Here is a 138,230-nt window from a genome sequence, read left to right as displayed (position 1 = left end):
CAACAAATGAAAACGGCCCTGACAATACATATAAAAACAAATCAAATGTACCAAATTTAATAATCACCACAAATGAAGAAGTCTTAACGGCTAATATGGATATAGACCCGACCTCTGGCGAAAAAAGATCTCTTCCTGACTCTTTCAATTTCCCCTCCCCCTCATTACCAAAATCACCTACAGTTATCGACAACCCCTCACAAAGCAACATATTAGAAAACAAAACCATGAAAGTACAGGAAACAAAAAAACCCAAAATAACTTCTAATTCTCTCAAACAATTCCTAAAAAACATTGATACTAATTTAAGCCCTGCAGAAGAAATCTTCAATGACAATGAAGACTTCAAAATCGACTTCACTACATTCAAACATATTTTTGAAAACAACCAAGGTGATTTTAACCCATAAGACATATATACAGAATACAAGATTACTAAAGACGAACTACTTGATATTTTAATAAAAATAAAACCTACTTTAAAAAACAAAAGCATACAAAATAGACTTACTCGTTTTACTAAAAAGTTAGTAGATGATAATTATGACTCAGCTAGTTCAGAAGCATAAACAAATCAACAAAAAAAAAAAAAAACAAAACAAAAAAAAAACACACCACAAAAAAAAAAAAACAAACAATGAATTCACAAAAAAATGATAATATAAAAATCCTACAATGGAATATGAATGGGTTCAATAAAAAGTACGAAGAAATCACCATTTTATTACAAGAACATAATCCAGATATCATATGCATTCAAGAAACTAACTTCAAAAACGACAACATAACAAACCTAGCTAATTATGATGGTTATAATAAAAACAGATTAGATAGTGCAAGGGCAAGTGGTGGAGTGGCCATATACATTAATACTAATTACCCGAGCAGTCAATTAAACATATCTACAGACATAGAAGCCATAGCGGTCACAGTCAAATTATCGAATAATGATATTAACATATGCAATATATATCTACCTAACCACAAATCATTCACTGACGCGGACATTAACAATATTATAAAACAATTACCACAACCATTTATAATTGTAGGAGATTTTAATAGTCACAACGTAATATGGGGTTCCAAAAACACTGATCAGAGAGGTAAAGTCATAGAAAAAATCCTGGAAAATAACAACATAATATTATTAAATAACACCGAACCCACAAGATTAAATCCAATAAATGGCAACTTATCAAACATTGATTTATCTTTCGCTAGCACATCATTAGCACAACGGATCGAATGGAACGTAACGCCAAACCTAACTAGCAGTGACCATTTTCCCATAATACTTCAAATTTTATCTAGGACATACAACGCAAAAAACAATGAAGCAATAGAGAGGTGGAACTTAAAAGACCCAAATTGGGCCAGATACACAGAGACACTAGAACTGGAAGTGGACAACATACAATATATGGACTCATTAAACATAGACAGTCTAACAAAATTATTCACGGACGCAATAATAAAATCAGCTGAACTTACGATAGGAAAAAATAAGAAATGGGGGAAAAAACCAAAGGTACCCTGGTGGAATGAGACCATCAAAAACGCAATAAAAACTAAAAATAAAGCCCTTAATAAATTCAAAAAAACAAAAAACCAAAGTGATTATATTAATTTAAAAAAACATAGGGCAGCAACTAAATATATAATTAAATCAAGTAAAAAAAAGTCATGGGAATTCTTCATCAATAATATAAACGAAAAGGCAGATACCAAACTCATATGGAATAAAATACACTCTCTTAAAGGAATTAAACGTAACTATAAAATAAACCTAATCGATGAAATCAACAATAAACTAATAACAAATCCAAATGAAATTTCTAACAAATTAGGACAGTACTTCCATTTAAACAGTAATAACACATCATACAGTCCAAACTTTATCAATCTCAAACACATAAAAGAAAATACACCCATCATTAATATAGTTGACCACAACAATGAAAATCAACTTCAAATTAATTCAAAGATAACAAGGGAAGAAATAGCATACACACTAAAAAAATGTAAAAGTCTAAGCCCAGGACCTGATGGGATTCCATTTATTTTTATACAATATTTTGGTCCAAAAAGTCAACTCTTACTCGAAAAAATATACAACACCATTTGGTGTAACGGTATCTTCCCCTCAACATGGAAAAAGGGCATAGTCATCCCTATTAACAAACCAGGAAAATGTAGATTCAACACAGAAAGTTATCGGCCAATCACATTATTAAACACCATGTGTAAGGTCATAGAAAAAATTGTAAATTTTAGACTTATTTGGTATCTAGAAAAAATTAATTACCTAACGCCGTTCCAAAGTGGCTTTAGAAAAAATCGCTCCACATACGACAACCTCATCGCAATAAAGGAAGAAGCTCAGCAAGCTCTTCAAAATAAACAAATCTTAGGCTTACTTAGTATAGACATTTCAAAAGCATATGACGTCACCTGGAGACACTACATTCTTTCTAAGCTAAATAAAGTCATATGCCAAGGTAATATGCTAAATTTTATAACGAACTTCCTAAAAAATAGAACATTCCAAGTCAAAACATCAAACCATATCTCTGATACCTTTACACAGGAAAATGGAGTACCACAAGGATCCGCACTTTCAGTTACACTATTTTTAGTGGCAATTAACAAAATTGATAAACATTGTAAATTTCCGATAAAAGCCAACATATTTGCAGATGATGCTAATTTCTCATGTAGAAGTAAAAATATCAAAACAGTTAAATACCACCTGCAAGCAACAGCAAATCAACTAGAAAAATGGTCAGCAAAAACGGGATTCGGTTTTTCAATAGAAAAATCAAAGAGCATAACCTTTACCAGGAAATCAAATGTAGGAGAACTAAATATCAAAATGAATAATAAAAATATACCCAACAAAACATGTATAAAAATATTGGGTATAACATTCGATTCTAGGCTCACGTGGTCGCAGCACATAAAATCATTGAAAGTATCTACAAATAAAGCGCTTAATTTAATAAAACTATTATCGCACACAAATTGGGGATGTGAAACAGAAACATTGATCAAAATATTTAAATCAACAATTCAAGCAAAATTATATTACGGTTCATTTCTTTATAACACGGCCAAAAACACATTAATAAAATATATAGACTCAAACCACAACACGGGGATGCGAATGGCTATAGGGGCCTTTAAAAGCAGCCCAATTAAAAGTATTTATAATATAGCGGGTGAACCAACACCAGACCTAAAAAGAACAGAGTTGACACTCCTATACGCTGCGAGACTAACCAGATTAACAAATAACCCAGCTTCAACTAGCAACATAACCCTTGATCTACAAAATAATAAAAACTACACCAAGATTCCACAAATAATAAAAAAAGAAAAAATAATTTGTCCTCCATGGACAAGCATATATAAAATAAACACAGAATTGAATACTCTACGTAAAGAAAACACGCCTCCACTTATATACAAAAACCTTCTGAAAAATACTCTAGAGAACCAAAATGAATTTCAAGAACTATATACAGATGCCTCCAAAAATGACGAAGGGGTAGGAATAGCCATAATAAAAAACAATTCACAGACATCATTCAAACTACCATCGACATGTTCCATATATACAGCCGAAGCACTTGCTATATTGCTAGCCATAAAATATATAAACAAAAAGGAAAACCAAAAACATATCATTCTAAGCGACTCGTTAAGTACACTAATTAGTGTAAAAAATAAATTCAATCCGAGCGACATAGCAATTCAAATTCAGAATAGACTAGAGGAAGCAAACCAAAAGAACAACAATATAAAATTAATCTGGATACCTGGACACATTGGAATAATCGGCAACCAAAGGGCAGATAAACAAGCTAAATTAGCAATCAATTCACCGAATTCACAATATATTAACATTTCATCATACTCTGACATAAGAAAACAAATTCAAAGAGACACCACTATAATATGGCAAAATATATGGAACATCCAAAACACCAAATTAAACCAAGTTAAACAAACGGTCCAAAGATGGAGAAGAAATCCCAATATTAGTACCACAAATGAAAAAAAACTAAATAGGGCCAGAATTGGCCACACAAGACTAACTCATGAGTACATAATGAGCAAAGGAGATCCACCAATATGCCAATCATGTGGCACAACAATTACAATAAAACACATATTCGAAGAATGTAGAATTTACATACAACAAAGAGAGGAGCTCAATATAAGCCACCAAATTGGAGCAAGTCTAGGCCCAAATCCTGAAAATGAGATCAACACCATCGAATTCTTTAAGACAACCAAATTACTCAAGCTACTCTAGTCAACCCCTTTTCAATGTACAAATTACTAAACGAACTAATCTAAAACTGTTTCTATTGTATCTTTTTGTATTTAATTCTTAGATCTGTTACCCACTATAAATATTATGTATCTATTATTTATAGTAACATGCTAATGACCAAGTTGTCGAAGCAGAAATTTTATAGATTTCAAGACCAATAAAAAAAAAAAAAAAAAAAAAAAGGCATATTATATATATTTTTATTTCAAATTGTAATACACCTAGCTGATATTATAGCTAATTATTGTTTTAATGTATCCAAACTAAGAGGTATAAGAACAATCAAACTGAAAATATGATTTCACGGAAAAACTAAAAAAATTGTTGACGTGAAAATAAGCTAAACGCGTAGTTAGTATGTATAATAAACTAATTAATTGGTGACTTAATAGTGTAGAATGCATAATGTATTATAAAACTACGTAATATAATATATAGACATATAGTCACAAAAAACATCAAACTATGACACAGAATTAAAAAAATAAAAATAAGTAAAGAAATATATTTTATGGTTTAACCATCTACGTAAATATTAACGAAACTGTATGGACTATAATATTCTAATTATTGCTTTTATAAAACTTTTTTCCAAGCTACGGAAACATAGGTAATTCGATGTATTATTAGAGATGACACGTAACTGAAAAACTGAGTGGTCTCCCATCTAAGAACTATAAGCAAATCATATTTGCAAAAGCATTTTTCTCGTTATGTGTCACCCGCCAATAAATAATAATAAAAAGATCATTGACCCTTCATTGTATATTATATTGATTGTAGTTTGATTTTGTTAGATAAGATAAAATTAAAAATAGCACTCCGTAATGACACAGTACGCGCCACGCGGCTTGACATATATATATAGATTATAGATATATAGGAGAACTGATACGGGTCGCGGGCGCGATAAAATATAACACACACACACTAATGTAATTTTACTTTTCACACACTAACAAGTCCTATCGCAAAGGTCTAATGTATTGCCTATACAACATTCCTTAGAATATGACTGACTAGAACCACCTTAAGCTAATTAAATAAAATACACATTTTGAATATCGAAAAATTTTTTTTAAAAAATCATAATTTTTCCTCGGTGAGTACGCTTATAATATTTATATACAATATACTAATGAGTAATGACCTCATTAATTTTAGAAACACTGATACGATGTTCCGATATCATTAAAAAAAAAAAACACATAAAAATACGTTTTATAATATTTAACAACTTACTGTAATATTATTGCTACTGTGAGCATATAAATATTAAAATATATAATTTTGTTTAAACATATTTTGTAATTTGTATTTATTTATTCAGAATAAATATATCTTGTGTATCTTTTATTTTTTTCATTTGAAATTTTTGTATTTTGTATTTAAATACAATTTTATAAGTATTTTATCCATCCCTAAGTACTGCATTTATAAGATAAATATTTTGAAAACTGTTGCAAGTTAGGATTCATCGTATTTTCTTCTTTAGATCATACGAACGAATTTTAACAAATTTGGACTTAAACTTACCAAAATGGCATAATGTAAACAATTAGTAATTACAAGTATTGAACAGTGAATTACGTTACATCGAGCAATAATTTAATTTTCATATTGCCCATTATAATAGAGCTCCTTACCTTAAATTCAACAATATACTTATATTAAAATCATATAAAATTGTTTTCGGGGAGGTGTACAAAATTGTACAGAATAAAGTAGGTAGGTACCTACATAGTACTGAATCATTGAAAATTGTATTTGTTCAACATTCGGCACAGCCTTGTGCCGGAGTAACGTTACCATAGTCCGGACATGGGGAAATCGTGTTTTTCGTGTTTGGCGAGGTTTGCAAAATTGTGTTTTGGTTGTACAAAATAAAGTACCTACATTAAGGCCATACTGAATACATATTAAATTAATTTTTAAACATGGCGTGCTGGGGCAATGGACCTTATACGGGTACCTAATTAGTGGTAGGCACCTATACCACACCTATACACGCTTAAATAATAAATTTATTAGTTCCGACCTTACTTCATGATGTCGAGTTCCATGAAGCCTAAATATACAATTTACGGGTATCCAGGTAATTACTAATAATTATAGCAAATTAACTTTATAGTCTTTTATATAATATATATAGAGTATAGACCTAAGTCTAGATGTCTAAGTTATTATTTAAAAACAATAGAGATATTTTCGTCAAAATGTGGTCTTGTCATTCTCAACAAATTATATCCTGCTAATCGTTATTGGCTTTTGAAACTTCCTCGTTTCAATATAGCACCTACAATTTTTCGATCATCAACGTTGTTAATATTTTATTGTACTATGGTTACTTTGGATATTTTCTATATAAATCTGACTTGTGTTTTAATTCATTAAAATAAAAAATGTATTTCCAAGGATATAAGCGTCAAGAACGGAATCACGTAAGTAATCTGTTATTTAATTTAATATTATTAATAAATACCTAATTATATAGGTACTTGTGCCGGAATTAACAACTTAATATGCTGCTGTAAACACTAAAAAAATATCCTTTTTTTACACAAGTTATTTTAGATTCTGAGCGGAGCGATGAATATATTGATTTTACACATCAGTGTATTTAGTTTATTTTGTGTCAGTCATCAACTTTCAGGACAGTAAAAATTTTTATATTTTCTTCAAAAGGATCCTTTCTGATAAGTGAATCTAGTTGGTACTTTAAGGGGTCAAAAGTAAACATTTAACAGTAGTTTTCAATAGCGCCGGGAAAAACAAATAAGAAATAATAAAGGAAATACGGGAATTTCTTCGCAAAATCGGTCTTGGTTTTTGGTGTAACTCAATTATTTAATTTTTTTTAGATTTCCTATTTTATCTAAGAATTAGGTAACGGTTTAGTATTTCACTATAACAAGAAAGTGTTACTGTTTCATTAAAAACCACTTTATTTTATTTCTAAACATTTTTTAAAATTTATTTCACATGTTTTTTCCCAGCTTCAATTATATAAAATATATTTGTACAGTCAATAGTCATATGTACGCTTTACTTGTAGAATAGTTTCACACCGGATAGAACGGTCATGGTTCATCGTGACCTCTGTAGGCCAGTCCTTGAAATGCTAAGTGAATAACTATGTCTATTATTGTTTTAACATATTTCCTATTAGATTCAACCAACTTTTCATGATTCGACAACAATTGAGTATGAACATTACTGTGTAATTTTCCAGATTTATATCCATTCCATCGAGCCATAGACGTTAAATGAACTTAAGTTCCACTATGTGCTTCTAGTTTTGATAACTTGTACTTTGTGCCTCTAGGTCCACTTAACTATGCAATTACATTTATTTAAATGGTTACAATAATATTATGACTAAATAATAACATTTTATAAAATACTTGCTTTTTTTCAATTTTTGAAACCCATTAATGTCAATATTGTCAATGAAAGTTCTACTGAATCTGTTCCAAAAATGCGGCAAGCAAAACAGTATATTGCATCTCTAGATATAGAGTACTCTATCCCAGCGTTTCCCAAAGTGTGTTCCGCGGAACCCTAGGGTTCCGCCGGACTATCTCAAGGGTTCCGTCAGATGTATATGTGATGTTGAGAAAATTATTTCATATTATATTTGGATTATTTATATAAAAAATATTATTTTATATTATTTAAAAAAAGTTCACCTAAAGTCTAAATAATAGTTATTATAGTATAATATCGTTCTTTAATATTTGTTGTATGTACTTGAAATTGAACAGAATAAAATTATAACACTTATATACCTATAAACGTTGACATTACGTTAACGATGTAGATTTGTAGAATTAGATAAGCGTGTCAACGCGATTGCCAGTAAATTGTGCGATAACTTATAAAAATAACTTATGTGCACGCGTTCGCGTTCGATACGATTGATACATTATATCCGTAATCGTAATGAGTTAAAATTAAGAGATTATGATTCAGTTGGCATATAGTTGTCATACGACATACTTAGTGTACGTTGTTACTCCGTTATTAATTATTATTTATTATAAATACAACATAAGTACAAATAAAAAGTTTGCCATGCATAATTGGCTTAGAACAGGACGGTTGTTGGCCAAAACAACAAGTAATAATATTGATGAGACTGTGTCGTCTTCATCAACAATAGAATCTCAACAAGTTATATTGAAAGATGCTATTCCTAGTTGTTCGGTAAGAAATTATTATAATTATATAATATAATATTATATTATCATTATTATTATTTAATTTATTTTAGATTACTAATGTCATGGAAAATAATTCTCATAGTAATATTTCGGAAAAAAGTATAGTTGTACCTGAAATTATTGAGTTAAAACCTTCAAAAAAGAGAAAATACGATGAATCCTACCTTCAATTTGGATTTATTCCTGTTGGTACTGCAGAAAGACCTGATGGACAATGTGTTATTTGTAATGTAATTCTTCAGAACAGTTCTTTGGCACCTGCAAAACTTAAACGACACCTCGAAACCAACCATCCAAATTTGATGAACAAGGAAATGGGCTATTTTAAAAAACGTAAAGAAGAACATAATAGCAGCTTGTCTGCCTTACATAAATACGCGAAAAACGACAGTGAAAATGCAACAGAAGCATCATTTATTTTGAGTTACAGCATTGCTCGTGCTGGTAAACCACATACAATTGCTGAGTCTCTAATTAAACCATGTATGACTGAAATAGTTCGCTGCATGATTGGAGAAGAGGCTGCTAAGAAAATTGCAACTGTTCAATGCTCCAACAACACTATATCTGATCGGATACATAAAATATCGGACCATATTGAAGATCAACTAATAAACAGGTTGAAAAGTTGTAACATGTTTGCTATTCAACTTGACGAAAGTACTGACGTTGCTGGACTTTCAATACTGCTTGTTTTCGTGAGGTATATTTTTGAAACATCTATCGAAGAAGATTTATTGCTCTGTACTCCTTTGGACACAAATACCACAGGTGAAGAAATTTTTAAAGTCATCGATAGTTATATGAATAAACATCAGGTTGATTGGGTTAAATGTATCGATGTATGTAGTGATGGAGCTGCAGCTATGGTTGGAAAAATTAAAGGAACCGTGACAAGAATAAAAAATGTCGCACCAAAATGTCACAGTAGTCATTGCGTTTTACATCGCCACGCTCTTGTTAGTAAGAAAATGCCATTGGAGTTAAAACAAGTTCTTAACGAGGCTGTATGTATTGTAAACTATATTAAGAGTCGTCCACTCCAGTCTAGACTTTTTAAAAAAGTATGTGAAGAAATGGGTAGTCAGCATTATTCACTTCTTCTTCACACTGAAGTCAGATGGCTTTCAAGAGGAAAGGTTCTAAGTAGGTTGTTTGAACTGCGCGATGATTTAAAGATTTTTTTTTCGGGACAAAATCTGTCTATATCTATGAGTTATGTCGAGTTATTACATGATGACCAATGGCTTATAAAATTAGCTTATCTCGCAGACATATTCAGTAAACTGAATGAAGTTAACAAGTCTTTGCAAGGAAAAACAATAACAACATTCGTGGTCAGAGACAAAAATATAGCATTTAGAAACAAACTTAACTTTTGGATTGCATGTGTAAATGAGAATAATTTTGAATGTTTTCCTCTCTTGATGGATTTTTTAAAGGAAAACGAATCGCAGCTAACAACTAATATTAAAAAAATTGTTATCGAACATTTGGAAAACCTCGAAAAATCATTGTCTCAGTATTTTCCTGCTACTAATAATGACGTTGATTGGATACAAAATCCTTTTGTGAACAAAAAAAAACCTGCAATGTTATCCATGCTCGAATATGAGCAGTTAATTGAAATTAAAAGCATGTCACATTTAAAACAGAAATTTGAATCTGGATCTTTAAACGAATTTTGGATTGAACTTAAGGACGAGTACCCATCTCTAGTTGAAAAAGCTATTTTTACTCTATTACCTTTCGTAACAACCTACCGTTGTGAGGCTGGTTTTTCCTCTTATGCGTATACAAAAAATAAATACAGAAATAGATTGAATGCCGCTCCAGACCTACGAATTCAAGTTTCAGATATAAAACATAATTTTAAAAATATTATAAATCAAACAATGAAACAGTTCCATTCTTCTCACTAAAAATAATAAAATGTATATTTTAAAATCTAATTAATTATAATTTTTTAAAAATAAATATTTGTGATAATTAAAAAATAAATGTTTGTTATTTAAATAAATAAAATTTTCATTGAAAAAATGGGGTTGATTTGGAAGTAAAGACACTAGGGTTCCGCAAAACACAAACTATTTCCTAAGGGTTCCGTGATCCTAAAAGTTTGGGAACCGCTGCTCTATCCATTCATGTTTTTTATAGTATGATTCATTAAAACTACGCTTCTGCTCTCCAAACTTGGTCAAAGGAAACTAAATTATTATTAAAAATAAAAGGTAGTTGTATAATTTATTAATATATTCTTTAAATAAATAAAATATTATGATAAAATCATGTTTTCATTAGTTTTAGGTTGAGCCGGACTTAAATTAGCAAGAATTACTTTTAATAAAAATTTAGGTATTTTATTTGATCACAATATGTCTTTTTTTTACACATTAATTAAATTGTAAATAAATACTTCAAAACTATAGGATTTATTAACAGAAATACAATAATTTTAATAATATTAAACCAAATAATTTAAATATTTTTAAAAAAATTAAAAAAACACAATTTTCTTTCCGATAAAAATTAAAAACCAAAAAGTATATGGCATACATGTAATCTCGATAAATTTGTATGGAAAAAAGCTTTTTACTAAAATTCGATCTATTTCCGATCAAAATGTGGGCTGAAAGGGTTAAATATATTAAATTTTTTTCTTGGTTAAATCTTGATTTTGGGTCAGTGGTCTGGTCACTAAGTTATACCACTCAAATCACTAATGTAGAAAACGTTCAATATAAATTTCTTAAAATGATATGCTTTAAATTAAATTTGCCAATCTGTAGACCTCTAGGGTTTAATAAATAACATTAATGACGTACCTATAAACGCTACACACGTACTATTTTCTAAGAAATATTTAAACCATCAAATACTAAAATCGACGAAACTGCGAAATAAATCATAAAATATCTTATAATACGACAAGGAACGACAAGGATAGGTTTATAAACTCTATAAGGTGTGTTTAAAATATAAAAGTATAGGTAAAAATTATAAAATAACTGTTAAAAACTCGCAAAATATTGGAAATGTTTGAAATAGGTAATAAGGAAACTTATAAATCCCGCTTATTTACTAGGTATGACATACTTTATTATGATCTAACATCTAAATAGCGAAATTCCGATACCTATATCGAGGTATTTAGTCAATGTAGCAAATCCGTAATATTATTTTCTATTTGAGTATGCAACAATTGTTTTACAGTTGACATTTTATGCAAACGTTTTTAAATTCTAAGCAAAGCATATTTTTGACCAAAAGGATCACTTGAGATTATGATTATACTGAATATTGGAAAAAAATTGAAGAGAGTCATGTAATAACTTAAAATTAGATAGAATAAAAATAAGAAATATAAATACGACTCCTGTCGATAGTTATATTAAAATCGATGTTAAAATATTAAAATTAAGCTATTACCTTCCTCCAGGTGTTCGGAGGGCTCTCGAGATCGTGTATTCGAGAATTAGATCAAATACACCGTACAATGTAATTTTATGTAAAAAGCACATATGGTGTATTAACGCAATAAATATAAAATATTATATTAAATGCCTTACCTGATTCGCAGTTGTTCGTAGACAATATTGTAGGAATTTTAGGTTTTAGATAAGATAAAGTACTACTTCAAATACACAAATTGAATTAACGAACGCACTGATTATTGCTTACATAAGAAGTCCAGTTGTCGCTCGTTGAAATCGGTTTTCTTTGGTACTTGAGAGGTTGTTACTTTGGTGGTTGGTGCTCATGCACTGGTTTAAGGGACGATACGGATATGCCGACCAGAGAGATGTAGGCGGTTTTTATCAAACGTTTTTGTATTTCCCCGAACTAGATTTCTCTTCGGCGGCAAAGACCTTTTAGTCGGTGACAATAGTTTTATTGGGGATGACCGATTTCTACGAACGACAGTCTGGCCGTTATTTATTATTCTGTAAGATTTTAGTTTATTTAATATAATGATGTGTGAGCATATCATTACATCCACCCTGCACTTTTTTGTGTTGTGCCCTCAACACCGCTCGTAGGCGAGAGTGAGAGCAATACAAACAATTAAATAGATTAGTGAGAAAGTGAGAAAGAAAAAAAAAATTAAAGTTCGAAAGTTGAAAGTTGAAAAGTTTGAATATAATTTAACCTGGACATTTATATATATATATATTTATTATACAATCTAAAAGGGTCAATGGAAGTAAATTTAAAGTTTACATATTCTATGGGAACAACTATTAGTGAGGTAGAACTGAAACTAAGAATTCGTTCTACCCGCATCCATTGTTGCGTTTCTATTATTGTTAATGATTTTATATATTTTATATTTTAAGTTCCCTATCTGGTGCTGTAATGATAGCTGTACAATTTCTTTTTTTTTTACATTTAATTTTTTTGTGTACAATATATTGTCATGTTGACATATCATGAATTTTTTTACATATTTTGTTCTTATTCTATATTTTTTTTTAGTTCTAATTTTCTTTTACATAGTTTTAAGTTTTAATCAATGACATTTTTGGTATCCTTATCTAATTATACACATTTTATATTTAATTTGCTTACAATGTACTTAGTTCTTAGAATATATTTTTGATAACTTAAAAGTTAAATGTGGTTTTTTTTTTTTTACATTTTTTTTTTTGTTTCCTAGCCTTAAAATTTATTTTCTTACTTATATTAGCTTAAATATTTTACATTATTTTCTTTTTAATTGTACTAATATATAATTGATATATATTTCGTATCCTAAAATCTGTAATTTACATGTTCTGTGTGTATTACTGAGCTAGGTATTTAAAAAATAAAAACAATGTTATTTAAGTTTGAGCGTGTTATGCGGCGTCTTGATTTCCCCCCCCCCTTTTTTTTTATTGTAGATATAATTATGTGTTTATAATATTACGTAATTAAATATATTTTTATACTGAGAGTCTTCTATTATTTGATTTTAGTAACTGTTCGGATTCTTTGTTATGCATTTCAGTTTCTATTGTTTCAAGCTGGTAGTTGTTGGAACTATATTGTTTTTTATGCGTGTTATGCATTAAATGGTGTGTTACGTTGGAGAATAAACCCGCAATAAGTTTGATGCTCCACCCGAATGTTTTGAATAATAAAGTGACATTTAGCCCAGTGTTTATGAATGTAATGATTATTTTACAAATTATGACTAATCCTAGCACACCGGACATTATGTTGCCAAAACTCGTGAACCAGCCCCACATGTTGTGTAATTCCTGATGTACTAATTTACTTATAGTCTGTTCATCTATTAGGTTTTTTATATTAATGCCCTGATTTACAATGTCATGACCTAGTGTCTGTCGTATTAAATTTCTTTGGACCGTTTCAGAATCTTGGGGGAACATTAAGTGATTTTGGAGTGCTTTCATGATATCGGGTGTGTATATACCCGCTGTCATAAAATTATCTGAACTTTCATATGACCAACTTAGTGTGGTATCTGGTTTTAGTGTTTGTGGATTATTAACTTTATGGGGCTTTGGTGTCAGTGAAAACCATTTGCCATTTTTTTGAAATGCGGGTGGCAAATATTCATTGCAATCTATCTGCGTTCCGTAAGTTTGAAGTACGTGTGATTTTGGGGTCATGAATAGCGTTTTATTGTTATATAATACCGGTAATTCATTGAAGCATGAGGTTTGTACAGATATCTCCACATTAACAGGTTTACATTTTTGGAGGTATATGATTTCCCCGTTTTTTATAGCTATATACCCGGGTCCTTCTCCTATGGTGTATGCGAATTCGGGAAGGCTATATGAAGCTAAGGTGAGTTTCTGTAAGAGAAGTTGTCTTTCAGAGTTGCATTGTTTTTTTATGAGATCCTCGTAAAGCTTGGTTACTGTTCTCTTTACTGTGTATTCTAGATATACAAATTTCGTGTTGATATAAGATAATAGGTCAGTATTAAAGGGTTGAATTTGTTTGGGAGTGAAACTATTTGCGTATATTGGGTGGGATATGATTAGTAATTGATTGTTTTCAGTTTGAATGACCGGGATATTGCACGCGAATGTCATAGATACTTTTTTTAACGCAAACGCTATGTAGGTTGTCTCTACAACGTATGTTTCAATTTTATGATTGTTGTGGGTTTCGGCTGTGACAATGGATGCTGGTCCGTCATATAATACGTCGTATTCTGATATACTACAGTCTTGTCTTTCGTTTTTCCATATTATTTCCCCCTTGTATTGGTCAAGTCCATAAGAATCTGATAATTTTAATCTAGACCCTGTCGGTAAAATTAGAATATTTTCTTTGGTGTTTGCCATGGCTGTGCCCTCAGATAAATGAATATTATATTTAGCCTGTACTATTACATTGTTCCATGTGCCCCTGGCATTTGTGAATGTTGTTCCTATACAATTGCCATTTTTGTCTAAAGATCCACCACTTGTATGTGACGTAATGAAAGTTTCATTTATATGTATGCCCGATATTATGCCTCCTAACGGGGTTTGATAAATTAATTTGTGGTGTAATTCTTCACATCGAGCGTGTCCTAGTTCAATTATTTCGGAATAAAATCCCCCTTCTACCATTTGTGCATCTTCAAATGTGGAGCATCTAGTTATTAGGTAATCTATGGAAATGAGGCATGCTTTGTATTGTTGTGAATGTATTTCAATTTTCTGTAATAATTTTATTTTAGGTATTGATTGTATTTCTGTGGGTTTCGGATTTTCACAAAGGTCTACGTCTATGCTGTTAAATGCACTTATGTTGACTTGTGGGCCTCCGCAGTCGTAAGCTATGAACGTTTGTGTGGGATTACATTTTAAAATAAGAATTAATGTGAATATTAATTTTGTATTGAAAGACTGCATTTTGTAAAATTGTAATGTGCGTTTATTAGCCTTTTTTATGGGTAATATTTTATTATATATTTGTTTATTAATTATTTATGTATATTTTTAATTATGGGTGATTTGGTGTTTTGGTTTGGTCTCTGAAACAATATACTGATAATGTGTGTTTGTAAAATTTACCTGTATAATAAAACATAACATAAAACAATATATGACAAACAAATGATATTAAATTATATAGTGTATTACATATAGAAGAAAAAAAAAATTGAATAATAATGGTTTACCTATTATGGTTGTAATATTGTTTAGATTAAAGTAATGCAATACCTAATAAAAATGAATAATGTGCTGCCTCTAAATATAGGTATAATAATGCACTAGTCTTAAATTTAAATTATTAATGTATTTTTCATCATTTTTGTATAAATATTAATATTCAGTTTATATTATTAAGAATTTTTGTGGCGTGTGTTATATAAACTATTTGATCAGGTTGATATTGTTTTTTTTTTTTTACGTTATATTGCATGTCTTGCATTTTTATGTATTTTATGCCATTTTATAAGTTGTTTATATTTATTTGATTGTTGTAGTGATAATTAAAAGAAAAAAAAAAAGAAAGGAACGGAGAGAGAAAAAAAAAAAAGTATATTTTATATATATTTATATTTTGGCGGGCTGAGCCTATAATGTCTTAAATTAATTATGTAGGTATTTAGAAAGTTAAAATCGAAAATGCCCTAACTTAATCTCTTTTGTAATATGGTTTTAATCTCCGTATATGTATAGTGTCGACGGTTTCTTTATTGTTTAATGTTAATTGTATTTTATAATTTAAATCGTTGATCTTGTCTATTATTTTAAACGGTCCTCTGTATATTGGTCCTAGTTTGGGAGATTTTCCCACTTCGAGGAATGGAAATCTAATCATAACTAAATCATTAATGTTATAGTTTATTGCTGTATGTGTTTTATCATGGTATTTTTTTTGAATTATTTGAGCTTCATAAATTTGCTGTGGCAATTTATTTCTTATTTTATTTAGTTCTATGAGTGATTGTTTTAAATAATATGGTACGTTTTCGGGAATGATTTTGTTATCTATAGGAAATGTTGGTTCAAATCCGTGCATTAGGTAAAATGGGCTATACTTGGTGGTAGTTTGGGGTGTGGCATTATATGCTAATGTTATGTAAGGCAAGAAATATGACCATTTTGTTTGATCACCATCTGTTAAATAGTTTTTTAATGAGCCTGTTAATACACCATTAATTTTTTCAACTAGCCCCTGTGTCTGCGGCGAATAACTCGTTGACAAAGTTTGTTTTATTCCCAAATTTGAACATATATCATTGATTAATTTATTTCTGAAATGAGTACCTCGATCGGACGAAAAGTTTTTAAAACAGCCCCACTGTGATACTATTTCTATTAAAAATTTGGCAGTTGCTTCGGCCGTAGCCGATTCAATTGCCTTAGTAAATATGTATTTTGTGGTGTTACATGCGGCCACTAGAACATATCGTTTTTTGTTGCTTGATGCTAGGGGTCCTAAGTAGTCAAATGTTATCCTATCTAATGGTCTTCCCGTTGTTATTGGTATGGGGTGTAATAAACCTATTGGTTTGCCGCTCATTTTTTTATTAATTTGACACTCATCACAAGACTTAATAAAATTGGTAGTGTCTTTATGTAACGAAGGCCAATAATATTTATTTTGAATTTTATGAATAGTGCGTGATATGCCTGTATGTCCACCTGTGGGTGAGTTGTGATATGATTTTAATATCTCATTAATCAATGTTTTTGGTATTACAAGAATTGGGTTATAACTTTTCGGTGGTGTGTATTTTTTTATAGTATAATATTTCATTTTGTAATGTAAATTGTCTAGATTTTCTTCTTATGTTAGTGGGTACCTCTATATTTGATAGTGCTTTTTATTATGTTATCGCAAAATTGGTCATTTTTTTGTTGTGTTTTTATATCGTGTAAATTAGTCAATGCGTCGTTATCGTCATTAATGATATTCATAATTTTAATATTGCCAATTGCATTTCTTGATAGTGAGTCAGCGACTTTGTTTTCTTTGCCTTTTATGTATTTAATATCGAAGTCAAAGTCCAATAATTTTAATGTTAGTCTGGCAATTCTAGCGGAGGGTATTTTTAGGTTGTTGTAATATTGTAAGCTTATGTTGTCACAAAATACTGTAAATTTGCGTCCCCATAAGTATTCTCGAAAATATTGGACACCAAAACATAAACCAAGTAACTCAAGGGTAGTAGAGGAATAAGTCTTTTCTGAATCTAATAATTTGCTAGATGCATAACCTACAGGACGTAATGTGTTTGTGTCATCGGATTGTTCAATACATGCTCCTAATCCCAATATAGACGCGTCTATTGTCAAATATACGTGTTTATCATCGTCAAAATGTAATAAGAGGGGCTTTGAAGTTAAACAATTTTTTAATTTATTAAATGTTTCTTCATGTTGGTCAAGCCAAATTATTTTATTTTTACCTATTTTTATTAATTCGGTAAGTGGGTGTGCGACTTTAGCAAATTCTTTAATATGTTTCCTATAGTATGAACACATGCCGACGAATGATCTAACGTCTTTTATTGTCTTTGGTCTATTAAATTCAGTGATTGCTTTTGTATTTCTGTTTAACGGTCGTATACCAATTGTTGATATCTCATGTCCTAATAAGTCGATTTTATCGTAAAAAAAATTACATTTTTTTGTTTTCAATGAAAAATTTGTTTTATCAATAATTTCAAATGCTATGCGTAAGTTGATTATCGCCTGATTAAAGTCATGGCCATAGGATACTAAATCATCAATGTAAATTATAATAGATTTGTATAAAATATGTGAAAATGTTTTGTTTAATTCTCTTTGGAATATAGCGCTACTGTTTTTGAAGCCTTGCGGTAGTCTTGTAAAAGTTAATAAGCCTAATACCGAAGTGAATGCAAGTTTGAATTGGTCTTTCTCTTCAACAGATATTTGAAAATAACCACTATTTAAATCTAAAGAACTAAAATATTTTGATCCTTCTAATGCTCTGAATAGATCGGCAGTACGAGGTAGTGGATATTGATCGCATTCTACTCTATCATTAAGTTCTTTGTACGATACTACTAAACGATATGGCCCTATCTCTTTTTTCTTTACAAGGAAAGCTGGGGCGGCAAATTTTGCAATAACTGGTTTTACTATGTTTGCTTTTAAGAGTTTGTCAATTTGACTTTCTAATTCTTGCCGCTGTTGTGGTGATACTCTATGGGGTGCATTAAATTTTGGTTCTTTATAATTCGGCTTCATTTTGATCTCGCAAGGTTTAATATTAGCGGCTTTTTTATTGGAAGTATCTGTAGTAAAAATGTGATTGAATTCGGTTAGTAGTTGAATAACTTGGTTGTGTTGTGCTATATTTAATTTTGGGGAGATAGAAAAAGGTGTGCCTTCAGAATCTGTTAATGATTGTTTTGTATTTGATTTCATGCTTTCGATTTCTCTAGGGATATTGGTTTCTCCGGCCTTTCTATTGTTGGCCTTCTCGATGGACTCGCAGACCTGTGATCTTTGTGTGTGTGTGTTTGAGGGTTCTGTTAATTCTTTATTTATTTTTATATAATTTTGAGTCGGGACTATTTGTATTTTATTTATATTATTCATTGTGTTTTTATTATCGTTTCTCGTTTTTTTAAATTTTACTTTGCTATTTAGTGAGGTGAGTGTCGGTATTTCTTGTATGTGAATTATATTCTTAGGAATTTTGTTGGATTTTGTTGATGTATATGTACCTGGTATCCAATGAGTATTTTTATTAACGTTATATAGCACTATGGGTGACCTATTGCCGTAACCATATATTATGCCCGTATTATTGTTGTCATTATATATGTAAGTGTCATGGTCGTAATAATGTGCGATCGCGGCTAAATCCTCGTCTGACCACCAGTAATCTGGTAATTCGTTTAGACCTAATAATTGTAATATCTCTAATATTGAAGTTATTTTATTAATTTTGTGGTCATTTAAAGCATTGCATATGGCATATATCCCACAATTCCCATCACTGAGTACGTTTTCCCCGGGTTTGAAAGTAGAGAATATATTATAGGCTTGATCGTTGTCTTCAGGTTTTGTGAAGTTTATTTTTGTTTCGTCTCTATTGTTATTATTCTCGAGAAAATTATGAATATTATTTATTATATCGGAATGTTCTTTTGTCTCCCGATTTTGTGTTATGCCTACGTCATTTTTATGATAGATATGTATTTCGATGTTAGTGTTTTGAAATTCTGAATATAATAATTGTTTTACCACGGACCAATTTAGTTTGTCTAGCCCCGATGCTAAAGTGGGCATTGCAATTTTTGAAATATTTATTTTCATGGCTTTAAGTTTTAGATCGTGAATTGAAGATTTTAGGTCTTCATATTTGGGCTTATGATAGTGTAACATTTTTGTTATTAAATGAAATATAGTTTTATGATTGCTGTCTATAGGTATGGTGTTTCTTGTGATGCAAGTTGTGGTCTGGTATCGCCGTATATTTTGCATCTTAAATTTGCTATACCCTTATTCATTTTTAGGTCTGCAGATATACAGTGAGCTATAGCGAAGTTATCTGGGCAGTTAAATATGCTACCTTTTAATTCTATAATGTTATTGGTGTTATTTATACAGTTTATTGCGTTTATATAATTAATTTTTAGCTGAATGTTTAAATTATTATTTAAAATAATATTATTGTCTTTAAAATCGATTAAGGCATTGTTTTTTATCAAAAAATTATTTCCGAGTATTATTGCGCTAGAAAGATTTTTGATGACGTAGGTGTCTACATCGAAATTGTAGTTATTAATTTTAATTTTGATTTTTGTTACCCCTGTCACGCATAGTGGTTTATTATCTGGTCCTGATAGCTGTATAGTGCTTGGCATTATTGTATATTCTAAAGGTAATAATTCTTGTCTAATACAACATATGTTTGCCCCCGTGTCAACTGTTATTGGTAAAGAGATATTATTAAATTCAGCTTCGATATAAAGGGCATCGGGTGTACAATTAATTTTATTTATGTGTTGATATGAGGAGGCTGTAATTAAAGGTGAACAACTATCAGCCGTGTTTAACCTTACATTTAGTTTTTTGACTTGTTGATGTATAGATCGCAATTGTTGGCGATATGCCCGAATTTATTACAAATTTGACACACCGGTGGGCGTGGTTTATTTCTAAAAAAGCATTTATCTTCTGAGTGATTAGTTTTTGAGCAAATCGAGCATTGTTTTTTTTGAATATTTAAACCCCTATAATTATATGGTGAATAATTTAGTTGTGACATATTGTTCATCGAATTTAATGGGGAATATGATTGGTTGTACTGTGTTGGATTTGTGTTCCAATTATATGGTGTATTATTATATGATGCATTATAAGTTTGAGGTTCTTGTGTACGCCATTATTGATTGTTAAATTTGTTTTGGTTTTGTTTATTGTTAACGTTAAGTGTGTGTGGATTATTTTGTTCTATGTTATTTTGGTGTTGTTTATTTTGTTCGTTGTTTATAAGTTGGCTACACGTAATTTTTAAATTATTTAATTCTTCGCGTAATTTATCTATTTCATTTTCTTTTGTAGTTTTATTTGTGTTAATTTGTTGGAGTTTAGACTTTACTATTTCTGTTTCGAAATCAAGTGAAGTTTTAGGAGTGTCACCTGTTATCATAAATTCAACCATTTCATATTTCCGCACATAATTTTTTAATTCTGTTAAATTTTCATTTCCCATTATTCCTATGTATCGAGCTATGGAGGGTTTTAAGCCTTTCATTATATTGCGGACCATTTCCTCTTGTGACATTTTACTATCAATGCGCCTACATAATGATTCAGCATCGTTAATGTAAGATACCGTGTGTTCGTCTGGGAGCTGTTTACGTTTTTCTAACATTAATCGGAGCATATCGGTCTGTGCTATTGGTTCGAATTCCAGCCTAAATTTTTTTTCTAGATCAGCCCATTTTAGGTCTTCACCACTATCTATTATGTTATCATAAAAAGTAAGGGCAGAACCTTCCAAAAATACAGGGATATATTGAGTTTTTTCGGCTTTAGTCCAACCATTTATGATGGCAGCTCTTTCATATTTTTTTAGAAAAGTGTCAATATTTTCAGAAATTGAACCTGTGAAATTGCTTGGTTTGAAATATGGTTTTTTATTGTCAGGCATGTTGTGTTTTATTATATTGTCGTTAGATTTGTCAATTGGTTCCGAGATAAATGTTATATTAGTTGTTTGTGTATCGAAGTCGTCTGAAATAGCTTCCCCCTTTAAGTATTTTTGTAGTCTAGCTTTTAGTTCTGGAACCAAACCAGTTGTTATTAGGTGTCTTCTAGATAATTCAATAATTAATTTTTCTTTATTGCATTTATTTATCCAACTTGTTGAGATAGCGGTAAAATCGATATTTGGGAATTTAAAACTATCCTGGTGGGTTTGGTCGGATTTTTGCATATGTGAGATTTATTATTAAATATATTAGAAGAATAATATAAAAATACAAAAATTTTATTTATGGAGAATTTTGTCTAGATTTTTTTGTTAATTGAAAGGTTGATGAAAAATCAATTGGATTTTATTTAATATACTGATATAAAAATGTGATCAATAGTTATTTGTATTAGTTTTGATTGATTATGATTTGTTTTCTTATGATGAATTATATCTGTATATATATATACTAAATAGTTATGTTATTTTTGTTAATTTCTTTTAAGGTTAAGTTAATAAAATCTCGTAATAAGTGTTTGTATGATAATGCATGTATAATATATAATTATAATGTTTTTGATTTGATAAAATAATTATGAATTGTTATAAAACTATATATTCGAACTAGGTATACATTTTTACTTGGTGATTAAATTAGTTAATTAGAATAAATATAAATAAATAAAAATTTATTATTTTTTTTTTTTTAGTTGATTTTAAGGAGTGAATAATATATCAGTTTATTAAATAATTTTAAAAAAAAATTATTTTTTTTTATATTTTTTAACTTATTTTAACATATATTTACTTTTTTTAAATATATATTTTTTATTGAATTTTAGTTTTAAGTTATTAAATAATTGAATTTTGTTTTATCTAAAATAATTGAGTCTTACTTTTCATAAATAAATTAAAATAGGTATTTACTCTAAAAATTGAATAAGATAAATTATTATTATTATACTATATTATAATATAAATAAAATATTACTTTAAATATAACATAATAATCTTATGAATATATTTATTTTTTTTTTTTGGTAGATTATATTATTATGTTTTATTATTAAATAAATAAATTTTGTAAGCTTAAAACGCTTTATCTTAATTTTAATTATTATTGTTTTACTAAATTTTATTTATTTATTATTTTTATTTTTAGTTTTTTTTTTTTTTGGTAATTTATTTTTTTTATTAATTCTTAAAATGAATAGTAAAATATTGTAATCTTATGTAGCTGATATAATGTTGTAAAATGTATTTGATCAATTCTCAGTTTATTTATCTGAATAAACTGAACTTGTGTTGGGCGCCACTTTGTAATAACGTAAAATTAGATAAATATGAAAATACAAATATAAATACGACTCCTGTCGATAGTTATATTAAAATAAATGTTAAAATATTAAAATTAAGCTATTACCTTCCTCCAGGTGTTCGGAGGGCTCTCGAGATCGTGTATTCGAGAATTAGATCAAATACACCGTACAATGTAATTTTATGTAAAAAGCACATATGGTGTATTAACGCAATAAATATAAAATATTATATTAAATGCCTTACCTGATTCGCAGTTGTTCGTAGACAATATTGTAGGAATTTTAGGTTTTAGATAAGATAAAGTACTACTTCAAATACACAAATTGAATTAACGAACGCACTGATTATTGCTTACATAAGAAGTCCAGTTGTCGCTCGTTGAAATCGGTTTTCTTTGGTACTTGAGAGGTTGTTACTTTGGTGGTTGGTGCTCATGCACTGGTTTAAGGGACGATACGGATATGCCGACCAGAGAGATGTAGGCGGTTTTTATCAAACGTTTTTGTATTTCCCCGAACTAGATTTCTCTTCGGCGGCAAAGACCTTTTAGTCGGTGACAATAGTTTTATTGGGGATGACCGATTTCTACGAACGACAGTCTGGCCGTTATTTATTATTCTGTAAGATTTTAGTTTATTTAATATAATGATGTGTGAGCATATCATTACAGTCATTTTTTGTCACCTAACTTTCATAATATAAAAGAGCAACGACACACCAGATTTCTTCAAAATGCTGATCAAAGATTTTTTTTTAATACAAGGTTCAAGGAAGTTGTTCTTATAGCGATATAAAAATATCATAAATACAAAAATAGGCACTTTTTTTATTTGAAAATAAAGTTAAAAATGTATAAACAATGTTTATTAAATATTCAATGATTTAACTTTGAATTTTAATTTTACATATGCATATCCATTATCCTTAATACAATAAAGTATAATATATTATGAACAACACTCGTTACTTATTGGCTATTAACAATATATTTTCAGCAGAGCTACTTCCCTGGTTCTATTTTAATGACGTATTTAACCTATTGTCAGTACCTAGTTAACTTTTATAATTTTTTTTACTTTTTAATATTTAGAGTAATATATTCAAAATTATTGTACTGTTAAGTATTGTAAATATTAATCCATAGTATACTACTTACTGCAGGTATTTCAAAACAATACATTGGTTATATCTAAAGTGGAAAAGAACGGTGGCTGGCAGTTGTCCGAATAATGATAAAGACCGATAAGAGTGGTTGTACGGTGGTTAACCTGTGGTTACCCTGTGACCAACTTGAGGTGGTGTTGCACAGCAAGTCGGGGGATATTTTCGATTTGCGGAGCGGAGCGACGGCGCCGAGGAGCGTAGCGACGAGTGCCGCTAGCATGGCATCACTGTACGATGTTTTTTAAAATTGGTGTCACTGTAAAATGCTGGTATATGCTGGTATGGTATTGTGGTATAAGCTGCCTTATCATTTTTCGGACAACTGCCCCCTACCCGGAAAAGAACGGACGGCGGTCAATATGACGGCGGTCCAATTCTCTTGGACGAAAATCTTTCGAGGCGACGGTTAACGTAAACGGTAATATCATGTATATCACTATACTGTCATTTATCATTATTATATTATCATAAAAGTTCTGAATCTCGTGTGACTTAAAAATTCCAAAAAATCAGAATTTGCATCATGCATCCTTCGTCAATCACTCTTTATATGATACACAAATAAAATAAACCTGTATCAATGTTTTTCGTAAAAGTGATATCAAAAAAATAAAAACAATATTTCGCAGCTAATGTTTTGAACTATATTGCATATCTATATCAATTTAGAATCTTAACTATCACTACAATTTTAATTTTATACGTAATACAACACAATAACGTCTGACACACATTATGCCGGGTTCACACTGTTGCAATTTCTTGCATTGTAGACTTGCTTGCAATATATATCATGCAAGAATACGCATAGTAATACGCAAGTGCATGTTCACATATATGCTTGTATATGTGTAGTCTTGTATGTATTTAAATATTGTTTAGTTTCAAAAGTGATCTGATCGCGAGTAGAAGTGCTGTTTTTTTTTTCAATTTTGAAATATTTTTAATTTTTACGAGACTGTTAAATGGATTCAACAAAAAAAGGAGTACTTATTGTTTGCGATATGCTTCGTAAAGAAATCTTAAAAAAGAAGCAAGAAGCTTTAAAAAAAAAAAGATTATGGGTTCGACAATGGATTAGTAGAAGAAATAGTGTTGGCGCATCAAATAGTTTATGTTTTGAATTAAGAAATGAAGATCCATCATCATACAAAAACTTTTTGAGAATGGATTATTACCTTTTTCAATATTTACTGGAGAAAGTTAAACCATTAATTCAAAAAGAAGACACTTTTTTTAGAAAAGCATTACCTGCACGTACAAAATTGGAAATAGTACTTCGTTTTTTGGCCACAGGCAATTCTTTTACCAGTCTTCAATATTTATTCAGAGTACCTAAGAACACAATAAGTACGTTTCTACCAGATGTATGCAATGCTATTTATACTGCATTGAAAGAATTCATTGAAGTAAGTACTATATATTTTTAACTTTATTATCACCAAAAAGTAAATTAGGTAAACAATATAGGTACAGAAAATTAATGTAAGTAAAATAAAAAAAATCTTAACGAGATTTAAAATTGTAACTAACCAAAATAAAATTTATCAATATAATATTCTTTTTAAATAAAACTTAACCTTTTCTTAGTTTTTTTTATCAAAATTCAAAAACTTAAAAAATATATATAAAATAAAAAACTTGTTAGGTACCTACCTACAAAAAATATAAAATATTTACAAAGAAAAAATATCATCATTTGAAGAATAGGCTGATGAACCATTACTTTCATTTGACATTTGATTACTGGTTGATGGAACTGCTAATGTTGTGTTGTGCCCTGATGAATAATCCACATGTATATCATTAGTAGCTTGTTGATTATAAATAACTGGTGTTTGTGAAAAGTTAAATACTCCACTTGGTTGTACAGCTTGCAATTTATACTTAATAAGTAAGCTATGTATATCACTTTGTGCCTGAAATGCTAAATTTATGGGTAATTTTTTTAACATTGTTGATACTAAATTACCAAATGCATCAAATTCGTTCATTTCCAACGGTTGTGTTGTTTTATCAGATATTTCGTCTAATTTTTTTAGAGCATTATCAAGATATGTTGTATCCGACACTTCATTTTTCCTTTTTTTTGAAATTGATCGTTTTAAAGCCCGTGGAGGTGGTAGCGGAGGTGATAAAACTTTTTCTGATAAGTCCGATAATAGTTGGGATGTATTGTTAACTGTAGAGATTAATGTAGCATTATTTTCAACTGATGAAAAAGAACTATTCAGCTTAATGGACTCGGCTGATGTTAAATTTTCACAAACAGAATTTGACTGAGATTCGTAATCTTTTTCAATGAGCATTTCCTATAATAAATAATAAGTTGAAAATTAGGTGGGTACTTCGAAAACGTGATAAATAAAATAATCAACTGTTCAAATGGTTTTATGGTTTTATGTTATATTTAATATTTATATTATTTTTAAATCTGAAATATTTTTATACATTTCCAGGTCCCTAGAAAAGAAGAAGAATGGAAAAAAATCCAAAATGGTTTCAATTTGCGTTGGAATTTTCCTAACTGCGTTGGTGCCCTTGACGGGAAACATGTAGTTGTAAAAAAACCACCGGGGACAGGGACTGAGTACTTCAACTACAAAAATTCTTGTAGTATAGTCTTAATGGCAAGTGTAGATCATGATTATTGCTTTCGTTATGTAGATATTGGAGCAAAAGGAAGACAGTCGGATGGTGGTATATTTGCAGATTGTTCCTTAAAATATGCAATTGAAAATAATAAACTAAACCTCCCAAAAGACGCAGTTTTTGTTGCCGATGAAGCGTTTCCTATGAAACCATATTTAATGAAACCATATGCCCGAAGAAATTTAACAAAAGAACAAAAAATTTTTAACTATAGATTGTCAAGAGCTAGGCGTATAGTAGAAAATGCTTTTGGAATTTTAACAAGTCGATTTAGAGTTTATGAAAAACCAATATCACTTATTCCAGAAAAGGTAGACAGTATCGTAAATGCTACTTGTGCTTTACATAATTGGCTAAGAATAAAATCGCCTAATACCTACACACCATCGGGTACATTTGATTATGAAGATTTAGATAATTGTAATTGGTCTCCCGGATCATGGCGTAATGAAATACAACCAACAGGAATTATAAATATGACTTCTCATCCACCGAGATATCCGTCGACATCAGCCACAACATTGCGAGAAAAATACACACAATATTTTAATAACGAAGGTGCTGTTCCATGGCAGGATAATATGATTTTTTAAGTACATTTATCTATATATTAATTATTATTATTATTATGTTTGTATTAGTTACATATTACATTTATTAAAATTTTGACATTGTGCGGCCAACTTCACGGACTTATATACTAAATTTTAATATTATATTATCCATAAATTTAGTATTTACTATTGGTATTTATGTAATTTAATTTATTTAAATTTTGGTAGTGAAATATATTAAAAAATTACCAAATTAGAGTGAGTTTTCCTTGATTCGACAACCGGATGCAAAAATATATCAAGTGCTTCAAACCAAAATACTTTTGGTTTATATACATCGTTGGCACCTGATCCAGACTTTTTTGAATCCTCTACTTTTCTTTTTTCTTGGTGGTAGGCCGTACGTAAATTTTTTATTTTGGTTGGAACATCAGATGGTCCAAAATTAGTTTCATTCATTTCTTCAGATATTAATTTATATGCCTGGTTCCGTGCATCTTTGTTCTTATATTGGTCCAGTTTTACGTTCCATAGTACTTCGTGATGACGATACAAAGTAATTAGTTTTAGTACATTTTCTTCGTTCAAACTATATTTTGATTTGGAGGCCATTTCAGTGTTTACAAATTAAATTATTTAAAAAATGTACTTAACTAAATACTCTATTAATTAAACAAAATTCATAAAACACAATCCACGTGGTTCACTAGAACGTGTTCGAGAATAAACTGGCATACAATTACCTAATTGCATTCAATTACTGTCCGACATGCCGGACTGCGTGCAAGTTTGAGCATGCAAGAACTTGCATGCGTATTATTAACGTTCACATTTGTTCAATTTTGTTCTTGCACGAGTAAAAATAAGCATGCGGGAAAAAGCATACAAGAAATTGCAACAGTGTGAACCCGGCATTAGACACACGTGAACGTTTAATGAATAAAATAATACAAATATAACTTTTACCCACTTAATATATATTATTTTTTTAAATAACTATAACATGTATAATTTAATTTAGGTTTGGCGGAAAATTGTTGTAATACCATGTTGTAATACCATGTTTGGAGTAATACCGCGTTTTTCTTTTATTATTATTATATTAGCGAATTGCCTATTGTATAAAACATATTGTAAAAAAATTATTATTATTATGACTTGTGTATTGAATCTTTTATTATTATATTGGTGACTAGCGTATTGTGTATATGCCGTATTGTAAAATATAAAATAAAGTAACCCCTGCAGAACTACAATATAGTTTATAATTTATTATTTTACTGTACAATGGACTGTTTTTATTTTACACGATCATTTTATAGACACTGTACAATCATCACTCTTTCCAAAGACAAAATACACTGCGAATATCGCTTCATTAAATTACCTACCTTAAATTTATTATTGGTACTTTATTAAATGTAATTTGTTAAATTGTAATTATTACTAGTTTTAGTTTATTAGTGTGTTATTACTGTTGTTAGTAATTACTGTGTTCACACCTCGTCTACGATAATATATTGCTATTATTTAATTTGGACTTGGAGTGTTTCATGAAGAACAATTTTAAATATACAACTTAAACTTTTCAACAAAGTCCAACTATTTATCAACCTACCTAAGAAATCCTCTACCAACGGTCCTACTACTTGCAACTTATAAGCTAAACAATTGACCCAATTGCTAGTTTATAACAATATCTTTTTTGCCGAATAGGCTTTTTTTTAGGAATTGTCTTCGGGAAAGTCACGGTGTCCGGGGAGAAGTGGGTTCTGGAAAATGGTTTTGTTAGGCAGAAATCTTGATGTACATATATCTACAGTAAAACGCACAGCACTTGATGAATTACTTGAAGAAGAACCAAATAATTACACTGACGAGTTTTCAAGGTAGGTATATGGCTGAAATTCAAAATACTCATAATAATTTTCTGCTTCATCAGAAAAAGTTTTTTCAACGGCCGGTAATATATTATCTTCAAACAGAGCCGCATTTAACGGGGGAGGGGGGGGGGGTGGGTAAGGGGAGCAATTGCCCCGGGGTGGCAGATTTTTAGAAAATATATCATATTATAATATAATACATTCTCCGTTACGAATTTCATTAAAAATATTAATACCAATGAATCTACCAACGATTCAATAATAACTAAATGCATCACAGTTGTGTGCCTGTGTTATTTATAGCTTTTAATTTTCAGTGCGTGGCTCAATCATAACGAAGAGCTGTCGCCTGTTGGCTGTTGCGGGCAATGCGGGCGTATGATCTAATGATAATCGTAAAATACGTATTTGACTAATTATAATTTTAGTAATTTTATCATCGGCAGTCGACGACCACAGTCTCGAAGAAAGTTCGATAGACAACAATGTTGTGTTTGTGAAATTTATGTTTACCATTCAATAATTATTAAATACTATGTCAGGTAAGCGAATTAAATTAAGTGATGCAGCTTACCAAAAAGTAGCAATAGAAAAATAACGAAGAACTACTTCAGAAAATTCGAAAACTTCATTCTTTTTTCCCTAATGGAATTGTAAGAAGTGTAAGTATTTATTTTTATATAAAATAAATTTTTTAAATCAGATATAAACTAATCTAAATATTTACATTGGTTATAGCCTGAATTGATCCCCACAAAAGAATATATTCTCAATCTCATACGTGTTTTCCAACTGATATTTCTAAAATTGAAATACTGAAATTATTACTAGTCTACAGGTATAAATATAAAATAATATACTTAATAAAATATATTTCTAAATACGGACAGTCAGATGTATTTAAATAGTCATATTATATTATTTTATTTACAATATTTTTTCATTCATAGAAGAATTGGTACAATTTAAAAATATTCTCAATTTGTTTTCAAAAGAAGATAAATCATCTTTTATAAGTCTTTTATATTTAATATTTTGTTTTATTGTTAATATTGTTATGGGCATCAGACATTTTTTTTAAAAACCCAAGCTTTGTGATTCTCTTAATGAAGGTTCTACTGGCACTACTTCAATTGAAATAAATAATAGTACAGTCAATATGGAGTCGTCGGAATTGTGTGTAGTTGAAAGTGCTTCGGTTACCATGAATACAAAAAAAAACTGTGGTCATATAATCATAACCTATGAAAAATATATTGGAAATTATTTGTACGTCGAAAATATTGACGATTGTTTAAAACATGAACTTTTACGTAACCTTTGTGTACCGAATTACTGAATCACTTATGACTTTAAAAGTGATTTAAAATCAGGAAGAACTCGAGCATTTAGACATCAATGGTTGCATGAAAACGGTTCGTGGTTGACATGTTCAGCTCTTGAGGGTGTGAAAGGAGCTTTTTGTAGAATATGTGTGTTGTTCAAGCCATCAATTTATAGAGGCGTACAAGGTGGATTTATAATAAAACCGTTTACGAAGTATAAGGATTATTTTCATGCATCTTCTAAAATACATTTGTCTTCAAATTGGCACACTGAATCAATGTTAAGAGCAAAAGATTTTATGGATATTATGAATGGTAAAACAATTAGTGTTATTGAACAAGTAAATTCTGGATTGCATAAAGAAATAGAAACTAATAGGCTAAAATTAAAACCTATTATATCAACTATTTTGTTTTGTTGAACTCACGACCTTCCCTTACGAGGGAAAAAATCATATTCTGGTGTTTTTCACGATATTTTAAATTTTCGTATTGAATCTGGCGATGAGATATTGAAAGATCATTTTTTAACTTATGTGGGAAATGCTAAATTTTCGTCCCATAGAACTCAAAATGAATTAATTACATTGTGTGGAAAAATATTAAAAGAAGAAATAGTATGTGAAGCTAATGCCGCGAATGCGTTTTCCATTATTGCTGACGAATCAGCAGATATTTCTGGTGTTGAGCAGCTAACAATTGTAATTAGATTTTTAGACAAACAGTCAAAGATTCGAAAAGAATTCCTTGGCTTTTTACCCTTAGATAAATTAGACGCAGAATCAGTTGCTACTAAAATTTTATCATTTATGGAAGATAGTGGCCTTAATTTAGGTAAATTTTGTGGACAAGGTTATGACGGCTGTGCTACAATGGCTGGCAAAGTAGGCGGCGTTGCTAAATTAATTCGTGACCGATATAATAAAGCTTTATATTTCCATTGTGCTAGTCACCGATTAAATTTAGTAATTAACGATCTAAACAAAATTATGGTTATTCGTAATACTATTGGCACAATAAAAGAAATTATAAAATTTTATCGTGAAAGTACCCTTCGAAGAAATCTTATACCTAACATACCACTTTTTTTGCAAAACACGCTGGTCTTCAAAGTATAAGAGTATTAGGCGATTTTCTGAAAATTGTATTGTTATAATTCAAAACCTTCAATCTTTGTCTATTAATGGTCTTATAAATTCGAATACAAGACAACGTGCACTATATCTATACTCTTCAACCTCAAATTTTTCATTTATAATTAGTATGAAAATAATCGAAAAATACAGCGCTATCTTAAGGCGGGTACACACTGGAGCATTTAGGTGTAATGTAACGCCGTAATGGAACGGTAATGCTCAAGTGTGTAGGGTGTTACTGTATCATTCGTGCTTGCTCGGCTCGCGACGCCGTTGATCCACCCGAGTGTCGGTATTTTGACGAATATCAAAGGAATGTTACATTACAATTCACTGCTAGTGTGTACGGTAAAAATTGTAATCGACCAGTGCCGTGTAACAGTGGTTGCGCCAAGACTTTGGGCCAAACCGGGGCCATTGATTTATATTTTATAGGGAGGGCCAGTAGCGTACAGCCAATATGGTAATTATTAAGCGTGATGCGAATTGCCAGGACAATTTTAAACCCCCAATAACCCCTCCCCTGAACGACCATTACATAGCATCAGTAAAATAAAATTGAGATATTTGCTTCACACTTCCTGCCAAAATCGTACCCAGGGAAGTACTCCCTGCTCACTACAATATAATAATATAAATTATTAATTATTATGAAAATTATCACCGTCACTGGTGTACCAAATAGTCTGAATGCTTAGGCAACTAGACTGAAAATTATTTTGAAATAAATAATTAAAATATTAATACATAATACAGGGGCGGATCCAGAGTTTGGAGACTGTAGGTCAGGACATTTCAAGGGGCCACTTATTAAAACTAGATTAAAAATCTATACTTGTGTACTGGGTAATAAAACAAAAATTCATTTATCGGTACTGTATGTGTGTTTATTTCATTATTAAAATTATAATAGTTTCCTTCTTTTTTCCATCTCTGCAAAAGTTTCAATGACTCTATTGAAATTAATTTTTTCAGCTGTACATTTTTCGATACTAAGTATTGCAAGATTTTTCTTCAGCAATAGTAGAGCGAAGAAAAGTCTTAATTAATTTGAGACAACTGAAACTTCTTTCAGCACTACTCACAGGCAGTGTATAAAACATTTTATATAAAGTAGATAAATTTGGGTACGATGATATCATATCGTTAGTTATCATAAATTTCAAAACATCATTTGTAGAAATATCTTCACAGTCTTTATTTAAATGATAGTAAAAGTAAACAGAGGTAAATGATTCATATTCTAAGATGAGATCATCTTGATCAATATCAATTTTGTAAGTTTCAGAGAGTTTTTTAAGTTGAATAATTGATTTCTCATTAGTTTTTTTTTCAAAAAAATACTTCCTTAGATCAAGACATTCAAATTGCTGAACAATATTTGAAAAATCTTCAAACCTGTGATTTAAAACATTTATAAATGAATCTAAAATTACAAAGTAAGTATTAATTTTAAAACTTTGATCAGCTGATTTATTTAAATCATCCTCTATACCAATTTCATCGAAAATTTTTTTCGTTTTTTTGTTTCGTTGTTCATCAAACTTTGTGGCACCATCAAATTTTTCACACAACGCAATTGAATTTTTTTGAGTTTCTAAAAAATGTTCAGTTGTTCTCATCGATTTAATATTTTCAGAACAAGATGTGATCATATTAAAGGCAGTTGTTAAATCAATTGATGTATTTTGTAAATAATTAGATAATATATAAGCTTTTCCTAATATATTTTTCCACATAAGTAACATAAAACTAAATTTAAGTTTCATAATATGAAAAAGCAAACCTTGTGCCTCTGAAACTGTTTTTGATTTTGTGTTGGATATTTTGCCTTTGCTTGTTTGTTTTAGTGTTTTGACAATAGCAGGTAAACTATTAGGTATACACTGAATCTACTGCTCGCTTATGACTAGCCCATCTTGTATCAGATAATTTTTTTAATGATAAAATTACACCTTCTACTTGCTTTGCTTGTTCCTCTTTTAAAATATGAAGTCTAGGTAAACTGCTGGTAAGAAATGTATATAAAGTTTCTAATGTGCCAAAAAATGAAACTGCAACAACGAAAGATCTAATGGAATCAATTAAAACCAAATTTAAATTATGAGCGCAGCAATGGATATACAATGCAAGAGGATTTAACTCTTTTACTCTTGATTGTAAGCCACTAAATCGACCAGACATTGTACTTGCTCCATCATAAGCCTGGCCACGGCACTTGGAAAAATCCAAATCATACATTTCAATACATTTATTTAGAATATTAAAATAATTATTAGCAGAGGCACCTGCTAACTAGGTAGGTAGTAATTCTTCAAAACAAATAAAATGATCTCTTATCTTTCCTTCTTGGTCAACAAACCTTAAGCTCAGAGAAAATTGATCATTCTTATTTATATCTATAGTTGAATCAATGATTATAGTAAAATATTTCGCCAATTTTATTTCATATAGTATTAACTGAACAGTTTCATATGCCATAGATTTAATTATGTCATTTTGAATCATATGACTTAAATAAGTTTCATTTTTATTTGATACTGCAAGATGTTTTGCTAATACAGCATCATATTTTGAAACTAACTTAACAAGTTTAATAAAAAGACCTTGGTTTGGTGTTTCATAATCAAACTTTTCTCGGTGACCTTTAAATGGAAGACCATTTTTGGCTGTCTAAATCTGGTCTAAATCTGTTATAACTGGGACTTCATATTTTGTTATTGTAATTTTTTCAGTAGTTGAGCTGGCAGATTGAGCTACTAAATAGGCAAATCAGTTTATTATAATATAAAAAAATGTTTTATATACAGGGAATGAAAATACAAAAGAAATAATAATGTTCATGTTCATCAGTTAATTTATAAAATATAAAATTATTATTAAAAAAAGGTTTATTATGTAGGAATTATTATTATAATTTAAAATTATATTAAATTATACTAAATTTGTAATAAATTAATAATATGCTTTATTTTATTTACCTTCAATTTCACTAACAACATCACCAACATCTTGGTCTAAATTTGTTATGGCTGGGACTTGATATTTTGATATTATATTTTTTTCAATAGGTGGGTTGACAGATTGACCTAAAAAATGGGCAAATTCATTTATTTTAATAATATATACCTATGCATAAATAGGTAGGTACTGATAAAGAAAACATACCTAAATATTAGTTATGCTATTTAATTGTTTAAATTATTAATTTATAGTCAAATAATAAATAAAACATTTCAAAGTAATCGGTGGTTAACTGAAATTACTGAATTAATTTTAGTTCCTAAAACTTACCTTGTTCCTTGGGTTGTTTAAAAAAAAATAACCTGATGGGTGATGAAACGTTATAGTTAAAATATATTAACTACTAAACTACAACTACTTAATATTTAATATAATATAGTAGGAACTTAAAATACTACCTTGTTTTTTAGAAGATTGAACAAAAGATAAAATACTTTTATTTCCTTTTACACTTTTTTCTTTTTCTTTTATTAGTCTTCTCGCCCCACCTGAGAGACGAGCTTTTTTTTTAGGTGGCTGACACAGTTCTGATGGTTCCATTTCCATACTTTGGAGTTTAGATTTAAACTTAGTAAAATCTTACAATTTTAAAACTAATTATTTATTAAAACTACCAAAGTACCAAACATATAAAAAGTCCATATAAATAAATGATAATGGATATTACAATCATAACACTTTTCCGTCAATCGTGATGAACGTTCGTGATGGCAGTAGTATATTCTGCCCTCCTAAGCCAAAAGGCAGTAAGTGACAAGATTTGAAAAATGAGTTTATTATATCAAATTAATCGTTTTTTTAAGGAGCATTTTTTGATTCCTTAGCAAAAATACCGTAAATGCAATAGTTTTTGTAATAAACGTGGTTAACCAAATAAGTTTTTACAAATGTATGAATGTTACTAAGCAAAAAAGCAGTATCAAACACATGCTGAGCAAAAAGGCAGTAACTGACCACAGTATACGGTAATTTTGCTTAGTATTGCTCAAATACGTTATTTTTGTTTAGTATTGACATAGTATTGATGATAATTTTCTAGCCGTATCACACAATATCATATTATCAAACATTATAATAATTTATTAACATACAACTGTTAACCGCGATTAAAGATATCTTTAACCGTGCTGTTAACATTCTGGTTGTTATTAATTCTGTGATTGTGGTTTGGTACGGTAAACGTTTCCATGTTTTTCGGAGATTCAGACTTCAGATCATAGGTAAACAAGACCCCAATCAGCTGTCGAGTGTCGCTTCTATGGTTTTTCCCATCGACTATTATATATTATTATCATGGTTGTGACGCGGTACGCAGCGGCCACCAGTACAAAGTACAGGTACCGCAGCGACCAGTCTACACTTTTCGTCAACCGCCACTACGGGCTACAGCGCGACAACGCCAACTCCCCCACCGCGCCACAAAGGCACAAGGTGGGACGGGAAGGCGAGTCGCGTAGAACGAGTACCGGCCGTCGTAAACTCGTCAGTTAGAGAAAAACCGTTCGTCTCTGAAAACCACACACACCCGTCGTGAGCACAGCCACACGACCACAACCAGAGATATATATATTTTCATATAGCCCGCCGTCATTTGTTCTCTTTTTTTTTGATATATTTCTTTATTACCTATATTTATATATCTACGTATACCCGGTACGGGGTAAAATAAACCCAATCATCGACACCCGAAATTGTGTTTGTTTTTTTTTCTTACGCTCGAGTGTGCCACCCAATATACCACACCAACGACCGGCTCTCCGCGGACCACCTACCACCACCGTCGTAGCCGCGTCAAATTGGCTCCCCGCAGAGGAATCATCGCCTCAAGACAGCGTAAAGGTAAGAGTTTTTTCACGCTGACACATACCTCGGTAGATTGCTTATATTAAGTTAATATTAAGACTTTTAGCCAGGAGTGTGTTTGCCGGTTAGCTAGGATTCCCAGTGAACATTACGTAAGAATTATTTCTAGCACGTAACAGGGAATCCCGCGCAGCCGTGCATAACCATGATACGGATTGGGAAGTAGTTATATAACAACCGCCACCCCTCCGCAACGCCAACCTTTCGTCCCGCGACATTACCGTCGATAACAGCACAGCGCGCAGGCCAAAACCGGTTTCAGCCGTTGCAGCCGTCAACTGCCGCCGCCGAGTACGTCGACCCAGTTCTGCTATTCTGGGAACGCAATGGCGGCACCGTCAACAGCTGACCTACTAACGTAATCGCTGATAAACTTCCGTAAACAGCGCACAAAATTTACGTCAAAAAAAAAAAAAAGTCTCTAAACCACGTACACACACCAAAAACAAGCTACCTCACCGACCAACTGCTTAACGACAGCATTTGTAATTAAATCATACATAATGACTGGTAAAACGTTACAACAGTTATCGTCGGCGGAGCTGCGTAGCGAGTGCTCGGCCCGCGGACTCAGTGTGTCCGGGTCGAAGTCGGATGTGTATGTCAGGCTAGAGGAGCACCTTAGGGAAAGCGGACTAGTTCCCGAGAACGTGAGGTTCGAACCAGTGCAGCCCCCAATCACAGGATTAGGGGACGGTACTGGACAACAACCACACGTTCGATCAACGCTGTTAAGCACGGACGTCAGTCAGATTTTCGGACCATCGGCAAGAGGTATCTCGACAAGCCATACGGCAAGTCAAGGACCAACGGACGATCGGCCAGAGGACTGCGACAACCAGCTGACCATGCAACAGGGCCAGTTCGCACACCCATTCAATACCGACACTTTCAAAACCGCAGCGGAACAACTGCAAAAGTTAAAACTGGCGTTGCCACAAACGAACGACAAAACGTCGTTCGAGGCACGCCTAATGGCGCTCGAGGCAAGCATGACGCGGTTCTTTACGGAATCGCGCACGACCGCCACGCAGCAGCCACACGACTTTGCAGTCCCGCGGTACACCAACCACCCGTCACCCGTACACATAACAACTCGTACACACGATAGTTACCAGTCGGGTAGGTCGTATGAGCGCAACGACGGCGGCGCTCAGCCGAGCGCCAGCCACACTGCCGCCACGAACAACCGACCGTTCTTCACGCGCGACGGTCAACACGAGTATACGGGTCACACCACACACGCGTCATATGAAGCACGCGTACAGGAACGTTCGGTACTAATACCGTACGAGGACTTGCGTACAGCAAGAGCCTCGTTACCCGAGTTCACAGGAACTAGGGCCGAGGACCCCGTACGGTTTATAGACAATACCGAGTCGATTTTGACGCAAGCTCGTATACACCCATCGGGTTGGTGCAGGGCGGTCGAGCCGCAATTAAAAGGAACGGCGAGTACATGGTACAATTCTATCAGGGCACTCGACCTATCCTGGACAGAATTTAGGGAGGAATTTTATGAAAATTTCAATAACGCCGAAATTCAGTCTCGATTGCGCGCCGACATCGTGTCAACACGTCAAACGCCCAGACAGTCGTTAACGGAATTTGTGCTGATTAAAAACCAGCTGGCGCGCCGCGTAAATACCGGCCTATCCGAATCGGAGTTGGTAGGTATTATCGCCGGACTAACGCGTGACACTTTCCGTACACACATACGTCTACACCGGCCATTGACGTTCAGCGAGCTGCGACGCATCGCAGGCGTTTTGGACCCGGTAACGGACAACACCAACCCGCCCACACAACAATGGGCCCCTAAAACTAAGAAAGGGGTGGAAACCCCACAAACAGCCCCCCCGGTCAAAAAAAAATTTGTTACGAAAGCAACTGTTAATACACCACCGGGGCCGTGCAGATATTGTGGGGAACTCCATTGGAACAGTAAATGTCCAAACAGACCGACCACGTCGGGAAACGGCGGGGGAGTCGACGAGGACTAGTCCCCCTCATCGACTCATCACCACCCCCCCCACTCATCACCACCCACTCTCGGTAGTACACACGGAAAAAATAAGCGTAATCGAAAAGCGCGTAGTTCGGTAATTCAACACACAGAACAACCAACTACGAACATTTTTTCCGTCCAATCACCACTCGGCACCCGTTCACAGACCCCCAACCTACACCACCCCACCATTGAACACACTCACCTCACCGGTGACACGTGTGTTCAACAACAACCGGCTTATGGGGCAGCCACAGGTGTAGGGACAAAGGCAACAGAGACACGGGTGTTCACCCGCACAGGTGACGGGGACACAAGCACACACACCGCGCTTATCCCCGCATTAGGTCAGTCTGCGCACGTAAGGCAACAGGCGAGCAACGAGGCAACCGATGTTGACAGTATGGTCAAGGCGGTTAACACCACCGACCAGACAGTCTCCATCGCGGTTCAGAACCAGTTGTCCCGCTCGACCAATTGCAATACGACTAATAACGGTACGCGAACATGCCAAGACAAAATTCCGACCCCCGCGGTCGAACTCGAATTTCCGTCAGGCTTCGTAACAGCCCTATTAGATTCGCAAGCACAAAAATCATACGTAAACCCGACAGTAGCCCGTAAATACGGCAAAACACCCACCCACGGACCAACAAACACAGTCCGGATGGCGGACGGTCGCACTGCAACAACCAGTGGCACCTCCACATTCGAAGCTAGGATAGGTACACTCGATATAAAATTCGAAGCGACCATCCTAGACAATTTGTATTGCGACGCGTCACTAGGACACGACTTTCTTGTTAACAACGAAGTCTCTTGGGATTACGCCGCGTGCACAATTCACATGGGTAAGCAAATTCGTACGTCGACATGTTGGAAAGGGAAATCTCAACCACCCGCCACTCGTCCCGACCTGTCACAATTAGAATTTGGAAACGACCCCGAAACACGCGCGAAACTAACCAAGATTTTAAATAAATACGCGGTAGTATTCAGCGAAAAAGTAGGACGTACCAAATTAATTGAACACGAAATTCTGCTAAAAGACCCGTCCCCAATCGCGCTCAAACCATATCCATATCCGCAGCAGAAACAAACTGCTATCGACGATATGGTACGCGATATGGAACTCCAGGGGCTCGTAGAACCAAGCACCTCACCATGGGCCGCACCAGTAGTAATGGCAAAGAAAAAAGACGGAACTTTTCGTCTCTGTGTCGACTACAGGAGGCTTAACGACGTTACGGAATCCGACGCGTACCCTATGCCAGATCTCAACAAAATGATTAGGCAAATGCGGGGCGCGAAAATATTCAGCATTTTTGACCTTAAGTCGGGGTACTGGCAAGTGCCGCTACACGAAAATGCACGAAAATATACGGCATTCCGAACACGTAGAGGTCTATATCAGTTCAGAGTCCTCCCCTTCGGTCTAAAGAATAGTCCAATGACTTTCGTGAGACTCATGAACGAGGTCATGAGGGGGTACCAGGATGATTTCGTACAAGTTTACCTGGATGATATTGTAGTATTTTCAAGGGACGAGTACGAACACCAGGCCCACTTAGACAAGGTTCTCGAGCGGCTCAAGAGATTTGGACTAACGTGCAACACAAAAAAATGTAAAATCGGTCTACGCGAAATTTCATTTTTAGGGCACATCGTAGACTCGGAGGGCATACAAAAACAACCGGAAAAATTGGTATGCATTGACAATTTTCCGGTTCCCAAAAAGGTTAGGGACGTACGTAAATTTTTGGGCGTGTGCAACTGGTACAACCAGTTCGTAGATAATTACGCGGATACCATAGCACCACTCACTAATTTATTAAAACAGGGAGTACGGTGGAAATGGACAGAGGTAGAACAACGCGCGTTCGAAACAATAAAAAACGCGCTAGTCACATCACCAAAATTGTCGCCACCCGATTATAGCAAACCGTTTTGTCTGCAAACAGATGCAAGCGAAATAGGAGCCGGTGCGGTACTTTTCCAACGGGGTGACAGACCGGAGGAAAGACGCATAGTGTCCTACGCAAGCAAAAAGTTTAGCGAAACGCAAACAAGGTACGCCGCGGTCGAACGCGAGTGCCTAGCGATAATCTGGGCGACAGACAAATTCCGTCCATACCTAGAAACCCGACGGTTCGAACTCCTAACCGACAACTCGGCACTAACATGGTTACACAGGGCTAAAGACAAAAATTCAAAATTAACACGTTGGTCACTACAACTAGCTAATTTAGATTTTAGTACGGTACACGTCCCGGGAATACAAAACGAAGCACCAGATTTGTTATCTCGTGACCCGGCACCGGGCACACCTGTAGACGAAGATCGACTTGAGGAAAAATTGGTAGGGGCGCCCACAGCGCCGACAACCAGTGTTGACCTCGAATCTGATCGAATATTTTCCATGTTCGATAACCACGTTAGTGACGACACACCACTCACCGCAACGACTCTCGAAAAGTGGCAGTCCGAAGACGCCACAATCCGCGAAGTAGTCGCCGGTCACAGGTGGGACGGACCAGCGCGGAACACTAGGAGCACAAAATCGGGAACAAACGCATACGTTTTTTCCGAAGGTCTCTTACGAGTAAACGTAGGCACCCACACACCCGTCGTGATACCAAAAACCAAAGCACAACATGCAATTTGGAGGTGTCACGATCACGTCTTATCCAACCACCCGGGTTGGAAAGAGACGTACCGGGCGGTTCGACAACGGTACTATTGGAAAGGTCAAAAAAACGACGTCAGGTTATATGTCGGTGCGTGCCACGTATGTGTGTGCACGAAACCACTAAACTCACGTCCAAACGACCCAATGCAACCAAGAACCCCCCGTGAACCATGGGAAGTTATCAGTGTCGATCTCATGGGCCCATACCCACGTTCTGGTAAGGGAAAATCGTACATACTGGTAGCAACCGACTGTTTTAGTAGGTGGACCGAGGCTTACCCCTTAGGAACAGCAACCTCTAAAACAATAATCGAAACGTTAGAACGCGAGTTCTTTTCGCGTTTCGGTTACCCCCGCGTGTGTCTCAGTGATAACGGCCCACAGTTTGTGTCAAACGAAATGATGAACGCGCTAGAACGCTGGGGGGCACAGGGTTGGACGACCCCAATCTACCACCCGAGGGCCAACCCAGTCGAACGCCGTAATCAAGATTTAAAAAAAGGGTTACGCGCACAACTAGTAACGGGCAAACATAAATCTTGGGACACGAAACTACCCTCAATCCTATTTTCGATACGGAACAGGTGCAACGAACAGACATGCTACTCACCCGCGGTCCTGGTCCTCGGCAGAGAGTGCAAGAGACCCGGAGATTGGGCGCTGTCTAAAGCGGCGCCGGTACACATCGAAAAAACACAGGAAAAGAGGGTAGAGCGGGAGAAACGTATTTTAGGCAAAAAGGTAGTGGTAAAACCAAGCACGAACACCGGCACACCGGTGAAGTTCGGCAAGGGCGACGTAGTCTACTACAAAGCACACCACTTATCTAAGGCACACAAAGATTTTCACGCCGGTTTCGCACCAAAGTGGTGGGGACCGGTAAGACTGGCGAAACAGGTCGGGAAAGGAGTCTTCCAAACCGACCAACAACCACCGCGGAAAATACATGTGTCATGCTTAAAACGGGCACCGATAGGCCAACATTAAATAAACAATTGTCTGTAATAATAATCATTTACAGACAACATGACCGGCCAACAGCAGGAGAAGTGGCAGCAGGTTGCCGAGCTCATCCAACGGCTGGGGCTGGTATCCGGTGGCCAGGAGGAGCCACGAACAGCCGCCCAGGTCGCGAGGATGACAACCCGCCAACTCCTGCAGGACCCAGTGCGGGCGGCCATCTACAACCGGGGCTGGGCGGACCGTACGACGGACATTCAGCGGAGGTTGCGACCACACCGACCACCATCAACATCAACGCCCGGCAGCCGCACACCGTCCCTGACAAGGCCACCACCCCCAGCAACGACACCTGCCCCCGTAACACCTGCGGAGCCGGCACCGGTACCCAGGCCAACGGGGGTACTCCCCGGCCCAACGGGAAGGGTGAGGACGGAGGCGCAGCAGGCAAGGAACCGCCGGAAATTCCAACAGCTGAAGGAGAAGAGGAAGGCCAGGGAAAGCGAGGCAAGCCGGCTTGCCAAGCAACCCGCGCCAACCTCAGAACCGGAAGCAGCCGGCACGCCTCCGACCAACCCTACACCGATGGAGGTTGACAAACCGGCATCCAAGGACGGCAAGTCCGAGGAGCCGGGACAACCAACCAGCCACGAGTCGCCAGACCAATCGGAGGACACGGTAGAAATTACCGAGTCAGATTGGCTGGTGGCGTTCGAGGGAATGCCGGAGTTGGACGAGCACCACTCGTACTACACTCCGGTAGGGTCCCCAAAACACCCCCAATAACACTCACGGGCGCGGGCAAGTCTACCTCAAGCGAAAGCCAGAGATAGTACAAGCCACCCCGTCCTGAAATGACACACGGACACCGGTACAAGTGTACCCCGTGTGACGGTTTGGCGGGGGAGTATGACGCGGTACGCAGCGGCCACCAGTACAAAGTACAGGTACCGCAGCGACCAGTCTACACTTTTCGTCAACCGCCACTACGGGCTACAGCGCGACAACGCTAACTCCCCCACCGCGCCACAAAGGCACAAGGTGGGACGGGAAGGCGAGTCGCGTAGAACGAGTACCGGCCGTCGTAAACTCGTCAGTTAGAGAAAAACCGTTCGTCTCTGAAAACCACACACACCCGTCGTGAGCACAGCCACACGACCACAACCAGAGATATATATATTTTCATATAGCCCGCCGTCATTTGTTCTCTTTTTTTTTGATATATTTCTTTATTACCTATATTTATATATCTACGTATACCCGGTACGGGGTAAAATAAACCCAATCATCGACACCCGAAATTGTGTTTGTTTTTTTTTCTTACGCTCGAGTGTGCCACCCAATATACCACACCAACGACCGGCTCTCCGCGGACCACCTACCACCACCGTCGTAGCCGCGTCAGTTGTGCTATTAATAAATGTTGTTTATTTTAATGTTATATTATTTTCATGTTGTAATATTTGCAGTAGGTACGTTATAACTTATTACTTATTAGTTATCAATGTTATTATCATTATCTCCAATCGTTCAATGTTGTACAACACGTAATACGTTTTAATATGTTATTATTGTAACACAAGTCAGGATTAATATTATATTTAATTAATTTAGTTACCTATCATGAGAGTATTCTTATACTTAACATAATAAACGTGAATATTATAGTCTGATACTCTATTACAATATGGTGTTGCGTAGAAAAAAGATATTCAAATTGGCAGAATTGGAAAACAATAAAAATGCATTGGTGAAAAAAACAAATATAAAAGGTTAGTTAAAATTGTATTTAAAATAGTTTTTAATTTATTCTCTGAAGTCTGAATGTTAACTTATTATTTAAATTTATTTACAGACAACTTGGATGTTATCAGAAGCGATGTTTTTTCTAGTTATGATTTACCTCTATGATCACATCATTATCAACATGAAGATTTGAATAATGTCATTAAAACTGATATTGTTGAATCATCTAATAATCCCAAGCATACAGGTTAAATTTTAACTTGATAACTTGTGTTAATATATTCATTAAACATTATAATTTACATTTTAAAGTTAAAATAGGTATTAAATAATCTTTTATCTTGGTTATCTATAATATATTACCTATTTAGTAATCATTTAATTAAAAACATAGTTGTCCAGTCAATAGTAATTAAATTGCTTATTGTATTAAAGTTAACTCAAATCAAATATAAAAAATATAGACACTTCCTTGAACTCTATATTGGATGACTCGGATAAAGATAAAGACTACATACCACCTGGTGAAAATAAGAGACGGTTGGGAGAATTTGATGATGACTTAGAAGTTAGAGTAATCAATAATGATTCAACTGTAGATATGCATTATTCAGATAATGAACAAAATATTGTATCTTTGATGTATCATTGAGAAAACTATATTTAATTATTAATTGTTTTTCCTTATTATTATTTAGTTTGTCAAGCACCATTACCATCAATCATAGTCAGTAGTGAGACAGAGTATTCAGTTGAACTTTATACAAAGTCTGAGAAGCAAACAAGAAAATGTAAAAAGTTCAAAACTAGTGTTTAAAAAAGAAAAGATATTAAAAAAAAAAACTGCATTAAAACATAAGGACCTTGTGATGTAAATAATTGTAAAAAAAAAATGTATTACTAATATATCTGAAGAGCAACGCTATGTAATTAATGATCAATATTGGAAGATGGATGCTAATCAAAGAAAACAATTTATTTTGAACGTATGTATACCAACAAAAGTCAAACGGAGATCAGTTAATGCAAACATTAACCGAAAAAATAAAACATACATTTATCTCTTAACTGACAACCATTATAAATGTTTTGATGTGTGTAAATGGTTTTTCTTAACGTTAGAATTTAAAAAAAATATTGATAAGGTGTTATACAATGTACTCATAAAACTCCTCTAGGAAATATTATACCTGAACTTGTTAAAAGAAGTCATGAGACTTACAATAAATATCAATTTAATGATCTAATTAATGAACATATAGTCATTTCACCCAACAATTTCTCACTATAGGCGCGAACATGCTCCTAATGTTTGTTATTTGCCCAGTGATGTCAACGTTTTAATGGTACATCAAGACTTTTTAATCAAACATCCAAATCAGAATATATCATATAAATTATACAGATGCAAATTGAAAGAAAAATAAATATTCTTTTACTAATTTAGGACATGAAGAGTGTGAACAATGTGAACAATTCAAGTTACATGAACACAGTAAAAATTCAATTCAAGAAGACTGTGAAACATGTATTACATGGAAAAAAACATAAGACTAAGTATACAGATGCTAGAAATCTGTATAAAATACATTTGAGTCAGAAAGATAATATTAATGATTGTGTTACAGTTTCTGCAGATTTACAAAAAGTAATTATGCTTCTAAAAGCTGAAATGTTTAAAAAAAGTAATTTTCATAAGGCGTATAATAATTGCATACCACGAAAGTTTTGTTCCTGTTGGTTGTAATTCCAATATTAAACCACTAGCTTGTATTTGGCATGAAGGAACTACTGGGTGAAACAAAGAAGATATCATAAGTATGTTATGCGTTTAGAAAAAAACATAGAGATATTTCAACTCATCAAATTTGGCTGGATAATTGCGCCAGTCAGAATAAAAATTGGTGCCTCCTAACATTTCTTGTTTATATTGTAAACTCGTGTGAAGTATCGACTAATACAATTAAAATATACTACTTTGAACCAGGACATACATATTTGAGTGATGATAGTTTTCATCATCAGGTAGAATTGGCAAAAAAAAAATTAAAAAAGGCATACGACTTTAATGATTTTGAACATGCTGTTAAAAGTTCAAACAGTGGAAAAGTTAATGTGAACGTAATGGATCATACATCATTTTATAGTTGGAAAGATTTTAAGTCAGTTCAAAAGTTACAAAAAAAAAAATCGTATTTTATTGAAGGATATCGTATGCATTAAAGCTGAAAGAGGAAAATTTATTTTGAATTTTAAAACTAAATTAACTGATACAGAATATCAGGAATTGGATTTTCTGTGCAAGAAAAATATGAAAAAAGATGGAATTCCTATTGTTTTACCAAAAATAAAACCATGCGGTGTTGCCAGAGAAAAGGTTGAGAGTATACTTCAAAATTTAAATCAGATTCTTCCAGAAAACCGTAAACTGTTTTGGTAAAATCTTGAATATTTGTAAAATTGTAAATACAATTATACCAAACAAGTTTGTTTGATTATTTTTAAAATGTTCATTAATTTTTATATAAATGTTAACATGTTTTTAAATGTTAATTGTTAATTTTAAATGTTACATTATTATATTATTTTCCTAAAAGTTCATATTTTTATTTCTTTATTATTATTTTTTTTAAACATGAGTATTTCTTTTATTTTATGTTAAATAAAGGCTTGTTATTTACATAAATTTGGTCTAATAAAGAAACAAAAATAAATATGTATTCCTAAGCAAAAAGTATGTATGCGCTCATACTGCATTTTCCCTCTGTAAACAATAATATTAATGTCTGACAACACAAAGCAAAAAGTATGTATATGCGTTTTAAGGTGTTATGAGGTATCTTAGAGTTTATCCATGTGTATTATTGGATTCTACAGGATTAGTTATTTAAAAATCATTAATTTATTATTTAATTTTTATAATATGATAAAAATAACAAGATGATTCAGAAAAAGTTATTTTTCTCAAAACTACTTCATTGTTAATTACTGCCTTTTGGCTTAGCAGGGCAGTATTGTTGACAACTGACTGTTGACTTAAATAGTTTAGTTCGATTGTATGGCAATAAGGAATATTATATCACTGTGGTGTGGGCACAGAATAAAGTGGTGTGGGGGAGAGCCAGGAAGAGATAATATAGACATATCTAGCCATAGACTTATTAGTTATTAGTCATACGGGCTACAGATTTACGTTGGATTATATATAAATAGTTTCAATAGTTCTGCGAACGCACGTCGCAACCGGCACACATTATTATGTATTTTTGTATACTATATTACTATTACTATATACAATAGACCCATTATTATTTAGCGTTACAACTTATTTTTGTTTTGTAAATAAAATCTGATTTTATCAACGCAGCGTTGGTGTACGGGTACCGGGTATCGGGGTACGTCGCGTTAATATGATTTACTTAACTTTCTACTAAAACGATATAATATAATTTATAAATTATAAATTGATAAAATGTCAATTTTTATTCATTTTTCAAGTAAATTCGAGGGGCCAAGTGTCCAACTACCCAAGATCTGAAAAGAGGCCAATTTGATCGGCAAATATTAACTGTGGGTCAGCTGACCTCCTGAACCCCCCCCCCCCGCTAGATCTGCCCCTGACATAATATACTATAGAAATAATAATAATAATAATAAAATATATAATATGCATAATATGAATTCAAACATTTTCGATTTGTTTTCCGCCTCACGCCTGACCACAGTAGTTGCAAGTTGCAACATGTTATGGCAGGGTATAGGAAGGATCCAACCGGTACTATTTTGAGGTTTTATGTGCTAAAACACAAAACATACCGTGTGGAAAGGCTTTAAACACATTAGTTGCTCTAAGCAAAGCTGCTTGGTTAGTCACCTTAATTAATTTAATTAAATTTTTGTATTTTTCTTGTTGATTTTAAAACTTTTTATTAATGGAGTGGAACAACGAAAAAGTGTTAGACCTCATAGAGGCTTATAAAAACAAACCAGTATTGTGGTACCCAAAGGACCCAAAATATTATAACAAATTCGTAAAAGCCGATGCTTGGGAAGAGTTGGCCGCACAAATGAATTCAACGTCTGATGAATGTAAAAAAAAATGACCAGCTTGAACGCCTCATTTCGACGCGAAAAAATGAAAATAAAAAGTAGTCAAGAAACTGGCACAGGTAATTATAAAATATTATTAACCATTAAAAATGCTTTAAGTGTTATTGTTGATTATAATTGATAACAATCAAAAAATAGTATTAAAATTATGTATAGAAAATAATAAGTCAAGTATAATACCTACTTATTATTTTTTTTAATAATAAAATAATAAAAAAGGTTATATATTTAAATCGGATGTCGTCTAAATTTGAATAATAAACTTTCGTAAACTATACAAAAAATATGTAATGTAATAAATAATAATCTCATTTTACGTTAAACTTTTTTTTTAAATTCCAATAAGAACAAAATAGTACCTACATAAAGTTATATGGTATTATGGTTGTATCAATTGGTTAAGCACAGGTAAATTGCATGTTAAGTATTAAAATTATTCTTACCTACATTTTCCAAAAATGATTTAGGTATAATATTATTGTTATTTATCTAAACTATGTTTTTGATTATTTTATTTAAGGAAGAGATGAAGTTTACGAAAGTTCATGGTTTGCTTTCAAAAGTTTAGCTTTTATTATGGATAAAGATAATCCTCGACCTACACTTAACACTGTAAGTAAAAACTAAAAAATTATATTAGTTTTATTTCTAACTTGTAAACATAATTTTCAAACTTATTTAGTACATGATCATTATTCATTAGTTGTATAATCTGTTTTATAATAATAACTTTTAAAAATAATAATCAATAATAACAAAAAATATTTATGCATAATCGCTTTGCAATGGAATTGTTCCTTCATTTATAAAATAATCTGCAATTTCATCTCGAAGTTCTTTCACATCCAACGCCGATCAACGAGGCAAGTTCCGGATTGCTAACAAAGATGTCAAACTATTATTTTCTGATCTCCAATTTCCTTCAATTACCTGTCCGTCAACCTCTCTGTCAAACGAGCCATTCGGTGTATAAATGTTAACCGAGTTTGTACTTTTTCGTAAAAAATTATGAAGATGTGCTACAGCCATTACAACGACTTCTGCTTTTTCGGGTTCCAATAGCATAGGTTTCCGTAAAACGCGAAATACTGATGATGAAATCCCGAAAACATTTTCTACGACTCTCCGAGCCCTGCATAGACGGTAGTTAAAATGTCGTTTAACTGAACCTTTGGGATGTAAACCAGAATAAACTTTCATTATATTTTCAATGAGTGGAAACGCTTCATTACCAATCATAAAATAGGGGACTAATTTTTCTCTTCCTGGTAATGGTATTGGGGCTGGTAGATTCAACGACTGATTTTCAATTTTTTTATATAATTCGCAATCTTTTAATACTCCACCATCTGAAATTCTGCCTTGACATCCAGCATTAACATACATAAAATTGGAATTGGAATCAACTAATGCAAATAAAACAATACTAAAAGCACCCTTGTAGTTGTAAAATTCACTCCCACTATTAAACGGAGCTTGTAGGACTACATGTTTACCGTCCATTGCGCCTAAACAGTGAGGGAAGTTCCAACGACTTTCGAATCCTTCTGAAATGGCTAACCAGTCTTCAGATGTGGTAGGAATATAAAATTGTAAATAATAATCTACAATTAAACATTACTAATTTTCATAGAAAATATACATAATAAAATTTAAAATAATATTTTATAAGTATAGTTATACTTATACTGTTAACATTTTCACTATTTAATACTATTTTGATATCATATAAAATTATAATATTAAGCGTGAACTTTTTAAAATTTAATTTAATTATTTTTTTTTCAATATATTGAATTAATATTTTTATGGTACCTATTATTTATTCATATTTTATAAATCAATAGTATAATATCATCGTGTACGAAAAACGATTCTGAGCTAAGACGGTCTGTCAGTCTATATTTATAAAGTATATTTTATGATATTATTTCTTAGTAATATTTTGCTATTAATAATACAGTACCTATATACAGGGTGATTCTTTTATCAAACAACACTCATTATTTGAAAAAGTATTGACTTTTTTCAAAATTTTTTTTTTTCAAAATTGTAGATTTACGCTGTTCTAGAATTGAATATTTTTTTTATATTTTTCACCCTTATATTTATTAGGTAAACCACTATCAACTTTTGATTTTCAAATGGTAACCTATACTTAAAATTTCATAATTGAATAAAACTATTTTTTTCATTAATTATTACGTTCAAATTTTCATTTTTCGTTAATCCGTTGATGAGATATTGCTCCTCAAAGTTGGGTGGTTTTGGGAGGTAGTTGGGTGTGTGTACAGTAAATGTGTTATACCTCGTCAGCAGGGCCGGCGTGAATGAATAACAAGTGGGGGGGTGTGCTATGGTAAATTTGCCGGCTTAAAAAAAAAATAATAATTAAAATTTGTTAAAATGTTGTCATGTACTCATGTATTTATCAAATTACTTGCATTCAAAATATAAAATATGGTAGGTTATACAATACACATAGATTATAATATTTCTATAAGATATTTAATTTTTACATAATTATTCTTCTTTCTTTTAAAAGTGACAATTTATCAACAAGCATTGTTATATTAACATTATCCAAAATATCTTTGTTTGAGTTCAGCAGCATTAAATTTTGTAAGCGATCATTAGACGTAGTAGATCTTAAATAGTTCTTCACCATTTTTAATTTACTAAATGCCCGTTCATTAGATGCAGTACTAATGGGAGCTGTAAACACCAACCGTAGCATTATGTTCACATTTGGTAAAAGGTGTTTAAAAGAGGTTTTTAATATTTCTAATAAATTTGACATACCCTTACAATGATGAACTAGTATTAAAAACTCGGAAAAAATTCCACCATAGTCTGTTAATTTGGATGCAGAACTTCCTGGAGGAAATAGTTCAATTATTTTTTTGAAATTGTCTGCAATATAATTGGGTTGTAAAGGTGTCGAAAATACTTTGAAAAGAGGTTCGATAGTAGTCATACATTTCTTTAAATGCTCTGAAGATAATGTTATTAATGTGTCTAGAACTCTTTTGAATTCTGATCTATAAAATGTTTTCATATCAAAGTTTGTTTGTGTAATTGGATTTGAATCTAATCTATTGGGTTTCAATCGTCTTCTATGAACTCGATTAAAATCGTAATTAGGATGCAAATTGTATTGAACTTTCTACAAGGTTATTCATACCTATGTCGTCGTTATTAATGTCTTTTAAAATTTCAATAGTATTATTTAATAACATTAATGCATCAATTACATTTAGTTCTATCGCTTCAAGTTTTTCTGTTAAAATTTACATTTTATACATAATGTTCTTAATAAAATAAATAGCAACAATAAAATCAAATGATAACATTTTTTTTGAAAGTCCAAAAGCTTGTGTTCTTGTTTTTTTATCCATTTTCTGAGCAGAAGACATTACTTGAAGTGCTTCTAAAATTATCTCATAAGATATCCATACAGCTTTTATTGACTCCGCTCGGGCAGTCCACCTGGTTTTTGAAAGGTTCCGTAAATGTAAAGAATTTTCTATCTCGGTTAACTTGGAGTGTAAATGGGCGTATCTTTTAGTACTCGATGAAAAAAAAACATACAATTCCTCAAGATTAGAAAATAAGTCCCCAATCATTGAACTTGCATCACAACTATGTTCCAAGAAAGTATTTATTCGATGGGCCTGACAAGGAATAAAATAAATTATATGACCAACAAGATCAGATAGTTTCTGCTGGGTTCCGTTTATCTTACCAGACATGCTACTTGCAAAGTCATAAGACTGAAAAGCAATATTTTCACATGGTAGACCATTTTTTTGTATTATTTCTTTAATGTTCTCAGCGATTCCCAGACCAGTTTTATCAAAAGCTTCACACACTGCTACTAATCTTTCAGAAACTTCTCCACAAGGATCTACGTACCGTAAACAAATTGATAATTGATCTTGATGTGAAACATCTGGTGTTATATCAGCCATCACGGAAAAAAAATCAGATTTTTTAACTTCTTCAATAATTGTGTTCTTTGTTTCATCTGCTAGTAAGTCAATAAATTCATTTTGGGAATCATGGCTAAGATAAGTCACATTGTGTTTTCTAAATTTTTTATCATCAAGCCATCTTTTCATAGCTGGATTATGCCTCGATATTAACAGAACCAATTGATTAAAATTTCCGTTCTCCTCATTCATATCACCGCGGAACGCAAGTCCTTGGCGTGCAAGGGTACGGGCAATATTTAACAATATAGTAATCACTTCTTTATGAAAATGTATTTTATGTTCTACTTCAATTGCTTGTTGTCTATTTACCTTGTTAAGAATGCAGTCAATATGGTTTGAGGAAGTTAAAAAATTTCTAAAATCAATCAATGCTGAGTTGTGTGATTTTGAAGAAAAATGTAGCCAGTTTTCCTTGTTTATTTTTTCCCCTCCCCTTCATTTGATGCCAATTTCGAACACCACTTACAACCCATGCTGGATCGGCAAAACTTCTATTAGGGCCATTAGGAAATAGAGAACAAATAAAACAAAATGCTGCATCTTTTTGTATACTATATTCCAAGTGAGGAAATTCATTGAACCATAATGAGGCTTTGTTTTTCTGTAGGAATATTTAAGTTTTTTAGATATTTGGCTAATTTAGGTTGATATGGCCCAAGACTCAAAAGATACTTTCTCTGAGATGATGATTTTACTATTTCTCTCTTTCCAGGATCATGTTCTGGAAAACTATCCAAAATATTTCCAGATTCAACAGTTTCATTAGGTATTAAAGAGCTTAAAACTTGTTCAGTTGTTATTAAATATTGTTTAGATTCAATTTCAATAGAAGTTATGATATGTGAAGTCTCAATTAAAAATGATATTGGGTTTGGTGAAGATTCACTTTTAATTGTGGTTAAAAGTCTACTACATTGTTGAAAACGGTTAACTAATGATTCAAGCATACCAGCGCACATACAACCCAATCATTATGACTAGTTGTACTAATACATTCAATACCTGTTGAAATATAATACATAAATATAAATATAACATACTTAATCAAAAACTAATCCACGAGCACAAATATTTTGTACTGATTTAGAGATAGATTTTAGTTTAATATAATAGTACATTTTGCAAAATGTAGGTATCTAAAAATTAATTAATTATAAATAATACTTATAATAAATATTATCAATAATAAAAATAAAAATTATACAACTCAGTATTCACCTTGTTGGCAGACATCAGATTCAATTATTTTACCATTTTCTTCATATTTTAGTTCATCTATAATATTATCTGGTATAAAATACATAAGTATTATATTTACAGAGATTTACAGTTATATCATGATAAATAATTAATAAGATATGTTTTAACATACCTTTTTCTGGTTCTTCAGTTCTAGATTCCATGCATTTTCCTAGTTCAACTAGTTCAATGTCTTGTTTATCTATTAACAATTAGTATATTTTGAAATAATATAATTAATAAGATATGTTTTAACATACCTTTTTCTGGTTCTTCAGTTCTAGATTCCATGCATTTTCCTAGTTCAACTAGTTCAATGTCTTGTTTATCTATTAACAATTAGTATATTTTGAAATAATATAATTTGATTTTTGTAAAAAACCAACGTGTAAAAAATCTAATTTACTTGTAATATTTGGTATATCTGAAGATATCAGTTGTACAGGTACAGTTTCCAAAGATAGGGTAGAAAAATGGCCTTTGTCCTACATATTAAAAACAGAAGTTTAAAATTCAGAAAAAATCTTAATTTATTATATTATATTATACACAAAGTTTAAATTATTTTATAATAAATAATAATGAATAAACTAATAAATAAATATATTTAAATATCTGAAGGCTTTAAATTCTAAAGCTAAAACAAATAATACCTCCTCATTATTTGTTGATAGCTGTACACTTTTCCTTTTACACAGTGCAGATGCTGCTATAAATGGATTGTCAGGAGCGCCAAAATGTTTCACGTTTATTCTGTTACCACCGTGTACATTTAATTCATGTTTTCTTCTATAATCGTCGTCGAATGTGCTACCACAGGTTAAGCATTCGAGTTTTGTCCTTTTTCTCTTTTTACTCGTATTTATTTTTAACAAAATTGAAAATACCAACAATATAACACAATAACAAACAACAGTCAACTGGAGTCGATATAATAAATTTCAATTTATAAAATGAAAACGATAACGTCGATAACAACATTTTGATGTGTATTGTAAAATACTAAATAGGAAAATATAACCAATGCTATTAATAATCTATTTATATCCGCAATACTGATGATAATTAATAAACTGATTGCACTGTTGTAGTTTCAGCCGTTTCAGGGTGCCTCAAAATATGACATAAGCAAAAAATAATCTACCAGACCTGTGACTCATCAAAATTGTGAAACCATAATAATTAATAATAATATTTAAAATTCACAATTTTTTTTTTTTTGTGTATCAATAATCAATAATAAATAAGTAGGTACTTTTTCTACTTTTTACCTTTATTTCTAAATTTGCCGACTTCTTATACAAATAATAATTTGCCGACTAATTAACATAAAAATACCAAGTAGGGGGGTGTAACACCCCCCCACACCCACCATTAACGCCGGCCCTGCTCGTCAGTAGATACCGCAGTTATTAGGATTTGTATGCCCCGGGGCTAAAGATATTACATTTTAAAATCAATTCAAGTAGGTGCAGTAAGGTTGAGTTGTGCCCCTAAATGTATTGTATAATATCCATTTGGCTGGGTGTCCGCCGTTCGCCCCACTAAAGGTGATTTCGTCACTGGTCATAATAATTCTTATCGATTATAAAAACCAGAAGTTAAAAGTTTTTAAAAGTTAAATCCTATATCGTTCGAACCCAAGGTAATGATAATTGATAACTTATTGTCATAATGTCATATTTTAAGTAATTGGACCATTAGTGTCACTTACGCATACTCGCGTGTAATTCCCTCGATCCCATTAAATACATATTAAGTATGGAGTACCGACAATTTGTGACAACGGACACAACGATACGTGATTGTTGTCTGATTAGTGATTAGACTGATATGCGCATATATCTTATAATATCTATAGTGGATTTGCGATTAGGTAATAACAGATACTAGATAGTACCTACTATCATCTACTATGTTTATCGTGCTCTGTGCTGATATCGTGGTTCCGTGGTTACATGATATGGAAGTATACCTTATACTGGGTTAGCGTTAATCACATAACAATCCGTTAGTAGACAAATGGTTAAGATAATAACTCGGAACTATAATTTAATCGTGACTCGTGGTCGTAGGTATTTTATTTTTGAAATACCTATTAGTTCTTGTATAATATAATATATATTATTGTCTTATTCACCACATATTGTATTTTACGTATTTTATTTAATAATTTAATACTTTATCAATCATATAAGTACCTAAATTTACTTATTACACTTGAATTAGATGCTTGGTGATTACATTTGTACAATTTATTGGTAAGTACTAAGTTTTACTAGTTGGTAGTGGCCAAAATTAAAATAAATAATACAATGAGTATGTCATTAACTTTAGACATTTTGATTTCAGTTTAATCATTTATACATAATACACTATTTTTGTTCAAATGTATACCTAACCAAGGAACACTGGTACTTACTGGATAATACATGAGTTGTTATACAATGAAGTGGCATAATATGACAACACAGAAATATTGCGATATTTCCATATTATTTAAAATTAGTCATTACAATACTCAGCTGGACACTGGGTTTTTCATGAAAGTCTATACCTACTCTACAAATGTTATATCAAAATCTCCACTTTTTAGTTCCTAAACTAAAAGTGAATAGAAAATTATTTATCTACATAATATGTGATGATTCAAAATCAGTTTCACATAGGTCATTTTACCTAATTTAAATATGCCATAATGGAATCAGCTACCTATGACACACAATTCAGAAGATCCTGTATGTTAAAATTATATTCATACTGCTATGTTTAATTACATTTTAAAATGGTAACTGTGAAAAATAAAAATAATTTTTCACATATTGGATTTAAATATTTCAACAGACTACAGAACAAAATAAAGTATGTATAAATATTTTTAATTGTAATATTATTAAATTATTATATTGAAAATTCAATTTTTAGATATTCAAGACAATTGCAAAGAAGTGGGAAAAATGTAGCTGGACTAAGTGCATACATATTACAAATGATGTGTATTGAAACTAAAAATGTTGTGAATGTTAATGTTTTGTACTTTGTATGATATTTTAATTAATTTAAATGAGGTGACAACATCAATCATTACAAATCAAAAGATAAAATAATGTATGTTGTGTTTAATACACACAATATAATATGTAGATTGTGTAAATCAAATAAAGAATTTAAAAAAAAATAAAATAGGTATGTGATTTATAATTATTTTTCAGTTATTACTTTAACAATAGTATAAATGCTCAATGTAAAGTATTTAAAAAAATATAAATGTATTATTATTAATATACATATATTTTTTTTAATGATATTAGTATTACATTGTATAATGATAAATACTTAATTACTTTTGTCAATGATTGGTGTTGTCATTAAATAATAATTAGTACTAAATTCAAATAAGAATATTATTAACACCATTTTTAAATTTTACTAAGTCTGGGGTGATTGAAAAGTTTGTTTTAATTTTTTGAATACATGTTTTATCTTTACTCATATTTTGCATAACTGCAAAACGAACATTTTGATTAAACTGTATCATCATTTTGAAATAGATTTTTCATAGTCCTGGGCTTATTAAAGTAAAATTGTTTAATGGTTCACGATAATATCAGTATAAAATGTGAGAAATTCGGTCGTGAACAGGGTTCAGGGCTAAACAGAACCTAAAATCATCAAATCAAACATTTAAATAATCAAAATTAAGCAATCTAAAAAATGGTTATTCTCTCCCTAGTTTTTGTTAGTGGTTATCACTTGCATCATATTAAAGTAGAAAATATACATTAAAAAATTTAAAATGTGTTAAAAATAACACTCTAAAATGTGGGGTGCTATAATATTTCATATTTTAAAAACATTAAATTGATGGCATTTCACTATAATAATGATAGTTAAATCTAAAAAAACAAGGGGTGCTAAATTAGAGCTTGGCGTGCTAAAGACCCTTCTGTGACAATGGTCTCAAACCCTGTTCATGACATTGAGAATATGATTTTTTTTATAATTATTTAAGTTTATTAGTGCCTTATGTATTTGCATGTATATCATTATTATTTAAATACCTACCTATTGATTAAATTCATGTGATTGGTCAAAAAGACCTAGTCCTACCAAGTATATTACAACTATTGAAGTGACCTATGGCGAATTATTTTTATTATACTAATATTTGATTTGGAATTGTAAATGCATTAAATTGAAATTGTAAACATAAAAAAAAGTTGTTTATATCTAATATTAAATTAGTTCAGAGTTATAATTATTAGGTATTATATAATGTTAACTTGTTGAAAATATTATTTAAATTTATGTTGGTATTGTATTTCCAGATTTGTAATAAATTGTAATTTTAATACCACTGTACAATTAGTGTTATATTATGTGTAAAATTAATTTTTATCTTGATTCTTCGGGACTATAGTCTGTACCAAATAAGAGCGCACCGCGCTGGCGCATACAAATGAATCGCGGAGCGACGTCCGGACCCCCCTGGACGGGTCTATTAGCTATGTGATTGGTCGCCTTAGTCGGCTATGATCGGCGTCGTCGACGATGTTGCCGCCGTCGGCGACGCCGCCGTACATACAGGAAATTGTAGTAACAATGCGCTATCGCGTATTACATTGCGCTACCGCGTATTACATAGTAAAATAATAGACCTTTTTTTTGTTTTTTTTTTTAAACAACAACAAGAAAAATTCAATAAACAGCGAATGCGCACAAAAAACAAAAATACGTGTTACCGCTAAAGACCGTTAAAATGGTGTGACAATATAACACACTCTGTATAAGCGGTTGACCCTGGTGGCGCTGGAACGCACGACGGTAGCGCTCTCTGACATGCGCGTGATATGACCGGTTTTTGTGCGCCGCCCGGTGCGCTCTTATTTGGTATAGACTATATAAAAAAAGTTAAAATGTTAAATTCTCACAGACCCTAGTGTTATGTACTTGTCAAACTTCTTTATTCGATGTGCATGTGCCTAAATGATATTTTATATGTATAAGAAGAGATACAATATTTGATTTGTTCAAAAAAAAAAAATTATTATTAAAAATATTAAATCCTCATAGGTATTCTGGTATTTACATGTTTATAGTATCCATATGGTAAACAGTAGAAAATATAAATATTAAATGTATAATAATAATTAACACATTATTTTGTATTAGTTAAATCTACCAAAGCTATACACAGTTATATGTAGGTATATTATTAAAATATGTATAAAAAAAAAATTAAGTTAATTTATTGTTAATATTATGGTCCATTATATCATAATTTGTACATTTATTATTAATTGTTATTGTATACATTTATCATTGAAATACAGATTTTTAATAATTTTAGAAGTTTTATTATCAGTAATCTACTTGATTATTCAGTTATAATAGTACATGATTTTTTCCATGATTATATTAATTTATAATATATGTATATGTATAATTAATATCCAATTTATTCATAGCGTACCTTTATTTCAGATCGTTGAAGAACAAATAGCCACTGCAGACGAAATTCTTGGAGATGATTTGTTACGGACCAATGTATCTGAATGTCTAAATGACACTTCTATCACCACAAACACATCGGATCTTACACCATCTCGTCCAAAAAAAAAAAAAAAATAGAACGCTGACGTGGATGCTGATTTAATGCTGGATCAAGCATTTTCGATATTAACTGCTGCGGCGAAACCAGTTCAGGAAAATGAAAGTATCGCGTACGCAAAGTATATTGAACAAAAATTAAACAGTGACACTCCACGGACGAGAGATGCTGTCCAACACGAATTTAATAACATTATTTTTAAAGCTAGCCAAGGATTTTATGAATACAATAATTATCCAACTGTTCCAACTCATAATATGAATGATGTATTATATCCTTATTCATCACAATTATTAGCATACGGACCCAATACATCTACCTATAATTATTCTAGCGTTTCGCCTTCTACGTCTTACACTATCCAGAGTCTTTCACCTTCCACTTACGATCCTAGCCCTTCGCCTTCCACTTACAATCCTTAACTTTAACTTACTGCTTATGTTCTTAGCATCTTCTTATAAAGTTAATAACATTTAACAAATTGTGAGAATCTGGTAGTTTTTGAGACTACCAAAAACCACCCACGACCAAAGGGGAACACTTTGGTCGTGACCTATGAGCCGCACCGCGTGATGACCCGAGGGCCAAGTCGGTGGAGCTCATAGGCTTTGTTACACGCAACGGCAAGCTGAATGCCGAGGATTTATTTGGGGGAACATAATTAAGTTAGAGAATAAGATGGGAGTTTTTGGTTATCATGTGGATTTATTTTACATGGTTATGTTAAATAATAATAAGTTTTGACATTAGGTATAATGAATATTTCGGGTTGGCACATGGCAATTATAACAATTTTGATATATTATGCTCGGCCCATTGGAGGCGGCACTCCATGTTGTCCATGGTGTGCCCTCACAGGGTTACCGGGAAAATGTTATGAAATAAAGGGGGGACAGGGTGGAAAATTTATATTACGACGGTTGACTGTGTGGTGGTGACGTTGACTGGATCAGCCGGGCCCGTAGTCAGGACCCTCGTGGTGTACTTAGCCCATCATGCTGGTGATCATGTCGGACGGCGTAACGTGGACACGTGGTCGACGTCGACAAATGTGATTTCAAGGGTCAGAACGTCGTCGTTGAACGGAGAAGTCGAAACGAATTATACTGTAGAGTGTAGACTGTAGAGAATAGACTGTAGAATGTAGAGAATAGACTGTAGAGTGTAGAGTGTAGACTGTAGACTATAGAGACTAGAGAATAGACTGTAGAGTGTAGAACGTAGACAGTAGAGTGTAGAACGTAGAGTGTAGAGACCTGACGACGGCGATGGTGCCGAGCCGGCGACGGAGCTTTTTGTTGAAGTGGGGCAGGTCAGTGTCGTATCGTAACGGGAATTCTTACAATAATCGGGGATGTAAACAGTTTGTTCTATGCCGGTGCGGTACCGCCGAACTCGATGGAGGCGCCGACAGCACCGGCGGCCGTGAGCTGCGACGTGCAGACACCTATCACTGCGGGTTGTGGGGGCCGGGGGACTGTTGTTACTTAATACTGCGGTCATTTCTGCATTAGCGCGCGATAACCATAACAATAGAACAATAAGGTATGCTCGTAAACGATAATATGGGTATGGATATGTTCATTATTTTTATAATAATAAGGCAAAAAATGCTGTGATGTTACAAAATGTTTAATTAATTTCATTCAATATTATTATTATTATTTTTTTTTCATGAAGGATAAGTCACCGTGTCTAGACTGACAATTATTTAACATAGGTAGTACCTATTTTATGATACAAACATTTATTTATTTATTTTTTTTATAATAGTTAAGTAAATGAAAACAAATGTACAAAAAGTTTGTATTATTATTATTAACCTTATGATTTATGATCAGTATTATTATTAATAATGCCTATGGTTAAACAGAACATTCTTTTTTTTAATATTTTATAACATGTTCTAGTTCTATATTATTTTAAGAGGTGTTAAAATAAAAGTAGAAATTATCATATTGTAAAATGTTTATCTGTATATTTTCTTTTAATTTTTCTACAATTGCTTGATATACTTCTGGAATGATTTGTCCAATAATTTGTTTTGAAATTTTAAAAAGGTACTGTAAACTTTAGTATGATTCACCAGTTGCCAAAAACCGTAATGTGACGGCCAACCTCTCCTGTACTGGAATTGCTTTCCGAAAATTAGTATCTTGTTTTGAAATTTTTGGATTGATAAAATTAATTAAGTATTCAAAATCAACAGAATACATCCTTAGAAAATTTCTGAACTGTCCACTCATTTCCTGTTGCCGAAGGGTATTTAATAAATCTGACCCACTAAAAATGTCCCTTGAATTAAACAAATTAGTTTGCCATCATCTTCTTTCACTTTTTTTATTTTTTTAAATTCTATAAATTAGAATAAAAGATGCACTGGCTAATTGTAAATTAGACATTATTTCACACGTTGTTACACCAGGACAAATGATTAAAAACTGATGGATAGACCGACAAACAGCCGATATACAGTAGCGCTCGACCCTAAACGTACCCACTTGTAACATTGTAACAGTCATGCGAGCACGAATTCTGTTACATTACGTCGTTACATTACACCTAAATGCTCCAGTGTGTACCCGCCTTTAGAACCGGTTACAAATATTTTACAAGGTGTATAAATGGAGCTTTATAAAGTTCGGGAACATGTAGAGGAATTGTTAAAAATGTTAGAAGACAATAGAACAAATGCAAATGAAATCTTTGATTTATTATTTACTGATGCCAAATCTATAGCAGATGATTTTGAAATCACTATTATATGTCCCAGAATAACTGGAAAACAATCTCATAGAAACAATTATTCTTATGAATCTCCCAAAGATTATTTTCGAGTATCGATTTTTCTACCTTATCTAGATTCAATAATTCAGTGTATTAAAGAAAGATTTGAAAAATCAATAGTGTTGCTTTTTCACTACAACACCTTCATCCAGCATTATTGATGAAAATGAAAAAACAAGAGTACACTGACAGCATAACTAATATTTATAATTTTTATAAAATTGAAAATCGGTTAGATGAAAGTGAAAGTTGGTATAGCTTATGGCAAAAAAAAGACTGCCAAAGTATGGACATAATAGATTTACTAGAACATAGCAAAATATTTTTCCCTGGTATTACAATTGCATTAGAAATTTTTCTGTCTTTGCCAGCTACAAGTTGTGCAGCCGAAAGGTCATTAAGCACTTTACGAAGGGTTAAAACTTGGCTTCGATCTACGACGGGTGAAGACCGATTCAATGGCCTATGTATGTTAAGTGTCCATCGTGAAAGAGTTGATATAAGAAAAGATAAATTAATTGAACAGTTAATAACAAGGTTTGCAAGAGAACAACCATGAAGACTTCAGTTTTTATTCAATAACGAATAAATAGCATGTAATTCTAACACATTTTTTAGGTTGTAAGGAATATATTTTTTAATGTTCTTTTTGGTGTTGGATTTCATATAATTCTAACACATTTTGTAGTTTACAAGGAATAAACTTTTTTTAATGTATTTTTTTGTGTTTGGTTTCATTATGACACTCCCTTACTGTACAGCAGAGCGACATCCACTAACCCGCTTTTTTAAAGTGTTTTCCTTAAAACCAGGTAACTATTAAATAAATAATGTTCTTGTTATATATTATTGACTATCTTAATTTAATTTCTTTATTATTAGTAAACAATTTTACCTTTATTTCATCTTTCAGGAGGTTGTTAATTGCATTACCTACATACTGCGAAATAAGTTGACTAAACACTTAGAATAAAAAATGCAAGCTTTTGTCTTGTTTGGAAAGGTATCGCTTCTCTGAATTGAGTGTCGTTTTTAGATATTATAGGTGATATTTTGTCTAATATAAAACGAAAGTCTGATGAGAACATTCGTATAAAATTTTCAAATTCACCTTATGGTTCAAAAAGTAACTCTGTAAATACATGATTCATAGTTGGTCTGAAAAACAGCCGTAAATGTCAATAATATGTATATAATATAATGTTGTACATATCGAAAATTATCAACTTTAATGTACTTACTTTGTTCTGTTTCAGTGTATTTTAGTCATCAACCATCTCCTTTATTTCCAAGGTTTTTTAATCATTTTTTATCATAAATATTAACAAAATTATAATATGCTAAGGCGCACAATGCTGTTGCAGCACTTACCTCAACCACGTCCATTCTGCACAGCCAGGAAAGAACAACTGAATAAATCGAGAAGGTAGATAGATTGCCTCTTGTCGGTTCGGCAAGAGTATAGATCTATCTACCTAGCTTCACCTCGCCTCGTTCAACCTCGTGACGAGGCAAACTCGCGAGAGTGTAGGGGAAGCATAAAAAGTTGGCTGATCAAACATAGATCTACAAATGATAACAGATCTCGAAAAGTTGCTCAGATAAAATTAAATGAAGAAAAGGCTAGTCTATGGAGAATTGTATAAGTAGTTTATTTATTTGTAAATATGTTTTTAAATTGTTATTTATTATTTAATAATCTAAGCATGTTAGGTGCTTAAATAAATACCACATTTAATAGTAGCTCAACATCTTCAATAGTGACTTCAAAGAGAGTGTGATAGATTTTATTTGGTAATTTAATATTTTTCTATACCTAATCCTGTTTCTTGTTTTTATTATTTAATAATATATATTATTGAAATTTAAAAATCCTATCTGATTATTTGATTAAAACTTACTATAGGAAATTACTTAATTATGAGTGATATTTATGAGTGATAGGTAACAAATAGGTAATCATAAAAAAATAAAATGTATATTAATATATTTCTAGGAGTATGATTGTAAACTATAGAGCCTTAATTGCGGCAGGGTATCGTAATATAATGTATGCAACTATAAATATAAATATGTAGTGATCGCCGTGAAGGACACGTTGAACACTAATACAATAATTATTTAAACGACGTAGCACGTTCGTTGTCGTCTTGAGTCGTGGTTGAGAAAGATAGGTAAATAATTAATAACACTTTTTATACTTTTAAAATATGACAATTACATAACACTTTATTATTACAAGTTTGAATTACAAAATAACTATTAGCACTGTCGTAAGCTTGATAGACCTACGACGAGGGCTGACTATCTTCTAAGTAATAGTAGGTGCTCTACCCGTATTTATGCGGGTTCTAACAATGACGTATTTGTGGCGTGATATCTATATTCTAATATTACTTCCCTAGTAATATCAAATTGCATTATGATGGGACTAGGTAAAACAACTTGTTGTTTTCACCTCTGATCCACGCTTTCTGTTATTTAGGCCTATTTTACATTGCATATTACTACCTACATTACCCATTATAAATTATACTAAATGTATAATTTATTCTACGTGATATTGTTTAATATCGTATTATAGGTGTGGGTATTAATACATCCCTAATATTGTTGAATTGCACTATTTTGTGACTCGGTAAAACAACTTGTTGTTTTCACCTTTGCTCTATGTTTCCTGTTATTTAGGATTATATTACTACCTACCTTTCTACTCATAAATTATACTATTTATAATTTATTATTTTACTTATTTTATTTAAAATAATATAATGGCTTTTGGGTTTACTACAAATACAATAATAACGATGGATATGTATCAGTGACGGGGGTGTGGGGGGCTTCGCACATTTAAGCGTATACTCACTAAAAAAATTACGACTACAGCACTGCTAATAATCTGTTACTATACATAAACAATACTGCTATGTAGTTGTCATGTAATACAATATCGTTTATTGTAAATATTTATAGTATAAAGTTTTGTAATACATACATATTATTAATATGAATGCAAAGTATTTTAAGGATTTTCAGAAACGATGACAATTTCAATCATTTTATTACTGTTGATTATTGTTGTATTATTTGAACATATCTCAACTTTTTACTTACCTAATGGACTTGTACACAAAGGAAAAATATTTAAAACTGAAGATTATCCGTACGTAATGTTTATTCGATTTTGGACTAAACCCAACAAGTATTTTAATAAGTGCACAGGTACATTAGTGAAAAAAATGTTCGTACTGACAGCTGCTCACTGTTGTCATCAAAAAAATAAAAGTTTAATAGAAGTAAATATAACTACGCTGAATGTCAATTTTATTTAACTACATATTTCAGAAAAACATTTTAAATTCTTAAGCAACAAAATAATTTATGTCTAAATAGGTATATCAAGGATCGCCTCTAGTTGATAACCCTAAGATTCACAAGGTTGTCAAAATGACTCAACACCCGGATTATGATCCGAACAAAAATGCTCTTGGCCCACGGGGGGACCTTTGTGTGTTACAAGTATGTGCATATATATTTTCGTTAGTATAAGATTATTCTTGTACATTTGTACTTGACCTTTCAAACTTAAATAGTACCAGTTTTGTTACTTTTGAAAGCAAAGGTATAGCCAAAGGTAACTCCCAACCATCCCATTTTACAATTTTTTTACTAATTAGTTTCATCACAATAGCTCAATGACATTAATTCATTCATGTGTACACTGTATTTATTTATACCCTCAACCTCCCACCAACCAAAAAATTATACTAACATATTTTATAGTAATATATTTGCAGAAATAAATAACTGCTATATAAATATTGTGAAATTTTTATTTATGTGTGAAACAACAAACATATTTCTAGATTTTTGTATTAATATATATTCATTATAATGTATGGTCATAGTTATATTTTAATTTAGCTAGAAAAAGCCTTTCCAAATATCAAGACCTTTTCAAAAATTGGTGGCTCGCCTACAGATTTTGAAAAAAAAAAGTTGATTTGTACAATGATTGGATTTGGTAAAACTGGAGATAATACAACAACAGGTGATTCAGGATATATTATGACCAATGCTGTAGGATATGGTGAAACAGCTTGTGAATTACACGAAACGTAATAAACACAAATAATGTATTTAATGTAGATATATATATAATTTATTACTATTTCAAATAGTCAAGAAATAAAACAATCATGGAATCAATATTTATGTCTGGAACCAAACGGTTATTCAACGACATGTGAAGGGGATAGTGGAGGTCCGATGATTTGTAACGGAATGCAATATGGAGTATGCAGTTTTGGATTTCCCTATACTGGTGGTCCAAAAGGATGTGGCCTTCCTAACCAGCAGGAAATTTACTCGTTCATATACGCTTATAAAGACTGGTTAAACAATATAATAGAACCAAATAAAAAGAAAAAGAAGAAGAAACGAAATTCTGGGAATTTACTTAAGCCACATCCTACATTGCATATTACTTTATTAATATTATTGTATGATATTATGTTGACTTTTATTTAAAATTAATATGAACATAAAAGTAACATATTTTTTATAAAGGAAAATCGCGTTAGTTTTCATCTTATACATGTGTCTAATGCAGTAAATCAAATTTTATATAGTGCCGAGAACCGTACCTTTTAACTGCAAATTGTTAAGCACGTTGTTTTTTTGTTGAAAATGTAGATAAATATAAATCAAAATTAGAACAAGTAGTTTCTTTTTTATACCTAATAATTTATAATTTGTAAAAAAATTATATAAGCACTATAGACTAAATCAGTCGATATATTTTTTATTTTATTTAAATCTATTGTGTTAAACACTTTTACTGAGTTTTACCCTTATATAATACCTATCTACATTAATTTTAATAACTCAGAAATCGCCCGTAAGAATATCGATTTCGATTTTACCCACTAAACATTTAATGTTTGATGTTTCCTAACATCTCAAAAATCTAGGTATACCGCGTGTCCCAAAAAACAGGGGCCACTTTACCACTCATTACCATGTAAATATTTTTCAATTCTGTTTGCGGAACATTAAACTAGACTAGTGGATCGCTAATTGCTCTGACTTACAATGTTTTTAACTCATGTATCTTGCGCATGCGCAATAAAACTTAAATTTTTTTAAATGGCAACCTGTAATTTAAATATCATTTCGGGTTCATCGATTTTTTTCAAGCCATTTTGATGTATTAACTTGTGTCCTAAACCCAAAATTGACTAAACTATAGCTAAGTAGAGTTAAAAAAATTTAAAAATTTAATTTAATAAATTTTTTTACTAATTGTATGTACTTATTTTTTTATTCTAAACACCATGAAACAAACAATCAAAATACTAAATTTAGTTTATGTGAAACACAATGAAAATAAATTGCTTCTGGATGAAATTCCCTAATTTTTTTTTGAACTCCGTTTATATGGCCTGCCATAACACTAGCGCCATCGTCCGATTGACTTATCATAGGCACTTGATCAATATTTAGAGTTTTTAAACTTTCAAGTATGGTGTTTGAAATACCAGCTGCAGATCTTGATGTAGAGCATAAAACAAAAGACAAAAACCGTTCTTGAACCACCATATGTTTTATGTATCTTACACAGATAGTAAGTTGTTCTTCTTTGAATGACCTGGCTTCATCGCACATTAAAGCATACATTCCACATTCTGTTACTTCTTGTACTATTTGTGACCTCACCAAGCCAGCTGTTATACTTATTAAATCATTTTGAATTAAAGGACATGTGTAATTAAAATATGATGTTTCCATTTTACTAGCAAATGATGGATTATAAGTTGCTAACATACAGCATATTTCTTTGAAATTACCTTGATTAAGGGATTCTTTGTTTTCAGTATGACCTCTGAAGCTTAAGCCCTGATGTGCTAAAAATAAGGCTGCATCAATTATCATAAGCATGTATTTACGATTCTTTTCGGCTTCTTCTTTGTAAGCACTAGACATTTGTACATGTAAATTACCAGTTTTTTTAGTATTCTGATAATCTTTGTATTTTGCCAAACTAAAAAGATGATATGAACTCTTGCTATGCTTATTTAATTTTTCTGAATTTTTTTTCCAATCTTTAAATCGACTTTTAATGAAAACTTCTTCAGAATTTGAGCCAGTACCAAAGTTACGGCAACAAAAACAGAAGACTAAATCTTTGTTTTGGCTGTATTCTATCCATGTATAATCTTTGTAGTATTTAGATGAAAATGAACGGTTTTGCTTACCAAATAGTTTTTTTGGAAATTACACAAGTTAAGGTTGATGTGGTTGACTGTCTTTATCAGCAAGTTCAAACTCAATTGTCACCATTGTTGCTCGTAACTAAATAAAATAATTATAAAACAATTAACTCATGTGATAAGTGATGGTGACTTAATTAGATAATATATAATTATAGTACGAATCATTAAAATTTAACATATTTTGTTACCATCATTATCTGTGATAGCTCGCGTTTGGCTTTTTAAAGTCTTGTTAAAATTTGCCTTCACGGCTTAGTGGATAGGCAACACAATGTGGCGCTATCAGTACTGCTCATTAATTATTTGAGTATTATTAATTAAAACATAATTGTGTTGGCATTGTCATTTATTTTACATTAATAATTAAGAAACTTACACAGGTTTTTTAATCTTCAAAAGGTATATAGGCCCGTCGGCCTTAATACACAAAACACAACTCACCTATGGTAAGCTAAGTGGTGGATTTCATCCCACGCGAGCTATGCCGGGGACGTAGGTAAGAACAATATAATTACAACCCGCACACGTGCGACCACCTAGCTGTACCACAACGAAGAAATCACAAGTACAATGATTGCCGCTGCGTGCAGAACAAAACACAAAACCACACTGTTCACAGTGACGCTGATGAGGAACAACACCCTAGAAACAGGAAACAATTAAATGAAGGGCAACAAAGGTTGCGCGAACGATACTCACCAGAGTCAAATCACAACACAATACACCAACAATGTGGTTTTAGCAGCAGCCAAACGTAGCCGAAAACATGAAAAATAAAACAAAACAAAAGGACAATTGGAGACAACCGTCCTGGGCAACAGCCGAAAACGAAAAAGAAAGATAATTTTTAGATGGCCGATTTTAACGGTAACACACTAACACATTACAACACGGAATAACAGTGTCACCTGTACAACAAAACAAAAGTATAAAAAAAACCAGAACTTTAGGTGACACACAACTTTGAAAATGAAATTTAATAGAACGGCTTTTTTGCAATCACTTGAACAACAAAACATTGATAACGTGGTGGCCTTACACACGCACTGGGCGGTCAGCACACAACAGCTGACGCCACTGTCGACCGCGCGGCAGTGACGCGTGATACGAACCACCACGGAACACAGGAACATAATATAAAACAAATACAATTCATTTGAATTGCCATATTGGCGCGAACATTCTCCCCCTTTGAAAGGACTCAGACCTTTCAAAAGTAAATATTATACACGGAATATAAAGAACAGAATTTAAGTAAATATAATGTTGATCAGTTGCATAAAATAACTGCTGGAGTGAATAATAATAAGAAATAGAATAAGCAGTAGAATGCTTGTAAAACAATACATTTTAAAAGGTCAATGAGTGAAGAGTTGTTATGCTGCATCCTCTTCCTCTTGATTGCTGGGCAGCACTGCAACTTTTACTGCTGGACGCTGGAACTCCCTCCCAGCCGAATTAGTGATAGTTACCACGCGAATGATGCCATCAGGTCCAGGATGAACTTTGGTGATCCTAACCATTTTCCACTGGAGTGGCGGTAGGTTGTCTTCCTTTAGAATGGCCAATGAACCGACTCTAATATTGTCCCTTTTTGACAACCATTGACCTCTTTTGTGGAGTTGTGGAAGATACTCCGTGCTCCACCTTTTCCAAAAAGTTTATGATTGCAACTTCACCAGCTCCCACCTTTTCACTCGATTAAGTGGAATTCCAGTACTGTCAGGCTCAGCTGGTTGCGTTAGACTTCCTCCTATTAAAAAATGAGCCGGGGTTAAAGGATTACGATCGGATGGATCATTGGACATCGGTGATATTGGGCGAGAGTTCAATATGGCAAAGCAAGGTGTGCATTTCTTCGTACGTGAGAAGGCCCATTGAATTTACCTTCAATAAATGCCTTTTCGCTGATTTCACAGCTGCCTCCCATAGACCACCAAAGTGAGGAGCGGAGGGGGGTATGAAGTGCCACTGAATCCTTAAATCGGAATGAGAGTCTTCAATTGTGAGTTGTCCCTTGACTGGTGCAAAATATGAATGTAAGACCTTGTTGGCTCCTATGAAGTTTGTGCCATTATCGCTATAGATGTGGCTACAAAGGCCACGACGAGATAGGAAACGCATGAGAGATGCTAGGAAGGCTTCAGTAGTAAGTCCGCTAACAAGCTCTAAGTGGATAGCACGAGTTACAAAACAGACAAATACCGCAACATAACATTTGATGCTGACCACTCTACGTATTCCACTTCGGATCATGATTGGTCCACAAAAATCGACGCCGGTTCTGGCAAAGGGACGCTCGACATTGACTCTTTCAGGTGGAAGTGGTGCCATGAATGGAGCAGTCAGGGATGGACTGGAACGGAAACAAATTATGCAGCGCCTGACAGTCTGACTTGCAATAGCTTGACCTCGTATTGGCCAGTAACGAAGGTGAATGTTTGCCAGTAATCCTCGAGGGCCAATATGAATTAAACGCTTGTGTTCGTATTCAAAGATAAACCTTGTGATTGTACCTTTTGCTGGTAGTACAATTGGGCATTTGCTGGTGTATGCAATGTCAGCATTGATGAGTCTGCCTCCAACTCGCACTAGACCGTCCTGGTCAATAAATGGGTTCAGTGTACGCAACGCACTACGACGTCCAACAGGCCTACTGGACTTAAGCTCGGCAATTTCTGATGCGAATGAGATGGACTGCATTTTTCGCAGCAACACTGTGGCGGCATTGGATATTTCAGTTACACTTAGTGAATTTAATAACCGGTCCGACATCAACTTAGTGCGAGCATTGTGGCAAAATCTTAGAATATATGCGGTAATTCGGTTCAATCTAGACCAAGAAGAATATCTTTCTTCAAATTGACATTCTGATGGCTGACTCACTACAAGAACTGAACGAACTATTCTTACTTCAGGTAAATCTGTATGGATGACGTTATTAGACGGCCACAGGTCTTCAGCCTGGCTCAATCACTTGGGACCGTTCCACCAAAGTTAATTTGATAAAAGTGACTCAGCTGAGCATCCACGGGAAATTACATCTGCAGGATTGGTGGTCGTTGGTACATGACGCCATTGTGAAGGCTGGGTTAGATCCAATATTTGTGCTATCCTGTTGGAGACATAGGATTTGAGTGGTTTGTCACTATTGATCCAGGATATGACAATGGATGAATCAGACCATAAGATTACATTACTGGGGTTACAATGAATCTTGATACGTTTTAGTTCTCTCATAACCATGCTGACCAGTTCTGCTAAAAGAAGGGCTCCGCAAAGTTCCAATCGTGGAATTGTGCTGGGCTTCAGTGGAGCTACTCTGGACTTAGAACAGTATAGTTGACATTGCGATGTGGTAGTTGATCGAAAGTAAATACAAGCACCAAAAGCATTTTGTGAAGCATCGCAGAAACCGTGTAGTTGGACTGATGTGGTATTATCAAATGGCACGCGACGTGGTATTGATAACTGCTCCAAGAACTTGAGACTTTGATAGAAATTGGTCCACTTGGTTTGGAGTTCAGTGGACAGTGGTGTATCCCAGTTCAACTTTGAGGACCATAACTGTTGCATAAACATTTTTCCTCGAATCAGGGCAGGTGTTAGGAATCCTACTGGATCATAAACACTGTTTATATTGGATAATAGTGTTCTTTTAGTCATGTGAAAAGGTCTTGACAAATCCTTAAAAATGAATTTGAAACAGTCATTACTTGGTTGCCAAGTGAGACCTAGTGTGCTAACAGTATCTTCTTCATTGATAGACAACAGATAAGTAGGATCTCGTTCCGGAACTGACATTTTCGACATAATTGATTTTGAGTTTGAGCACCACTTACGAAGGGGTAGGCCAGCCTTGTCAAGTTCATTAGATAAATTTTGAAAAAGTTCATAACACTCAGTTTCGTCTTGACCGCCACTTAGTAAGTCGTCAACATAAAAATCTTGTTGAATAACGCGCTGGACTGCATGATTTTTAACATTGTAACTTAGCTCAAGTAAACAACGAGTGGCAAGAAATGATGCAGCTCTGGTACCGTAAGTGACAGTTAGAAGCCTATAGTCTTTCAATGGTTCAGCAGGACTTTCTCTATAGCATATTCTTTGCATATCACAATCTTCGGGAGAGATCCGTATCTGCCTGTACATTTTGGCTATGTCAGCAGTAAGAGCAATTTTATGAATTCGAAATCTCAGAATTATAGAAATTAAATCAGGCTGCAGAGTTGGTCCATATAGTAGAATGTCGTTGAGACTGTGCCCGGATTTAGATGTAGCAGAACCATCAAAGACTACACGCATTTTTGTAGTTAAACTGTTGGATTTGAATACTGAATGATGCGGAAGATAATATGTGGGGCAATCAGTATCTTGAGCCTCCTCCATGTGGCCCAATTCAAGATACTCATTCATGAAATCCTTGTAATCTGAAGCAAGTGAAGGGTTTTTTTTAACAATTTGCGTTCTAGATTGTAGAAACGTTGCTGTGCCATGAATCTTGAGTCACCTAAAACTGATGGATCTTGAATAAACGGTAATCTTACTACAAAGCGACCACGATCGTCACGAGAGACGTTATTTTTAAAATGATCTTCAGCCCTTGCCTCAGATGATAAGTTGTTCAAGCATGACTGGGCAATGAGAGCTATAGCTGACTGATTGCTATGACGTAGAAGAAAGATTTTTGATAGTGGTTGCACATTATTGATTTGAGTTGATCCAGTAAAAACCCAACCAAGATTGGTGTTGTGAAGTGTTACAAGTGGACTAATCTTCATACTTTCACCAATTAGCAATTCATAGAATATCTCTGCACCAAGTAGAATATCAATTGAAGCTGGTTCATTGAAACGAGGGTCGGCTAAACAGCTACTAATAGTGTGTGGAATATGTAATGGTTCCATGTCAATATGGTGAGTGGGCAAGCTGTTAGTAATCGAATCAATTACATGGAAGTTAATGAATGCCTCAAAGTCATTAAGTCTTGAACACATTGTAGTACTTATCATTGTGCCTGTTTTGGCAGATACCGACCCGATACCTGCTATCGATAGTGAGCTTTTAACAACCCTAATGTTTAATCTTGATGCGCACTCCTTGGTTATCAGACAGACTTGAGACCCAGAGTCTAAGATGGCACGACACTGAACTTGGTGGCCAGCTGCATTTGTTAAATTGATCAGTGCAGTAGCTAATATTGTTTGATTCATTGCAGTAGAATTGTTGTTACCATGTTCAACATACGTTACAACAGATTGGTTTTGTGTAGATGGTGACTGTTCATTCGCTGAGGCAGGAGGGTTGAATGGGGCATCGCTATGCAACTTAGTGTTGTGTCGTTTTCCACATTTATTGCAGTTACCACCACGACACTGACGGACTTGATGACCTGGATACAGACAATTATAACACAACCTGTTTTTAAACACTACATCTTGGCGTTCAGGCAAAGACATTTTAGTGAAACCTTCACACACTGATAACCGATGTTGCTCTGACATAATAAACATTGTTTTTCCTTAAATGGAACTTTGTCAGTTTGATTGGTTAATAGTACTCTTTTTTGCATTGGACGAATGCCAGTAGACGACTGTTTGAGTTGAGTTGACTGATTACTTACTTCACCGACCTCATATGCAGACACACGGTTGGCTAAGAATTTTTCCAGATCAGTAAATTGAGGTAGATCCTTAGATGATTGTAATAGTTGCCATTCTCCTACGGTGGTTGGATCCAGTGTAACAGAATTTTGCATTGCATTTTTTACTTTCGTGTTGGCGTAAACAAATTTTACATAACTTCAACTCTGTAACGCGTTTTATTTGCTCTGGTACGGTCAAACTATAAAATGTAGGACATTTATAAATCGTATGTGTCGATTTACAAACATAGCATTCTAAATTTGAAGTCAACGCGAATAATTGTGACGTTCCTCTTTTTTCGATATATTTTTTTTCGTTTGATGTCGTAATTGTGCTACCTTTAATATTTATATTTTTTACGGCTTCAATTGATTCCAAAATTTTATACCTTGACTCTAAAAATGTAATTAATTTTAATAATTTTGGCACTTCAGTACCGTGCGCTCTCGATTCCCACTCTTTTAGTGTAGTCTTATCTAATTTAATTAATATTACATGTATTAGGAGTGGTCCCCAATTTGTGGGTTCTTGACCCAGTGCCTCTGTGTGCACTATATAAGTGCATATGTTCATTCAGTGCATCCGTAAACTGTCTTAATTTTTTCGCCGAGTCGCCGCCCACCGTTTCGAGATCATATATCGCTTTTACATGTGCTTGAACCAACACCCTTTTATTATTGTACCGCGTGATTAACGATTGCCATGCTACGGTATAATTATTAGATGTTGTTTCCAAACATTTTATCGAACTCAATGCCTCGCCTGATAACGATTCGCGTAAATAAAAAACTTTTCTATCGCCGTTAACGACGTATTGTTATCTATTAGTGCCGAAAATATATCGTAAAACGATGCCCATTCTTGATAATTACCGGTAAATTCCGGTACGCTCAACGACGACAACTTTACCGTCGACAATACTTTATTCATACACGCATTAGGCATATCGGTGTCAGAATTTTTATTTCTACTCTCGTCTTGCGATACAGTAGAGCCTGCTGCTATCATGATTTTCTCTGCTGCAGCAATAGTTTTAAATTATAAGTCTTCAAATTCCATTCTATACTTGTTTTGTGCATCGATACTGATTCCCTCTTCCATTTCTATGGCCGCTTGAACCTGTTCATATTCTGCCCATGACTCTTCTACTTTTTCACGCCGCACTTTTACCTCTGTCGAATCAACATTTTGCGCTTGTAGATAATTTGAAAATCTTGTTATCGACGCTTTCAATTGTCCTCTTCTCGTTATCGTGTTCTCTTGTCCCCCCATCTTCGAGACCAATGTTCAACTATGCGATCTCAGAGATAGATAGAGAGGGAGAGAGAACGCAAGAGAGAGACTATACTGTACTATGACCTAATACTTATCTGTACTTTATTTCCGTATAAATAAATATACTCGGGTGAAACCGCCTAGGATTAATTTAGGAATAAAATGGAAAACGCCTTACCTTATATTCCCGTGGGTGAACATTACTTCTGTGGGCGAACTTTACTTCTGTGGACGAACTTTACTTCTGTGGACGAACTTTACTTCTGTGGACTGTATTTTCGCACGATCTTTCACACTTTTCGCTGATCAATACCCTTATGGCCTTTTTTTTTTTTTTACCAGTAACTGATTGACCCAATAACGCTTGATCGAATATTAATAATACTTAATTCGCACTAATTTACGACTTACGATTTGAATCCCGGACGAAGGACCAATGATTACGATAGCTCAGTTTTTAAATTATATAAACCAATAACACTTTATTAATATTATTTTGTTTTATTCGTTAGTTCATATATTGAACGGCTACGACGCGTACGTTACATAGGTACGGTTTTATTACGACTGAACAACTTTACATATAAAAACAATTCAAATAATTGCAAAAGTGAAGATAGCAAATAATCTCAAGTTGTGAATGCTACTGCAAACATGGAGTTAAGTTAATGGAGGACTTAATAATAAATAATTCAATAAACGAAAAACATAAACAGCGTAAACCTCTATTATGACTAGTTGTTGCACAAAATCGACGACGATTCCCCAACAGACGTAAATAAGTTTCACTTATGTGATGAATGTATGAATGTATGAATGTATATTATATTATATACATTATATATAGGGTTCTGAATTTTAAATATTTCAAAATTCAAAATTTCCCCCTCCTATTGAATTATTGATTATGAAAAATATTTACACAACTATATATATAGGCGAATATATAATTTACGTATGGTCATATGGACGTGATTTTTATAAGCTTATATACTATATTACTATAACTATTTCCAAAGCGAATATAGCGCTTTCGCGCATCGCCGATCAAAACTGTCCGACAAGTATACACCGATTTCAAATAAATTGTACGTAAACGGTTAGCACCAAGTACTGGTTGGTTATACTAGCTGGTTGTACTGACGGTTGTAGTTAGTGTTTAAAAATTTTAAAAAAATGAAATATTTCAGTATTTTAATAAATGTTGTTTTTTTATAAATAAGTTTTATTTTTTTGTATGTAGTTGTCATAATTTACTTTTATAATTTTATACTACTGAAACCAATCACTAATTACCCATTACCTACTCATTAGTGATGGGTTTTTTTTGGTATTATACATTTGAAATAGTATTCAACATTTTTAAATTGATAAAAAAACAATGTGCGTTAAGTTGGCCCCCCACCATGTCACCATGACCAATTTCTTTCAAAGTTATGTTATCATTTTGCAAATAATTTGCAAATAAATTCCCTGCCCGGAATAAAAAAAATAAGACAGGGGGGGAGCAACTTCACGCAGCCCCCTATATGTAGCTAGCGGTTTCAAGATACTACAAACATTTCGCAAATTGGTTTTCAGAATTTGAAAATAAATTGCCTGCCCGGTATAAAAAAAATAAGATGGGGGGGCCAACTTCACGCAGCCCCCCCCCCCTTTTGAGCTACGAACTTCAAATTGCTACCAACATTTTGCAAATTATTTGCAAAATGATAACATAACTTTGAAAGAAATTGGTCATGGTGACATGGTGGGGGGCCAACTTCACGCACATTGTTTTTTTATCAATTGCAAATAAATTCCTCACTCGGAATAAAAAAAATAAGACGGGAGCCAACTTCACGCAGCCCTCCCATTTTTGAGCTACGAATTTCAAAACGCTGCTAACATTTTGCAAATAGCCGCTAACTTATTTATAATTTCGAGTCCAAACTCATACCAAACGTAAGTGTTTATACGTATGTATATTATATAGGTAGTATAATATACAATTTTATGTAATACACAATTGAAAAATACTACTTATAGAAGTATTTAAATATCGGCCTACTATTTAATACAAGTTTAGTTGAGCATAAACATAAAAATAATTGTTTCTTACTCTTCTAATCTTCGGTAAAATACGATTGCGCGCATTTTACCTTTTTCATAATACGATTGCGCACGTTTTAATGGGACAATAGAACATACATTTTGGGTAAGATATATGTATACGATTGCTCGTAAAACTTCATGCGACGTTGCCAAATTAGGAATAATTTAATTTAGTGGTTGTATTAAAAATTGAATTTTTAATAATAATTTAATAAATATAATAATAAAATACACGAACAAATCATAAAATACGTCATATAAAAAATACCCTAATATGTTAATTAATGTATACCATCAACAGTCAAAAAATAAATCTATTATTTTTACAATTTCTTAGGTTTATAAAGCTGGCTAAGTTCACTTAAATAAATAATTAATTCGTTAGGGGTCTTATTATTTTTATAATTGTTATGTAAACTAATAGTTTTATTATTATTACCTCCTAGTCACTTATTTAAGAGGCACATATTTTGTGTTTCGCACTAACCTTTTTTCTTTGCAACAACACTCGCCTGCACCAAGAACGGAAAGGTGATCTCTCGACTTGCAACCACACCATCGACATAAAATCTTCGACGCCCGCGTACTCCCAAACCAACGTCCCAGAACCACATGCAAGCGACTCAGCGCAGAACCGGCAATATTGAGCTAAGTACTTAGTTTGGTAGACCTACCACCCATGTATGTATCATATAATCTTCTATATATTATAGACCACCTTTATATGATAGGTGAAGCTTCTGCCTGACGCTCCCTAAATCCTAAGCATCACCGATTATACCAGTTCACTTAATTAAACCCAGCCGGTACAACTCGACGCTTTACTCTTGGTTCCCAAAATCTGTACAATATATTGCAATAAAAAATAATAATTTAAATCAACCGTGATACCATGAACAATCATGTTATAATTTACCAAGATCAAGATAGGTAGGCCAACTCAACTGGCTAGCTGAATCAACTTACCATTTTACAAGTACGAATAATGTTTCAATAATGTTGCAAAAAATATGATTATGTATTTTATAATGTAAAATCAATACATCTATTACATGTATTAATTGTATTGATAACTGTGTGTGGTTCTGCTGCATTGGAAACTCACCACGTTGTATTTATAACACCCTGTTATATTTAAAATTAAATGGTCCGCAAGAAAACCCAACGCATGCGGAAATAACGCAACGTGTGGCCCGAGCCTTAAATACAACTATTACAGTCTTTAAACTGTACCTATTGTTATTTCTTATTGCGTGGTGGACGTGTTACTTGCGTGCTGTATGTCTTTGGGTTTTCCTATTTTTTGACATTGTCTAGATATGCCATTGACGATTTCTGTAGAGAATAATAATAATATGAGCTAGTCTTAGCCGAATGATAACAAAATTGTTAAAATTAAACTAAAGTGATTCTGTTCTCATTTGCAGTCCAGACGTCCAGTCACATACTCGAGCATTTTACTAACTATTGTATATTTCATATCAGCTTGTGTTTTGTTAGTTATTAATTTAATTTAATTTTAATATACATCGAGCTTATAATGGTAAGTTTAGAAATATATTTAATTACAATAGTGTATTATTTAAAGTAATTTATTGAATGATACTGACATATAGATAATTCTTTCAATAGTCCACACTAATTTCATATTTGTTGATTTAATTTTTGTATGACCTTAAGAAGTTATATTACTTAATTTTCACAAAGAGATTTAAATTGATAAGATTTTCATCTCAATGATAGTTATTATACAATTTTAGTTTATTCAATATTCGTCTATAGTCTATATGTACGGTAAGTTACTTTACAATGGATGATATAATATTTGTTTGAATACATTTACGTGTCAGTAAGTATGACTAGAATAAGTATTACATTTAAGCTCAATAACTATTAGGTGGCTACTACAAAGAAAAGGCTTATATTCAGGCATGTTATACTATTTTAGATAAAATACCATCAGACATTCAGACCAGTATTTCAAATTTAAAAAAATGAAATTTGAATGAAAAGATCCAAATAGAATAAAAAATGGTTTTTGAATAAAAAATTTAAAAAGAAATAAACATTTTTAGAATAAAAAAATTAGAAAAAAATCATTTGAATAAAAAATCTACTAAAATAAAAAAAAATATAAAAAGAATAAAAATGGTTTTTGAATAAAAAAAATTAGAAAAAATATCTAAAAACAATAAAAAAAAAGGTGGATAAGTGGATGTCGCTCTGCTGTACAGTAGGTTGCAAGTGGGTCACTGTAATGGATGGTGTTAAATTTGAATTCAAAGATATAATATAATTGTATAAGAAAAACGATTCTGAGCGAAAACGGTCAGTCAGCCTATGATATTTGATGATAATATTGTGAATAAAGTAATTTATATATAACCTATTTACGTGGAGCCTTGTAAACACTAACGTTTGGTATGAGTTTGGACTCACAATTATAAATAAGTTAGCGGCTATTTGCAAAATATTAGCAGCGTTTTTAAATTCGTAGCTCAAAAATGGGAGGGCTGCGTGAAGTTGGCCCCCGTTTTATTTTTTTTATACCGGGCAAGGAATTCATTTGCAAATTCTGAAAACCAATTTGCAAAATGTCGGTAGCGATTTGAAGTTCATAGCTCAAAAGGGGGAGCTGCGTGAAGTTGCCCCCCCCCCCCCCATCTTATTTTTTTTATAACGGGCAGGGAATTTATTTGCAAATTCTGAAAACCAATTTGCAAATATTTGCAAATAATTTGCAAAATGATAAAATAACTCTGAAAGAAATTGGTCATGATCCAACTTCACGCACATAAAAAAAACATACAAAAATGTTTAAATGATACTATATGTCTATATTAACTATTAAGTATACCGAATGCTTACATTAGTGTACCATACACTTCTATAAAATTAAATACTTATTGTAGATTTATAAATGTGGTATGCAGGTACATGGCCAAGTTTTTAATAGTAATACTAGTGATAACTAGTAGATAACTAACTGAATATAGTTTAGTTTAGTAAATATAACTAAAGCCTAAAAGGAATTGATAAATTAATATAATATAATACTTTTTATAAATAAAAACCATAAACATAATATAATAGTTATCATGATATTATTTTATGAATTTATCATATTCATAAGTTCATCTATTTCAGTACTATCTATATCAGTGGTTCTCAACGGGGGCAATATCGCCCCCCAGTGGGCGGTAAAGTGTCACCGAGGGGCAATGAACTAGTTTTGGGTGGTAGGGGGGCGGTGAACTAATTTTGGGTGGTACAGGGACGGCAAACTGTTCACGCAAAAACGTTGTAGATGGTGTCGGTGTGACCTAAAAATAATTCATACTTGATAATCCATATAATAACTATCAGTCACTACTCAATCTATGCAATACACAATAACTTATCTACAAATTTATTATCTTAATTATTTTAGCGATTGTGCGTTGACATTATACTTTATTATAGGTACCTATATTAACCAACCTTTTAGTACACCGTTTGCTTTGACCCGCGTATGTTGTATTAGTTTTCGTTATATTCAGTCGGTTAGTAACGTGTGTAAAATTGTATTTCCAAAAATGTCTGATGCAAAAAGAAAATGCCGTCAATATAATATGACGTATTTAAAGTTTGGATTTATTCCATTGCCATCCAACATACAGCTCCCAATGTGTTTAATTTGTAATAAAGTGTTCTCCAATGAGGCAATGAAACCATCTCGTTTGAAGGAACATTTGCAAAAAGTTCATCCTGACAAACAAAATAAAGATTTGTCGTTTTTCACAAATATTAGGGACAAGTTTCTGAAGGCACCATCGGTCTCAGGCTTATTCGCAGGCTCATCAAAACAATGCGATGATGGTTTGATTGCTTCTTATAATATATCGAAATTGATAGCAAAATCGGGAAAAGCCCATACCATAGGCGAAGAGTTAATACTTCCAGCTGTCAAAGAAATAGCTTTCGACAACATACAAGTTTACTGTCACCACCTCGAGTCTTTACATATGGACTTTTCAGACGTTTTAAGGATATTTTGTCGTTGGAAGTTCCTCAATGGGTCATGAATCCTTTTATAAATATTGAGACAGCAGAGATACAAATTCAAGAAGAACTAATCGAACTTTCAACTGATGAAACATTGAAATCCACTTTCAAGGGTAGTGATCGGCTCACGGAATTTTGGCTTAAAACTAACATAATTCATAATTATCCTGGACTGTGGACTCTCGTTAAAAAAATTTTAATAGCCTTTCCTTCCTCATACCTCGTCGAGCGAGGGTTCAGCACTGTAACAGATTTAATTACAAAAAAGAGAAATCGACTGGATATCGTGACAAGAGGAGATTTACAACTTAAGTTAACAAACATCGAACCTAATATAAAAAAACTTGCTAAAAACCACCAAGTTCAACCATCTCATTGAGCCTAGCAATATATTTTTAAAGAAACTAAAAAATGTATTTATATTTATATTTTTTTAAATAATTAATTTAATTTTTATTTATTTATTTATCAATATTTATTTTTTTTAATTAATTACCATAATACTAGAACTATAAATAAAAAATATATCAAATATAAAAAATAAATAAAAACATGAGTTATTAGATAATTTCAATTTTTTCTTTTAAATTTTCCAAATACCCTTAACCTAACCCTTATTATAGAATTCTCACATTGTAGGGGCCGTTAAAAAATTTTTTGACACTCAAGGGGGCGGTAACTTAAAAAAGGTTGAGAAACACTGATCTATATCAATGAGTTCTGTTCTTCTTCATTTTCCAAGTTAACACTTATACCACTACAGTCACTCTCTTTAGTATTATCTTCACATTCAATTTCTTCTAGTTGTAGCTCATTATTACTATCTTCTTCAAATTCTTCTAACAGTTTTTCATAATAATCTTGCTGGGAAAGTGGTGGATTTACTTGTTTTTCTTGTTCTTCCTTCAACTACCAACAACAATATATTTCAAATTGAATACTGTAAATAAAAATGAAAATACAAACTATGCTTGATTAATTTCACCTTTAAATTGTGTTTAACATAAACTAATTTTCCTGCTCTGCTGTTGGTAAGTCTATTTCTTTTGGACGAATGCACATCTTTATATGTACTGAATGTTCTTTCGCAAGCAGCTGATGGAGCAGGTAGTGACAAAATCTTTGAGGCTAACTTTGAAAGTTCAGTAGATGAACAGTAAGCATTCCACCGTACAGTTGGTTCTAAATTGACACACGCCTCCCATACATAGGTATTTGAAAAAATCCCTTCTTTAACCTACATTAAAAAATAAATTATTAACAAAATGGAAAATGTATTTACTACAATTTATATTTTACTTATTTATTATTTTATCTCTTTGAAGAAATAAAGATTCATTGAAAAAACTATCATTTTTTACATTGACTTATACTGAGCGAAATCATACATGACTTTCTGTTCATCAATATCCAAACATATTGTAGATAGTCTATAAATGAATGTAGCAGCCTCAATATTTTCATCTGCAGTCAAATTATTTCCACGATACTTTGGATGTAGTACATTTGCAGTTAAATGAATTTGTTGAACACTAATTTCTTTTCTTGATTGAATATTATTTTTAATTATATTTTTTTCAGTCTCAAAACAAGAAACATTTTTTATATAAGTATCATATTGTTTTTTAATTTCAACAAATATCTCTGGAACAATACTGAGTTGTGGTAAATCACTTTCTATTCTTGTAATCCAGTATGCTATGGGCTTTAAAAAATTGTGTAAATTTATTATACGGTCCCAAAATGTATCATCATTTATAAATTGTTTCACACTTGGTATAATGTCTTCGTCACACTGCTCATATATGTTTGAGAGTCGTATAATTTGTTTATTAGCTAAAAGACTGTTAAGAAAAACTACTACTGAACCCCATCTGGTTTGAACAGGCAACATCGGCGATTTTTTTTTATTTATACTCGATTCTTTTTGTTTTTCATTAAATATTGCGTGTAACACGTGTCGTCTTCTAATGTTATTGACAATTGCAACTCCACCTTTTATGACTATTTGAAATGATTTCAAAGATATAATATCATTTATTAATAAGCTTAATGCATGCGCAAAACAACCATACGTTGTAATATGTTCATACTTGTTATTTACTTCTCGCCAAGCTTTTTTCATATTAGCAGCATTGTCAGTTACTATTCCAAATACTTTTCTTGGTCCAACTTCTTCAATAATTTCTATAATTACCTGTATGTCTTTCAGTTAAAGTGGGTAGACATTTATAAAACACAGGTTTGGGTGTTGTTATTACAAAATTAATAATGCTTTCATTTCTAATATTCGACCAACCATCACACATCAACCCTAGACAGTGTGAAATAATGTGTCCAACAATAAGTTTCTCAACAAAACATTTTATACCATTAACTTCACTGTCCAAAAGTTTATTCAATAGTTGATAAGAAGAAGGTAATACATAAGCTGGCCTTATTTTTTCAAACAGTTTCTTCCAATAAATATTATCAAGAAGCGATAAAGGTGATCCACTTGCATAGACAGCTTTTGCTAACATTGAGTCTAGTTTTAATTTTCCATCCTTAGTTACTTTATCAACAAATGTTTGCATCATGGAAATATTACTCAAAGTAGTTGATGTAAAAGAACTTGCAGACAAGCATTTTGTATCAGATGAAGTACTATCCCTCATTCGTTCAAATTCTTTATTAGGGGTGTACGTGGTACTAATATTAGTGATCTAAGAGTCCAACGTAATGCAGTTATTTGAACTTGAAGTTGGCTCAGGTTCATCACATATATTGTTTTCAATGGTATCATCAATATTTTCCACATCATTCACTGATTGGAAAGATCCTTTTAATTACAAAGAATATATCATATATATTATATTATCAGGATTACAATTACATATGGATTACCATAGGCTTTACGGTGACTAGACATGACATAGACCTGTTAGTAACTTTATAAAGACAATACCAATTTGCTTTTGGAAACTTGTACTACTGTCCTGAATAAGAGCCTTCAGTACATAAAATTATATTGATTTGAAAAGATTTAATTGCAAATGGAAAAATGATTTAAATGGCCCGAATTGATCAGTTTGTAGACATTTTTAGTTTTTATCAATAAGACAATAACAAAATATGATAATTGATAAATATTTGTATTATAATTTATATTATTATGACTAATTTTTGTTATTAATACTAAATAACTAATATTTGCTAAACAGTTTTATAATATTTGTATTGATTTATGTAATGTGTGGTCTACAAATATAAATGTAAATTCAATCTAATAACTAAATAGGTATTGATTGTAAGTTGATTAAATTTTATTATTAGTGAAGTTATGTTTTTAGTCATGAAACTCACATGATTTATTGAAAAGTAAGATTAAAAACTATATTAAGTCAAACTGTTAAGTTTCAAAATAAATAAAGGTTAATAATTTATTAATGTAGGTAATATATTTTATATAATATAAATTATAATATGTACTTAAAAAAAAAAAAATATCTGGACATCTAATCAACGTACCTATAGGCTATAGCCACTATAATGTCTACTTGTACAATTTTACATGGTGAGTCATGACGTTACAACGGTTTTAAATCTACGAATAACATTATATATTTTTCCATTAAATAAAAACACTGAAACTATTAACCATCAGTAAGAAAGTGGTATTCATGGATTCAAAAACGTTTTAAAAAATAATATTTATACATACCTGAATCCGATTGAAAGGCGTTTTTTATATTTTTTGGGCATTTATTACACTTTAAAATGTGGTTTAATTGACGAGTTGCGTTTTTAACTGTGGTCCAATTTCAATAATTACAAGTTTTTTTATAGTATTATTTTGTTTTTTGTCGCTCAATTCTCTAAACACTATATGTATTTTTGCACTATGTTTTCCCATGATGACATATGCTCGAGGACATATACGTCTATACTACATAGGCATATAGCACGTACTATGTCGATTAAACGTTCGTACACTAATTATTTTAAAAATTAAGATTATATGATAAATATTAAATGTCTATAGGTACACTATTGTCGTCAGACGTCTATTCACCATAATAATAATAATTATATGATAATAAACCATGCATATTTTTCTAGTTAGAAACTATATATAAGTTATAAGTTTATAACGTTAAGATTATGATTGCGATAATAAATTATTGACTGTCAACTGTGTAATAAATATTATACTTAAATAATATATTTAGTCACAATTCACAATAATAGAACCATCCTTGCATCGTCGTCGACGAAAAGCCATTCCTGGGGAAAAAACCAATTTTTGCTATTAACAGCCGAGAACAAGACCAGAATATAGTATAAATAGTATAATATGTCAACCATGGCACTCATGCATTAATATTGTTAATATCAATGATTATACCAATAACTCATGGACTGTACTATTAATAATTGATAAAAAACAATCATTATAATTTGTTTCCAAAAAAAAAATACAATGTTTCACGTTTTCGTGAAATATTTCACCATGTAGTGAAATATTTCATACTTCAAACACTAGACGAGTGTGAAGTTGGGGGACCAAAGATAGGGGACTAATTCTCGGACAGTTATTGATAACAGTCATTGTATGCGCGGTTGCGTTTTATTATATTCAAGGCACCCAACATTTGTATTACCGTCAACCACAAGATGGCGCCATAAAATTCATAATTCTCTATAACTGGGCACCGTGTTAGTTCAAAAGTGTACACGGCTTTCGGGGACATAGTAATATGCGTCGGACCAGCCCAGGGGACCGTGTTCCGGAAGGGGACCGTTTTTCGTATTTTTGGAAAATTTCCTATAAGACGTTCATTTACTTATCTTTATTATTATGAGCCACCATAAATTGGTGGCTTTCAAAAATTGATTATAGGCGAATTAAAATAGGAGTAAGTTCAATCAAGAAATTGATACTTACTCTCATACTATCGTGAGTTGTATAAAACGTGGTCTGTTATATCTTTGAATGATTCACTTCTCGTTCGAGAGCAGTTTTTTTTTTTATTATTTACATGACTTTTTAATGTTAATAGTATTGTTTTAATGATTTTAAAAATTTTATATGTATTTTGCTATTATATTATTTTTATTTTTCACACTACATTGAAAAAGTTCGTTTTAATATTATAGTATAATAACTCAGAATGTTCGTCTAATGAGAGTTTCCTAATGTGAGCCATCTTGTGTTTTTAATTAGCAGTATATTTTTGGTTTTTAAGAGGTAATGGTCTATAATAATAATTGAATAATCGGCAGATGGCGTCCCATGGTTTCTTAATAGCTTACACCATAATACTATAATATTTTCTTCAATAAATTGTATTCCTTAAAAAGGTTGGTAAGTGTATATCACTGTGCTGTACATTAGGTTACAAGTATGTTACTGTAATGAATGGTGTGAAATTTTGAATTCAATGATATAATTAACAATAGGCAAATATACAATAGTGAATATGCAACGATAGGCTAGGCAACGTCACCAAAAGAAAATAAATTGTTATTCGAAAAAAAAAATGAAAAATATACCTTTTATAATAGATGGATAAAATGAAATTGCCGTAGCATCGTCGTCTATCCTAGTATCCTAGGTTTAAACCCGTGCCGTACCTATTACTTAAAGCGTTTTCCGCCATTTCGCAGCCGCAAATTGTTTTTTCAATCGCGATTTCGTAAACAGCTTACGGACAGGGACGAACACGTGCATTTAACATAGTAAAAATTTTATAAACAGATAATGTGATGGTGACAAAATATTTTATTTGGTAAAATAGCAATTACTGTTCAATAATTGTTGACATTTTTGTTTATAGTTTCAATGAAATATATCATAAATATAAAAAAATTCTATAACTTAACCTACACAATAAAAAAATAATTGGTTTGTGAAAAAGCCTACTACAATAAATTACAATAATTTGTTACAATCGATATTTTATTCGTAAACTAACATTAAAAAGTTCTGATAAATTATTTCTGAAAGCTTTTTTTTTTTTAACAAAATTCTTTATTACGCTATCTGTTACAATTAGAACAATAAGCTTAAGTGATAATAACAAAAAAAAACAGACATAAGTGACTGAGGGAAGAGACCTCCCATCGGAGGTACTTCAACATGAATATTAATTTAAATTTAAGGTATTAGTCCTAGCATAATATTAATAATAGTGATAGTGCAGTGAATACATAATAGTTAAGTAACAAAGATCATATAAGTTGTAGTGATACATTTTTTTTTTTTTGAATTTTGTAAGCTTCAAACACTCATAACAATTTAATTCAACTTTCTGGTAGGCATTTTATTTTAGATTCTGAGTGGAACGATGAATATATTGATTTTACAATGATGTGTGTTTTTTTATTTTTGTGTCTGTCATCACCTTTTATCACAGTAAAAATGCTTGGATTTTCTTCAACAGTATCCTTTTCTGATAGGAAAGTGAATCTAGTTGGTACTTTGGCAGGTCAAAAGTAAAAATTTCCCAGTAATTTTCAAAATCGCCGTGAAAAACAAAAAAAAAATGAAGGAAAAGCGGGAATTTTTACTCAAAATCTGTTTTTGAAAAAAATGATTTTGGTTTTTGGTGTAACTTTAAAACAAATGAACGTATATACATAAAATTTTCAATGGCATAGTTTATATTTGCATTTTCTATACACGATAAAATTTTTGAAATATTTTGATTTCTTTTGAACTGTTTAGGAATATTTTCTGTTTCTAATTTTATTAGTCTTTTTTTCTATATGAATGTCAATAAAACTTTATTTGTTGGGTAGAAATGCTTCAAATTTAATACAAGGCTCCTACTATATTTTTACAATGATATTTGAAAAATATTAAAAATATTTAGTCACAGTATTTATTTATAATCATTTAAAGTTCAAATATTGACAAAATACTGAAAAATCACGAAAATTAACAAATTATTTTGAGTTGCGAATTTCTAAAAATTTTTCTTTTTAAATCTAAGATTTGAAAATGTAATACAAGATTATCCATAAGTTTATCTACCTTTATCAAAAAAAAATATTTACAAAAAAGTCAAATTAAATTTTTATGATCGTTTGAAATTCATATTTGTACAACATTTGATATTCACTCTATTTCTCATGTAACGATTTTGATATTTTGTTGTAATTTAGAAACGAATAACTCAGTGTCCACAGGTAAAAACCTTGTTAATTTACCATGTGATATTGGACGATAGAAATACGATATCAAAAATCGGATTTCTTACGATTGTTAAAAAAGTTCTCCTCTACAATTTTTATAATAGGTAGTTTTATTGTAAACCGCTTCAATAAGCCGCATTACATGAAGAACAAAAGTATAGTTTTTATTAGTAGGTATGAAATTCGGATACAAATACAAAATATAAAAACGAACAAAATTAAATAATATTTGTCATGAAATATAATATAATAATCATTTTCTTATCTGGGTTATTTATAAACTATGTACGGATAGAAAACCCGTTTTGACCTATGGTGCGGTACTGCTGTTATCGCGCGCGGGGTGGTGGTATAAACACCTAGTATCGAGCGCTGCCGCTGCCTATAATGGGCGCAGCATATGACGAGCGTAAATAAATGTTTTTTTTACCGAAAAACATGGTTTTGTAATTCCAAGAATACGGCTTATTGAAGCGTTTTACAGTATAAACACCTATTACAAAAATTGTAGAGGAGAATTTTTTCTAGAAACGTAAGAAGCCCGATTTTTGATATCTTGTTCCAATCGTCCAATATCGCATGGTAAATTAACACGTATTTTTAAACTTTTTATCAATTAATTATTTTACTAATTAATAAGAATATCGAAAATCGGGCTTCTTACGTTTCTAGAAAAAATTCTCCTCTACAATTTTTGTAATAGGTATTTATACTGTAAAACGCTTCAATAAGCCGTATTCCTGGAATTACGAAACAATGTTTTTATGCCATATTTTGTCTACTAGTGCGCCCTCTTAATCATTGTAAATGTTTCTAAATGTATTTGTGTTCAATAATTCGTATATAATACGTATATGAACACTGCATTTGTGTTGGTTGACGTTGTGCCGTTGTAAATTATAATTATCTAAAAATAAAAACATAAAGAAGTTATTGAAAATATATCAAATCGTTGTCCTTGTTTATTAAATTATTGTTATTAAAAACCACAATATCTAAAATCTATAAACAGTAGTTAGTTTGATGGAAATATTATTTTAGTAATTTGGACGACGGTCGTAAATTTAGTGAAACTACCGACCGACAGTTTCAATCGCAACATCGTGTATAGGCTGTATGGGCATGGCCGGTTTCCGCCAAAAGTGTACCTTTCCCTTTTCCCCCAATTCTCTTTTCCGCCAAATCAAAATCAAAGTTAGTCTAGTATTTGAATAATATTTAAATATATATACAATATACATGTCAGTCATATTATAATATATTATAAATTATAATTTTATTTTTATTTCACATACATGCGTCAGTCATATATTTTATAATTAATATTATTATACCTTACTATAGTTGTATGATATTTCTTTTACGAAGTCATATCTGGAAATTTAAGAAATAAAAATATAAATATTGACATTAAATTAAAATAGTTAGTCACACTACCTGTCAAGATCTCCATTCGTATAATGAGTTATAAATTGTTCATTTCCACGTTTACTTTCAATGAATTCAATGATGTCAGCCATTCTGTTACGGTGTGTGTTTTATAGATGGTTCAAAATCAAAAATGTAGTTTTTATTGACAAAATTAAAAATTTAATTCACGAAATACACTAAAATGTTATATTATATTTTACTGTTAACAACGCGATTAGGTTCAAAAGAAGTAATAAATTCAATAGTAAGTTATACTTTATCGAGAACGGTTAGAAAGCGACTAGGCTGCTTATTATTATACAATAACGGTTGGTTTGTACGTATCGTACAACTGTCAACTGTAACAATATAATAACTGATACAACAAGCAAGATTAGCAAGATAAATCGATAGCGTTTGGGAAATATCAAGGAATAATCAGTGATAAATTTATCAGTAAGTTGAAATTACGGTATGTTATATTATATATATCATTATAGTATAAACTTCTTAATAATAGTAAAAAAAACTGTTTTTATGAATCCTAAAATTATAATATGACTGACATGTATATGAAATAAAAATAAAATAATAATTTATATAATATATTAAAATATTAAAATATGACTGACATGCATATTGTATACATAATATTTAAATACTAGACTAACTTTTTTGATTTGGCGGAAAAGTGAATTGGGGGAAAAAGGAAAGGTACGCTTTTGGCGGAAACGGGTAACTCCCGGCTGTATAGCTAATATAATGTATTACCATATATGCAGAGACGAACCTAAGGTGGGTCATTGGAGGTGTTACACCCCCCCCCCCCCCTCACAACTCGGCAATATTTGATTTTTAGTCGGCAAAATGGAATTTATTTTCACCTGAATTAAACCAATTTTTTTAAGACGAGGAAAGGAAAATTAAATAAATTGTTTAAATGTTAATATTGTTTTAACTCAATATTTTCGTAAGGGGTTATGGAGCGGATTCGCTATTTAAAGTACATCGAGGACTGAGACACGATTGAGCATAAAACACCTTTTTGCATTGCATTTTCAAGCTTAATAAAATCAGTATCACATTTATGTCATCCCTCTTCACCACCCACTCCATAATCAAAAACTCTGGGTCTATGCCACTGCAGTCTGCAAGTATTCATTGTAATAACTAACAAGTAATACATTTAGTACTGCAATTTTTTATTTAGAACGGATTATTTTTGAATAATAATAACAGTAATAATAAGTAATAACAGATCGCCGGGACACGGGGCCTTGCCTTGCTAGAAAGAATAATTCAATTAAAAAATATAATTAGTATTATATATAATATGATATTAAAATATACAATAAGCGATGATCGACGGCCGGAAATAATTAAAAAAATAGCTAGATAAACCACAAAACCAGTCAATACATGTATGGGGAATTTGTCAAAATTAAGTGCGATCGTTGGCCACTAGGAGACACTCAACTGCGGCAAGGCGGTATTAATAAACATTATATTATGCCGCCGCCGCCGCCGCCTAGCCGTTGAGGTTGACCCTTGCCTGAACATCATTCATTCTGCAATTTGGTTTTAGCACGACGCAGTCGCCACTTCGCCAGTATATTATATACCTGAACGGCTGAACACAACTGAACACACAAATCGTAAGTACAATGTTGAATATAATTAAAACTATTAAAACTATTTTATGAATACTTTAGTATAATAATATGATATATTTAATATTTTACGTACCTTTATACACCGATTAAATTTTAAATAAATATAATGATTTTTAAAAGAATACAATTTTACGAAATACATTTTCTAAAAATTAAAATATTATATATATATATATTTCTTAAGCATTCAATAATTTTATTTTGTAGCTTCGAGATTCCTTCAATTTATGGCAAGTGTTGTATTTTAAATTTAATTTTCCTTGGTTAATTTAAATTCAAATTTATTACATTAATTGTAAATAGGGTAACTAAGTATATATATATAAAAAAAAAACAACAGTATAATAAAGAATAATATAAACAATTTTTAATTTTAATGGGAACATTTTTTTTTTATTTAAGTTTACTCAATTAATTATTGTTTTATAAGTATAAAAAGCAGGGCCTTGCACCCGATTTAACCCGAACCCCTAACACCCCTAAACACCTTTAAAAAATCAAACACCCGAAACCCGTATAACCCGAATGATTCTGTTTTCAAAACACCCGTGTTAACCAAAACCCGAATAAATATTCGGGTTAACCCGAAATCCCGAATAATTTTTTTTCTCATTCTTCATGCGACATAATATCATTTCGTATGTATTTCTTGTGGTGAGTTCGATTTTGTGGAGTTAAATATTCAACAATAATAATAACAGTAACAATCTAACAAACAATCATAGGTAATTTCTTGAAAATAAAATCCATTAAAATGTTAAATAATTTAATTGATTCTGATTAAAATATTGAGTATTTAATTATTTATCATACCTATTATATGATATAATTTATTACTTTATCACTTTATTATTAAAATAAATCCAAATATAGCCAATAGCAATATAAAATAGACGTGGTCTCAACAAAACTGAAAGTATTGACAGCCGTGACCAAAATACCAAACACTAATAACTATAATAATAACTTGTGTTATTTCATTATTTGCGACGAACTTCCAAAGCGGAATTACCTATGTCCTATAATATCTAATTTAGTAACTCGAATATCGTAATACGCGGCTATATTTATTATTTACCAGTTTTTCGGTTAGGTTAGGTTAAATCACGAAATCATAATTTATATTTTATTTTATTTGTCTATGGCTCAACAGTCAGTATGGCCATCTATTTTAAACATTTTAATATTTTATTATTTATTATATCCATCGACTTGGCATGTGGGAAATTGTACATTTGTAATTTGTATCACCTTCGGTTTACGAGTCTACGACGTGCCTCTCACTATACGTACCTACTCAATTTTCAATTTTATTATTATTTCATCGTACGATTTGTGAATACCTATATATTTTTTATATTACCTTTTAGTTATAGTATAATAATATTATTCATAATATTTATAAAGATTATTTTTTTTTAATTTTTAAGTCATCACAAAGTAATCAATACCTATTTTGTTATATAATAGGTACGTAACATTATGCAAAATTAAAATATCAATCTGTTGTGACTGTTGATTTTGCAAAATATACCTATTCATTATGTTTTTGTATTTACTTTTAAATGGGATTAGGCTCTAGCAAGTTAACTATTTTTTGACCACAGAAAGCCTTGTAAACATTTTGATTTTTGATGACTGTTTTTTGTTTGCTTATCAAATAAAATTTTTCTGAATATTTTTAATAAGTACCTATGTTGCCGCCGCAACATAACAGAAATAAGATATCGGCCACGGGGGAACAGCTGGTCACACACACACACACACAATCACCGCTGTAATCATTGTTTTATTTTTGTATATATTATTCAAACGTGTCCAGTGAATTATTATGTAATTGTACCTACAGTATTATTATACATAATTATTTTTATTATCACCGCGTTATCGCACTTCGCCGAGCTGGCTCCGCGAATATTATTTAACACGGCCGCCGCGATTTTTGTCTCGTACCGAACGTTTTCGCAGCAGTATCCACGCATGCATTTTTGTACCGCAATATTATAATATTTTTTATACTAAAACGGTAAAGTATTGTTATTTACAGATTTTTGTTGCAGGCTCGAATAGCCAAGTATTTAATTATAATCTTATTATTGCGCGCCATAAGGGCCATTTATTATACATATTGTAATTCAATTTACTTTAAGTTCCGCGGCGCAAATTGCCATATTATTATAATATATTGAGTGTGCGCGAATCGCCGGCTTTTTAATAGTAAATAGTATTGTATCGTGGGCGCGAATCGCCACGAATTATTATATAAAATTCTTGTTATATTATTATTATTATTATCATTACCCGGTGCGTATCGCCAGTGTTGTCTTTTTTTTATACATTATTGTTATAGCAGAAGTATGAGACCAGCTGGCCAGTCTGCGCTCCACAAATTGTGAGTTATTCTTATTACTATTATTATTTTTACTATTACCCATTTCGTATTATAATTATTATTTGTTGTACCAGAAGGGCCGCATAGTATTATTAATTTATCATTATTCTGATTTGTCATAAGGACTACATATTATTGTAATATTATTTAACGAATTTATATACCTACAGCTCACATAGCTGCACATAATATTAAACCTTAACTCTGTTGAGCCAGAAGGGCTAATTTATATAATTTATTCTGTTTTGGGTGAGAATGGCCATAATAGCATACATGTATCTCGTTTAGCCATAAGGGCTGCGATTCATTATATTATATTTTTTTTTTTTTTTTATTATTAATATACGGTTAATTTTAATATACCAATATAAATGCTTTACATTATCGGATAATTGATTTTGTTTAACAACCCCCTAGATCACCGGTGTTTGAACTGAAGGATACCCAGGTATTATGGCTGGGAAGTCATCCTCTTGTTCATCAGTCGTTGTTTCGGTCTGTGTTTTATTCAACATTTGTGCTAATTCAGTGTTTGGATCTAGAGCTAAAAAGGTGTGAACTCTGTTGGATGCAACAGGCCTAGTTAGTGCTCCAGAGTATAGCATAACTATACGTCTACAAGTTGCACTGTACGCTGTAGTTAATGGAGAATTACCAGCACCCTTATAATTCGTCAAAGAGGTTTGCCCCTCATAAACGGCAATGTCAAAAGCAATGTTCATTAGAAACCCAATATTATCTATTTTAAATTCTGGAAGAGATTCTGGGGGATATATCAACTTACAGTAAGGGCCGTCTTCTTTCAAAGAGCGATACTTTTCTATGGCTGCCTTTAAATATGGTAAGTATTTAGCAACCCCATTCCAAGCCATCAACACTGGATTTTTTGTGAGAATATGAGTAATGATCATATTGAAAGATGTTAACTCTGCCATGTTCAAATAAATCATTGTAATTTTGCATGCTTCGCTCATGATATTGTCTTCCTCGACGGAGATATCTCTTATAGTATAGAAAGCTATTCGCTTGAACTCAAAGCATGCCGCCATGGATGAGGTCACTCCCTCAGCAAATTTCAAACTCGGACGGTACTTTACCAAGTCTGGATCATCTTTGTTGCACAAAGAGCAAGAGGCGTAGGCACGGATCCTCTTTTCATACCAGGCAACCATGTTTTGGTTATTCAGCTTCTTTGTTATCAAATTTGTATAAATCCCCATGATGGTTATTAGAACTGACGGGTCTAGTCTTATCTCATTGTCAGCTCTGTCGACAGAATCTGCCGGGAGAATGTTAGGGTTATTTAATTCAGCCATCATGAAAGCTTCCAGCTCCTCATCCTTTAACCCTGACTCTGCAATTTGTTCATCAGTCATACTCTTTATACGTAGCTGTAAGTCATGATACCACTGTATCATAGTTGTTCTATCTAAGTCTATTATCTCGAAGCCTTTTCTAATAAATGCCTGTCTGAACTCCGGGTCCCTAGCTCTAGCCAATAGTCGGAACATATTTAGGAAGACAGTCATACAATCGGTTGGTGACATTAGAGTATTGGATGATGCTGCAGCTAATAAAGGTGTGAAAGCTTTCTCAAATGCCTCACCATCATTTCTCCCAGGTAATGGAATGAAGAACAATTTCCTCCTAGTCCCACCCCATCCTCCTGTAGGGCCTACAATGGGTTCCACTCTTTCGACCTCATAGACAGATGCTGCTCTGGAAACTCCATACTTCGCCATATTAACTCCATCATTGTTAGTGAACCTGCCTATTGTATAATTACCTCTAACAGCCATGATTTATATCACAGTTAAGATTAAGTACAATTAAACCGTTATAATTCACAAATGTATCTACTGAGCTTTACAGATTCTCGATCAATGCTACGTGTGTATGTGTCACTTTTCTAAGATGCTGATAAGTTGTTTATCTTGTTAGCTTTTTTACATAGATTTTTTCCTTTTTCTATGTTAATTTTGATATTTCCTATGGAAACTTTTTAATAGTAAATAGTATTGTATCGTGGGCGCGAATCGCCACGAATTATTATATAAAATTCTTGTTATATTATTATTATTATTATTATCATTACCCGGTGCGTATCGCCAGTGTTGTCTTTTTTTTATACATTATTGTTATAGCAGAAGTATGAGACCAGCTGGCCAGTCTGCGCTCCACAAATTGTGAGTTATTCTTATTACTATTATTATTTTTACTATTACCCATTTCGTATTATAATTATTATTTGTTGTACCAGAAGGGCCGCATAGTATTATTAATTTATCATTATTCTGATTTGTCATAAGGACTACATATTATTGTAATATTATTTAACGAATTTATATACCTACAGCTCACATAGCTGCACATAATATTAAACCTTAACTCTGTTGAGCCAGAAGGGCTAATTTATATAATTTATTCTGTTTTGGGTGAGAATGGCCATAATAGCATACATGTATCTCGTTTAGCCATAAGGGCTGCGATTCATTATATTATATTTTTTTTTTTTTTTTTTATTAATATACGGTTAATTTTAATATACCAATATAAATGCTTTACATTATCGGATAATTGATTTTGTTTAACAACCCCCTAGATCACCGGTGTTTGAACTGAAGGATACCCAGGTATTATGGCTGGGAAGTCATCCTCTTGTTCATCAGTCGTTGTTTCGGTCTGTGGTTTATTCAACATTTGTGCTAATTCAGTGTTTGGATCTAGAGCTAAAAAGGTGTGAACTCTGTTGGATGCAACAGGCCTAGTTAGTGCTCCAGAGTATAGCATAACTATACGTCTACAAGTTGCACTGTACGCTGTAGTTAATGGAGAATTACCAGCACCCTTATAATTCGTCAAAGAGGTTTGCCCCTCATAAACGGCAATGTCAAAAGCAATGTTCATTAGAAACCCAATATTATCTATTTTAAATTCTGGAAGAGATTCTGGGGGATATATCAACTTACAGTAAGGGCCGTCTTCTTTCAAAGAGCGATACTTTTCTATGGCTGCCTTTAAATATGGTAAGTATTTAGCAACCCCATTCCAAGCCATCAACACTGGATTTTTTGTGAGAATATGAGTAATGATCATATTGAAAGATGTTAACTCTGCCATGTTCAAATAAATCATTGTAATTTTGCATGCTTCGCTCATGATATTGTCTTCCTCGACGGAGATATCTCTTATAGTATAGAAAGCTATTCGCTTGAACTCAAAGCATGCCGCCATGGATGAGGTCACTCCCTCAGCAAATTTCAAACTCGGACGGTACTTTACCAAGTCTGGATCATCTTTGTTGCACAAAGAGCAAGAGGCGTAGGCACGGATCCTCTTTTCATACCAGGCAACCATGTTTTGGTTATTCAGCTTCTTTGTTATCAAATTTGTATAAATCCCCATGATGGTTATTAGAACTGACGGGTCTAGTCTTATCTCATTGTCAGCTCTGTCGACAGAATCTGCCGGGAGAATGTTAGGGTTATTTAATTCAGCCATCATGAAAGCTTCCAGCTCCTCATCCTTTAACCCTGACTCTGCAATTTGTTCATCAGTCATACTCTTTATACGTAGCTGTAAGTCATGATACCACTGTATCATAGTTGTTCTATCTAAGTCTATTATCTCGAAGCCTTTTCTAATAAATGCCTGTCTGAACTCCGGGTCCCTAGCTCTAGCCAATAGTCGGAACATATTTAGGAAGACAGTCATACAATCGGTTGGTGACATTAGAGTATTGGATGATGCTGCAGCTAATAAAGGTGTGAAAGCTTTCTCAAATGCCTCACCATCATTTCTCCCAGGTAATGGAATGAAGAACAATTTCCTCCTAGTCCCACCCCATCCTCCTGTAGGGCCTACAATGGGTTCCACTCTTTCGACCTCATAGACAGATGCTGCTCTGGAAACTCCATACTTCGCCATATTAACTCCATCATTGTTAGTGAACCTGCCTATTGTATAATTACCTCTAACAGCCATGATTTATATCACAGTTAAGATTAAGTACAATTAAACCGTTATAATTCACAAATGTATCTACTGAGCTTTACAGATTCTCGATCAATGCTACGTGTGTATGTGTCACTTTTCTAAGATGCTGATAAGTTGTTTATCTTGTTAGCTTTTTTACATAGATTTTTTCCTTTTTCTATGTTAATTTTGATATTTCCTATGGAAACTTTTTAATAGTAAATAGTATTGTATCGTGGGCGCGAATCGCCACGAATTATTATATAAAATTCTTGTTATATTATTATTATTATTATTATCATTACCCGGTGCGTATCGCCAGTGTTGTCTTTTTTTTATACATTATTGTTATAGCAGAAGTATGAGACCAGCTGGCCAGTCTGCGCTCCACAAATTGTGAGTTATTCTTATTACTATTATTATTTTTACTATTACCCATTTCGTATTATAATTATTATTTGTTGTACCAGAAGGGCCGCATAGTATTATTAATTTATCATTATTCTGATTTGTCATAAGGACTACATATTATTGTAATATTATTTAACGAATTTATATACCTACAGCTCACATAGCTGCACATAATATTAAACCTTAACTCTGTTGAGCCAGAAGGGCTAATTTATATAATTTATTCTGTTTTGGGTGAGAATGGCCATAATAGCATACATGTATCTCGTTTAGCCATAAGGGCTGCGATTCATTATATTATATTTTTTTTTTTTTTTTTTATTAATATACGGTTAATTTTAATATACCAATATAAATGCTTTACATTATCGGATAATTGATTTTGTTTAACAACCCCCTAGATCACCGGTGTTTGAACTGAAGGATACCCAGGTATTATGGCTGGGAAGTCATCCTCTTGTTCATCAGTCGTTGTTTCGGTCTGTGGTTTATTCAACATTTGTGCTAATTCAGTGTTTGGATCTAGAGCTAAAAAGGTGTGAACTCTGTTGGATGCAACAGGCCTAGTTAGTGCTCCAGAGTATAGCATAACTATACGTCTACAAGTTGCACTGTACGCTGTAGTTAATGGAGAATTACCAGCACCCTTATAATTCGTCAAAGAGGTTTGCCCCTCATAAACGGCAATGTCAAAAGCAATGTTCATTAGAAACCCAATATTATCTATTTTAAATTCTGGAAGAGATTCTGGGGGATATATCAACTTACAGTAAGGGCCGTCTTCTTTCAAAGAGCGATACTTTTCTATGGCTGCCTTTAAATATGGTAAGTATTTAGCAACCCCATTCCAAGCCATCAACACTGGATTTTTTGTGAGAATATGAGTAATGATCATATTGAAAGATGTTAACTCTGCCATGTTCAAATAAATCATTGTAATTTTGCATGCTTCGCTCATGATATTGTCTTCCTCGACGGAGATATCTCTTATAGTATAGAAAGCTATTCGCTTGAACTCAAAGCATGCCGCCATGGATGAGGTCACTCCCTCAGCAAATTTCAAACTCGGACGGTACTTTACCAAGTCTGGATCATCTTTGTTGCACAAAGAGCAAGAGGCGTAGGCACGGATCCTCTTTTCATACCAGGCAACCATGTTTTGGTTATTCAGCTTCTTTGTTATCAAATTTGTATAAATCCCCATGATGGTTATTAGAACTGACGGGTCTAGTCTTATCTCATTGTCAGCTCTGTCGACAGAATCTGCCGGGAGAATGTTAGGGTTATTTAATTCAGCCATCATGAAAGCTTCCAGCTCCTCATCCTTTAACCCTGACTCTGCAATTTGTTCATCAGTCATACTCTTTATACGTAGCTGTAAGTCATGATACCACTGTATCATAGTTGTTCTATCTAAGTCTATTATCTCGAAGCCTTTTCTAATAAATGCCTGTCTGAACTCCGGGTCCCTAGCTCTAGCCAATAGTCGGAACATATTTAGGAAGACAGTCATACAATCGGTTGGTGACATTAGAGTATTGGATGATGCTGCAGCTAATAAAGGTGTGAAAGCTTTCTCAAATGCCTCACCATCATTTCTCCCAGGTAATGGAATGAAGAACAATTTCCTCCTAGTCCCACCCCATCCTCCTGTAGGGCCTACAATGGGTTCCACTCTTTCGACCTCATAGACAGATGCTGCTCTGGAAACTCCATACTTCGCCATATTAACTCCATCATTGTTAGTGAACCTGCCTATTGTATAATTACCTCTAACAGCCATGATTTATATCACAGTTAAGATTAAGTACAATTAAACCGTTATAATTCACAAATGTATCTACTGAGCTTTACAGATTCTCGATCAATGCTACGTGTGTATGTGTCACTTTTCTAAGATGCTGATAAGTTGTTTATCTTGTTAGCTTTTTTACATAGATTTTTTCCTTTTTCTATGTTAATTTTGATATTTCCTATGGAAACTTTTTAATAGTAAATAGTATTGTATCGTGGGCGCGAATCGCCACGAATTATTATATAAAATTCTTGTTATATTATTATTATTATTATTATCATTACCCGGTGCGTATCGCCAGTGTTGTCTTTTTTTTATACATTATTGTTATAGCAGAAGTATGAGACCAGCTGGCCAGTCTGCGCTCCACAAATTGTGAGTTATTCTTATTACTATTATTATTTTTACTATTACCCATTTCGTATTATAATTATTATTTGTTGTACCAGAAGGGCCGCATAGTATTATTAATTTATCATTATTCTGATTTGTCATAAGGACTACATATTATTGTAATATTATTTAACGAATTTATATACCTACAGCTCACATAGCTGCACATAATATTAAACCTTAACTCTGTTGAGCCAGAAGGGCTAATTTATATAATTTATTCTGTTTTGGGTGAGAATGGCCATAATAGCATACATGTATCTCGTTTAGCCATAAGGGCTGCGATTCATTATATTATATTTTTTTTTTTTTTTTTTTATTAATATACGGTTAATTTTAATATACCAATATAAATGCTTTACATTATCGGATAATTGATTTTGTTTAACAACCCCCTAGATCACCGGTGTTTGAACTGAAGGATACCCAGGTATTATGGCTGGGAAGTCATCCTCTTGTTCATCAGTCGTTGTTTCGGTCTGTGGTTTATTCAACATTTGTGCTAATTCAGTGTTTGGATCTAGAGCTAAAAAGGTGTGAACTCTGTTGGATGCAACAGGCCTAGTTAGTGCTCCAGAGTATAGCATAACTATACGTCTACAAGTTGCACTGTACGCTGTAGTTAATGGAGAATTACCAGCACCCTTATAATTCGTCAAAGAGGTTTGCCCCTCATAAACGGCAATGTCAAAAGCAATGTTCATTAGAAACCCAATATTATCTATTTTAAATTCTGGAAGAGATTCTGGGGGATATATCAACTTACAGTAAGGGCCGTCTTCTTTCAAAGAGCGATACTTTTCTATGGCTGCCTTTAAATATGGTAAGTATTTAGCAACCCCATTCCAAGCCATCAACACTGGATTTTTTGTGAGAATATGAGTAATGATCATATTGAAAGATGTTAACTCTGCCATGTTCAAATAAATCATTGTAATTTTGCATGCTTCGCTCATGATATTGTCTTCCTCGACGGAGATATCTCTTATAGTATAGAAAGCTATTCGCTTGAACTCAAAGCATGCCGCCATGGATGAGGTCACTCCCTCAGCAAATTTCAAACTCGGACGGTACTTTACCAAGTCTGGATCATCTTTGTTGCACAAAGAGCAAGAGGCGTAGGCACGGATCCTCTTTTCATACCAGGCAACCATGTTTTGGTTATTCAGCTTCTTTGTTATCAAATTTGTATAAATCCCCATGATGGTTATTAGAACTGACGGGTCTAGTCTTATCTCATTGTCAGCTCTGTCGACAGAATCTGCCGGGAGAATGTTAGGGTTATTTAATTCAGCCATCATGAAAGCTTCCAGCTCCTCATCCTTTAACCCTGACTCTGCAATTTGTTCATCAGTCATACTCTTTATACGTAGCTGTAAGTCATGATACCACTGTATCATAGTTGTTCTATCTAAGTCTATTATCTCGAAGCCTTTTCTAATAAATGCCTGTCTGAACTCCGGGTCCCTAGCTCTAGCCAATAGTCGGAACATATTTAGGAAGACAGTCATACAATCGGTTGGTGACATTAGAGTATTGGATGATGCTGCAGCTAATAAAGGTGTGAAAGCTTTCTCAAATGCCTCACCATCATTTCTCCCAGGTAATGGAATGAAGAACAATTTCCTCCTAGTCCCACCCCATCCTCCTGTAGGGCCTACAATGGGTTCCACTCTTTCGACCTCATAGACAGATGCTGCTCTGGAAACTCCATACTTCGCCATATTAACTCCATCATTGTTAGTGAACCTGCCTATTGTATAATTACCTCTAACAGCCATGATTTATATCACAGTTAAGATTAAGTACAATTAAACCGTTATAATTCACAAATGTATCTACTGAGCTTTACAGATTCTCGATCAATGCTACGTGTGTATGTGTCACTTTTCTAAGATGCTGATAAGTTGTTTATCTTGTTAGCTTTTTTACATAGATTTTTTCCTTTTTCTATGTTAATTTTGATATTTCCTATGGAAACTTTTTAATAGTAAATAGTATTGTATCGTGGGCGCGAATCGCCACGAATTATTATATAAAATTCTTGTTATATTATTATTATTATTATTATCATTACCCGGTGCGTATCGCCAGTGTTGTCTTTTTTTTATACATTATTGTTATAGCAGAAGTATGAGACCAGCTGGCCAGTCTGCGCTCCACAAATTGTGAGTTATTCTTATTACTATTATTATTTTTACTATTACCCATTTCGTATTATAATTATTATTTGTTGTACCAGAAGGGCCGCATAGTATTATTAATTTATCATTATTCTGATTTGTCATAAGGACTACATATTATTGTAATATTATTTAACGAATTTATATACCTACAGCTCACATAGCTGCACATAATATTAAACCTTAACTCTGTTGAGCCAGAAGGGCTAATTTATATAATTTATTCTGTTTTGGGTGAGAATGGCCATAATAGCATACATGTATCTCGTTTAGCCATAAGGGCTGCGATTCATTATATTATATTTTTTTTTTTTTTTTTTATTAATATACGGTTAATTTTAATATACCAATATAAATGCTTTACATTATCGGATAATTGATTTTGTTTAACAACCCCCTAGATCACCGGTGTTTGAACTGAAGGATACCCAGGTATTATGGCTGGGAAGTCATCCTCTTGTTCATCAGTCGTTGTTTCGGTCTGTGTTTTATTCAACATTTGTGCTAATTCAGTGTTTGGATCTAGAGCTAAAAAGGTGTGAACTCTGTTGGATACAACAGGCCTAGTTAGTGCTCCAGAGTATAGCATAACTATACGTCTACAAGTTGCACTGTACGCTGTAGTTAATGGAGAATTACCAGCACCCTTATAATTCGTCAAAGAGGTTTGCCCCTCATAAACGGCAATGTCAAAAGCAATGTTCATTAGAAACCCAATATTATCTATTTTAAATTCTGGAAGAGATTCTGGGGGATATATCAACTTACAGTAAGGGCCGTCTTCTTTCAAAGAGCGATACTTTTCTATGGCTGCCTTTAAATATGGTAAGTATTTAGCAACCCCATTCCAAGCCATCAACACTGGATTTTTTGTGAGAATATGAGTAATGATCATATTGAAAGATGTTAACTCTGCCATGTTCAAATAAATCATTGTAATTTTGCATGCTTCGCTCATGATATTGTCTTCCTCGACGGAGATATCTCTTATAGTATAGAAAGCTATTCGCTTGAACTCAAAGCATGCCGCCATGGATGAGGTCACTCCCTCAGCAAATTTCAAACTCGGACGGTACTTTACCAAGTCTGGATCATCTTTGTTGCACAAAGAGCAAGAGGCGTAGGCACGGATCCTCTTTTCATACCAGGCAACCATGTTTTGGTTATTCAGCTTCTTTGTTATCAAATTTGTATAAATCCCCATGATGGTTATTAGAACTGACGGGTCTAGTCTTATCTCATTGTCAGCTCTGTCGACAGAATCTGCCGGGAGAATGTTAGGGTTATTTAATTCAGCCATCATGAAAGCTTCCAGCTCCTCATCCTTTAACCCTGACTCTGCAATTTGTTCATCAGTCATACTCTTTATACGTAGCTGTAAGTCATGATACCACTGTATCATAGTTGTTCTATCTAAGTCTATTATCTCGAAGCCTTTTCTAATAAATGCCTGTCTGAACTCCGGGTCCCTAGCTCTAGCCAATAGTCGGAACATATTTAGGAAGACAGTCATACAATCGGTTGGTGACATTAGAGTATTGGATGATGCTGCAGCTAATAAAGGTGTGAAAGCTTTCTCAAATGCCTCACCATCATTTCTCCCAGGTAATGGAATGAAGAACAATTTCCTCCTAGTCCCACCCCATCCTCCTGTAGGGCCTACAATGGGTTCCACTCTTTCGACCTCATAGACAGATGCTGCTCTGGAAACTCCATACTTCGCCATATTAACTCCATCATTGTTAGTGAACCTGCCTATTGTATAATTACCTCTAACAGCCATGATTTATATCACAGTTAAGATTAAGTACAATTAAACCGTTATAATTCACAAATGTATCTACTGAGCTTTACAGATTCTCGATCAATGCTACGTGTGTATGTGTCACTTTTCTAAGATGCTGATAAGTTGTTTATCTTGTTAGCTTTTTTACATAGATTTTTTCCTTTTTCTATGTTAATTTTGATATTTCCTATGGAAACTTTTTAATAGTAAATAGTATTGTATCGTGGGCGCGAATCGCCACGAATTATTATATAAAATTCTTGTTATATTATTATTATTATTATTATCATTACCCGGTGCGTATCGCCAGTGTTGTCTTTTTTTTATACATTATTGTTATAGCAGAAGTATGAGACCAGCTGGCCAGTCTGCGCTCCACAAATTGTGAGTTATTCTTATTACTATTATTATTTTTACTATTACCCATTTCGTATTATAATTATTATTTGTTGTACCAGAAGGGCCGCATAGTATTATTAATTTATCATTATTCTGATTTGTCATAAGGACTACATATTATTGTAATATTATTTAACGAATTTATATACCTACAGCTCACATAGCTGCACATAATATTAAACCTTAACTCTGTTGAGCCAGAAGGGCTAATTTATATAATTTATTCTGTTTTGGGTGAGAATGGCCATAATAGCATACATGTATCTCGTTTAGCCATAAGGGCTGCGATTCATTATATTATATTTTTTTACACCATTATTGTGTTGCTGTGATTTATTGCCTTATTTATTATTTGTTATTTATTATTATTATTGTATTATACAGCAACTCATTTATACCAGCAACTGTGTTACCATTTTTCCTTATTATTCATTATTATAAACACACCCACATATATACACACTTAACACACAGATAATACACATAATTACACTACACGCATTACGTAGTTCGACAGTATTTGCCCGGCGATCCCGACCACTGCTGTTCGAACTATTACACCATTACACACCCAGCTAGTGCTCGCATATTTAAGACCTAGGTGTTAGTGGTGAGCGATTATAAGGTGTCCGGGGTGCGCGTATTATCGTCATAGGCTCCCGGCCCGTACAACCTACAATTTTTTTTTTTAAATATGCTAGTATGTTATTTAATTCCAGTACCTATTTAGATTTTAGACATGTTATATTGTAAAAAAAAAATGAGTTACGTGGACTCTAATGCCTATAATAAAACGAATAGGTAGTTAAATAATTACTTTCCCATTGTCTTATTTCTTATAGTTCATAGAAAAAGGTAACCACTGTACATTAATTAACCTAGTTTAGTTAAAAACAAACGTTGCGAATTTGGGTAAAACATTTATATTTTATTATAAATAACATAAACATGAACACTTTCTGTTTTTTTTTTTGGGGGGGGGGGGGGGGTCATCAAAAGTTCTGTTTTATCCAGATTTCTCAGCACCCATATTAACCAATATTAACCCGAATAATAACAGTTTTGAAAACCCAAATGTTTGTTTAAAATTTTTATTTGGGTGTTTGAACACCCAAATACATCCAGCAACCGTAACCCGAATAAATGATTCGGGTGCAAGGCCCTGATAAAAAGTATATAAATATTGAAATATTTTGTCTCATTTATTATTTAAACTTTATGCCTATAATTTAACTTATGTTTAGATGACGACATATATATATAATTATGGCGGCGGTCGTCGTGGTGGTGGTGGCCGTGGTGGTGGTGGCAGAGGCGGTCGTGGTGGCGCGGGCGGCGGTAAGACTCCCAACAGGAATAGTAAGTATATATCCTTATATATATAAAAGAACAGGCCTTTTTTATGTACCAATTTTGTGACGACGCTATTTAACTTTTTTCCAATTTTTTTTCACAAAGTTGTTCCAAATACCTTCGTGAGTGTCACCACGTCGCCCGATTTTCAAAATTTTGATTTTAAAGGGTTGTAATTGGCAAAAATAAATTTTTACGTGTAATTTGTATATCTGTATTCATATAATAAATAACAATAGCAGTCGGCCGATAACGGGAAATACGGTACGGCACGGCGGTCCGAAGGTTTCCGTCTACCTGGACTCTGACCTTTTTTTTGTGTGTGTTATGAATTGTTCCGAGGCTATATAATAAACTATTTAATGAGTTGTATAGAAAACACTGACTAAAAATAATAATACATTTCGTCGGTCGTAACACGTTTATCGCATTTCGACTAGGCTTTGTGTCACCTCTCTTACAAAAAATGTAATCGAAGCTGAAATTTTGACCGGATGTGCTAAGGGAGAAAAAATATTTTTACCGAAAATACCATTATACCCCAACAATTTTCCAGTTAAGTTTAGAAGAGTTCAGTTTCCAATAAAAGTCTGTTTTGCAATGACAATAAACAAAGCTCAAGGTCAGACTTTAACTTATTGTGGTGTAGATTTAGAAAATAACTGTTTCTCACACGGACAATTGTATGTGGCATTTTCTAGAGTTGGAAGACCTGACCATTTGTACGTTTATGCACCACAAAATAAAACTCTAAATGTAGTATACCAAGAGGTTTTGACTTAAACCATATTAGAATTGAGCAACTACGTATCATTTGTAAATATTCATAAAAAAAGTTATATATAACTATAGAAACATTTTTTAATAACAATATGTGTATCAGAATCATTAGTATCATTTGTAAATACTATTATTATTATTTTTGTTGTCTTTATAATTCAGCAACTACTACTTTTTTAGCACTTGATAGCATTAAGTAAAATACATTTTTTCTTCTTTAAAACACAACAATTTGTGTTGATTTTAGAATTTAATTTTGATAAAACAAAAACTTCACACGGGCGAAGCCGGGTAATTCAGCTAGTATTATCATATAATACCAACTAATAGTTTTAGATTCTGAGCGAAGCGATAAATGTATTGATTTTACAATGATGTGTGTTTTTTTTTTTATTTTTTATTTTTGTGTCTGTCATCACCTTTTAGGACAGTAAAAGTGCTTGGATTTTCTTCAACAGTAATTTTTCTGATAGGAAAGTGAATCTAGTTGGTACTTTGGGGGGTCAAAAGTAAAAATTTCCCAGTAGTTTTCAAAAGTGACGTGAAAAACAAAAGAAAAATTAAGAAAAACGGGAATTTTTACGCAAAATCTGTTTTCGAGAAAATCGATTGTGGTTTTTGGTGTAACTCTAAAACAAATGACCGTAGGGACATGACATTTTGACTGAATGTTTATATTGGCATTTTCTATACACGATAAAATTTTGAAAATATAACTTTTTTAAATGTTTACGGACATTGTCAGTTTTCAATTTTTTTAGTATTTTTTTCTATAATTATCAATAAAATTTTATCTGGTGAGTAAAAGAGCTTGACAATTGAATAGAAGGCTCCTAAGTTATTGTTTCAAAGGCAGATGAAAAAAATTAAAAATCCATAGTCACAGTGTTTATTTATAAGCATTTAAAGTTCAAATGTTGACAAAATACTGAAAAATCACGAAAATTAGCAAATTATTTTGAGTTGAGAATTCATAAAAATTTTTCTTTTTAAATCTAAGATTTGAAAATGTAATATAAGATTACTCATAAGTTTGTCTACCTTTATCAAAAAAAAAAATGTCTACAAGAAACTTAAATTAAATTTTTATGAGCGTTTGAAATTTATATTTTTACAACATTTTCGATTTCTCATGTAACAATTTTCTTATTTTATTGTAATTAAAAAACGAATGACTGTAGATACTTGAAAATTTCACTGAATGTTTATATTAGCATTTTCTATACACGATAAAATGTTGAAAATATTTTGACTCTTTTTGAGCCTTTTACGGACATTGTCAGTTTTCAATTTTTTTAGTTTTTTTTTCTATAAATACCAATAAAATTTTATTTGTTGGGTAAAAAAGCGTGAAATTTTAATATAAGGCTCCTGATATATCATTCTAATAGCAGTTGAAAAATATTGAAAATACATAGGCACAATATTTTTTTATCAAATTTATAATTTATTAATTATTTTGTAGTTAGTTAAAAATGTATAAAATGTTTAACTTTTATGGCTAAGGATTTAAAATTTAAAACAAGGCTCCGCGTAAATAGGTTATATATAAATTACTTTTTTCACAATAATATCATCAAATATACTTTGTAATATCATAGGCTGACGTTTTTTTTATACAATGATATTATATCATTGAATTCAAATTTAACACCATCCATTACAGTGACCCACTTGTAACCTACTGTACAGCAGAGCGACATCCACTTATCCACCTTTTTATAATCTAGTTCTATGTACCGAAAATTTATATTGAGATGCATCAATACGTCAATTTTACATGTAATACGCCACCTTCACAATGCCTAAAACATGTGTAAATAATTTTTTCTTTAATACTTAGGTATTCAATATTTACTAAGTAGCTAATTAATTGATTTGAATTTTGAACTAATAACCATAATCTTTTATATAATTTATACGTATCACTGTATTCGGGGAAAGGAGGTTTTATCTATCTGTTGACTATCCATTTTTTTAGTAGACCTATACAAAATAACTTATTCAAAATGTTCTTGTATGTACTTTGGTTGCATTAACTTTGTTTTGGTTTCACACAAAGATAAAATATTGATTTTTTATTTCATGTTTATTATTATAAATTAAACAGTGATGTTATTTAATTATCTAGTTACATTGATCTTCGTACATTATAACATTTTGTTTAAAATATGTTTTATGTCTCCCAATCTAAAGGAATGAAATGATTAATTTTTCTGAAATTGTCTAAATTAAAAAACAAATTAATATTTTATCATGGATAATATGTTTTAATTTCGATTCCTTTGATTTTCTAGAATGCCCCGTTTGTTTCAAGCGGGGTCATACCGCCGCTCAATGTCGTGCCGTGGATGCCGCCGCCACCAGAGACCCGGTCGCTGAGGCTGCCGAAGCAGCTATCGCGTACGCCAGAAAATTGCAAGAAGAAGCTGCCCTGGCTGCTCGGGAGCAGCAGAGAAATCAGCCACCACCACCACCACAACAACAGCAGCAAGAACAGCCACCACAACAACAGCAAGAACAAGAAGAGCAGCATATTAACATGTAATATGATGTAATATAATATAAAATATAAAAAAAAAATGTATTCAGTGTATTTTCATTTCCTGGTCATCATTATAGTGTATTAATTGGAGTTACTAATTTGTAGGTGTCTTGCAGTCTTGAAAAGAATACTTTTATTTTGTATTCGGAATACATATTCGAATAAATGTATTAAGAATACGTATTCGAATACTTTAAAAAGTATTTGAATACTATTAGAATACTTTCACAACTAGTTTTTGTTAGTTTTTGAATAAGTATTTGAATGTTCATGATTTATAATATGTCTTGTCACAAATTTAAAACTATTTTTCTGGATCAGTAAAAAGTATTTTTTTTATGAATACAAAAATACAAATAAAAATATTTAAATATTAAATAATATTTAATGATTACGATGTTTAAAATTGAAAATAGTACATAAGTTCATCGATATTAGATGGTAGCTTTAATATTTTTAATGTAATATTTGACATTATTAGATAAATAATCAAACGATCAAATAATAATAATTAGCTATGTAAAATAAAATTAAATACATCAATACTTTATAAGATACAAATTAATTAGAATTAATATTTTTTTATTCACGAAACTTGGCATTAGTCATATAAAATTTCATATATCTTGATCAATAGAATTTTTATTATTTCTTACAGTTATTGAAACAAATGTATAATGTAAATACTTATTAATTATGTATTATATTAAATTAATACAGCAAAGGTACTCCCCTACTGAGTTTGGGAACAATTGTAACATTTTCGATAAGCTAGGAGTACCTTATTGTAAATAAAAATAAAAAAAAAAAGATATTGCACTCATTTTAAATAACTTATAATCTTTATAAATATGTATATATTAGACATTGACTTTCACAGTAATTCCATGAAATTTCATAAAAAAAAAAAATGTTACAAACGTACCCCATCCTTAACACAGCACAACACCAGCCTTAACTGGGGTTTTCTTAAAATAGGCATTTTTAAGGGGACTTGGCACAAGTCCAACATTTTTTCTGCATTCCAATTTACTCGGTGTGACAAAATCAGATTCAACCCTTATGCTTTGTGGTAGAATTGGAGTACTACAAGGTATTAGTGGATTTCTTATCATCCAACTGCAATCACTTTGGGGCGATACACTTGTGTATTCAAGTGAAACGTGGTCTTTATGCACAAGTTCAGGCTCTGTGTGATCAGAATATGAAATGCAATTTTCAATACTAGAATTTTCATTAAAATAAATACTATTTGAATTTATATTGTTTGTGTTATCTGATGGATTACACAAAGACATATTATCAGTGTTTTTTAAATTTCCTATACACTTTAGTACGGTTGACATGATTTGCAGCTACTTTAATGTGTTTACATATGGCATTTAGAATTATACTATTGTAATTTAAGAAATCACTAGACGTATAGTTACAATTTTCAATACATTTTATTATTGTACTATTCATTTCTGACCCATCACATAAATCAACATTGTTCATACTTTCAATACGTTTATGAAGAGATGAAGTTTTTCTATTGATAGCATTTGCAATTGATTTTTTTAAACTATTATCATTTTCTTTATTAAAGATGATATTGCAAATATTAATTACACAACTGTCAGAAACTGAGACATTTCCAAAATTTAAATTTGGATATTGAGTCTTAATATAATGAGCTACCTCATCCAATTTTTTTTCTAAACTCATTTTAAAGCTTATAAATAATTTTTTTTTGTGTCTGAATTACAAATTTATTCCCACTTTTATCTGCCTGAGTTTACCCTCTTCGACTATTTTGTGTCGGAATTAACAACAATTCGTCGGCACTTTTTGCTGTCTGAGTTTACCCTCTTCGACTATTTTGTGTCGGAATTAACAACAATTCGTCGGCACTTTTTGCTGTCTGAGTTTACCCTCTTCGACTATTTCGTGTCGGAATTAACAACAATTCGTCGGCACTTTAAGCTGTCTGAGTTTACCCTCTTCGACAACTAATATTATAACTAAAACTATACTTAGAACTACTTTTTTTTTTGTTAACTACAACTACCACTGAAAATACTTTTTTTTGGATTTTTTTTTTCTACTTTTTTTTGGGTTTTTTTTTCAACTACAGCTAAAACTAAAACTACAATTTATTTTTATTTTTAATTAAAACTACGACTACGACTACTTTTTTTGGGTTATTTTCTTTTTTTTAAACTACAGCTAAAACTAAAACAACTATTTTCTTTTAAACTACAGCTGCAACTATTTTTTTTTTTTTTTTTAGGGGGGGTGGGAGAACCCCGTTTTTTTTTTTTTTTATTACAACTATAGCTAAAACTAAAACTACCACTAATACTAACTACAACTATTATAAGAGTTGATGTGATGCTGCTGTAAATAAGGTAAGGCTGCTGTGCGGAAATCGTTTGGAAAAAGCAGGATCACAACACCTGAAAAATATAAAATAGATAGGTTTTAATTTTTAAAATTACAAAAATATATTATATTCAAAAATTATACACTCCTATTTTAATTCGCCATTGAGCTTGTGAATACTGTGACAATAGCAGACATAGTTATTACAATTAAAATAATTTAAGCATACAAATATTAAATAAAGTTGATTATTAATTATTACAAACAGATACAATAATGTCAAATATATTAAGTGTAGATCAGTGTGCTATGATAATTAGTTCATATTTTCAAACAAACATAATCTAAGTTAATTTCATAATTTATTCATTCTAAAAAAATAACCACGTCTGTACTGACAAGTAACACTTTTCAAACATATAAATAAGTATATAAATGTATTTATTTATTTATCAAGTAAAATTGAACTATTATGAAACCTCTCCCTCCATACTAAATTCCAGTCTACAACACTCGTCTGGTTAGGTTACTTTAGACTAGTTTGGTTACATTATTAATTATAATTATTTTTTTTGATAACACATATTTTGAATTCTTTAGCACATATTTTTGTTGTATAAATACCTACTTTGGTTATATAAATACATAAAAATCTGAGCCCTAGTAATTACCATTCTAAGTAATATGCTTTAATAATAACATTTTATAAAATGTGTTGCCTTGAACAATATAAATTTGATTGTATTAAATCTAAAATGTGAAAAGGATACAACAGTATTGTGTTTAATAACAGATTCAACGATGATTTCTTGTCATAGATCATAATGCTTTGACAGTAAATGTATGGATAAATGAATTATTCTTGTCATCAAATTAATTTTGTAACAGCATATGCATTTTAATCCGCTATTCATGCTGAAACTCAATTAAAAAATATACATTTCTATAAGCTATAAAGTTACTCATCATATTTTACAGTATCCAATAATCATTTAAAAAGTAACTGTTATTAGTAATTATTCAATGAAATATTAATGTACAATGGATAAATGATCTTCATGTAGTATGCAAAAAACATCTTGGTAATATAATACTTACTGATACATACAAAATTGTATAAAACTATTAAGGATGTGTTGTTTTTTGAGGAAAAACAATTTAAGAGGTATGTCTCCCATATTTCCCGTGGTTTAGGCCTCTTAATTTGTTTTGCACAGGGGTGCAAAATGTCTAAATGCGTCACTGTACATAGTTGAATAGTTCTTAAGCATTACATTCTTATATTAAATTACAAATAAATGTATTAATACCATGTATTAATGTATTTACAATAAATATGGTTCTATAAACTGTGATGTAAACATACGACGGAAAAATCATAATACAGTAATTAGTGACTCAGGTAACTACTCATCACATAATGAATAAAAGACTTACATTTCCAAACAATGGTTAAACTATTCGGTACAATAGACAGTAGTTTATACATACCTGTTTCCGCAAAAAGTGATGTTTTAAATAATTCAAGATAAATGACATGTTTAAACTCTTATTAGCTAATGTAAAGATAAACAGAACAATGTGTGTTAGATTGTATAGTCTTTAGAGGAATTTTGAATTTATAACCTAACTTTCCATTATTTTAAAATAACTTTTAAAACAATTTACAATTACTGTGTGACATAGGGCGACATCTATTTGACGGTTTCGGTGCAATACTATGGCACCCCTGAACTTATATGAAATGCAACAAAACGTACAAGGTGTCTTATCACTTAGTCGTCCGAGAATTAGTCCCCTAGCTTTGGTCCCCCAACTTCACACACGTAACACTAGTTGTAGTAGTGCGCTCGTCACGAACTGGCGGTTCTTGGTGGGGAATGCGCGCCGCCGAACCATAGAGTAGGATACTACTCTATGCGCCGAACGTGAACTGGTCACGACAGCGGTATAATAATATCTATTAGATAATATAAGATAATATCATAGAACTACAATAGAAGCGAAACTCGATCAACTGATTCGGTTTACGTTTGGGTACCTATGATTTGAAGTCTGAACCTAGGAAACGAGCGCGTAAACCATCATGATGTTAGATCCTTGTTTACCCGTATTCGGAAATTGTTTACTGCCACGTAGGCGGGGTCGTCTCGTTTACCATTCTCTAGATGCATTATCTTAAATCGTGTTTAATAATACAATATTGAATATTAATCTCTTTTGAAATATTGTTTTATAGGTTAGGTTTAGAAGAAGTTCTTAATTTCTTATAATATCCATAGCATTCCATGGCATTAGTATTCTTGTCTATGATCCATGGTGGTGACTGGCAGAAAATAGTAAAATATACCGATTCCCGTATCCGTTATTGTCCGCTGTTGCATTTTAAATTTTTATATTGAAATGTTCCTCGGTCGTTGTCCGTTACATAGTGATTCGTTGATTACTAAGTTTAGAAGAATATGATCGAATAATTATATAGTATTATATTATTGACAGTAGGTAAGTACACATACTTTGCTAATTTTACTAATTGTTTACGAGTAAAAAAATATAAATTACCTTGATATAAGTTATAAAAAATAATCTTGAAAAAAAATTATCCAAGCTAATTATTTGTTTATATTTTAAATCTAATTAAATGTCTTTATATATTTTTATTGTCACAGAAAAACAGTTACATCTGCCCCTGTCGTGTATTTCTCCAAGCCGTCTAAAGTTTTTATTGCGTATACACTTTTACTGAGTATCTACGAATTTTAATTTTACTTTAATTACGTTTTAATATTAGGTTGGTAATTTGTGTTTTATAGTAAAATACAGATAACTATTAAATGTAATTACAGTAGGTAGGTATTTAATAGTTTATTTATATAGTTAATTGGCTTAGTTACTACTGTCACGTCCCAACCGACGTCGATATATACATCAACGCAGAACCTAACCTTGTCCTGGGCTTCTATATATATGATTGTGTCCTTTGGAGTGGGTGGTTGTAGTAGTGGCTAAGCTCGGTCATGAGACAGAGTTTGGGTCTCGTATTTGGTATGCTGGTCGACTCGTATTCTGCGTATGGGTGTTGGCTTTCCAGGAAAGATACGTGTGACGACACCTTATATAGTTTAATTGTTTTCTCTACGCTTTTGCAACGACCTCTGCATGTTATACTATACTAATTGCCTTATTAGTTATAGTGTCAAATATTATTAGAGACGTGCGGCACGCTGTACATAGTTAATATATGACTACTTAAAACGTGGGTTCGTAACACTACCTAGTATTTATTTAATTTTGTTTTCAACTTTTAAACAAAAGATAAGTTGTTGTTTACAATATGAATTTAAATAAAATGCCTTTAAGCAAGTCCACCAAACGTAGGAAATGTTTGGAAGAATGTGAGGAGTTAGGTTTAGCAATCGAAAGTAGTGAAATTAATGAAGACCATTTTAATGTTATCAACAAGCCTGACACGTCTTATGAGCATACATCTGATCTTGAAATATCATATAATAATGTTGAAAATATAAGTTATTCTATTAATTTAAATACCGAAAATTATGACAGTGATGAGATTGACCAGATTTAATTGAAAACTATCAAAAAGATAATATTTTAGTTTCTACATTTTCTTCTGATTCAGACAGTAGTAATGATGGTTCTGGCGAAAAGTTATTACAGAGTATTATTACTTAGTACTGGGCTATTGAACATAAAATATCAACCTACCACGTGTATTTTTAGTGGGTCTTTATTGGGGCACAGAAAAGTTAACATCTGTACAACATTTGTACACCGGTCCGGTAGTTCTCCAGTCTTTAATAAGTGAAGAGTGTTATGATAATTTTTTTTGTTTTCATGTCTCTATAAGTGTTATATTATATACGAACATCTTTTACATTTCATTAATACACTTTTAAGCTATTACGTACAGAAGTGAAATTTATGGAGAAGAATTTTTATCACACAATATTCATGGGCTTCTTCATCTTTGTGATGACTATTCTAAACTTGAGCCCCTCGATAATTGTTCTTGTTTTCCATATGAAAATTGTATGCGAACGTTAAAAAAATGGTACGAAGTCATGCTAAACCTTTACATCAAGTAATTAAACGGTATGAAGAATTTACTTTGTTTGGTAAACTTGCAATTAATGACAATCAAAATACAGGAGATGTCTTTAAACATTTACACTTTGATGGTCCTTTAAGTGATGGCTTTTATGTATTGTTGTTAATTTTAAGTCTAAAATAAGTAAAAATATTAAAAAAAAAATGAAAGTATTAAACTGATTATTATAATCATAAATCGGATTTTAAAGATTTAGGTAGCTATTTTGTCTTATAATAAATATAACTAAAAGGATCTACATACATAATAATATACATATAATATTTTATTATTATATATTTTAACAAACCCAATATTATTATCTAAACATAATCAAATTTGTTTTTAAAAACGTTGAATATTCTTATAAACTATTTTGTTACATAAATTATATTCTAATTAATGATGATAACATACAAAAATATTTATATATTTTTCAATTTACTACACACATTGGTGTTTATAAAAATAATCATATAATGGGCCAATATTATATTTCGTTCAAAGAATAAAATTAATGTTCATGATTTATCATATGTTATGTCACAAATTTAAAACTATTTTTCTGGATAGGAAAAAAGTATTTTTAATGAATAAAAAATACAAATAAAAGTATTCGGAATACGTATTTGAATACTTTTTAAAAAAAAGTACAAGACTGCCCCCCCCCCCCCCTAACTACGCCTATAGCCACCACAGGTTTTATTTTTGCTATAGAAAACTGTCAAAGCCCAAAAGTAACAGTTCAATTAACAAGTGTGTGGTGTGTCCCCTGAAAAATAGAATCTTGATAAAGCCGGACGTCGGTAATTAAAATTTCAAGATCATCGATTCTCGATTGTAATACGGTGATATCGGAGTGTTTACTCTTAGTGCTATTAACAAGACCAATTAAAATTGAAATTTGCTCCACGACTTGGTCTCGCTTGATAATATTTCATTTTAACGAATGCTCGCATCGATCTCGATCTCCTGCACTCTAAGACAATGATAATTCAGCGGTAAATTATAATAATTAAATCGAAAAAATATTGAGATTTTAATTTGGCATAAATAAATACGAATACGTATAAAATAATAGTTCTTGATATGCCAACGCATGTCGGAACGTAATAAGAAATAACAATTATGTTGTTTAGGTATCCCTTTTTTCCGACTTATGACCGTTACCTGGCCCGGAGATTCGATGTCTTAACTATGTATACACAAGACGTGTATTACCAATAAATAGTCACAGGTGACAATGCGCATGATGACGCGGTCACCACAAGGATATAATATATAATCACTTTGTCGTTGAATATTAATAGATATATATATAATATTAGATACGACAGATCTATTCCCTTTGACGTCGTCGCACGGACAGCCACATTGTCGCACAAGATTAATTCATCAGATACTCCACGTCGTCGCTTCTTAAAACATGGGATTCGGTCGCTAACGGGTGAGCTTGCTATTAAGAATCTGAAGCTCAAATGTGTACAGCAAACAGTTCGAAGGATGAAAAAGAAAATTAAAATAATAAAAGAAATTATCGAAAAGTTACAAAAAACCTCATAAATGAAGATGTTGGCTACACTAATTTTTGGAATCTTTTGGTAATAATCAAGATTGAATAACTAATTGGGCTAGTAAACATTTGGATTAAAAAGTTCCTAAAAAATATAGTCCATCTGTTAGGCAATTTGCCTCATCATTGCACTTTTTATCAGTTAGAGTTTATGAGTATGTTCGATAGCAATTTAACACTATTTTACAACACCACCGTACTCTTAGTAAATGGTATGCTAATGTATGCCAATCCAGGCTTTACAGAAACGTCCATAAAATCACTAACATTAAAAGTAAAAATTCACCTAACCCGGTTTATTGTGCACTAATGATGGATAAGATGGCTGTTCAACTGAAACATACTATGGTCGTGTAGATTTAGGCAATGGAATGACCAATGCCATTGCCAAAGAATGCTTTGTTCTTATGGTTGTTTCAGTTGATGGAAATTGGAAGCTACTAATTGGATATTTTTTAGTTAATACTCTCAATAGATCTCAAAAATCTGAACTTTTTAAACATGCTTTGAAACTTATACAATCAACTGGTGTAACAATAATAAGTTTATGAGGACGTCATACCCAAAGTGGAACGTATACAACGGCTAACAGAACGCGCTGTTAGGTGTTTTCACGATCCGCAAGCGCGTGGCGTTTAAGTTACGCCCACTACTACGAGTTTCGTTCGGGAGCGCCGTTTATTATTGTATGAACGTTCGTCTAAGATCTTTCGCATCATTATATAATTCATACACGTAAATGCTGCCGTAATATTTTATATCTCCACGCGTATCCATAAACTAACGATAATAATTTAAGTCACTATTTACACAAATACATGTACCAATATGTAGATTGTATAAACTGTATTATAACATACCTTGATTTGTATTTATTGCGTTATTACTTATTGAAATATAATACCTATCGTAAAATATAATTTAATAACAAGCTATAACTAGTATAGGTTATTGCTAATCATTCTTTTGGGATAAAAAAATATTACTTTTTACTAAAAAACAAAATGTACGTAAATTCAAAATCCCATTTGTTTCAGCAATAAATTTCGAAATGAACCTTGGCACTGCTACATAAAAAGTACTCGAAAATACAATATTAGGTTATAACAAATTACAATATTACATTTACATACAACATTTTATTTAAATAATTATTTTACAATAAATATTAATAAAATGGTTGATTTTATTATAACAATTTTTTTTTTGCTTTAGGAGTTTTAACGGTAGATGTTTTTGGATCTCGTATGTCAGAAATTAACAGTCGATATTTAAATGCTGGATCCACGATTTCCGGCAGTAAGCAATTCCAGTAAAATCTATACTCAAAAATATGTTTTATTCTTTAACTACAATCACTATTAATACTTAACTGTGGTACTTATGATTGTAATTTATCTTCCATATTAGAAGTCCAAAAGTTATCATCATAACTTATTTCTCCCACAGAAATCCATTAAGGAGAGTACTATACAATGAAAAAACACAATTTTTTTTAGTGATATGTAACTGTCCTTGTACCTGATAGTAATAGATGTTGTTTTTTTTAATTTTAATTTTTCGTTTTCGACCGTACAATATTTCAGCTGTAAAACAATTAAGTGATTAATTTAATCATATCTAATTTTTCGAACCCAGTAAATAGTTTATAAGGCTTCACAGCTGTTTATAGTACAACACAAAAGGATACTTATATGTAAGTATAGGTACATACTTTTCCAGTTTCTACTGCTTGAATATAATTTATTGTACTTCTAGCCGCATAAGGAGCCTTAACTTCAATTAGCCTATCGTTGTCAATGACTCCATCTAAATATTTATTAAAACATTGTTATTTGTATAAATAAATAAATTACTATCGACATAATTTGAGCTATGTGGGTACATACTGCAGACTATGGTCAAACATTTTAAGCATAACAAATCCTGAAAAAACTAACCTGGACTAGCGGCAAGGTACGGGTATTCTTCATCAATGTGCAATCCACAAGGCTTTACTTGAAAACCAGACATTTCTTCGAACTTGTTTATAGCAATTTGTTCCATATCTTTGCCAAATTGTACTAAGGTGGTTTTTTTATTTTGATAGAACATCAAATAAATATCAAAAATAATAATTATTATTACCTGGATGTGAAATTAGAATACAATATTCAATATTGACTGTATTTTTACAAAATTACTACCTGTTAGCCTCGATAGTCTTTCCCGCTTCCATAACTCACTACTATAGTCTGGCTCACGAAAAGTGGCGGCTGGTCGCCGCCGTACCCCGAACCTCACCCACCGTGTAGACCAGTGGTTTTCAAACTTTTTTTATACACGGCACACCGTACACTTCAAAACATTTTCACGGCACACTGACCTTTTTTTAGACGAACAAAATTGTTTTGAATTAATTATACTTTTATATACATTTAATTAGAAATGTGTGATTGATGGGATAACAAATATTTATTAATTATTTATTTATTTATTAATATTACAATTACAGTATAATTAGTTATTAAATTGATTTACAAAAAAAAGTGTAGTTTATAAATAGGTATATTTAATGAGAAATGTGTGCCTGATGGGTGTTACAAATATTTTTAATTCTTGGACGAATAGTTGACATACATACTCTCATTTCTTCTTCCACTGAATTTAGTTTTTTTCGTTTTTCTCGTTTTTTATTTTTTATATTCGTAAGCGCTGAAAACCCTTGTTCACAAAGATATGAGGTTGAGAACGGCAAAAGAATAGTCAGTGCTTTTATAGATATCTCTGGATATTCTTTAGAAACATATATCCAGAATTTATTGAGAGTGATCTTTTTGAATTTCAACTGCAATGTTCGATAATTTTTAATTGAACAGAGATTTTCTTCTTCAACAAGTTTTAAATCAACCAAGTCACTAATAGACACATTAAAAGGGTCTCGTACCCAGTCATAATTTTTAATATTAATACTTGGAAAATATTTATTTATTTTTACTTCTAACAATGTGATAGACTTGACTATTAATGACAAAATGCTGTCATCCGCAACTAGCAAAAAAGTACGTGGAAACATGATTAAATTACCTTGATTAATTTTAGTTTTCCATAAATTCAATTTTTAGATGAAAGCCATAATTTTGTCCGACGATGTTAGTATATTTTCATCACGACCTTGCATACTTGAATTTAGTTTATTGAGATGCTCAAACAAATCAGTTAAGAAAGATGACTTTGTCCACCACTCTTCATCCCCATGAAAGTTGAATTCAGTTTCTTCCATACTTAAAAACCGCGGTACACCTAGTGAATACTCGCGGCACACCAGTTTGAAAACCACTGGTGTAGACAGTGGTTCTCATTATATTGTTGCGATCCGGAACGGCGGCGGCGCAGCACGAACTATTGGCGCTATTGTTCATTTTCAAACAGTGGGCATCCCTATGTACCACATTCCTCGTTTAAATGTTTTAAAACCTGTATAAGGGACAGATGGTCATAGAGGGGAGCATGTATGATATGTTTAGTTGTATCCACATCTGCTTGTGGAATTGTGCATTCTTTGCATTTTAGCGTGTTCAGTGTTGCTGTTTACTGTCCTATTACGTTAAAATATATTCGTTTTTTTTTTAAACCTAGTGTTTAGTATATTTGTTATTTTTGTTTACATTAAAATGTCGTTTAAAGATAAAGATCTACACAGCCAAAGTAAAAAAATAGTGTATAGTGTTTATTTATTTTTGAAAAAACTATCGGAATCTAAAGAACTTGACGCCAATTTTTTTCGAAAAACGCAAGACATTACTGCTGAGGCTTGCGGAATATCGAAACGCACCATTCAGCGTATTTGCTCTGAAGTGAAAAAAACTGATGAATTACCCGAGTCGGGCCCTTCTTTTCATCTCCACGTAAATCATACAAGCGGGCAAAGTATGTCTCAGAGTTGGATGATTTCGACAGTGATGTGGTAAGGAGGACAGTCCATGAATTTTACGACAGGGGTGAGTATCCTACATCACAATTAATACTCAATGCCGTTAAGAGCAAAATTAATTACTCAGGAAGTCTGAGTTCAATTAAAAGACTACTTAGGAATTTAAAATTTTCTTACAAAAAATGCAGTGACGGTCGTAAATTTTTGATGGAGCGTAACGATATAGTTGCGCTCAGATGTAAATTTTTAAGACAAATTTGTACAATGCGCCAAAATAAAGATTCTCGACCCATTGTGTATCTGGATGAAACATGGGTGAATCAAAATCATTCTAGGAGCATTGCATGGCAACATGATGATATGGTGGGTCCGAAAATCCCTACTGGAAAAGGTGGACGTCTAATAGTTGTTCATGCAGGGTGTGCCAAGTATGGAACATTGAATAAAGTATGGAACAATGAACATTCAGAATTCAAAATTGGTTTTCCGCAGTAATACTGGCAATTCTACGGATTACCACAACCAAATGAATTCTGAAGTATTCAAATCTTGGTTCACCCAAATGTTGAACAGCCTTGAAGAACCGTCAGTGATTGTAATGGATAATGCATCCTATCATTCAACCCTCGTCGATAATTTTCCCAAAAGTCACACTCGAAAAGCAGATGTACAGGCTTGGTTGACCAAAAAAAATGTCGATTTTTCACCATTGGAAAATCTAGCTGAACTGAGAATGAGAGTTAAAGCTTTGATCCCATTTGAAAAAAAATATGAATTTGATGTATTGGCATTGGAAATGGGCCACGAAGTAATTCGACTTCCACCGTACCATTGCCAATACAATCCAATTGAGCTAATATGGGCCCAGGTAAAAAACCAAGTGGCGAAAAACAACAAGACATTTAAAATGGTTGATCTAGAAAAGTTGACTCACGAAGCACTGGATTCGGTTACTCAACATGATTGGGAGAAGTGTGTGAGATATGCCGAAGCATTGCAAGACCAAGACAATGATAAAGAAATTATGAGGGACAGTATATTGGAGCCAATCATTTTGACATTGTTACCTGATGACAGCGATTGGGAGTCCAGCGACGATGAAGCAAATTCGGAATAACGTTCAGAAATTCGCAATTATTACATATTATATTTATATTCACTTGTAAAGTATATTTTTATTCTGCTATTATTTTGTACTTATGTATTATGTTTGGTTTGCTATTATTTTGTACTTATGTATTATGTTTGTTTTGCTATTATTTTGTACTGTATGTGTACAGGCCGGGAGCCTATGACGATAATACGCGCACCCAGGACACCTTATAATCGCTCACCACTAACACCTAGGTCTTAAATATGCGAGCACTAGCTGGGTGTGTAATGGTGTAATAGTTCGAACAGCAGTGGTCGGGATCGCCGGGCAAATACTGTCGAACTACGTAATGCGTGTAGTGTAATTATGTGTATTATCTGTGTGTTAAGTGTGTATATATGTGGGTGTGTATACAATTAAACAAATAGTTAATAAAAAATGGTAACACGGTTTCTGATAGTTAAGTTGCTGTATAATACGCAGATTTAAATAATAGCAGTACAAAATATATATTAAAAACTCACAGTACCACACAAACGTGTAAAAAATATATAATAATAATAATATAATGATAATAATAAAAAAGCTATTGGAGCCGCTATGAAAATAATGTGACCCTTCTGGTCCAACAATGTATAATAATAAAAATATAATGATAATAATAAATGACCGGTCCTTATGGCCAACCGAAATAATAATAATGTATTGACACAGCTATTTGAGCCGAAGCTCGTATGAGATAATATGTGGCCCTTCTGGCCAACAAATTAATAATAATATAAAATATCTATAGCCCTTTTGGCCCAACAGTTAAATGTGTATAATAAATAAATAAATAATAATAAAAATAATGTGGAGCGCAGACTAGCTAGCTGGTCCTGTGCTATAATATGGGTACAATACACGCAAATGACAAAAATAATAATGTAATAAGTAGGTATTGCCCTTATGGCTCACAATAATAATTAATAACATAATATAATATAGAGATATTATAATAATATACGAATAGACGTATAATAGACTCGTGTCTGGTCACCGTTACGACGAAAATCTATAATATTGACACTTTACTATTAGAGCAAAAAACGGAGTAAAATAATTATTTTGCAAACGTCGGTGTTCGCTGAAAGACGTACGATACGAGACAAAAATCGCGGCGGCCGTGTTAAATAATATTCGCGGAGCCAGCTCGGCGAAGTGCGATAACGCGGTGATAGTAAAAATAATTATGTATAATAATACTATAGGTACAATTACATAATAATTCACTGGACAAGTTTGAATAATATATACAAAAATAAAACAATGATTACAGCGGTGATTGTGTGTGTGTGTGTGTGACCAGCTGTTCCCCCGTGGCCGATATCTTATTTCTATGGTTAATCTTATATTTGTTATGTTGCGGCGGCAACAGTATGTATTATGTTTGTTTTTGCTATTATTTTGTACTGTATATATTATATTATTATGTTTGTTTTGTTATTATTATCAATTAATATAATATATACAAGCGTATTTGAATAAGAGCGGTTAATTAAATTGTTGTTTAATAACCACTACAATAAATAGTCCACTAGGTGCGCTGCGCGCAGCCGCCACTTTTCGTGAGCCAGACTATAGCCTGGTCTCTGGTTTCTTTTTCGATGAGCACACGGTCAACTTTACCCAACTTTCTAAAAATGTTAAAAATAATAGAAGTTGAATAATATACTATGAATATAAATAAGTATATTTGTATTGACAACAATAATATAAAAACCTGACAAATTCATTCATTTCATTTATAAACTGTTCATCATTAACATATTTTTAATTGTCGAGAGGATCTGCATGACCAATCTTCATCTGCATTATTACTTCTTTTTGTCCGCTTAGATTTTAATTTTGGTTCATTTGAACTACTTTTTCTTTTTTTCGGGCACGTATAACGTTTCGCCAGTGTTCGTCGCAAAAAATGTTTACTAACCTTCCCTAAAGATCAAGATATTACATATAAATTAATATTTGAATTACCTTTATAAATATATAATATAATATTTTTTTTAAATTTAAGTGTCATAAAATACCTGGGCTTTTATGTGTTACATATTTCTTAACCGATCTTAAATATTCTCCAGAGTTGGAACTGATAACAGCAGCTTGTACACGAGTAGAGTGCGAAATTTTTTGTGTAAAGTTTATTCTTTTCCTACCTAAAAATTTGTTTATTACACTGTTGAATTGATCGCAAGCGTTGTTGTCTACATCCATTACCAAACTTTCTGCATTATTTGACAATCTAGATACAATTGTATCAATTTCATGTCTAATTGATTTCAACTTGGAAATTCCTTCTAAAAGAATGTTTTGCGGAACACCAGATCTTTTATAAAAGTATGCAGAACATTTTTCGTGGATTTCAAAAATACGGTGATTTGGTGCGTTAGCTATATCAAGTCTAAGTCCTAAAATAATTGTACATATTATATGTATAATTTAGCAAATAAAAACATGTACAACATATTATGTGTTTTTTAATTACCGAAAACTTTATGATATAAAGGTTTGTTTTCTAATTTACGGAAACGTATAGCACATGTCATATCAGTTCTAAGTCTTAAAATATTTGCAGATATTTTTTTCCCTATTTCAATCGGGTAGTCGGCGGTTCGCTTGGATAAGGCCATTTATTTTTGGCTGTAATTACGGAGTAAATAGTTTCGGCACTCGACTTTTTGGACTCTACATATTGGGCCATACGGTAGTATCTCATTAAGTCTCTTTGTGACACTGCTGTCACCATCTCCTAAATTTAACTTGCGTTTTTATTAAGGTAACAGTACCTATACTATAATACTAAATATATTTATAATTTTGGAACAAATCTGGCTTAGCGGCTCCTCGAATTTTTGACTTTTTTTTTTGAGACATAAGTAATTCGACGAGTCTAAGAACGATGGTGCAAAAATAAATTTTCGGAAATGATTAGTTTTGAAGTTATAAATTTGCGAAGTTCGCGATTTTACGTTAATACGCATGGGTGCGTAAAAAAATGCATTTATAATTTTATTTTTCCATAACTTTTTCGTTCTATTCAGTTTATAATCATAAAGGTGAAGTTAAAGTACGATTAACTATCAGTCCGTGTCGTTAAGTGGTTTAAGATGTCTAGTGTTAAATAATAAAAAAATGTCGATTATAAATTTTATCGAAATATACGATTTATTTGAAAATAAAACGTCTCGTCCAGTTTCTCTCAATGTAATTAATTAAGCAGTTACAACAGTGGGATTTTATAGCACCTGACAACCAACTCACATGTGACCGTGGACATTATTTGAAGTTATGCGAAGATGTGACATGCATTGATGGATTTACTTGGCGGTGTCAAATAACAAGCAGTCATGAAAAAAGAAAAAAAAAACAAAATGTAACTTTAAGCGATCTAAAAGAAAGGATACATTTTTCAACAAATACCATTTATCACTATACCAGATAGTCTCTTTTTCTTATTTATGGCTTGAAATTGTATTCTTATCGTTTATAAAAAAACAAAGGCGCATTTATCGTGACGGTCTCTGTCTGTCTACCTGTGTTCACTATCGATCTCTCTCATACGAAACTTTTACGTTATCGCGTGATTGTCGATACGACCGGCATCGTACCTAATTTAGTGGAGTGATGGAAAATCCGTTTTTTTGCGGACAGGCTGTATGATCGGTGACGAACGCCGGACATATTTCATTTAACATTTGGACGCTGACCAAGTAAGTAAACGTATTTAATTGCTTATTATACCTTCTTAGACTGGCCTTGTGTCCCTTTTTTTTTTTTCATGTAATGTTTAACTTTCCTTAGTAAAAGGTTTTATGCTCAAACAATTTTTAATACTTATATAATATATTGAATTCAATCTCGATCAATATTTAAATACCCCTACGTTCAATGTCGTTTAATTGTTTATGATGCCGGAATGTATGACTATCGGCACGTGTGCATTTGAATGAATGTAAATTGTATTTCGTAGTGATTTTCAGTTAACCAGATTAAATAGTGCGCTGTTAACATTGGTTTTTATAAATATTTTATAAAATTATTTTATATTTTACATACACATACTTCGTTTAAAAATTAAAATGTCGTAAAAAGTCTATCGAGAGGACACAGATATTTTCTTAGCAAAGTTTAATTAATAATAGTTCAATTCACTGAAAAACTAATAGCACACTATTGAAACTGGCAAACGAAAATTAACTATGTCGCACGTGTGTAAGACGGAGACAACATAATATTATATGCGGGTATCCTCTTAACTGAAACACCTAACACTTCTAGAATATTATGAGATGCTTGAAAACTCAAGTTTTTGTTGAATTCACTATAGGTACCTAATGGCTAATTATACTCAATAATTGCTGTTGGGTGCGAGTTCTGATTTTGTTTGAGTGCATGACTAATTTTTTTAGGGAAAAAATTGTATTTGTTAACCTTTTACCAATGTTCGAAATCCGCCTCATGACATTTTGATAATTAATTTGCATAGCCAACCAATCACGGCTCAAAAATAGAATAGTGTCTGTAAAAATGACTATTTTTAATATTAATTCGTTTTATTGTTGAGTTTTAGAATGAAAGTGAACAAAATTGTACATAAGTACCTACACGGGGAGCGGTATACAGGTGTTTAACGCACCTGTATACTCGCGTCCCCAAGATTTAAATAATTATAACGCTTCCGGGGGGGGGGGGGGGGGGGGTCCGGAAGCGTTATAAGAGTAAAACTATTATTGAGAAGCGACGTGAGTAAATGCATAAAAAATAAAAATTCTAGAATAATATAATGAAATGTGTACCATCTAATTTGTGTTTCAGGTTGCTTCAAGTGCCACAAGAAGGGGCTATGATTAAAGATTCCCCGGTGAGTGTGTGTTATGTTCTACCACGACCACTATTATTCCGTGTTCTATTATTAATTTTTATAATTTTCTTAGTCTCACATACACCTACACCTATTCGCCAAGGGCTGCCACCACCACCGCCACATCAAAAGGAAGTTATTCCATCACCACCGCCGCGGGAACTACCGGCGGACGACCACGAAGTGGCCCAGGTGACCGCGGCGATGGCATCGGTGGAAGTAAGCGATGTAAGTACATTAATATACATTTCTAATAGCTGCTTGAGAAGAAACTAATCTTACCAATTTTATGAATTGTAGGCGATGCACTGAGCAATGGAAGTTGTAAGTTTCAGTTGGACAATATCCATTGAATTTCATGTTTTGTTACGTATTTTATTTAATTTGTTTTATTTTATATTTTTCAGCTGAATAAAAACTTTTTTTTTCCATATGTTAGTTTCTTGCCTATGTCTAAGGTACAACAGATTATACACAGATACAATAACATAATGGGTGATATATCTCTACTTAAATGGTGAAGTTTTGAAATGTATACCGTCAAACAGGCCAACTTGGGTCAGTTTTGAAATTCTATTGTAAATAACTTTAAGATTAATTAATCTAGAGGTATTTTCAACGTAACATTATTTTTTTTTAGTTAAGGTTTGATTTATTAATTTCTGTTGCATTTGAACCATACAAATTATTCCTTCTATGTTATTTTGTTTTTTGTCTGCATGTCCCTGGTTGTACTGAATTTCGACAACATGGGACACTCATATTTTTCTTATGAAAAACCTATTTTATAATTATATATATATATATATATATTATACTTAAACCAACTTGGGGCAATATTTAAAATTCTCAAATATTATTAATATATTAATATTAACATTAAAAAATAAATAAAAAAATGTTGGTTTTCCAATTATATATGTAAATAATATTAAAAAACCTGGGTTTGAATAACAGTGGCTCAAGTTTGACTAAATAAGTAAAACGTAATTTACAGAAATGTATGCAGGATTATAATTAATAATTTACAATATAGAGTAGTAAATTTAACAGATGTCGGAACATATTTTTTATCATCAATTTTTATGTAAAACGTCTAATTCAATGAGTATTAGTGTAAGTTTTCGGACCTTTTCAAAACGATAGACATTAAACACAAAATTAATTAATAAAAATTAATACTTATGTACAAAATTTGATGCTGCAACACTGCCAAAATGATTTTAAATATTGTTAAAATTGTTAAGATATTGAATTTTGTATTACATTAATTAATTGATAAGATACCGTTATGGAGGTAAAACTAAAAGATAATATTTTGGGCCCGAGTTAAACACACGTCCCAAGTTGGCCGGTTTGACGGTAATATCTGATTCGGTATTGGTGATATTGAACTTTAGAACATTGTAATAAAGTGGTCAAGAAGTTATTAAATCACACAACAGTTGAATGTAAAAATAAGTGGTAAAAAGCTATGTGAACAGTATTGTTCTCTTTTAAAAAAAAAAAAAACCTAAAGCTGAGTAATAGAATTATTACATTATATTACTGATGTAGTATAGTAGTAGTGTAGATAAAGTAAAAACTATTTAGATTGTTCTGGCATTAAAAACTGTGTTTAAAATACTCATATAAATAAATAAATATATGAATAATAATAATAAATAATAAATAAATACATAAATTACCAGGTATTTGTTATTTGATGCATATTTATATAACATTATTACAGATATACAAAATGTTACTTATTACAAATCCAACGTTAATTTTATGATATATGTATGTAACAATAGTCGGTAGTATACAAACCACACATTACATGTATATATAGAGTATAATGTATGTAAATGAATACAAATTAAATTATTATATAAAAACAAATTGTTACAAATCATATTATATGGAATTGCTGTGGCAGTGTAAGTGTAAATAAATGAACACGTATTTTGATTATTATTAGGTGCATCTTTAAATTATAAATGAAATGGCAATTTTATAACATGGTATATAACAATAACTGGTGGAATACAAACAACACTACGTATGTTGTATAGAATAATACATACAAAAATCTAGGCCCTAAGTATCCTAGTTTTTTTATTCTTTCTCTCCGCACCGTCACATAGACCCCAAGGGGGTCACAAAGACCCGGAGGAGGTCATATAGACCCCTTGGGGATAACATTTTCCCCTGGGTGAATATTGTATAATTACATTAATTATATAGCTACCTGTAATCGCATCAGAGAAATTCTGCATACACGATATTCTTGGTGACGAATCGACCATTTCCATCGCAATACATGCTGACTTTAACTGATTGCGCGTCCCTCACTCTTGAAAACGCAACGTACAACTGTCCATGGCTGAAGGCGGGTGACGGCAGGAGCAAACCGACTCGGTCGAACGTTTGACCCTGAGACTTGTTGATTGTCATGGCAAACGACAACCGTACCGAGAATTGAATCCGTTTCATTCGAAAAGGCAAATCGTCTTCCTCACCGGAAGTCATCGAAACAGCGGGTAAGATGATGTCTTCTTGCGCGTCGTCAGCGCCGGACAACCTCCTCGCCTTGGAGTTGTGTCTCCGCAGTTCGGTGACCACCAACCTCATCCCGTTGCACAGTTGTCGCTTCGGATCAATGTTTCTAAGCAACATGACGATCGAACCGACCTTGAGCGTTAACTCGTGCGACGGAAGCTCGTTCGGATGCAGATCGTTGAGGAACTCTGTCTGGTAGTTTGCCGCTTCGTCGGCGTCGTCGATCATCACTGTTTCTATGGCGTAGTACGTTCTTACAGCGCCCGTTACGCGTCGTAGCACTGTGGAATTAATTTGGTGGCATTCCTCGTTGCGGGGACATAGTATGATTCTCCGAGCGAACTCGTCGACGTTGGCCAACGACATTTGCTGCGGATAGACGAAATCGGTCAAATCCACAACGTCGCAAACCAGTTGCGGTAGGATGTTGATAGTGTCCGGAATACCGTCGACCGACGGCAGTTGACCTTTACCGAGCTGAAGTAGCCAAGCACCGAAGTCTGCGTCATTGTCGGCGCGCATGTTCCGCGTCAGCCGAAACTGTTCAAACTCTCTCCACAATGAGTGGCGTTTGATAGATGACATGACGATGGAGCTCCTGTTCTCCCGGCGAACGACGGGCAATATCTGCCTGAAGTCGCCAGCTAACAGGTTTACCACCAAACAGTAGTGCCGATCCCATGATGTCCTCGAGCAAACGATCGACCACCGTGAATTGTAGGCCCGGGGACATGGGCGCTTCGTCCCAGACAATCAGTGAAGCTTCACGTATCCTTAGCGCCCGCAAAGACTGCATGATGATGCTCGAAGTAGATTGTTCGGTCAGTGTTCCCAATGGCAATCCGAAAGTCGGGCGCACCGTCATGCCGCCCTCCATGAGGGATGCGGCGATCCCAGTGTATGCCACGCTCAACACCGTTTGTTGTCTATTACGAAGCGACGATATTAGGCATCCGTATAGAGTCGTTTTTCCCGTGCCTCCTGGCCCGTCGACGTAGAACATTTTCTGGACGTTGCGGTTGTCGTCAACGGCCCCGCCATCACTCGATCGTACACCGTTCGCTGTTCGTCGTTCAAGTCGCGCAATCGTTGTTGCCAAGCAACAACCGCGTCTATTGCACCGAACATTTGGTCGTCTTGATCCGGTTCCAGTAGATCGTCGTCTGGATTGGGTAGACCGTAGTCGTTGAGTGATTTTCCGCGTGCACGAAGTAGGTCTCCGATTGCTTTGAGACATGCCGCTCTCGCGCGGCCGACGTTTTGGAAGCGCTGATTGAAGTCTTCCATCATGTTAACCTCGAACCGCCGGTACAGGTCCGCGGGATGGCAAAACAATAGTATCGTGACGTATAGATAACGCAGTTGAGTGGCTGTGTCCAACGACGATGATTCTGTCAAGCACGCCCGCCACGCTTCGTCGTCTTCCAACAATCCCAACGCAACGGCTGCGGCCGCGTATGTGGCATGTACGACCCCGTTTACCGTCTTCAAGTCTCGGAAAGACCGCGGGCCTCTTCTGTTTAAGAGTAGCAGTCGTAGATGAAAACGGTCTCTATCTAGTGGGTTGACGACGTACATCCGAGCTAACGTCTCGCGAGGTGCCTGTCTACACCGCAGTCTCCACTCTTTTGACGATGCTTGCCAAGTGTAATGTATCGGTATCTCGTGGTACAGATACTGTCGGGCATAAACGTTTCTCTCGTTGAGCGCGAAGAACGCTGTGAGTTTTGTGTGAGGTAGGGCGTGGTTTTGTACCCCCTGTAGTTCTTGTCCACGCGCAAAGTACACGTTGTGGTAGTTTTCTAGGTGCACCGGAAGTCTAACTACCGTGTGACTGATGTCGTGTAATTTATACGCAAACAACCTCCAGATGGCTTCTGGTGGGCTAACGTACCTCGAATTTATGAAACTGAAAACAACATTTATGTATGTATGTAAATATTTAGAACAGTTGTTAAAAAAAAAATCAATAGTTATTTAAAATTTCATTATTACATATGTATATAAAATATTGTCATGAGTAAAATGTTGTAATACTATTGTTTGTGATGTATGTATAATAAATGTAATTATGTCTGAGTATAGTGTAACACTATTGCAATTGGAAATAAAACAGTTTAAACTTTAATTTTAAACTTATCTTTAAATATATGATAATTGATAACATATATTAGTAAATAACAGTTATAAATACTGGCAACTGATTATATATTGCATAGGTTATGAAACATGATTAAAGATAATTAATTAAATAATAATAACAATAATAATACATATACAAATAATTATTAAATCTATGGTAAGAAAAATTATGATTTGATCACGTGCATTTTGATAAAAAGCAGAATGATGCAGCGTCCCGTGCGTTAAACCTTAAAAACAAAAGTAGGGATACGCTTAATTTTCTGAAAAATTAGCTGGGGTACTCCGTGCCCCCGTGTATATATAATAAATATATTACTATCAAAAGCCAAAAAGTTAGTACAAAGTCTGTGTTTTCATGTTCATTTTGTTTTCAATATTTTAATTTTTAAGCTAGATACCTATAAGAGTTTTTAATATGTGATTTATCATATTATTATACATTTATACATTTATACACATATCCCTTAAATTAAAATTTTCAAATAACAATATGAAAAAACAGATAATATTATTTTTAGCCTTAAGTAAGTTCTCCAAACATTTCTGGTGTGATTCTACAAAAATTTTCGAAATTACCAGAGTCTTCTTTCAATAAATCATCCAACAGATGATTACCACCGTAGTTCACCCTATTTTTGTTTAAAGAAGTCATCAACAAACGACGAACTTTACGTTTTTATTTTTTTTACTCAAATGTTTTATAATAATACAATTAGCTGCTCCCAAAATCATGTCATCATCATCGTCACTTGACATTATAATGTGTATATATATTATATAGTATATATTTAAAAAAGTTTAATTCTGTTTAATTCTGTCAAATAAATTAAAAAACAAAAATACTGACATGACGAACAACACAACCACAAACGAAGCCTACCGATTGCTAACTAACGCCAAACTACGAATTTTATTTGGATGAACATTTACCCAGTACCGAATTTTAACCTACAAATGGCGAATGGTGCATTCGCTCGTAATCGTTCGCGTTCGTTCTCCAGTGTGGACGCACATTTTAAATCTTTGCATACTGGTGGAAATAGTTCAATTACCTTTTTTGTGTTTTCTGTTGAACAAATTTGTTTAATATTGACAACGTGAGTATTTATAAGTATAATATATAGGTAACGGACAACTTGGACAATTATCTGTGACTATACACATCGTATGACGGCGTCTGTGGAAGTACAACGTGTATATATATATGTATAATTGAGGTCATCCCGTATCCATATATAATAATTAGGGCTCGGAAGTTGAGGCATTTTGCATTTTTTTTTGGAACTTTTTAGACGATGCTCTCCTGGCCACAAATGTGTTTCATTAGCATGTGAGTCTAAAAAACTAAAATTTATTTTGCAATTTTATGCATTTTTTGGCTTTTTTTCCTTTTAAGTCATTTTTTGACATTTTTAGGTCATTTTTCGACATTTTTAGGTCATTTTTTTGACATTTTAAGTCATTTTTATTAATTTCACACTAGTTCACTTCTTATTGTTTCTTGTCTATGCCGATAACTTAAAATTTGGAAATTACCACGGACTAAGATTAGTACCTATCCGATTTTATCTCGCCGATTACATTTTGTCGATTACGGTTTGATAAATTTATAGAACAAATATTTTTTATTTCATTTTTAAAGACATTATTTGTCATCTTTATGTCATATTTTAAGCAATTTGTAAGCTTTGATAAATGTATATAGAATTTTATAGTAAAATAGAGTAAAATATTAAAAAAAATGTATCTATAAATTTAAAATAAATATTTGTAATATTTTTTTAGGTCATTTTTTAAAGACATTTTTCGTCATTTTTATGTCATATTTGCATTTTTTTTAGGTCATTTTTTGATGTTTTTAAGGTCATCAACTTCCGAGCCCTAATAATAATAAAAAGTTGTAGTAAAAGCGTTGCTCAGTTATATCGTAACTGCTTAAGTATTAGAGACGACAATGTACATACGTGTGTTTACATTGTTTGAATATTAATATTAATTGTATATTTCAACACCCTCCCGCAATTAATAATTTCTTTGATTGTAGTCACTTCTATGGCTGACCGTAATTTCTCGAAACGTTCCTTTACCAAACGCTTGGTTAGAATGTCCGCAATCTGGTCCTCTGTCCCAGTGTTCATCTTGTTCATCTTCATACTTTTCCCGAATGAAATGGTATCGTACGTCTTGTGTTTTTCCTCTTGTGAAACTCGGGGTTTCCGTTGACAACATCACTGGCTGAAATATATTCAGCCTCTGTCGAAGGCAGCGACACCCAATGTTGTCTCTGTGATGTCCACGAAATTATATTTGACCTATATCTGAATAAATATCCCGACGTCGAACGTCGTGTTTGAATATCACCTGCGTAATCTACATCACTAAATATTTCTAGCGATCATTGCGGTAGTTACTATTGAAATATAAACCATAGTTAAATGTTCGTTTGACATATCGTATAATCTGTTTTATCAAGTTCCAACGAGCTTAAGTCGGTTTTGCTAAAAAACGAAAAGCAAAGTTCACAGCATATGCTATATCTGGTCTTGTTACCTGTGATAAAAACAGTAAACTACCTACTGCTTGCCTGTAAGGTATTTCTTCACACAATATCTTTGATTCTTTCTTTTGTTCAATAGTATGTGACTTGTCTATTGGAATTGAAAGTTCCTTAGCTTCCAACATATTAAAATTTATTAATTATGCTACATGCATAATTTGTCTCATATACATATAATGACCAAGTGATACACAGGGCCGTAGCAAGGGTGAGGCGACTGAGGCATTTGCCTCGGGCGCTAAACTTTGATAAATGTTTTAAATTAAAATATTGTTCTACCAATATAGTACTTAGTAAAGATCTGCACGGTCCTATACTTTACAGCCCGGTCCAGCCCGGTAAAATTTTTAGAAAGCCCGGCCCGGCCCGTGAATAGTTTTTTGTCGTATTTAAGCCTGGCACGGGTAGACCAATTTTTTTTTATTTGTCTGGTCCTGCCCAATACCTATCTAAAAATGGAATAGATTAATTACGGCGTGGTTAAGTCCATATATTTTCGTCCGCCATGACCATGGTAAAATAATTTTTGAGAAAGCCCAGTCCGAAGTTTTTATAGTTTTTAAGTAGAGACCTCTTATTTTTTTAAAAGAATTTTTGTTTTTTTTTTAATGATAAGATAGTGTAGGCACTAGGTAGTTGGTACTAGGTTACAGTTTACTAGGTTACTGTTACTAGTAGGTAACTGTTTTAATTTACATAACCTCCAAAGGTCGTAGGTATTCAAGAAAATCAGAAGAAAATTAGAATTTACCTATCTTCCTTACTTTTTATGTTATTGTTAAGTAAGTAAGATAGGTAAATTCTAATTTTCTTCTGATTTTCTTGAATACCTACGACCTTAGGAGGTTAGGATAGGATAATTTTGATTGCACCAACATGTTGAGCATACAAATACTAACAAATATCACACAATATACTCAGTCTTTTGAATAAAAAATTAAGTAGTAAGTACTAAGCATCTAATATATTATAACTAACTTTTAAAATATTATTAATTTAAAACTCCACTTTTAATACAATTTCAAAAAAAAAGTTGTTTGTCTTTAACAACATATTTAATAATAAAAAAACATCTTATAGAATTAATATAAAAATTTAAACAACAAATATCACATAATGTACTTTTCAGTCTTTTGAATTACAAATTGTAACATAATATTATAACTAACTAAAAAGTTTGTCTTTAAATAATAAGTTGTAAGTAGTAGGTACTAGGTAGTAGATACATACTAACATACTACATACTAAAATTTAATCAGTCAAACAGGCACTGGCCAATTATTGTTTTTTATAGTGGTCATGTAAAAACATTAATGAGTCAACCGTTTCTCCTTTGAGGTTAGTTCTCCTTTTTTCAATGATTCGTCCAGCTGTGCTGAAACATCTCTCGCTTGAAGCACTAGAAGCTGGAATTCCAAGTATTTTTTTGGCCAGCTGAGAAAGAAGAGGAAGCCTTGAACTATTTTGTTCCCACCATAAAAGTATATCATCCATTTTTGCAGAAATATCTTTTTGATATTCTTGAACTTCTTGTAATGAATTTAGGGGGATGCTTTGAGATAAATTATCTTCCCACTCATCAAACTCTTCATTGTGTGACTCTGTTCCATGATAAGTATCTGCTCCTTCGAGTGCATTAATTCGATTAAGTTCATACTTTAAAAGTGCTTCACTAACTTCAATGGTTATGCGAATTTCGGATTCATTTGGTAACATACGTGATAGATGAGTTTGTTTTAAACTTAGGCCAGAGAAAACATACAAACTCAGGAACCTGTTGAATTTTGAATTTTTCTTCAACTACACTTAATGCACGTTTAGCCAATGCATTCAAAATAACACTGCAGCTTATTTCTAAAAAAAATTTTAAATCTAATTAGTAGATAGGATGTTCATGATTTTTGCATATTATTTCCTTTCATCCTATACAATACTATCTTAGCTAAAAATTGATTTTGTGCTCCCTTGATTAAGAATATTATACTAAATTTATTTTACATTTTAAACCATAAATGCAATTTTTTTTAACGTCATTTTTATTTAACTCTTTGGTAGTTTTTATACAATGTGAATTTTGTTGTAATTAAATATATACTGTGAAATCAACTTAAAATTTAAATGTATACTATTGTCTATTAATATTATGATTCATATTTTAAATTACTGTAACACCTAATTATATAATCATATTTACAGGCTTATAGCCATATTATCTGTAATAATAATTATTATTTTTAAATAACATTTTTTCACTTTATATATGTAGATTTTTTTGGTAATTTTTTAAGTTTACTTTTAAATTAATTTAGTGCATCTTTGTGCATTGTTTAAAGTCATCAACATCCTATCTCTAGTAATGAGTAAATTTTATAGTTACCAGTGCCCTCATTGTTTGTATTTATTGTAACATTGTATCCATTTATTGTTGTTACTTGCAAATATGATGTTAAGTGTTTCTCTAGCTAAGCTTTATGAAGAATTACTTTATGTCAGTAGCGGATCTGAAGCTCGTTTAAGGAGGGGGCGAATTTATATCATAGATTGATAGATACCATACTCTGTTCAGCGAGAGAGAACGCCACGGCCCGCCGAAAATCGGTTCGCCCTCACGTACCCACTACCCACCCAGCCTTTCACAGCCATACGTCGACCACCCAATATGCATGCTCTCTCGCTGAACACAGTATAACAAGAACGTAACTGAAAACACATTTCCGGGGGGTAGGGACTAGGGAGCTCCAAATTCGATTTAATATACTTCACATTGACATTTAGGGGTAGAAGTTTTCAAAATTTAGTTTCTAACAACCCCATTTTCAACAGTTTTATGTATACATCTTTAAATGATTTGACAAAATAATTTTTAAATTATCTAAAAATAGAAAAAGCCTAAAAATAAATATTTCAATATCTGATAAAAAAAAAAAAAATAGAATAAACAGTTATAAAAATTCAACAATCTTTTAATCAATATTATAAACAAATGTATTAATCATATTATATTAGCATACTTATAAGTATTAAAATTTATTAAAGCAACAATTTCATGGTTCTTTTTTTACCAGCCGCAAATCTGTCAATGATTTTTTCGACGTCAATGCTTATGTCCCTATGAGTATTGAGTAAAGCTAAGCCAGTTAATCTTTCTTCACCCATGCGTGACCTCATCAACGTTTTTAATCTGATAAACAAAGCAATAAGCAAAATACTATAAGCAGGAAAGCATGATATGGTTATCAGTTTGGCAGGATAGTTACAGGAAGTAAAATTGCTAAAATATACATCAAACAATATTAAATTTGCATTAATTTAAAAAAAAATTCTTTAAATTATAAATGTGGCAGTTTAAAAAAAAAATATTTTATAATAAGCTTTCAAGTGATTTTCTAACCTGCGTAAAGTAGAAAAACTACGTTCAGCAGAAGCAGTACTTATTGGCAAAGCAGCAAGAATAATAAGCAGTGACTTTATTGTTGGATAAATTGTTTCACAACATTCATCCAATGCTTGAAACACATTTTCCGGTACAGATTGACCTTAAATACTCAAATTCAATATTATGAAGTTATTTGAAATAACATTTACTATTTATTACCTTTAATAATTTCTGTTAATGAACTTTTAAATTGTAGTACACTGTCATGCCTTTCCACCC

General features: G+C 32.4%; 13 protein-coding genes and 1 long non-coding RNA gene across 14 annotated transcripts; 10 read left to right on the top strand and 4 right to left on the bottom strand.

Moving 5' to 3' along the window:
• Positions 1-8,416: 8,416 nt before the first annotated feature.
• Positions 8,417-10,487, top strand: LOC132947192 (zinc finger BED domain-containing protein 5-like). Its single transcript, XM_061017409.1, has 2 exons — positions 8,417-8,548; positions 8,616-10,487. The coding sequence occupies exons 1-2, from the start codon at positions 8,417-8,419 to the stop codon at positions 10,485-10,487; spliced, it is 2,004 nt and encodes a 667-aa protein (XP_060873392.1).
• A 14,445-nt stretch (positions 10,488-24,932) lies between these two features.
• Positions 24,933-27,630, top strand: LOC132935023 (putative nuclease HARBI1). The gene is made up of 2 exons (XM_061001459.1): positions 24,933-25,598; positions 26,649-27,630. Exons 1-2 carry the CDS (start codon positions 25,155-25,157, stop codon positions 27,432-27,434), a joined length of 1,230 nt encoding a protein of 409 aa, XP_060857442.1. The 5' UTR covers positions 24,933-25,154; the 3' UTR covers positions 27,435-27,630.
• On the bottom strand, positions 25,469-28,302 carry LOC132935024 (uncharacterized). Its single transcript, XM_061001460.1, has 2 exons — positions 27,645-28,302; positions 25,469-26,501 (listed from the first exon to the last, which is right to left on the bottom strand). The coding sequence occupies exons 1-2, from the start codon at positions 28,005-28,007 to the stop codon at positions 25,866-25,868; spliced, it is 999 nt and encodes a 332-aa protein (XP_060857443.1). The 5' UTR covers positions 28,008-28,302; the 3' UTR covers positions 25,469-25,865.
• Positions 28,303-29,174: 872 nt separating this feature from the next.
• LOC132947165 (52 kDa repressor of the inhibitor of the protein kinase-like) lies at positions 29,175-31,721 on the top strand. The gene is made up of 3 exons (XM_061017378.1): positions 29,175-29,284; positions 30,638-30,982; positions 31,169-31,721. Exons 1-3 carry the CDS (start codon positions 29,175-29,177, stop codon positions 31,719-31,721), a joined length of 1,008 nt encoding a protein of 335 aa, XP_060873361.1.
• A 10,628-nt stretch (positions 31,722-42,349) lies between these two features.
• LOC132947147 (proteoglycan 4-like) lies at positions 42,350-43,069 on the top strand. The gene has a single exon (XM_061017357.1). It carries the CDS (start codon positions 42,350-42,352, stop codon positions 43,067-43,069), a length of 720 nt encoding a protein of 239 aa, XP_060873340.1.
• A 5,925-nt stretch (positions 43,070-48,994) lies between these two features.
• On the bottom strand, positions 48,995-49,642 carry LOC132947137 (uncharacterized). The gene has a single exon (XM_061017347.1). It carries the CDS (start codon positions 49,640-49,642, stop codon positions 48,995-48,997), a length of 648 nt encoding a protein of 215 aa, XP_060873330.1.
• Positions 49,643-55,497: 5,855 nt separating this feature from the next.
• On the top strand, positions 55,498-57,514 carry LOC132935629 (uncharacterized). Its single transcript, XR_009663309.1, has 3 exons — positions 55,498-55,634; positions 55,726-56,235; positions 56,299-57,514. It is a non-coding gene; the product is annotated as an uncharacterized LOC132935629 (long non-coding RNA).
• Positions 57,515-64,812: 7,298 nt separating this feature from the next.
• On the top strand, positions 64,813-66,301 carry LOC132933612 (granzyme F-like). Its single transcript, XM_060999878.1, has 4 exons — positions 64,813-65,067; positions 65,165-65,290; positions 65,696-65,889; positions 65,953-66,301. Exons 1-4 carry the CDS (start codon positions 64,813-64,815, stop codon positions 66,299-66,301), a joined length of 924 nt encoding a protein of 307 aa, XP_060855861.1.
• A 1,755-nt stretch (positions 66,302-68,056) lies between these two features.
• On the bottom strand, positions 68,057-72,435 carry LOC132947134 (uncharacterized). The gene is made up of 4 exons (XM_061017336.1): positions 71,089-72,435; positions 69,934-71,010; positions 68,593-68,688; positions 68,057-68,125 (listed from the first exon to the last, which is right to left on the bottom strand). Exons 1-4 carry the CDS (start codon positions 72,433-72,435, stop codon positions 68,057-68,059), a joined length of 2,589 nt encoding a protein of 862 aa, XP_060873319.1.
• Positions 72,436-80,635: 8,200 nt separating this feature from the next.
• Positions 80,636-81,124, top strand: LOC132947125 (zinc finger BED domain-containing protein 5-like). The gene has a single exon (XM_061017325.1). It carries the CDS (start codon positions 80,636-80,638, stop codon positions 81,122-81,124), a length of 489 nt encoding a protein of 162 aa, XP_060873308.1.
• On the top strand, positions 81,121-81,483 carry LOC132947114 (SCAN domain-containing protein 3-like). Its single transcript, XM_061017315.1, has one exon. The coding sequence runs from the start codon at positions 81,121-81,123 to the stop codon at positions 81,481-81,483; it is 363 nt and encodes a 120-aa protein (XP_060873298.1).
• A 24,461-nt stretch (positions 81,484-105,944) lies between these two features.
• On the top strand, positions 105,945-109,381 carry LOC132947105 (uncharacterized). Its single transcript, XM_061017307.1, has 2 exons — positions 105,945-106,059; positions 109,131-109,381. Exons 1-2 carry the CDS (start codon positions 105,945-105,947, stop codon positions 109,379-109,381), a joined length of 366 nt encoding a protein of 121 aa, XP_060873290.1.
• Positions 109,382-121,862: 12,481 nt separating this feature from the next.
• On the top strand, positions 121,863-122,453 carry LOC132947096 (uncharacterized). The gene has a single exon (XM_061017296.1). The coding sequence runs from the start codon at positions 121,863-121,865 to the stop codon at positions 122,451-122,453; it is 591 nt and encodes a 196-aa protein (XP_060873279.1).
• A 7,120-nt stretch (positions 122,454-129,573) lies between these two features.
• LOC132947084 (uncharacterized) lies at positions 129,574-130,395 on the bottom strand. The gene has a single exon (XM_061017284.1). It carries the CDS (start codon positions 130,393-130,395, stop codon positions 129,574-129,576), a length of 822 nt encoding a protein of 273 aa, XP_060873267.1.
• Positions 130,396-138,230: the final 7,835 nt, after the last annotated feature.

Source organism: Metopolophium dirhodum, chromosome 1 (assembly GCF_019925205.1).
Source record: "Metopolophium dirhodum isolate CAU chromosome 1, ASM1992520v1, whole genome shotgun sequence".
Classification (NCBI taxonomy): Eukaryota; Metazoa; Arthropoda; class Insecta; order Hemiptera; family Aphididae; genus Metopolophium; species Metopolophium dirhodum.
The sequence above is the reverse complement of the archived record's forward strand: the minus strand, read 5'-3'. Positions and strand labels throughout refer to the sequence as shown.

Excerpts from the sequence above, each read along its gene's own strand:
- LOC132947125 (XM_061017325.1), top strand. The coding sequence starts at position 80,636 with ATGTCTGATGCAAAAAGAAAATGCCGTCAATATAATATGACGTATTTA.
- LOC132947114 (XM_061017315.1), top strand. The coding sequence starts at position 81,121 with ATGAATCCTTTTATAAATATTGAGACAGCAGAGATACAAATTCAAGAA.
- LOC132947165 (XM_061017378.1), top strand. The coding sequence starts at position 29,175 with ATGGTTTTGTTAGGCAGAAATCTTGATGTACATATATCTACAGTAAAA. Across the intron at positions 29,285-30,637 it reads TACACTGACGAGTTTTCAAG|TGATTTAAAATCAGGAAGAA; the intron begins GTAGGTATATGG and ends TGACTTTAAAAG. Across the intron at positions 30,983-31,168 it reads AAAGAAATAGAAACTAATAG|AACTCAAAATGAATTAATTA; the intron begins GCTAAAATTAAA and ends TTCGTCCCATAG.
- LOC132933612 (XM_060999878.1), top strand. The coding sequence starts at position 64,813 with ATGACAATTTCAATCATTTTATTACTGTTGATTATTGTTGTATTATTT. Across the intron at positions 65,291-65,695 it reads GGGACCTTTGTGTGTTACAA|CTAGAAAAAGCCTTTCCAAA; the intron begins GTATGTGCATAT and ends ATTTTAATTTAG. Across the intron at positions 65,890-65,952 it reads GCTTGTGAATTACACGAAAC|TCAAGAAATAAAACAATCAT; the intron begins GTAATAAACACA and ends TATTTCAAATAG.
- LOC132947096 (XM_061017296.1), top strand. The coding sequence starts at position 121,863 with ATGAATTCTGAAGTATTCAAATCTTGGTTCACCCAAATGTTGAACAGC.
- LOC132947105 (XM_061017307.1), top strand. The coding sequence starts at position 105,945 with ATGACGACATATATATATAATTATGGCGGCGGTCGTCGTGGTGGTGGT. Across the intron at positions 106,060-109,130 it reads TAAGACTCCCAACAGGAATA|AATGCCCCGTTTGTTTCAAG; the intron begins GTAAGTATATAT and ends TTGATTTTCTAG.
- LOC132947192 (XM_061017409.1), top strand. The coding sequence starts at position 8,417 with ATGCATAATTGGCTTAGAACAGGACGGTTGTTGGCCAAAACAACAAGT. Across the intron at positions 8,549-8,615 it reads ATGCTATTCCTAGTTGTTCG|ATTACTAATGTCATGGAAAA; the intron begins GTAAGAAATTAT and ends AATTTATTTTAG.
- LOC132947084 (XM_061017284.1), bottom strand. The coding sequence starts at position 130,395 with ATGCGCGCCGACAATGACGCAGACTTCGGTGCTTGGCTACTTCAGCTC.
- LOC132947137 (XM_061017347.1), bottom strand. The coding sequence starts at position 49,642 with ATGGACGGTAAACATGTAGTCCTACAAGCTCCGTTTAATAGTGGGAGT.
- LOC132947147 (XM_061017357.1), top strand. The coding sequence starts at position 42,350 with ATGACCGGCCAACAGCAGGAGAAGTGGCAGCAGGTTGCCGAGCTCATC.
- LOC132935024 (XM_061001460.1), bottom strand. The coding sequence starts at position 28,007 with ATGGCCTCCAAATCAAAATATAGTTTGAACGAAGAAAATGTACTAAAA. Across the intron at positions 26,502-27,644 it reads GGAAAACTCACTCTAATTTG|GAAATGCTCATTGAAAAAGA; the intron begins GTAATTTTTTAA and ends TATTTATTATAG.
- LOC132935023 (XM_061001459.1), top strand. The coding sequence starts at position 25,155 with ATGGATTCAACAAAAAAAGGAGTACTTATTGTTTGCGATATGCTTCGT. Across the intron at positions 25,599-26,648 it reads CATTGAAAGAATTCATTGAA|GTCCCTAGAAAAGAAGAAGA; the intron begins GTAAGTACTATA and ends ATACATTTCCAG.
- LOC132947134 (XM_061017336.1), bottom strand. The coding sequence starts at position 72,435 with ATGGAGGAGGCTCAAGATACTGATTGCCCCACATATTATCTTCCGCAT. Across the intron at positions 71,011-71,088 it reads CGACCACCAATCCTGCAGAT|GCTGAAGACCTGTGGCCGTC; the intron begins GTAATTTCCCGT and ends TGATTGAGCCAG. Across the intron at positions 68,689-69,933 it reads CGAAAAGGCATTTATTGAAG|GGTGTTGTTCCTCATCAGCG; the intron begins GTAAATTCAATG and ends TCCTGTTTCTAG.